Source organism: Schistocerca nitens, chromosome 2 (genome assembly GCF_023898315.1).
Source record: "Schistocerca nitens isolate TAMUIC-IGC-003100 chromosome 2, iqSchNite1.1, whole genome shotgun sequence".
NCBI lineage: Eukaryota > Metazoa > Arthropoda > Insecta > Orthoptera > Acrididae > Schistocerca > Schistocerca nitens.
Window position 1 is genome coordinate 34,870,534 of NC_064615.1, and position 144,179 is coordinate 35,014,712.

The 144,179-nt window shown below is 40.8% G+C and overlaps 2 protein-coding genes and 1 pseudogene across 3 annotated transcripts; 1 reads left to right on the plus strand and 2 right to left on the minus strand.

The window, feature by feature from the left end:
- Nucleotides 1-5,935: 5,935 nt before the first annotated feature.
- Nucleotides 5,936-99,784, minus strand: LOC126235700 (glutaminyl-peptide cyclotransferase-like). 2 transcript variants are annotated; one of them, XM_049944455.1, is made up of 6 exons: nucleotides 99,495-99,784; nucleotides 88,136-88,276; nucleotides 60,380-60,652; nucleotides 26,756-26,911; nucleotides 11,152-11,377; nucleotides 5,936-6,189 (listed from the first exon to the last, which is right to left on the minus strand). In XM_049944455.1, exons 1-6 carry the CDS (start codon nucleotides 99,573-99,575, stop codon nucleotides 6,035-6,037), a joined length of 1,032 nt encoding a protein of 343 aa, XP_049800412.1. In that variant the 5' UTR covers nucleotides 99,576-99,784; the 3' UTR covers nucleotides 5,936-6,034. The 2 variants fall into 2 exon arrangements, with proteins under 2 accessions (XP_049800412.1, XP_049800411.1); XM_049944454.1 differs by having other exon boundaries at nucleotides 88,136-88,279.
- An 88-nt stretch (nucleotides 99,785-99,872) lies between these two features.
- LOC126235701 (Na(+)/H(+) exchange regulatory cofactor NHE-RF1-like) lies at nucleotides 99,873-107,712 on the plus strand. The gene is made up of 2 exons (XM_049944456.1): nucleotides 99,873-100,193; nucleotides 100,408-107,712. The coding sequence occupies exon 2, from the start codon at nucleotides 100,418-100,420 to the stop codon at nucleotides 101,165-101,167; it is 750 nt and encodes a 249-aa protein (XP_049800413.1). The 5' UTR covers nucleotides 99,873-100,193; nucleotides 100,408-100,417; the 3' UTR covers nucleotides 101,168-107,712.
- Nucleotides 107,713-134,107: 26,395 nt separating this feature from the next.
- On the minus strand, nucleotides 134,108-134,225 carry LOC126237798 (5S ribosomal RNA; annotated as a pseudogene).
- Nucleotides 134,226-144,179: the final 9,954 nt, after the last annotated feature.

The following is a 144,179-nucleotide window of genomic DNA, read 5'->3' on the forward strand; positions in this document are numbered from 1 at the left end:
ACCGCCGCCGTCAGTGTCAGCCAGTTTGCCGTGGCATACGGAGCTCCATCGCAGTCTTTAACACTGGTAGCATGCCGCGACAGCATGGACGTGAACCGTATGTGCAGTTGACGGACTTTGAGCGAGGGCGTATAGTGGGCATGCGGGAGGCCGGGTGGATGTACTGCCGAATTGCTCAACACGTGGGGCGTGAGGTCTCCACAGTACATCGATGTTGTCGCCAGTGGTCGGCGGAAGGTGCACGTGCCCGTCGACCTGGGACCGGACCGCAGCGACGCACGGATGCGTGCCAAGACCGTAGGATCCTACGCAGTGCCGTAGGGGACCCCACCGCCACTTCCCAGCAAATTAGGGACACTGTTGCTCCTGGGGTATCGGCGAGGACCACTCGCAACCGTCTCCATGAAGCTGGGCTACGGTCCCGCACACCGTTAGGCCGTCTTCCGCTCACGCCCCAACATCGTGCAGCCCGCCTCCAGTGGTGTCGCGACAGGCGTGAATGGAGGGACGAATGGAGACGTGTCGTCTTCAGCGATGAGAGTCGCTTCTGCCTTGGTGCCAATGATGGTCGTATGCGTGTTTGGCGCCGTGCAGGTGAGCGCCACAATCAGGACTGCATACGACCGAGGCACACAGGGCCAACACCCGGCATCATGGTGTGGGGAGCGATCTCCTACACTGGCCGTACACCACTGGTGATCGTCGAGGGGACACTGAATAGTGCACGGTACATCCAAACCGTCATCGAACCCATCGTTCTACCATTCCTAGACCGGCAAGGGAACTTGCTGTTCCAACAGGACAATGCACGTCCGCATGTATCCCGTGCCACCCAACGTGCTCTAGAAGGTGTACGTCAACTACCCTGGCCAGCATGATCTCCGGATCTGTCCCCCATTGAGCATGTTTGGGACTGGATGAAGCATCGTCTCACGCGGTCTGCACGTCCAGCACGAACGCTGGTCCAACTGAGGCGCCAGGTGGAAATGGCATGGCAAGCCGTTCCACAGGACTACATCCAGCATCTCTACGATCGTCTCCATGGGAGAATAGCAGCCTGCATTGCTGCGAAAGGTGGATATACACTGTACTAGTGCCGACATTGTGCATGCTCTGTTGCCTGTGTCTATGTGCCTGTGGTTCTATCAGTGTGATCATGTGATGTATCTGACTCCAGGAATGTGTCAATAAAGTTTCCCCTTCCTGGGACAATGAATTCACGGTGTTCTTATTTCAATTTCCAGGAGTGTAATTTTCTCGGTGCATTTAGCAGCATGTATGGATAGGGTCTGTGAAATTTATTGTGAATGGTGTTAATAGCACAGAAGTAATAAATTTAAATGTCATGCATGATGCGTCAGTTGTTCACATTTCTCTGCTTATGACGTCATATCCCCTGAGCTATGGCAGTTAGGAGGTTCTTGCCCCCACAGTGATTGTTTTTTGACAGTAAGGGATATATGTTTCAAGTTTGATTGAAATCGGCCAAATGGTTTAGGAGGAGATGTGGAACATACATCCATTGTTACGAGGGCTATTCAGAAAGTACGGAACATTTTGGCATTAAAAAACAACTAAGTACATGAAATACATTTAATTATATACATCTGAAAGAGTGACTGATATTCTATTTTTCCACATAGTCATCAAACAAATTGAGGCAATGTGGACAAGCTTTGAAAGACTTCCGTCATAAAATTCTGCCGTCTGAGACTTCAGCCAGTGAGTCACACTTGCCTAGAGTTCTGTGTCGTCATCAAAGTGCTGCGTTGCAAGCCAGTTCATCATCTTGGGAAACAAGTGGAAGTCGCTTGGTCCAAGATCGGGGCTGTAGGGCAGATGAAGGAAAATTTCCCATTTGAATGAATTAAGGAGTTCTTTAATGTAATTTGCCATGTGAGGTCGGGCATTGTTGTACAAAAACAAAATTTGTGGTAGTCTAGCTTTTGAGTGACAATTTCAAACAACAAAGTCTGTGAAACTTATAGAAAAGAAAGCAAAAGCTCTGTTATTGTGAAACGATGGTTTTCACAAATCATTTCATCAACTTTAGCGACAAGATCGTCAGTCACAATGCTCGGGCGTCCACTCTTCTCTTTATCATGAATGCTGGTTCAGCCATTTTTAAACCGAATCCATTTGCGGACGGAACATTCACTCATTACGTTGTTTCTACATCTACATCTACATACATACTCTGCAATCCACCATACGGTGCATGGCGGAGGGTACCTCGTACCACAACTGGCACCTTCTCTCCCTGTTCCACTCCCAAACAGAACGAGGGAAAAATGACTGCCTATATGCCTGTACGAACCCTATCTCTCTTATCTTATCTTTGTGGTCTTTCCGCGAAATGTAAGTTGGCGGCAGTAAAATTGTACTGCAGTCAGCCTCAAATGCTGGTTCTCTAAATTTCCTCAGTAGCGATTCACGAAAAGAACGCCTCCTTTACTCCAGACACTCCCACCCGAGTTCCTGAAGCATTTCCGTAACACTCGCATGATGATCAAACCTACCAGTAACAAATCTAGCAGCCCGCCTCTGAGTTGCTTCTATGTCCTCCCTCAATCCAACCTGATATACAGTTCGCGATAAATTTTTATAGGTTTTAGGTTTTCTGCCAGCAAAAACCACATCACAGACTGCACCTCACAACTGGTGGGATTTTTGATTGCAGTGCACATTTCAAATTAAAAAATCGAAAACACCAGACGCGCGGGGATGTTACCGCTGTCATGGATAGATGCTGACTGAGCTGCCGAGTATGTACATGCCAAAATAGAAGCGATTGGCGCGCCCCTAGTGGCGTCAGATTGAAACATTCCGTACTTTCTAAATAGCCCTTGTAGAATATCATTGCAAGAAGTTATAAATGAGGAGTTATGAAACTTATGTGGGAGCAACTGAGTAGACTTTATATGTTACAGGGGAAATTCAATCAAAGAGTGTTACGACAAGGGTCAGAGGCTGTGTATGCTTTTATAGACTCAAGATATGGTGTGCAGCCAATTCTTTGCATGTATAGGAATGGTAAGGGCAGGCAGCCACTTGGAAGCGATGGTCTATGCCTAGGTCAAGTGAATTCACAGAAGGAATGACTAACTTTTTTTTTGAGGGGTGAATAAAGGGACATTCACATTGAAAAGGTAATCACACAGTATCTGCCCACGGAACAGAGTGTAAGCACAGCTCTTAAAGAGGTAAGAAGCTGTAGAGTGACTGTCAGTCACATGTTTAGTGTGTTCTCCAAAATAGTTATATAGAATTACCTGGGCACCACTGTTTCCCTGCTTTCTTATTTCCACACATTTGACTTATCACAAATCTGAGGTTTGAGACTGTACAGAGTGGTGTAAATAAAAAGCTCAGCATGTAACTCCTTATGGTAAAGAGAAACCTAAACAATATTTTAGTAAATTGGAGGTACTTATACTTTTGTGATCAGCAAAAAAAAAGTAGTTAATTCCAGTAACCACAATATAACCTCATTAAACAGTTCAACTGCTTCTCATATTTTCTCTATGAAAAGGGAACAATGTATACAGAAATCCCATACAAAGGCAATTTCTGTTTATTTCTCTCCTTTCTGCTACTTATTAATTTCTTTTATTTCCCCTCCTTTACGCTACTTACCCCCTCCCCCCTTTCTCTCCTACCCTCCGTCTAAACTGCAACACTTCACTGTCCACCACTCCCATCATGCACTGGTGCTGCTGCTCGCAGTGTAGTTTCAGCTCCCTGAGACTGCAGATGTGTGTGCAAGTTGCGTGTGTGTGTGTGTGTGTGTGTGTGTGTGTGTGTGTGTGTGTGTGTGTGTACTGCTGACAAAGGCCTTAATGGCCGAAAGCTATGATTGTGTGAATCTTTATTGGGCCTATCGCGGCTCAGCATCTCCGCTATATGGTGAGTAGCAACTTTCCTTCTCTCATATTGTTATTTAAAGAATAATTGTTTTTAATGTTATGCAATGTTGCAGTTAATTAAGAAAGATGGATTACAGGAAATCTTTCATCTCAGTGAGAGTATCTGTGGTGTAACATGGTTTTCTATGGCGTAGTGTGTTTCACTTGTCTCCTCTTAAGCTGGCTAAAGATGTTTGTGGAAACTGAAACCATAGTTTAGGCTGAAGTTAAGTATGGAACATCATACTATGTGCACCTTTATTTGATGTACATGAAGACAGATGGAAAAGGAAATCCTCTAAGCATATTGGCAATGCATGGCGGCGAATGTGCGTCTCCACTGTTGAGGCCACTTACATTCTGGCATTGTAGCTTGGCGTTGCCGTGGAAGTCAAAGAGGAAAGGGATGCTGGCAAGAATGTAAATGATGGAACAACTAAGGAATAGTGATGAGAACAATCATTCCATCTCTAATGCCAAAGCGTTGCATATACATGGTATGATCTATTGTGAGCCACAAGTTATGAGCAATCTGTTTCACGTGAAATAGTAAAAGCAAAAGTAAAGTTGAAACATTGCTGTTGCAGTATAGAAGAATTACCGCAAATCTGACTGTGTAATTTCAGCAGCTTAAATAGATCAGAGCTCTCTTCCAGCACCCAGCCCAAATGCTAAAGCAGAACAACTCACAAAGTGTTGTTTAGTGCCACTGCATAGCATGTCTGCTAAAGCAATTAAATTCAAGAATGGCGACCGCAAATTACTCGTAAGGTAAAGTTGGCTCACACATGCAACCAGGTGACAGAATGTACATGAAGTGCAATACCACAACAGTGTAACACTCCAATACATAGTAAAGCAAGGATGAAAAACCAAGCAACTAAATGGGGCTTGAAAATTTTTGTTGTTGTGCATTCATGTTAACTATCATTCTTTATTACAAAATGAAAATATTTATTGTTCAAGAATATGCAGTATAAATAATATGTGGTATCCATACCCAAAGCAGTTTTAAAGAATTCTTTAGAGTGCATCTGCCTCACAATACATTTAGTCCGTTGTTAAGTTTGTTGTCAATTAACAAGCTTGGTACAAAGACCATAGTTGATGTTATAAATATAATACTGACATATAATACATAGCCACTGAAATACCTGAAACATATATTTGTTGTCTTGAAGCTGAAGTGCCAAGTTCCACATCATAATGAATTACTGTGCAAATTATCCAGAAAAGAAGTAACTGACTAAAGCTAAAAAGTACTTTCTGAAGCAGCCAAAACAAAACAGGCCAGGGAACATCCTAATTAGGTACAAACAAAGTGAAAAAACCTGCGCAGGTAAATAATATAATGCACGCAGTTGTTTGATGATCTTCAGTTTTTGAATTTACAGGCTCCATAAATGCCAAGAGTGCAGTAGGTAAATATACATACCACTGTAGGTTTGGATAATAAGTAACTAAGTATTCAGCCAGAACAATACAAACACCATCTTTCCAATTATATCCAGATAGGCATAATACCATACCTACCTTTCTCTACATTTTTATGAAAAAATTAAAAATTCTATACCACAGAATATGAGAGCTAAAATTACCATTGATCTGCCTCAGTATATTTTATCACTCACTCATATTTATCCTACAAATGTGTTTGTTCATTTCTGCGTTTCACTTTTTTCATCCTGGAATGTAACACGTGTTCCACAGAAGTTACACAAGACTAAAAGTCTCTCATGCTCTACTGACTTCCATTTCCATTGTCAGAGATTATTCTCCTAGTGTGAACAGCTTGGGTCAAATTTTACAGCAGTCAAAAATTGTCAGTGCAAAAAATTTACATTAAAAATGTTGTATTTGTTTTCACACAGTTGGTGGGTGATGGTTCTGAAATCTTACAATGGGTGATTTGTTTCATTTGTGGGTGATACTGTTATATGGGTCTAAATATATACTAGACACACAAGATTTTTAGAGGAAAAGTTGCCCCATGCCAACAAGATTCCAAAATTATGAGAAAGAATGCAACATTTGTTGTAAAAGCAAAATAGTTATATTTGAAGACTCCTGGCCATGTGTTTGTACAATAGATAATTATTTACAAGTAATAGTATGAGCAGTGTATATATTTACAAGTCAGTCATATGCAAACTTTCTGCCACAAAAAGTCGCAACATTTTGTTCAGATTGTCTACGGTGCTGAAGTCAATAGCATTGCGGTTATCACGGAATGTGTGCCAGACTTCAGGAAAGGCGCGTGGTATTATATGTAGTATGCGTACACCTGTAATAAAAAGTTATTTTTACTATACTGCAAATATTTGAAGAAAATGTAATATATATAGTAGAGGGAAACATTCCACGTAGGAAAAATACATCCAAAAACAAAGATGATGTGACTTACCAAATGAAAGTCCTGGCAGGTCGACAGACACACAAACATACACACAAAATTCAAGCTTTCGCAACAAACTGTTGCCTCATCAGGAAAGAGGGAAGGAGAGGGAAAGACGAAAGGATGTGGGTTTTAAGGGAGAGGGTAAGGAGTCATTCCAATCCCGGGAGCGGAAAGACTTACCTTAGGGGGAAAAAAGGACGGGTATACACCCGCACACGTGTCTGTATATATGTGGATGGATATGTGTGTGTGTGTGCGCGAGTGTATACCCGCCCTTTTTTCCCCCTAAGGTAAGTCTTTCCGCTCCCGGGATTGGAATGACTCCTTACCCTCTCCCTTAAAACCCACATCCTTTCGTCTTTCCCTCTCCTTCCCTCTTTCCTGATGAGGCAACAGTTTGTTGCGAAAGCTTGAATTTTGTGTGTTTGTTTGTGTGTCTGTCGACCTGCCAGGACTTTCATTTGGTAAGTCACATCATCTTTGTTTTTGGATGTGTGTTATATATATATATATCAGAGGGAAACATTCCACGTGGAAAAAATATATCTAAAAAGAAAGATGATGAGACTTACCAAACAAAAGCGCTGGCAGGTCGATAGACACACAAACATACACACAAAATTCTAGCTTTTGCAACAAACGGTTGCTTCGTCAGTAAAGAGGGAAGGAGAGGGAAAGGTGGGTTTTAAGGGAGAGGGTAAGGAGTCATTCCAATCCCAGGAGCGGAAAGACTTACCCGTCCTTTTTTCCCCCTAAGGTAAGTCTTTCCGCTCCTGGGATTGGAATGACTCCTTACCCTCTCCCTTAAAACCCACCTCCTTTCATCTTTCCCTCTCCTTCCCTCTTTACTGACAAAGCAACCGTTTGTTGCGAAAGCTAGAATTTTGTGTGTATGTTTGTGTGTCTATCGACCTGCCAGCGCTTTTGTTTGGTAAGTCTCATCATCTTTCTTTATATATATATAACTTAAAGCAAGATACATTTCAGTGACTTTTCAATGTATTTCTCTCTGGGAGGAGGGTGTGGGAGAAAAACTGACTAATACCATATCTCAAGAAACCCAGTGATATTCACTATTTTGTCGTTGCATTATTTAAAAATACAGATTTTAAATGTTACAATGGATAAATGATTTTGGACTGAAATTGTTTTTTTTATTGGCTGCAGAAAGCGCTGAGATTCCAAATACTCACAAAAATATAACATCAGTGTAATTTGTTGTTCATAGCAGAAGTTGAATCCAAGGAAGCTTTTTTGTATGCTCTGTTTTTCAATTCACAAATCAATTTTTCAACTTAAATGTAATTTTTATGAATAGTTTTAACTATAACTCTAGTAAATTAAAAATTCACAGAATTTCATACCTAACATATTTTACTTTTAGTCTTTCGCTCTGATAAATGGTTCACTACACCAAAAACATTTACAGTGTGTATTCAGACACACTCCAATTTCTGCACAGTATGTGTTACAAGTGTATTAATTATACTTATTTTTAAAGTGTTATGTTAATAATGTGCTATAACCATCACACATTCAATGGCAGGCTATTAAGGAGTGCAGTTACCTGCAACAGAACTGAAAACCAAATTCCACAGATCATCTAAATTTGCACACAAACACTGAATAAATACAATGCCATGCAATGCCAGTATGGATGATACGCACAGATTACTTGAAGTTACAAGAGCCTAAAATTTACATTGAAGTAGTGCTGAAGATTCTTATGCTGGAAAATAATGAACATGTAGGACTGAACCGACTAATGATTGGTGTGAAGATTGCAATTGCTAAAAATTTGTTGCACAAAGCTTGAAGGAGGATTATGTGAATGGTCCTGAAAAATAATCATATTGCTAAAGGAGTCAATATACAATACGAGGCAGGTACAAGAAAATCACATTGGAACAATGTGGGAAACTACTGAAAACAACAGTAGCATGAGGACAAAAAACTAACACATTCCATAAGTTAAGATGGAAAATGGCACAGTAACTAATGACACAGAGTAAATTATATAAGCATTGCATAATTACTTGAAGTGAGTGTACAGTTCAATGGGTGAATAAAATACGCACGTAATGAATTATTAAACATCCGCAGCTCGTGGTCGTGCAGTAGCGTTCTCGCTTCCCGTGCCCGGGTTCGATTCCCGGTGGGGTCAGGGATTTTCTCTGCCTCGTGATGACTCGGTGTTGTGTGATGTCCTTAGGTTAGTTAGGTTTAAGTAGTTCTAAGTTATAGGGGACAGATGACCATAGATGCTAAGTCCCATAGTGCTCAGAGCAATTTTTTTGAATTATTAATAACAACAACATTCTGAAGATAATGTCAGATGAGGTGCACAAAGGCAGTGAAAGTATGGAAAAAGGAAAGGCATTGTTGGTTGAACAAAAGAAATGGTTAAAGATATGGGCAAAAGTATTACAAATGGAACTTGCAAAACTGTTTACAGAATGCTTACAGAGGAAGATAATTCCTCAAAACTAGAACAATGCTGTAATTATTCTACTTCACAAGAAGGGATGCAAACAAAACAAATCAGGCCTTTCTCCTCCACATAACATGCAAAACAATCACTACAATTTTCTATAGCAGCACAGAACCACCATGTATTTTAATTAATCAAAGGAAAAAAATGGCTTTTATGTAGACATAGTAAAATGATTATTTATAGGCTGAGAACTACATTAAAGACTAGAATGGAGTAAAGAATGTGAATTCTCATACTGCATGGGATTCAATGTGGGTTAAGCCCGTACCTACGTCTGTACTAGCAGCACTGAAGAAAGAAGGTTTTCAAAAAAATATAGATAACATGGACACACCGCTACCAATGGATGCTTGAACATAAATGCAAATGCTAGCCAAGCATGCAGGCTGCACCATGAATGACACTGTTCAATGTCATATACAATGGAAGTGCCAGATGTGGTCAGAAGAGTGTTCTGAGTAGTTGTGTGTGCTTTATGTAAGAGCTAAGTGAATTCAAACCTGCGTAAATTGTTGGTGCCCTTATGGTGTGTGGCTGCTTCCATAACCAAAGGAGACGAAGTGTTTGGTGTCTTAAGAGGCTCCTATCTAAGATTTATACCCTGTAGAGGGTAAACAGAAAAGCATTTGCTCCAAGTTACAATGTGAACAAAAGGGTGGCTCAAGTGATTTTGATAGACTGTCACTGAAGAAGACTATGACAAAGGATACACGGACAAAATCTGTGAAAGTCACTGCAGAACTGAATGTTGCACTCGTGAACCCTGTCAGCTTGATGCACCATGAAGGGAGCACTATAAACTGGGAATTCCAGGGTGAGCTGGAATAACAAAACCACTCAGCAGTGATATAAATACCAGTAACAGAATACATGGTGCTGAAGCCATAAAACCTGGACAGTACAGCAATGGAAGGAAGTCACATGGTCGGATGAGGCTTCTTTCACATCGTTTCAAAATTCTGGTCGATTTTACATAGCGAGAGTGAAACAAGGTGTGGGTTCGGTGACGACTGGGCAACATTATCATGGTATTCCGTGGGCCCCACTGTTACTCTGCAAGGTTGCATTACTGCTAAGGATGAGGTAACCGCTTTCACCCATCAGATCCATCCCACGGTACAGTGTTTGTTCCTAAATGGTGATGCTGTGTTCCAAGATGACAGAGCCTAGTTCACTCAGGTCGCACTGTCCAGATCTGTTTTTGCTGGTACGAAGATGTACTGTCGCATCTCCCCTCACCTCCAGACCACAAAGGCTCATATCTCAATTACTGAGCCTTTGTGGTCTAATTTGGAGAGAAGGCTGTGTAATCGCTATCTACCTCCACCACATTACCTGCACTTGCCACTATTTTATAGGGAGAATGGTATAAGGCAAAACCAAAAGAACCTGCATTTATTGGTTCTGAAATGACAGAGCTGTTTTGAATGTAAACGAGTTTCCTACATCATATTAGGCAGGACAATGTGTTGTGTTTTTGGTGTTTTCATATTCTTGTCCAACCCCTGCCTGTGTCAATGCTGCAGCTTCCATTAGACTCCATCAGGATAGTGGGAAATTCATGACAAAGGGGAGTGAGGCAAGGAGAATCCAAATCATCAACACTATTCACAGAATTCCTAGACAAAACTTTCACATTCTTAAAATAACAAATAATGGCTGAATTGAAGAGGATGCAAAGTGTAGACTGAATATAGCACAGAAAGCATTTCTGAAAAACAGGAATTTGTTAACATCTAATATAAATTTAACTGTTAGATGTCTTTTCTGAAGGTACTTCCGTGGAATGTAGCCTGGTACGGAAGTGACATCAATAAGCATTTAAGACAAAAAGAGAATAGAGGTTTTCGAAATATAGTGCTACAGAAGAATGCTGAAGATTTGATGGGTACAACGTGTAATTAATGAGGAGATAGAGAAAATAAATTTGTGGTACATCTTGACTAAGAGACAGAATAGATTGATAGGACATATCATCAGACATCAAGGGAGTGAAAGAGAGGAATACAGCAAACAGGTTCAAAAGGATGGTGGTGGGAGTAGTTATTCAGAGATCAAAAGGTTGCACAGGATACGCTAGCATGGAGAGCTGCATCAATCTGTCTTTGGACTGAAGACAATGATTACTACTACTACTACTAAAACTACTACCACAACCACCAGTTGTTTTCATTGCTAACATTAAGAATTTATATCTGTACATACAACTATAATTAACTGTTTCAGTTATGACTCATTATTAACTGCAATGCTTTGGTACATTTTGTGTTGTTATATTAAATAATGCGTACATAAATAAATGTGAAGACACTGTTCTCCACTGTGTTTATCAGATGATGGCTATGCTCTATTACCTCTTATTAAAAAAGGAATGTGGTCATCCTCAATCCCTGATGCAGTAGACATGAGTTGGAAATAACGTTGTTCAGGCTTCCCATTCGAGTATCTCTGTAGTTGTTTCAAAGCAGCTAGGCGTTCCTCTGTACTTGCAATGTGTCGGTAATACTGTTCGGTGTTCGAAAAATAACTGTAGAATACAGGATCAGGAGCACCCAATAAATCAAGCAAGACCAATACATCCTGTAAACAACAAAGCACACAATTAACAAAATCCACTATTATCGTCTCTGAGTTAGTTAGGTAAGTTCGTTTACTTGTTGCATAGATTACATACAAGACAAATATGGAACATGGAAGTTTCATAAGACTTCAGGTCAGTGTGAAAATTTCACTGAAGAGAAGTGAAGAGTATCACAGGAAGGAGATTTATGCAATTGTGTTGGACATAAAATATTTACTTTTGATTGTCCTTATGATTATCCTTATTTGAGAAAGTGGTGGGAGATAAATTTTAATTTCTCTGTGCCATTCCTGCAGGGTACTGCTTAATTTTCTCTTCTAAATTACTAGCATTAATTTTCTCAACTTCTCTTAAAAGATGATTATTAAAAATGTCTCATGGCATGAAAGACTGAAACGAGATCTGAGGTGGTTTGTTCTGGTTTGAGCACATGGCCGTTCATCTGTGCAATGTTCTGGCATTTGCCAGCAGGACCCATATGCTTCTGTCAGATTTGCCAGCAACCAGGCATGATTGCTGGACTGCTGTTGAAATTGCTCGTCAATATTTTATAAAGTTTTAGTCTTCAGTTACTTATTTTAAAGTTTATTTGTGTTAATATTTGCTGTAAAAGTAACTTATTAGTGGATTTCCATTAATCTCAGTCTTCCTTCCTGTCTTATTGACTCGAGTGGTCTGTTATTCGTGAGTGTGCTTACATTGTTCATCCAAGCCTCACACCTCAGTAGTGTGTTTACATTTTGCGGCGTGCAGCTGCAGCTGTAGCAGTTATAAAGCTAAGTACAGACAAACTTATTTGTGCACTGTTATAGAGTTATTAAATTTAATAGTTTTCAGTGGCGTTTTGTGCTATTTGTGGCGAAATAACAATTTAATAAACTTTTGCAAACATTCACTCACTGTGTTTAAGAGTTTTCTGTGCGTTGAAGTTGTTTGGTAAATTTCGCGCTTTAGTTTTCAGCTGACGTTTATTATTGTTTCTAGTGAAATATTTCAGTAAAATTTTCATTCAGTGTTTTTAACTTCGCTGAGTGTTCCAGTGACTGCTTGAATTTTTGGTTTTAGCTAGTAATTTTGTGAAGTTTTGTTGTATTGGTATTAGCTAATGTGTAGCAGTATTAATAGATGTAGTTGCTTTCTTAGTAGACAGAGAATTTTGAGACCACTATTGTTAGTTCTGTAAATAGTTCTACCGGTGTAACTGAACTTTGGTAACATAGGCTTATAGTTTTTTTCATTAACTGTAAAATTTTACCATGAGTAAGAAGTATGGGCTCTGTCGTAGGTTTGTGAGCAGTGGGTTATGGCGTGGGATTTGTTCAAGGTACTTTCATTGTGGAGAATGCAGTGGGGAAGCCATTGGGCATTCTAGCGAGATCCTCTCTTGGGAATGCAGAATTGTTGTTGTTGTGGTCTTCAGTCCTGAGACTGGTTTGATGCAGCTCTCCATGCTACCCTATCCTGTGCAAGTTTCTTCATCTCCCAGTACGTACTGCAACCTACATCCTTCTGAATCTGCTTAGTGTATTCATCTCTTGGTCTCCCTCTACGATTTTTGCCCCCCACGCTGCCCTCCAATGCTAAATTTGTGATCCCTTGATGCCTCAGAACATGTCCTACCAACCGGTCCCTTCTTCTCGTCAAGTTGTGCCACAAACTCCTCATTAGTTATGTGATCTACCCACCTAATCTTCAGCATTCCTCTGTAGCACCACATTTCGAAAGCTTCTATTCTCTTCCTGTCCAAACTATTTATTGTCCATGTTTCACTTCCATACATGGCTACACTCCATACAAATACTTTCAGAAATGACTTCCTGACACTTAAATCTATACTCGATGTTAACAAATTTCTCTTTTTCAGAAACGCTTTCCTTGCCATTGCCAGTCTACATTTTATATCTTCTCTACTTCGACCATCATCAGTTATTTTGCTCCCCAAATAGCAAAACTCCTTTACTACTTTAAGTGTCTCATTTCCTAATGTAATTCCCTCAGCATCACCCGACTTAATTCGACTACATTCCATTATCCTCGTTTTGCTTTTGTTGATGCTCATCTTATATGTAGTAGAAACAAGTTGATAGAGGAGCAGGAGTGTAAGATCTGTGCCCGTCAGGTGCTATTACAACGTCTAAAGAAGGAACCAGGTAGGTTGAGGAGGGTGAAGGGTGGTGGGGAATGGGAACTGGAAATGGCAAGAAGGCAGCTACTAGAGGAGGTATTCAGACAGTTACACTTTACGTATATGCAATAGATTTGACCACCTGTCAGAGTTGAGTGGAGAGAAGCCTCTTGTATTTGTAGATGTAGGGAGCATGCAGTAGACATCAGCAGTAAAGAGGCCTAGGTCAGCTGCAAAGTCTTAACAGAAAGAACAAGGTTCTGTAGCTAGGTAGTTCGCACGGTAGAGGTGTGGGCCAGCAGTTGCAGGAAGTGTTGGGGAGTGAATACCAGGTCACCAGCATTGTGAAGTCTAGCGCAGGGTTGGCTCAGGTGACTGACAGCATAGGGGAGTTATGTAGGAATTTTCGGACGAGGATCAGGTAGTGATAGTGGGTGGAGTGGGGAACAGTCTTGATAGGGACGAGGAATACGATGTAGGTGGTCATCTGGTAAAGATAGCTACTCCAATTGGTGGCTCTAATGTGCATTTCGTGCACCTGTTTCAGCGTCATGATGGGCCTCATCCTGATGCGACTGTTAGGTGCGTTAATATAGGGCTGGAGAAGGTGCTGATGGTAGAGGACATGGGTCACATTTAAGTGGTGCCAGTTGAGTCTATCAGTAGATCGGGTTTCACTAGGCATGGCCTGCATCTCCATAGGTATGGGTAGGGGAGGCTGGCAAAGCTTATAGGTGACAGTGTGGTGGGTGGTGGTAGGATCACTCATGGAAAAATTTCTGTAGGAGTTGGTGTTAGAGCTGCACCTTTTCTGGATTGAAGTCAGCTCATAGGTATACCTGCTTAAAGGAAGTCCCTCTAACAGGGCTCACCTTCAGTGGACATCATGTTTCCAAGTAGGGAAGGAACTAGCATATTTCATCAAAATATAAGAGGTTGTAGAGATAAAGTTAGTGAACTGCTTATAGATGTTGACTCTGAAATTATTGGTATATCGGAGCATTACTTAAATAATTTGACAATTCAGAGGCCTCCCTTACCAGGATACAGATCAGCTGGCTGTTTTTCAAGGAGTTTCTTGCGGGGTGAGGGAGTGGCTATGTACGTAAAAAAAAGGTATTCCATTTGAGTCCACAGACATATCATGGCAGTACTGCACTGGACAGATATTTCAATGGTGTGCAGGGGCAGTTGAATTTAGTGAAACTAAACTTCTAATTGTTGTTGTTTATAGGTCCCCTAACTCTGACTTCAGAGCATTTCTGCTCAAGCTAGAGAGGGTTCTCGACTCACTTTGTAGGAAGTACCAGAAATTAGTTGTATGTGGTGATGTCAACATCAATTTTGTATATGATGGTGCAAGAAAAAGGATGTTGATAGATCTCCTAAAATCATATGATCTGATGCAGACTGTTTTTTTCCAACTAGGGTGCAGCCATAGACAATATTTTTACTCATTCTTCATTACTAGATGGCCTTTCAGACCATGATGCACAAATTTTAACACCAAAAGGCCTTTGTACTCAAACAAATGTGACACATAATTACAATCTATGTAGGAAAGTTAATCCAGCAGCAATAGAGTTTTTTAAACCTTGTCAAGGAACAAGAGAGCAGGATGTTTATAGTGCCGATAACATAGATGATAAATATAATGCTTTCCTTAAACACATTTCTCATGCTCTTTGAGAGCATTCTGAACGGGGTACCAGCAGTAAAAGGCAGCCCGAGTGGCTGACTAGTGGGATGAGGATATATCATGTAGAACAGAGTGGGAATTGTATCAAAATGTTCAAAATCAAGCTACAGTAGCCCATTAAAAACAGTACTGTAAGGTGCTTAAAAATGTTATTAGGAAGGCACAGAGTATGTGGTATGCAAACAGAATAGCTAATTCACGGGATAAAATTAAAACCATACGATCAGTTGGGAAGGATGTGTCTGGTCAGCAGCACAAGGCCGACAATATGTCAGTTCATAGTAAAAATATTTCTGTTTCTAATAAATCAGATATATGTACAGTATTTAACAATCATTGTCTGAGCATTGCTGGTGAATTAAATAAAAAATTAGTTTCTACAGGGAATCATATAACTTTATTGGCAAATGCCTTTCAGAGATTGATGTCTCAAATACTCCTCTGTAATACAGTCAAGGGGGAGATTGAGTCAATAATTAAATCACTGATGACTAAGGACTCTCACGGATATGATGGAGTGCCTAGCAGAATATTTAAGTACTGTGCTGGACATGTTAGCCCTGTATTTAGCCATACTTGTAATTTTTCCTGTAGGAATGGCCAGTTTCCTGAGCGATTAAAGTACTCAGTAGTAAAGCCGCTTTATAAATGTGGAGAAAGAGATAATTTAGACAATTTTAGACCTATTGCTATGCCATCAGTGTTTGCTAAAGTTATTGAAAAGGCTGTGTATGTAAAGATAATTGATCATTTTATATCACACGATTTGCTATCAAATGTACAGTTCAGCTTTAGAAGTTGTTTAATAATTGAAAAAGCTATATTCTCTTTTCTCTGTGAGGTACTGGATAGGGTAAACAAAAGGTTTCAAATGCTAGGCATATTTTTTTATTTAACTAAAGTATTTGATTGTGGTTATTACAAAATATTGCTCCAGAAGTTGGACCAATATGGAATACAGGGAGTAGCTCACAATTGGTTCACCTCTTAGTTTAGCAACAGACAGCAAAAAGTCATTATTCACAGTGTTGAGAATGGCTGTGATGTAGGGTCTGAGTGAGGTATGGTCAAGTGGTGGGTGCCCCAGGGATCAGTGTTGGGGCCACTCCTGTCCCTCCATTATTTATATAAATGATATGATCTCTAGTCTTAGTGGTAGTTCTAAAATATTTCTGTTTGCTGATGACAGTAGCTTGGTAGTAAAGGATGTTGTGTGCAACAAAACCTGATATTTTAATTTCACAGAATGGGCATATGATTAGTGAAACTGAAGGGTTCAAATTTCTAGGTGTTCAGATAGATAGTAAACTGTCGTGAAAAGCCCACATTCAGGATTTTGTTCAAAGACTTAATGCTGCCGTTTTTACTATTTGAAGGGTATCTGAAGTGAGTGATCGTTCGACATGAAAATTAGTCTACTTTGCCTATTTTCATTCGCTTACATCATGTGGTATTATATTTTTGGATACCTATTCCCATTCTAAAACGATATTTTTGGCTCAGAAATGGGCAGTTTGGGTAATAAGTAGTATAAGTTCACGAACCTCTTGTCGCCCCCTGTTCACAAGTCAGGGTGTTTTACATTGGCCTCTCAATATATATATATTCCTTATGTCATTTCTTGTTAACAATATTAGCTTATTCCCAAGAATAAGCTTCTTTCATTCAGTTAACACTTGGCAGAAATCAAACCTGCATTTGGATTGGACTTCCTTAACTCTTGTGCAGAAAGGTGTGCAGTATACTGCTGCACCCATTTTCAATAATCTACCACTCGAACTCAAAAATCTTAGCAGTATCCACACACTTTCAAATCGAAACTGAAGAGTTTCTTCATGGGTCACTACTCCTACTCTGTTGAGGAGTTCCTTGAAAAATTAAGCTTATTCTTGTTGTGTTGTTGATTGTGTTTACTTAAACTTACGACTTGACTTTTTTCAGGTTCACAAACATTTTATTTTTATCTGTTATTACTTTTATGTTCCATAACCTTGGAGATTTGCTCCTCAATTTGATCCTACGGAACTTGACGTGTAAAAAAATAAATAAAAAGTATCACAAATGTCATTAGCAGTTAGCAAAAAGTTTTAGTAATACACAATTAAGCACTTGTGACACAAACAACTAAAAGTACAAGAAATTACAATCCATCAAATTAAAAGAGCTTAATGAGACAATTATTTTAATGTACAGTCTGCTTATGGATATGAAGTATAAAATTAATTAATTAATGGAAAAGAAATTTGTAATGACTTACTGCAACAAATGTAATAACACTTAATCTGACTAAGCTACAGACAAGACCATCTGACCAAATGAAAGCACTTGTCAAGACAAGTCGATTGATCTACCCACATGTTTATTTATGCACTTAATTAGCTGATAAGAAACATTTGAACTAGTGCTTAATTAAAGTCTGCATAGATAATTATACAAAACAAATAACACAAACAGATTGCATCGTGTGCTGGAGAATGCAACCACACATTATACGCAACATATAGATCGTAAATTTTCAGGGTTTAATTGATGATTTGGTTAATTAAATAATTTTTTCAACACTTTTCCCATAACTTCAATCCCATTATAGCTACATAAATTTGGATGACATTAGTAGAAAGAGCAGCTGATTTCCTATGACACTGATGTGCCACATATATGTATTCAGTACATGTCCAAGGTACAATTCACTAAGACTAAATACAGTCATATTTACACAAAAATTGTTTTTAAAATATTCATCCTAAAATTTATTATAATGTATCATTTTAATCAGCATCTTGGTGTGCATATTTTATATCATTAGTTTTAAGACAGCACGTAAGTGTATTAAGTTGTAATTTGTACTGGTGAACAACTACACAAATTGCTTGTTACGATTAAGGGGAAAGCCAGATGTTATCTCTATAGAAGGCAGCCTTGGTTGGAATATGTTATTCGAGCACAGAGCTGGTTTGCTCTTTGAATTATTTCACAGAGTTAAACTTATATTTTTCAAGTTTCTTAATTCTGTGAACTTACAGATAGGTCAGTGGCACATTTACGAACAGTTTCCTTTAAATTTATAAACATTTTGCAACTCTATATGGGGGCTCTTGTCATATTCAGGTCAAAAATACAACAGCAATAGGTCATTCTTGACCAGTCCACTGCTGAATGTACATAATTCGTTTACAAGTAGTGGCAATTTTTGTTTAATAATCACGTTGTCGGGGCACATCATTTGTACAGTATGTATCCAAACTAACAAACTTATTTTCCTGGTTTTGTATTTCAGTGAGATTTAATTTAATTGTCATTGAGAGGGACAGACAGGAATCGTAGTGACTATGACCCCTATGATCATATTGAGAAACACCACTGGCCAACTTCAACAGAGCAGGCCAAACCAGTAGCCAGCAACTTAGTAACATCGATACACCAGAAAGACAGTCCAACTGCAGCATCAGCCTGCCAGTTGGTACACCTCCAAGATGGGTTGTTTTGGCGTAAGTGGTTGGAAGCAGTGCTTTGGCAAAACAAGTAGACCCAAACCAACATAAATATCTATATTTAGCTGAAGAGATCTCAGTCTGGCAGCATCATCTATAACGGGAGGTCTACGCCAGGCAACATTGTTAGCTACAAGCAGCCAATACACGACTTTCCCTCCGTCACCAACAGGCTTACTGCTGGTTCGAAGTCCATCACCATGGACCCAGTGGCTTACAGCCGATCAGTCACTGCTGGGCTCACTCCAACTGAAACCGACCTTCTGCCCTGGAGGGCAGCTGCTCGAGACCAGGGTGGTGCAGCTGTTTAACCATCTGTGACTGGGTTGACATAATGAAGCTGTACGCCTCCGCTCACAGTGGCAGACACCACTGCTGAGGGCTGTCTTCCTCTACAAGAATCATGGCACGCCCTGCCTTGAGCTGCAGGGCCATGCCGAGACGGTAAATTTGCTGCCACAGACTCAACATCTCAGCATTTCTGCACAGCTACTGGCATCAAATAGTCCACTGCCCACTTGTTCCACCTCCGCCGCTGCACTCGCTGTCGTCAGAATGCACCCAGAGAGGCACTATCACTGCAGAGCATCACTATGAGTGATGTAGTTTGGTCTCCAATAAAATGTATGACTAATAATCACGATTGCTCAGGCAACCATTGGTCATTATTCTGACAACCCACCAGCTCAACTCAACCCTGACACTATGTATACATATTATCCACCCTGGGCCTCTAGAACTACGACACAGACGAGCCCAAGACTTTATTCAGTGGTTGCATTGAAACTCCCAAGAAAAATGAGTATTATTTAAAATTATACCACCCTATTATAGTCTGCAACAAATGAACCACACTTTGTCATCTTCCCATTCTCCTTAATCTTCAAGGTCTGCCTCTGTCATTCGTAACATTATCATTTTATTACCTGAACTGTCAATTAAAAATAACATGTTCTTTCTAAAAAATTTATTAATATTTTGTGTACCAATTATAGTGTGAAAGTGCTTCCACATCTTACTAACCTTTAAAGCTTTAGCTATTTTGAAGACATCTTTCTCTTGTTTTGGACACACACACACGCACACACACACACTAATTTTTTTCTCCTTGATTGATATTTATTTATTTATTTATTTATTTGATAAATGGTTTAAATAATTGAAAAGTAATCTATTGGGAAATGCTAAGAGTTAAGAAATTGTGTTCACTGTAAAGACTAATAATGTTTTCTCACAATCTTTTTTTATTTGTTTTTCAGCAGAACATGGAGCAAGTAACATAATGAGATTGACTGTGCATAATCATCTAACAAAATTCTCATGCTAGCATAACTTCAAGGTAGTTATATGAATACATCATCTATCAATATTCTACTAACCTGAGGTACTGAAGTAAGGAATTTTTCTATTAATACTACTTTATAAGTGACTAATAGCATCTACAGACCACTTCTTTTTGTCACGCACATGTAACATCAGGGTGTATACGCGGACAAAGAAAAAAATTCCCATATTTCCTGGTTAAAAATACCCTTTCTCCTGGGGTGAAAATACACTTTTTCCGTGTCAAGTGACAGTATGCTTTTCCTCGGAACTGTAAAACTTATCAAACCATTGAATCGTTACGGTTCTACACCAGTGTAGAATTTCCCGGCACTTTACAAAACGAAACTTTGGGGGAAAAAAAACACGTTTTCGAGAGATCTGTGATGTGCAGCAACATGTAGGCTGCATTTTCGTATGAAGAAAGTATAAATTTGAATTCCACGAAACACCGCATGTTACTACCCGAAGCCATGAAATCGAGATTGCGATGTGCAGCCAGTCATAGCTCATGTCACGTGATCTCGCCAGTCGATGACGGCGGATATTCAGAGCATAGGACACGTCATGTAGTCAGCCAATAGCAACATCATTTTTAAGTAGCGCGACCACACAAATAGGAAAAGTTAATGGTTTAAATTGATATACATGGTGTTGTTACAAGAAAAGCAAAGATTTCACGTATAATATTGGTCTCTAAGATTAATGAGCTGCAAGAGAACCTAAGTTTTCACATATAATTTTGATCTTTTTTGACATCATGCAAATGAGCCAGTAAAATTTTTAATAACGACATAAATGTCTGATCACCTGAGCTCGAAATTCTTCTAATAGTCGTCCACAAAGAGTTGATTTTTAATGAGAGTCAAACGCTCTGTGATTTAAGAAATTCATTGTACATTCTCGCACATAGTTCATCTTGCGTAAAAGCAAATTTGCTTTGAAAGTAACACTTTTCAAACCACCATTCGCAACATTTTCCAACAACTGTTAGAAATAGGTTCGTTTCAGCAGTTGCCACAGAGCGCCAGATAAAAGGCGCCACCGTGCTTACGCAGCTACGACGCCACACGAAGCCCATATGTTCATACACATCAGAGGATACTCTAAGAGCATCGGAATTTCGTGAACCATACTAAAATGCACCATTCGGCTTAAAGTACACATTTGTATGTCCAGATTCGGATGTAAATTTTCTTGGAGTACCAGTACTGCATTATCATGTTAGGTATTTTATTATGGCATAATGCCATACGTGCTAGAAAATGAAAATGTGCACTTGAAATGCAACGAACAGTTGAAACTAGCCAATGGTGTGGAATTAAACAATTAGTTTCAAATATATGGCCTGCCTCAGCAGAAATGGAGACTGCCCACCTCCCCACTACAACGCAAACTACTCTGTGTGCAAGTCCCGGATCTATGATATTTCCGAACCGGGGCAATACTAGATAACGGCTCCCCTTCCCCTTCCCCCTCCCCCTCTCCAGCGTTTGAGGTACAACGCCACAAATTAAACAGACTTTTCAAAAAATGTTCATTTTGTAGCGCACATCTTTCTGAAGAGTCTGATACATAAAACATATGTCTAGGAAGAAATGTAAGACATGTTATTCGGTCTTAAGTGTGCCAAAGTGCAGTGCCACGCATCATCGCACATCACTGTATTTTGCTCCGTAATGGATGCCATCAAACTATATTCAGGACATTAGACATTAAAATGTCCTGTGGTGCCTCACCTGGTCCCAGTCAGTCGTTTTAACATCTTGTCCCTCTTAAAAAAAAAAAAAACACACACACCCCTCGCAATTAATAGTGGATGGGATTACTTGTAACCGGGAGAACAAGAACTCTTCAGAAAATCTGCACTCTTTATTGCCTATTAGCTAATAACTTGCTGTTATGTGTGAGAAAATTAAACATAGGATACATAAAACCACTAAAGACAAGACACAAACAAGACTACTCATTTCTTCAATCCTAAGTCCTAGCAAATTGTTCTCCCTAATATTGCTACAGCTTTACATGGTGTGCTTTCCTTTCTGTGAAGGAACTATTACACCAAAGTTTGTCAAACGTTTTGCAACACGAAAAAATGAAATGTCATTGTCTAATACTGAAAAAGCTGTTAATAAAAATAGTACCCAAGACTGGTGTGGTTTCTCGAGCTGATAACGTGTATTTTGTCACTGTGTGCTAGATAAAACAAAATAGACCTGTCTAATATTGCACAAGTTGTAATAGACACCAAATAAATGAGACTATTTTGGAACAAATGGTCATTTTTATGATACGACAGAATATAATTCACGAAGTACGAATATCAAATGTCTATTACGCCTACTACAAGCAAAAAGCTTTCTGTTAGGAAATAGTTTCACATTTCATTCATAGACTCCAGCTTCTCAAGCTTGAGATTGAAAAGTAGTAGTACAAAATTTTTATACAAATTTGGAAGCATCATATTCGTCTATAATTTGTGTGATGTCCCCGTTTCTTCTCCTTCCTCGTTCTAACAATCAATCTTGTCATCACTAATTCTGTAACTATTCCTGCCAGTGTCAAAACTTATTCTTCGGTTAACTTCACTAACCCTGCCACAATCACCGGTTTAGTTACCCAGCATTTATTCTCTGGTTAGGCATCATTACGTGTTCGTACAACGCCTTTTCCACGATACTCCCAGAATAGAACTTAAGCGCCTACTAGATGGGGAATGTACAACTGGCCCTCACTAGTGTACAGTCTGGCTGAAAACTTTCTGTCCAAATTTCATTTTCTTGCATACACTGAGAAGATAATATGTAATCTTTCTTACCTGTTATTAGTCGTTTATTTCCACTCTGGCTGTTTGAATCTATGGCTTTCGCTAGTAATTATAACAATGCTGATCATTCCAGACCCAGTCAACCACATAAACAGCTATTGGCATTCGCCCGTTCGGCATTATTCCGCTCAGCTCGTATAGTCCCGTCACCTTTTGTCCACTGAAAAGTTTACTTTTAGATGCGATGAGGATTGCCCTGGCAGAGACATCATGTACACTGTGCACGCATTCAAAAATCAACTTAGAATGTGCAAAAACTAACAGGGATGCGTTTCAAAATCATATGAATAAACAATAGACCAACGTGTGCTGGATGCTGGGTGCTTCGTGAAACAAGTTTTTTTTTCCCCACTCAAGAATATGAATTTGCTGCCCGCGGCAGATACCCCGGTTTTTCCTCCACCCCTTAGATCCGAGCCTGATGCACATACGTGAAGCTGGTAGCTTCGGCGCGCCAGTAAAATTTTTATGGGTAGCATCTAGCCACTTGATGTTACTGTTTATACAGCTAACAGCAACATTTATGTAGCCAGAAGGAGGAAAAGGTACTACAAATATGTGACTCAACTGCGCATGCGCATGAGTCCGCTCGCAACTGCTCAAACAAATACAAACAGTTGTAACATCACGCTCATCAGAGGCCACTTATTGTTCTGAAGCATTGCAAAGTGCTCTTAAAGCCTTTGACACTTTTTGCTCTTGGAAGACGCTTGTATGAGCACTGCTTTGTCATTTTGTATATAATGCATTTCGTTTGCAACTTAAGTCTTATTTTCGTCTTTCTTCTCTCGTTCATGTTTTATTGTTGCGGTATTATTCTGCAGTACTGGGATACAGTAATATTCTTTGTTAGAATATTGGTTCTTACCAGTCAAAAATTACAAAAATCTAACTGAAAACTAAAACAATGAAAATTCCTGAAATTCGAAAAAATTCCCAGGTTTTTCCCCGATTTTCTCACGGATGAAAAAATTCCCTGAGTTCTTCCCGAATCTCCCAGTTGTCTCGGGTCGTATGCGCCCTGAACATATTTACACCTTCACCATCACCAGAAATGGGGGTAAACAAGTGTTAACATTGCCATGAACAGTTCAGATTTTATGGTGTGGGGTTTGTACACTGTGAAACTAAGGATGTCCTCAACCCAAAGGCTGGTCTGAAAATCAGTGCGTTGCTAGGTATCATCCTATGGAAAAATGGTATGCCTGTGTCTTCCTCCAACCTTCGAACTTGCTTACTCCGCCATTTATAGGCGGCTAGTTTAACAGGCTGCAAACCATGCTGTAAACTAGTGTTTTCCACACACAAAAAATCACTGTCTGGGAGCAAAAGCTGCAATTACTGACAGAAAGGATCCTATGACAGATAGAGGAATCGACTCTATAAGTTTGGATTTGTGATCTCACACCTACCTGCACTTATATACTGTAATATAATTGTTAAATTTTCCAGTATTAACTCACAAGTACATGAAGCAAACATTAAACTCAGTCTTTAAGCAGAATACAAATGTCAATGAACAGTTTTGACAAAAAGTTTTCCTTAATTTCCACCAATTAATATTCTGATGAGGGAAGTTTGTCACCAATCAGATTACATCTCTAAGTTGTCATTCTCTGCCAGTTTATTTTAATACTATCTGTTTGGACTGAATTTTTAAAAAGATTCTACATGACATAATGAATCTTATGGATTTGCCCTAGTATGATGGCAGGCTTCCTTATACTTCCTCCTAATTTGTCTTTGTCATTGCTATTCTGGTGTAAGCCATCTCCAAAGAGCACCCGCCAGAACAATAATAATAGAAGATCTCTCAGCCATGCAAGGAAGTCCACTAAGTTGTGTAATCATAACACACAATCCCCCCCCCCCAGTCCAAGCTTCCATTTCATGATTTACCACATGTGACTTCCCTGTCCGCAACAGGAGGAGTTGCAGGTGCTGTATTCCTATTGCAATCCCCTGCTGCCACTTCCTCCCCTAACTATATAGCTGATAGTGTATGTGTGAAGATGTGTTCCGTTTGCTTCTTTGTCTGCACTGAGAACTGACATTTTCTAAATGCTTAGCTACAACTTCAACCTTGTTTATGTGCCTGTCTACCGGTCAATGCCTTAACTACACAGTGAGTGGATGTATCTACATTCTTCCCACTGTTTTTATTCCACTCAGGAGTTATCAGTATCATATTATCTCAATGTGTGGCATTTCGGTGTTTGTACGAGTTCTTGAAAACTGGAAACATGCATATTCCTCGGTGAAAGGAAATCAGAAGATGTAATTCAATATTTTAGTATTACACGGTCAAGTGGCATTAATGTGATCACCATCTAGGTTTGATGTCAACGTGCAGTAACCACTCACATAAGGCAGGTGGCAGCACTAACAGTATAGGGTATACAAAGCTTGTCAAGGGGACACAGAAAACAGTGTTGTCGTTATTGTAATGCAGAAATGGAGTGATTTATCTGATGTCCAAAAGCGCATGATCATTGGCTTTTGGGCCAAGGATAGAAACATTTTCAAAACACCCAAGTGTGTACATTTTCACATGCCACTGTGGTTAAAGTATAGAGGGCACGACACAACCAGCACTGAGGTAACCACGGTGCATCACGGGCCACAGGTGATGGGTGAACAATGGCTGAGCAGATGTGTACGGGCGAACAGTCGTGCAACTGACCACCGAGATGAACTGAGGGACTGCCAACAGCCTCTCCTCAATGACCATTCGGCAAACACTGCAGCGTACGGCAGGCGCCCGGTTCACGCACCCATGCCGAAACCTGTTCGTCGGTGATGAAGGTTGGAATTTGCACGCCACTACTGCAACTGGATGTTCACAGACTGGAGACAGGTGACCTTTTCCGATGTATAGTGTCTTATGGTTCATCCGATTGATGGTGTGGATGGCATGAAACATCTGAAAGCAAAGAGTCCAGGCCGGAGGAGGGACAGTTATGGTCTGCGGAAAGTTTTCCTGGCATTTCCTGTAAGATTTCATCATTCTGGAAGGCACAGTCGATCAACACAAGTATGCATCTATCCTCAAGGGATGATGTCCACCCCTCAGCATATCGTATCTACCAGCAGGACAAAGCAATATGTCACACAGCTTACAGTGTACGTGCATAGTTCGAAGATCACCAGGATGAGTTTACCGTTCTCCCTTTGCCATTTGCGAAGTCAGTCAAGAATCTGTGGGACCTCTTCAGTCAGGCTGTTCGCACAATGGATCCTCAACTAAGAAACTTAGCACACTTGGCGACTGTGCTGGAGTCGGCACCACTCCACGTAGTCACATTATTGTGACTGGACAGTGTAATGTGTTCTCCAGCATTTTATTGCCAGTGTGATCACTGTGTGAGAGCACAGGTGACTTCAATCAGGTTATTGAGTTTACACAAGATAAAAGTTTTGGGAATTGTCCACCATATTAGCAGACAGACTTACTTTTGAATTCACGGAATGATTCTTTATTTTTGTTACACTTTCTTTGGCCTTTTTTTTTTGGCTGTTTAAATCTGAGATAAAGCTCTCTCTGATTTTGTAGCAACTTTTTGGCGAGGTTACTCAACTGGAGTGGGGTCTTCGCATGTAACTGTAAAGCATATATTTTGATTTTTAATTTTTTTTTCTTTCATAAAATACAGAAATACAATTGTGAGCCATTTCCACCAATGCCTAATTAAGCACAGTAGTGTTCAAATGTACCTGCAGCTCGAAGAACAATTGGTTTTGACTATTTATGACTTATTCAATAAGTGACAAATGTCAGCAGGTGCTGCCAGAATTATATTCTCATAAGATAAAAAAAGAAAGTATTGAACTGGACTGCCGTACCAAAGCGTATCAAGAGAAAATTTTATAAAACTGTAATCTGAAAAAATATATACGATTAGGATGACTCACAATTCTGTCCAGTTCTTTTGCACCACTTTTCCTTGGAGACCGTGTCTGTTCCCACTTTTGTGCCAAATGCCTTGCCCCATAAATTGAATCTGTAGGGCTCCAGTGACGGAAAGCTTCTTCTCCATCAAAGAAAATAAACATCAGACTCATGTCTTCCTAAATTACAAACAAAAAGAAAACTGTAAGTTACTTGCACATAAACAGATAAGAAAAAGTAATGTTGCATATCATACAATACATACATTTAATCAAAATTGCAGTAGTTAAAAGTTAATTTTGTGTATGTTCACCCTACACTACTGACACTACTTTGGATGGATTCAATCAGCTTAGTGAACAGTTCCTATAGAATATTCCTTAGGTAAAGCTATCCTCAGCTAAGAACGGCAACGGGGATGTTGATATAAATGGAAAGCATCTATTATGTCATGGACAGGCACATTAAAAATGATTCAAGAGGAGCACACTGGCCACGACATTTGAGTTCTACACTCAACATACTACACGTTGATAACAAACTGACCTCATAATGATGCACTATCAACCACAAAAAGAAGAAAACTACCAATAGCACTACCATATAACAAAACAGTAGTTGTAGGGATCTCTCACGTGTACCTTTAACCCCACAAGGAAACCATTTTGGGTACACGGAAGTCAGAACACCTGTTAATGCCTTCAGTCAGTCCACCACCACTGTATTTTGGTGTTTTGCAGATTTATAGCTTATTTCATATTTCAGACCCACTAAAAATGTAAATACAGAGGTTTTCCTGCATTACACATTTGGGAACAGTGTAGTGCTCCTATTAATATGCTCTAATCTAAAATGTTCTCCTATTCAATGTCTTTCTATTAATTGCATAAAACATGGTGGGCCAATATGCACAGAGTTTATCCTTGATTGAAACAAACCGTCAGTTTGAGAAAGAAATCAAACAGCATAATCCTGACACATTGGATCAGTGAACACAGCTGTTGGTTAAAAATTTACAGCAATCAGCAGAAATATTATTTCCACCTAATTTCATCTCGGTAAATGTGAAATGCAAACTATCTTTAGTGCATCAAAATATTCGAGGGCTTAGAAGTAAAATTAATGAACTACTTATGTGTATTGATGAATTAGAGTCATCGAACCCAGTTGATATAATTTGCCTCTCTGAATATCATGTGACCACTGGTATAGACATGTTAAACCTTACTGAATTTAAGTTAGCCTCTTACTTCTGTAGACAAAATATGGAGAAAGGAGGAGTTGCCACATTTGTTAAAAACAGTTTTAAATTTAAGAATATTGACTTTAATAAATTTTGCTAAGAGTAGCACTTAGAAGCATGTGCAACAGAGATAGGATTTCATAATAGGTCCTTTATAATAGTAGCCATATACAGACCATCTTCAGGAAATTTCAACCTGTCTATAAATGGTCTTGATTTATTATCTCATCTAAAATTAAAAAAAAAAACAAAGAACTAGTGGTTGCTGGTGATTTTAATATAGATATCCTGAAAAACACTGTCAGTGAACAGTTACTGAAATCAGTTACATTGTCATTCAATTTAATTTATACTGTAAATTTCCCAACTACGGTATACAAATGTTCTAAGACTGCCATTGATAATATCTTTATAGACAATTCTAGGCAACTAAGCCACATTACAAAACCAGTAGTAAATGGGCTGTCTGACCATGACATGCAACACCTAACATTAAAGTTTGAAAATTGTCAGGGTAAAACATCTATCAGAACTGAGTACTGAAGGCCAATAAAACAGTCAAAAACTGAGAAGTTTAGGAGATTGCTCAAGGAAATTAATTGGATGGATGTTTACAGCATCTAAGACACAAATGGAAAATACAAAACATTCATTAATAAAGTTAGCACCTTATTTGAAAATTGTTTTCCCCTGAAGGTAACTCAAATTAAGCAGAAGTCTAATAATAAACCATGGATCACACAAGGTATAAAGATATCATGCGAGACAAAAAGGAAACTCTATCTGCTATGTAGGGACACCTTTGATACTAGCATTATAGCTCATTACAAAAATTACTGCAAAATATAGAAGAAGGTTATCCAGAAATCTAAACACCTGCATTATGAGAAGAAGATAAATACATCCAGCAATAAAATAAAAACAATATGGGATATAGTTAAGTCAGAGACAGGTAGGACCAAAAATAGGGAGGAACAAATAGCTCTAAAAATAAATGAAACCCTGGTAACAAACGCACATTGTGTTGCAAACCATTTAAACAAGTATTTTGTCTCTGTTATTGATAGCATGGGGTTGTCAGGTTCAGTAAATAATGCAATGGAATATCTGAGACCAGTGCAGGCAAGCAATCTCAGTAAAATGGAACAGACACTTACTTCACTCAAAGAAATAGAATCCATCATAAAGTCCTTGAAATCAAGCATTCTATTGGTTATGATAACATATCAACAAAGTTATAAAAGAGTGTTCTTGTGAGGTTAGACATATCTTAAGTTGTTTGTGTACTCAATCACTTGTCACAGGAACATTCCCGGACTGGCTTAAATATGCTGAAGTTATACCTCTCCACAAGAAAGGGGACAAAGAAATGCCATCATATTACCGACCAATCTCACTTTTGCCAGCTTTTTCAAAAATCTTTGGAAAGGTTATGTTCAAGCATCTACTTAAGCACCTTTGTGAAAATACACTACTGGCCATTAAAATTGCTACACCATGAAGATGACGTGCTACAGACGCAAAATTTAACCGACAGGAAGACGATGTTGTGATATGCAAATGATTAGCTTTTCAGAGCATTCACACTAGGCTGGAGCCGGTGGCGACACCTACAACGTGCTGACATGAGGAAAGTTTCCAACCGATTTCTCATACACAAACAGCAATTGACCGGCGTTGCCTGGTGAATCGTCGTTGTGATGCCTCATGTAAGGAGGAGAAATGTGTACCATCACGTTTCCGACTTTGATAAAGGTCGGATTGTATCCTATCGCGATTGCGGTTTATCGTATCGCAACATTGCTGCTCACGTTGGTCGAGATCCAATGACTGTTAGCAGAATATGGAATCGGTGGGTTCAGGAGGGTAATATGAAACGCCGTGCTGGATCCCAACGGCCTCGTATCACTAGCAGTCGAGATGAAAGGCATCTTATCTGCATGGCTGTAATGGATCCTGCAGCCACGTCTCGATCCCTGAGTCAACAGATGGGGACGTTTGCAAGACAACAACCATCTGTACGAACAGTTCGATGACGTTTGTAGCAGCGTGGACTATCAGCTCGGAGACCATGGCTGCGGTTACCCTTGACGCTGCATCACAGACAGGAGCGCCTGCGATTGTGTACTCAACGACGAACTTGGGTGCACGAATGGCACATCATCATTTTTTCGGATGAATTCAGGTTCTGTTTACAGCATCATGATGGTCGCATGTGTGTTTGGCGACATCGTGGTGAATGCACATTGGAAGCGTGTATTCGTCATCGCCATACTGGTGTATCACCCGCCATGATGGTATAAGGTGCCATTGGTTACACGTCTTTGTCACCTCTTGTTCGCATTCACGTCTTGGTCACCTCTTGTTCGCACTGACGGTACTTTGAACAGTGGATGTTACATTTCAGATGTGTTACGACCCGTGGCTCTACCCTTCATTCAATCCCTGTGAAACCCTACATTTCAGCAGAATAATGCACGACCGCATGTTGCACGCCCTGTACGGGCCTTTCTGGATACAGATAATGTTCGACTGCTGCCCTGGCCAGCACATTCTCCAGATCTCTCACCAACTGAAAACGTCTGGTCAATAGTGGCCGAGCAACTGGCTCATCACAATGCGCCAGTCACTACTCTTGATGAACTGTGGTATCGTGTTGAAGCTGAATGGGCAGCTGTACCTGTACGCGCCATCCAAGCTCTGTTTGACTTAATGCCCAGGCGTATGAAGGCCGTTATTACGGCCAGAGTTGGTTGTTCTGGGTACTGATTTCTCAGGATCTATGCACCCAAATTGCGAGAAAATGTAATCACATGTCAGTTCTAGTATAATATATCTGTCCAATGAATACCCGTTTTCATCTGCATTTCTTCTTAGTGTAGGAATTTTAATGGCCAGTAGTGTAACATACTGTCAAAGTCACAGTTTGGGTTTCTTACGGGTTCTGATATTGAGAAGGCTATTTACAATTACAGTGAAAATGTCCTTAATTCATTAGACAACAAATTAGGGGCAACGGGCATATACTGTGACCTGTCAAGGACTTTTGACTGTGTGAATCACAGCATTCTTTTAAGTAAATTAAAATATTATGGCATCACTGGTAGTGCTGCAAAGTGGTTTCAGTCACATCTTACTAATAGAAAACAAAGGGTGTCATTACGTAACACTTCAGCAGTAGGCAATTGGACGTCATTTGAGTGGGAAGAAATTACATGTGGTGTTCCCAAGGTTCCATACTAGGTCCACTACTCTTTTTTGTGTATATTAATGACCTGTCATCTGTTACATTACCAGATGCCAAGTTTGTCTTATTTGCAGATGACACAAACATTGCAATAAATGGTAAATCAAATATAAATTTAGAAAGGGCAGCTAATCAAATTTTTACTGACATTAATAAGTGGTTCATAGCCAATTCACTGTCATTAAACTTTAAAAAGGCCCTTATATGCAGTACAGGACTTCCAAGAGTTTTCCTTGTAGTGTGTGTATAAAATATGACGACATGGAAATAGAAGTTGAGAGTGTAAAATTCTTGGGATTACAACTTGATAATAAATTCAGTTGGGAGCGACATACTAACGAACTGCTAAAGCGCCTAAACAAATCTGTGTTTGCAATGTGAATGATGTCAGACATAGAAGATATAAATATAAAAATACTGGCATATTTTGCTTATTTTCACTCCATTATGTCATATTGTATAATATTTTGGGGAACTCCACAAACCGAGAAAACATTTTTTAGAGTACAGTGAGAGTAATGTGTAGTGTAAATCCACGAACATCATGTCGAAACCTATTCAAAGAATTGGGCATACTAACCACAGCTTCTAAGTATATTTATTCCTTAATGAAGCTTGTTGTAAATAATACATCTCTTTTTCCTACTAACTGCTTAGTACACAGTATCAATACTAGGAATAAGAACAATATATATAAAGATTTAAAATCATTTACTCTTGCCCAGAAAGGAGTCCAGTATTCAGCAACGTGTACTTTCAATAAGTTACCAGCAACCATTAAGAGTTTAGTTTCAGACAAGGCACAATTTAAACATAATTTAAAAGAATTTTTGGTGGCCAACTCCTTCTATTCCATCCATTAATTTCTCAACATCTGCAGTAGACCATTTTAATGAAAATTTATTGTACTTTAATTTTTGACAATACTTGGTTGTAACAGCGAAGTAACTATGTACTGTGTGAAAGATGGATGTATGGAAATCAGATGTAAGTTTTAAGTCTGTAAATAGTGGAAGTTTGATTTTAAATCTTGTACATAACTGTTCTTCACTGAGGATCATTGAAGTGAATAATTTACTTTAATTTTTGATAATACTTGGTTGTAATAGCCAAGTAACTAGCTACTGTGTGAATGATAGATTAAATGAAAGCAGATGTAAGTATTAAACCTGTAAATACTAGAAGTTTAATTTTAATTCATGTACATGATTTTACTACTTATTGACTGAGGATCATTAAAATTAATGAAACTCAAGTTTTTCTAATTACGTTTTTGTAATGTGTGTATCTGACATGTTCCACACCCAGGAGGATCCCCTCTTTTGTGGGTCTATGGAATGATTAATCTAATCTAATCTTTATGAAGAGGTCTGTGGACAGCCTGTTTTCATACACTGCTTTCTGCCTGCATTTAATTTGTATTCAGCTAACTATCCAGAATTTCTGTAAGCAAGAGGCAATGGACACCTCTGACCGTAGCTTTTCATGAATGAAAATACATATTGTAAAACACTTTGTGCCATATGTTCTGATAAAGTAGATTCAATTGTACACATGGACCACTGTGGTTTAGATCTGCTTGTAAAGGCACTGTACCACTTTTGCTTGTATGTAAGTGTTATTGCAGAATATTAACAACCCCTAACGCTCTTATCCTTGGAAATTCCACTTTTAACAGCCTTGGGGTTAGTTGCTGTATCTTTACTCATGCATCATGAGCTTTCCTATTCATTTGTAACTCTTTGGGAAAATGTATTTTGTACTTATCTTCACACATATCTCCCCTGGATATATCAGAATATCATGTCGCATTCTTTAACTGTAGGGAAACCATAGTGAAATGGTTCAAAAACAGGCAACTTGTTACAATAGCACACAAAACTTAATGATAGTGCATTGGGATGGAGCCTAATTATGAGTGACTGAGTCTAGTGTTTTAAGCACTATGTAATCTCACACAGTCGAATGTTGAATACATTTACTCAACAGATGGACATTATTGAGATATTCCACAGAATAATTTCACAACAAAATAAAAATTGTTCTACTTACAAACCAGCACCAGAAACAAGTGCACTCAGATACCTCTTAAATTACTAACTTCAAGTGACAACTAGATAGGAAATGCTTTTCACATCATAAATTTATTTTCTTCTATCTATATTTAACTAAATCACATTTTAGAAAGTTTTCATATATAAACAACATAAATGTAAACAAATTAAATTGACGAACTGGACAGAATCATCATATCGGCACTCATAGTTCTTTAGTTGGATACTTTCAATATTTATATCATCCACCGATTCACATTGTGGTACAGTATTTACATTCTGTAACAAAATGCTAATCAATAAACATTAAAGCACATACACAATGAGTCATTCAAGTTAATGTGGCAAATGATTACTATAACTGCTTCATTAAGCACTTAATGTATCCCAGGGTCTCAAGAGCTCTTTCAGCAAAAAATGTGGACTGTTACTGGTATCACAAGGTGGATGGCAAATTATGCGAGTGCACTCGCAATTAATATTAGGCAAGAAGATGAATGGCCATGTCTAAATACTCAGCACAGAGTACAAATAATAAATTCAGGAAAAGTGTACAACTAATTCTCAAACTGAGATGGAAAGTTACACGGACGTTCCTCGACTTGCTGGACAATTCTGTAACTACAACCTCTGGTAATAAAGTTCGGTGAATAGTCCTGTAACATCAACTCAGATGAACTATGAACTACAGTTACCTTATTGTCCTTCGAAATAATCACCTCCCATAACTATGCGCCACTGAGCTCTGCGATACATATCCTGAAAACTTTGCATGAAGTATTTCTTTGGGATGACGTTCAAAAGCCGCATCACATTTTGTTGGACGTCAGGAATATCATCAAATCTTTTTCCTTTCAAAGCGAGTCTGAGTTGAGGGAATAGGAAGAAGTCTGGAGGATTGAGATCTGGCGAGTATGGTGGCTGTTCAAGTTGCACCACCTCCTCTTTTTCCAGGAACTGTTTGACGATATTGACTGTGCGTGGGTGAGCATTGTCATGAAAAAAAGAAAAACCAGAAACCTTGTTGTGCATACTGGGGTCATACCCTGTGTAGATATTGTATGAAATGGGTCAAAATTTCAACGTACTGTGCAGTGTTCAACGTCGTTCCTTCAGGCAGAAATTCCTTGTGGATAATGCCTCGACTATTGATGAAGGTGGTGAGCACTGCTTTGATGAGAGATGTTTCAGTTTTGGTCTTTTCCCAATGAGATGATGTCAGAGAACACCATTCAATGCTTTGACGTTTAGTTTCAGGGTTGTACCGGAGACGCCAGGTTTCACCCTCAGTGACAATACGGTTCACGAAATTGAATGTCTCATCCACCGTTTCAAAAAAATCCTGTGAAGCCTCTAAATGTGCCTGCTTCTGATCACCAGTCAAATGATGTCACACAAGATGACAAATGTTTTCCTCTTCCCTAACTGCTGGGTAAGGATGTGTTGCACAGATTCACGGTTCATCTGCAGTTCATCCGCAAACATATGCACAGTTTCCAGAATGAGATTTTCACTCTGCAGCGGAGTGTGCGCTGATATGAAACTTCCTGGCAGATTACAACTGTGTGCCCGACCGAGACTCGAACTCGGGACCTTTGCCTTTCGCGGGCAAGTGCTCTACCATCTGAGCTACCGAAGCACGGCTCACGCCCGGTACTCACAGCTTTACTTCTGCCAGTACCTCATCTCCTACCTTCCAAACTTTACAGAAGCTCTCCTGCGAACCTTGCAGAACTAGCACTCCTGAAAGAAAGGATATTGCGGAGACATGGCTTAGCCACAGCCTGGGGGTTGTTTCCAGAATGAGATTTTCACTCTGCAGCGGAGTGTGCGCTGATATGAAACTTCCTGGCAGATTAAAACTGTGTGCCCGACTGAGACTCGAACTCGGGACCTTTGCCTTTCGCGGGCAAGTGCTCTACCATCTGAGCTACCGAAGCACGACTCACGCCCGGTACTCACAGCCATGTCTCCGCAATATCCTTTCTTTCAGGAGTGCTAGTTCTGCAAAGTTCGCAGGAGAGCTTCTGTAAAGTTTGGAAGGTAGGAGACGAGATACTGGGAGAAGTAAAGCTGTGAGGACGGGGCGTGAGTCGTGATTGGGTAGCTCAGATGGTAGAGCACTTGCCCGCGAAAGGCAAAGGTCCCGAGTTCGAGTCTCGGTCGGGCACACAGTTTTAATCTGCCAGGAAGTTTCATATGCACAGTTAATTGACAGTCGTTTGTGATTAATGTCCTCACTTTCCCAACGTTTTCATCACTGAGAGTGGTAACTGGTCATCTGCTACGGGCATTGTCACAAACACTTTCTCAGACTCCTCAAAAATGGACGAACCACTCTTACACACAGTTCATGGACAATGCTTGATCCCCATAAACACATACCAGCATTGGATGCGTTTCTTTCAGTGTCTTGCCAAGCTTAGAACAAAACTTTAAATAGATCCTTTGCTTCTTCATTGTCCTGTTCTCAGTTCAGAACCAACACACTAAACACGCACTTCATCCAACAGGCCTAACACCGAACACACATGATGATCAACTGAACTACGGTGGGATGGGTTTTCCACACTGGACACTATGCAGGTGCAGCGTTGTGAGTCACCTGAGTTGCCTGATCGACCGTTCTGATTTCATTCACTGAACTTTATTGTCAGAGGTTGTATATAACATGTTGGGAGACATGTCGACTCACACAATGTATAACTAGCCACACTAAACAACTTACCTGATTACAATAAAGTGGCATGATGGGAAACTGAGTTATTAATTAACAGACAACAGAAAATTTAAAAGCAACCATACAGGAAGCTTACTGGAGGGATATGTATAATGTGACAAGATGTCTATTCCAGACTAAATGTATTTTGTCTCAAGTACAGATAGTGTTGAGGATCAATGGACAAAGTTCAAAACCATCGTACAATGTGCTTTAGATGAGTATGTGCCAAGCAAGATCGTAAGAGATGGAAAAGAGCCACCGTGGTACAACAACCGAGTTAGAAAACTGCTGCGGAAGCAAAGGGAGCTTCACAGCAAACATAAACATAGCCAAAGCCTTGCAGACAAACAAAAATTACGCGAAGCGAAATGTAGTGTGAGGAGGGCTATGCGAGAGGCATTCAATGAATTCGAAAGTAAAGTTCTATGTGCTGACTTGGCAGAAAATCCTAAGAAATTTTGGTCTTATGTCAAAGCGGTAGGTGGATCAAAACAAAATGTCCAGGCACTCTGTGACCAAAATGGTACTGAAACAGAGGATGACAGACTAAAGGCCGAAATACTAAATGTCTTTTTCCAAAGATGTTTCACAGAGGAAGACTGCACTGTAGTTCCTTCTCTAGATTGTCGCACAGATGACAAAATGGTAGATACCAAAATAGACGACAGAGGGATAGAGAAACAATTAAAATCGCTCAAAAGAGGAAAGGCCGCTGGACCTGATGGGATACCAGTTCGATTTTACCCAGAGTACGCGAAGGAACTTGCCCCCCTTCTTGCAGCGGTGTACCGTAGGTCTCTAGAAGAGCGTAGCGTTCCAAAGGATTGGAAAAGGGCACAGGTCATGCCAGTTTTCAAGAAGGGACATCGAACAGATGTGCAGAACTGTAGACCTATATCTCTAACGTCGATCAGTTGTAGAATTTTGGAACACGTATTATGTTCGAGTATAATGACTTTTCTGGAGACTAGAAATCTACTCTGTAGGAATCAGCATGGGTTTCGAAAAATACGGTCGTGTGAAACCCAGCTCGCGCTATTCGTCCACGAGACTCAGAGGGCCATAGACACAGGTTCACAGGTAGATGCCGTGTTTCTTGACTTCCGCAAGGCGTTCGATACAGTTCCCCACAGTCGTTTAATGAACAAAGTAAGAGCATATGGACTATCAGACCAACTGTGTGATTGGATTGAGGAGTTCCTAGATAACAGAATGCAGCATGTCATTTTCAATGGAGAGAAGTCTTCCGAAGTAAGAGTGATTTCAGGTGTGCCGCAGGGGAGTGTCATAGGACCGTTGCTATTCACAATATACATAAATGACCTGGTGGATGACATTGGAAGTTCACTGAGGCTTTTTGCAGATGATGCTGTGGTGTATCGAGAGGTTGTAACAATGGAAAATTGTGCTGAAATGCAGGAGGATCTGCAGCGAACTGACGCATGGTGCAGGGAATGGCAATTGAATCTCAATGTAGACAAGTGTAATGTGCTGCGAATACATAGAAAGATAGATCCCTTATCATTTAGCTACAAAATAGCAGGTCAGCAACTGGAAGCAGTTAATTCCATCAATTATCTGGGAGTATGCATTAGGAGTGATTTAAAACGGAATGATCATATAAAGTTGAACGTCAGTAAAGCAGATGCCAGACAGATTCATTGGAAGAATCCTAAGGAAATGCAATCCGAAAACAAAGGAAGTAGGTTACAGTACGCTTGTTCGCCCACTGCTTGAATAGTGCTCAGCAGTGTGGGATCCGTACCAGACAGGGTTGATAGAAGAGATAGAGAAGATCCAACGGAGAGCAGCGCGCTTCGTTACAGGATCATTTAGTAATCGCGAAAGCGTTACGGAGATGACAGATAAACTCCAGTGGAAGACTCTGCAGGAGAGACGCTCAGTAGCTCGGTACGGGCTTTTGTTGAAGTTTCAAGAACATACGTTCACCGAGGAGTCAAGCAGTATATTGCTCCCTCCTACGTATATCTCGCGAAGAGACCATGAGGATAAAATCAGAGAGATTAGAGCCCACACAGAAGCATACCGACATTCCTTTTTTCCACGAACAATACGAGACTGGAATAGAAGGGAGAACCGATAGAGGTACTAAGGGTACCCTCCGCCACACACCGTCTGGTGGCTTGCGGAGTATGGATGTAGATGTAGATATACACAGCTTTTTAACAATCTTTAATAGCCCATTTCCCAAGAAAATAATTAAGAATGGAGCATAAAAAATCTCTGGATTATAAAAGTAATAAAATTATCATGTGCAAGGAAAAGCAAATTGTCTGAAATTTTAGGACAAATGGAGAAATAGGACTGATTACATATTACAAGAATTACTGTGCTGCCTTAAGGAAACTGATAAAGAAGAAAAATCCCTGTATAAGGTCTGAAACCACCAATTCAGATAATAAAATTAAATCTATATAGTCAAAAGAGAAACTAGGAAATCAGTTAAGGAATGTAAGGACTTTGTTATTCAAGAAAATAGCCAAATAATAAATGAGAGTGATCAGATAGCCAATGTATTTAATAATAACACACTTTAAGCATCCCAGAAGACTGGCGTGGTCAATTCAATGGATAAAGCAATAGAAATGTGCAATAAGCAATGCCTTATATGAAGGCATGTGAAAAGCAATGCCTCTGAATTTCTTACATGAAAACTCTTAAAGCTTTCTAAATAAAACAAACTTTATTAACTCTGGAGAGAATGGTCCGTGATCACCATCTACCTCCATCACTGTTATCTGAACCTGCCACTATTCTGCATGAAGAATGGCATAAGATTCTGTTGAAAACTACACAGGACTGGTATTTATCCATTCCCAGACAAATCGAACCTGTTTTGAATCACAACAGGTGTCGAATATGGAATTAGGCAAGGTAATGTGTTACATTTTTGGTATTTCTACATTTTTGTCCACCCCTGTACAGTGAAAAGTATTGGATTCATTAAGATAATAAATTACAGGCTACTGGTATATTCTGTGATCAGCCAAAGGGATCTGGCTGGTAAAGCACAATATTCTTTTAAGTAAATTACAACACTATGGTGCAAAAGGTTCCATCTTAGTGTCTTACTTTTTCTTGCATACATTAATAACCTTTCATCAATAACATTACAATGTTCCAAGTTGGTTTTGTTTACAGATGATACCAAAACAGCAGTAAAAAGCAATTCCAGTATTGTTTTTAGGAATCCTTAAATGAGATTTTCATGTCTATCAATAAATAATTCTTATCCAATTCTTGGTCACTAAACTTTGAAAACACAGATTATATGTAGATCAGAACTTGTAAAATGTATTCTCCAAGTGCACGTCTAAAATATGACAGCAAGCTGACAAAAGATGTTGTCGGTAGTCAATTCTTGGGATTACAGCTTGATGATAAATTCAGTTGGGACAAGAATAGAACTGCTGAGGCACTTAAACAAGTCTTTAATTGCAATGCACCCAGTAGCACTGCCGATGTGTTTCACTTTGTTCCATTACTACCACTTGTCCACTGGCAGTCCATATGAATGTCCCAAGCAGGCTAATATTGCTCCCACTGTCCTGCATCCATGGCACAATGCATGTTTTGAGCAACCATTTGCCTAGCTGATGGCATATGCTAGCAAAACCATTGACCTAGAGTAACAATAAATGTGACTAATTCATCGAATCTGTTGACACATTTGCAATGATCCACAGTCCAATTTGAATTATCCTATGACTGCTGTCAGATCTGCCACAAATCACCATTAATCCTAATCTACAAAGCTGGCAAGCCTCCAACCTCCACATCTTGTGATGAGACATGAACATCAACCTTTTTGTCATTTACTTGTGGTTTCACTGTCCCCTAAACGCCTTCCATAAATTCTCACAACAGTAGCATGAAAAAATCCAACCAGATCTGCCATTCTTGAGATGTTCATTAACAGGTGCCGGGCGATAATCTGCCCTTTATCGAAGCTGCTTATGTCAGTTTCACCATTCACGATCCGTATCATCATTAGAATGATTACCCATTATCTCTGCCCTGCTTACAGACTTTCTTTACCATGTCACATGCCCACAACACAAATAGGTGGCATTCTGTTTTGCAGGGTGCAGTGCACATAATAGTTTGACTTATCGGTGTATATAGTTAACAATAATTTTTAAAAATTCATGTGTCAACAATGGGGCAGTAATGAGAACAATTTAATTAAGAGTTGTAACTGATTTTCTGTTGATGGTGTGTGGCTACAATAGCCCAAGAATTATTGTGCACCTTTGTACACTGTACATTTACATGTTTTATGACAAGTCTTAACTAAAAATATATTCAGTTTTTTTTTTTTTTGTCTTATTGAACATCCATGAGGACCATTTCATTTAGGATCTATCTCAGGGATATTACAATGTCCCCCCTACTGCCTTCTCTTCCTTTTTGATAATATATTTTCTTGTTTTATGATATGTTCTACACTCTTGACAATCACTTCACTAGGATCTATCAAACAAGACATCCATCCAATCTAACCTAGTCTTTTTTCTTCATAGCTTATGGCAAGGGGGTGGGCACGGATTGGATAGATGGAGTAAAGGGACCAAACTACGAACTTATCAGTCCTTCCATCCTACACGTCAAGCCAGGAACTGTCCTCAGAGAGAAAGAACACTAAGAACAAATTCTGATGAACATGGTTGTAACAGAGACTCAATAAAAATGATACGAGCAAGTAGAATTGAGAGAGGGATAAGAGGGTAAAGGTGGGTGAGCAGCTCCACAGCCAAGTTATAAAATCTCAGCAAAGAGAACAGGAACGACAACAATGACAGTAAATCAACAATGGATGTAACAGAATAAGAATAATTAAAACGGTGTGAAGGGCAGGAGCCAGGCTGGACCAACGAGCAAGGGCAGCCATAGGCCCCCAGCTCGGAGTAAGTGATGGGGGATCCTCCAATCCCTCCAGTGGTCGACGAGACCAATGTGCCCTACTTCACAGAGAAGAGCAGAAACCACATTCACAGGTAAAACATAAAACCAGATCAGCTGCTTTGACACCTTCTGCTAGTGCCCAAGGTAGGGCATCAGCAAACTTAAGATACTGTCATAAGGTGACCAAATCAGGGATGTGGACCACAGTCAGAAAGGCATCACACAAGCTGTGGGGTGGATCCTTACATTGTAGGATGTGGTCAAGAGTCAGTCAAGTGAAGCCAACAGAATGGTGCATTCCCTCTGAGAAGCACAAAGGGAAGACTGCCACATGCCTGTGATCCCCTTTATTGGTTGCAGTTTGTTGGGAGAAACCAGAGCACACCAAACCATGTTCAAAGCCGCCAACAACTGATAGCACAGAGTCAATTGAAGGTCTGATTCCAATATCCCCCACCTCCAAAGTCGGCAATCTGTAGGTAACTTTGACAACTAGTCAGCATGTTCATTCCAACATGACCTTCAGTCCAGAGACAGACAACCATCCATCCAACTTACTGGAGGTCAGAGAGGAGATCCTGGATAGTTACAACCAATGACCAATGAGTGAAGAGAGCAGCACTGATTGATAGCCTGAAGATCACTCAAAGAGTCATTGCAATTTAAGAATGTCCCACCGGTGCACGAATTAACGTAACTGAGGGCTTGAGCAGTGGCCACCAATTCTGCAATGAATACATTGCATCCATTTGGCAAGGAGTGTAGTTCAATGCACTTTGCATGTTGTTGTTGTTGTGGTCTTCAGTCCTGAGACTGGTTTGATGCAGCTCTCCATGCTACACTATCCTGTGCAAGCTTCTTCATCTCCCAGTACCTATTTCAACCTACATCCTTCTGAATCTGCTTAGTGTATTCATCTCTTGGTCTCCCTCTACGATTTTTACCCTCCACGCTGCCCTCCAATACTAAATTGGTGATCCCTTGATGCCTCAGAACATGTCCTACCAACCGATCCCTTCTTCTGGTCAAGTTGTGCCACAAACTTCTCTTCTCCCCAATCCTATTCAATACTTCCTCATTAGTTATGTGATCTACCCATCTAATCTTCAGCATTCTTCTGTAGCATCACATTTCGAAAGCTTCTATTCTCTTCTTGTCCAAACTATTTATCGTCCATGGTTCACTTCCATACATGGCTACACTCCATACAAATACTTTCAGAAACGACTTCCTGACACTTAAATCTATACTCGATGTTAACAAATTTCTCTTCTTCAGAAACGCTTTCCTTGCCATTGCCAGTCTACATTTTATATCCTCTCTACTTCGACCATCGTCAGTTATTTTGCTCCCCAAATAGCAAAACTCCTTTACTACTTTAAGTGTCTCATTTCCTAATCTAATTCCCTCAGCATCACTCGACTTAATTCTACTACATTCCATTATCCTCGTTTTGCTTTTGTTGATGTTCATCTTATATCCTCCTTTCAAGACACTATCCATTGCGTTCAACTGCTCTTCCAAGTCCTTTGCTGTCTCTGACAGAATTACAATGTCATCGGCGAACCTCAAAGTTTTTATTTCTTCTCCGTGGATTTTAATACCTACTCCGAATTTTTCATTTTTTTTCCTTCACTGCTTGCTCAATATACAGATTGAATAACATCGGGGAGAGACTACAACCCTGTCTCACTCCCTTCCCAACCACTGCTTCCCTTTCATGTCCCTCAACTCTTATAACTGCCATCTGGTTTCTGTACAAATTGTAAATAGCCTTTCGCTCCCTGTATTTTACCCCTGCCACCTTCATAATTTGAAAGAGAGTATTCCAGTCAACATTGTCAAAAGCTTTCTCTAAGTCTACAAATGCTAGAAACGTAGGTTTGCCCTTCCTTAATCTAGCTTCTAAGATAAGTCGTAGGGTCAGTATTGCCTCACGTGTTCCAACATTTCTACGGAATCCAAACTGACCTTCCCTGAGGTTGGCTTCTACTAGTTTTTCCATTCGTCTGTAAAGAATTCGCGTTAGTATTTTGCAGCGGTGACTTATTAAACTGATAGTTCAGTAATTTTCACATCTGTCAACACCTGCTTTCTTTGGGATTGGAATTATTACATTCTTGTTGAAGTCCGAGGGAATTTCGCCTGTCTCATACATCTTGCTCACCACATGGCAGAGCTTTGTCAGGACTGGCTCTCCCAAGGCTGTCAGTAGTTCCAATGGAATGTTGTCTACTCCGGGGGCCTTGTTTCAACTCAGGTCTTTCAGTGCTCTGTCAAACTCTTCACACAGTATCGTATCTCCCATTTCATCTTCATCTACATCCTCTTCCATTTCCATAATATTGTCCTCAAGTACATCGCCCTTGTATAGACCCTCTATATACTCCTTCCACCTTCCAGCTTTCCCTTCTTTGCTTAGAACTGGGTTCCCATCTGAGCTCTTGATGTTTATACAAGTGGTTCTCTTATCTCCAAAGGTCTCTTTAATTTTCCTGTAGGCAGTATCTATCTTACCTCTAGTAAGATAAGCCTCTACATCCTTACATTTGTCCTCTAGCCATCCCTGCTTAGCCATTGTGCACTTCCTGTCGATTTCATTTTTGAGACATTTGTATTCCTTTTTGCCTGCTTCATTTACTACATTTCTATATTTTCTCCTTTCATCAATTAAATTCAATATTTCTTCTGTTACCCAAGGATTTCTACTAGCCCTCGTCTTTTTACCTACTTGATCCTCTGCTGCCTTCTCTACTTCATCCCTCAAAGCTACCCATTCTTCTTCTACTGTATTTCTTTCCCCCATTCCTGTTAATTGTTCCCTTATGCTCTCCCAGAAACTCTCTACAACCTCTGGTTCTTTCAGTTTATCCAGGTCCCATCTCCTTAAATTCCCACCTTTTTGCAGTTTCTTCAGTTTTAATCTACAGGTCATAACCAACAGATTGTGGTCAGAGTCCACATCTGCTCCTGGAAATGTCTTACAATTTAAAACCTGGTTCCTAAATCTCTGTCTTACCATTATATAATCTATCTGAAACCTGTCAGTATCTCCAGGCTTCTTCCATGTATACAGCCTTCTTTTATGATTCTTGAACCAAGTGTTAGCTATGATTAAGCTGTGCTCTGTGCAAAATTCTACCAGGCGGCTTCCTCTTTAATTTCTTAGCCCCAGTCCATATTCACCTACTATGTTTCCTTCTCTCCCTTTTCCTACTCTCGAATTCCAGTCACCCATGACTATTAAATTTTTGTCTCCCTTCACTAACTGAATAATTTCTTTTATTTCATCATACATTTCTTCAATTTCTTCGTCATCTGCAGAGCTAGTTGGCATATAAACTTGTACTACTGTAGTAGGTGTGGGCTTCGTATCTATCTTGGCCACAATAATGTGTTCACTATGCTGTTTGTAGTAGCTTACCCGTATTCCTATTTTCCTGTTCATTATTAAACCTACTCCTGCATTACCCCTATTTGATTTTGTGTTTATAACCCTGTAGTCACCTGACCAGAAGTCTTGTTCCTCCTGCCACCGAACTTTACTGATTCCCACTATATCTAACTTTAACCTATCCATTTCCCTTTTTAAATTTTCTAACCTACCTGCCCGATTAAGGGATCTGACATTCCACGCTCCAATCCGTAGAACGGCAGTTTTCTTACTCCTGATAACGACATCCTCTTGAGTAGTCCCCGCCCAGAGATCCGAATGGGGGACTATTTTACCTCCGGAATATTTTACCCAAGAGGACGCCATCATCATTTAATCATACAGTAAAGCTGCATGCCCTCGGGAAAAATTATGGCCGTAGTTTCCCCTTGCTTTCAGCCGTTCGCAGTACCAGCACAGCAAGGCCGTTTTGGTTATTGTTACAAGGCCAGATCAGTCAATCATCCAGACTGTTGCCCTTGCAACTACTGAAAAGGCTGTTGCCCCTCTTCAGGAACCACACGTTTGTCTGGCCTCTCAACAGATACCCCTCCGTTGTGGTTGCACCTACGGTACGGCTATCTGTATCGCTGAGGCACGCAAGCCTCCCCACCAACGGCAAGGTCCATGGTTCATGGGGGGGGGGGGGGGGGGGGGGGGGGTTCTTTGCATGTATGTAGTCAAAACTGATTTGTTTGTCGACTGTAGAGTCGTCAGTGTATACAACTCTTGAACCCAGATATTTATCAATGGCAACCTGTGTGAGGATCTTCGACTATCTTACATCTTCAGTGTACCAGATGTCGACTGATTCTAGGCACAATACTTTTTTGCTTCGTATCGCACTGCTCTACTAAAGAAGTATCAACATTCCTCAAAAACGGAATAACAATTTATTATTTCTTCATAAACATAGACAAATACAGACAAGTAGGACTGACCAACCTCGTTCTCACACCAGAAACAATTGGATTTTCTGTTGACATTCTTGTCAGCTCTACGTTCCAGTCTTCGGTGTTCCTTGGGAGCTGCACATGGCCTGGGGTCCCTTTGCTGCTACTTGCAATGACGTCAGGAGCAACCCGACTGCTCTCCGCACTGCAAGGATACACGTCTTGGGGACATATGCAACCACTGCCTGACAAGAGGTGACAGTGTGGGAAGTTGGGGTTCAGAACAGAGACACTGTGCGTGAACTGCTTCTGTGACTGAAGTCCTGGGTCTCTGTCCAGGGAGATGAATGTCCCTACCAGGAAAATGGACAAAGTAGTTCGGATGTTCACGGGAGGAGCTAATGTGTGTCAAATAGTTGAGGAACAGTCGTGCCTGACCTGCAGTGGAGGGATCCAGCCTTCGTGAGTGGGATGTATACCAGACCGGTCCGAAAGACTGCGTTAAGCCGTGAAATTGTAGGGTGGTCTGCATCCCAGCTGGTGTTACTGAGACAGTGAAGAGTGTTAAGACGTGGCCAGCACATTCCCTTAAGTTGGAAAATATGGGGAAGACACATCAACCGGCCATTGAAGACCGGTTCCGAAAAACGGTAAGGCTCTACCACATTGAGCAACTGGTCACTGACAAAGAGTTCTGGTTATGGATGGGCAATACAATGGCAAGAGAAGTGCATAACACATCTTGGTCACTGAAAACCAGAAGCCAAGGGCGAGATTAGGACTGTGCCTTTCGCAAGGCTTCCTGCAGTCTGCGTTCAACAATAACCACAGTGGAGGAGCAATAGTAAAAACAAAAATTGTCAGCAATCAGGGAGGGTGACACTGTAGACCCCACAGCTGCCACTAGACGATTTACCATCACTAGAGAAAAGACACACAAAATAAACAGCCCTGCAGAATCTCATTCTGTTGTATATGGGGGTACTGTGGGAAGCACTGACTCAAACCTGGAAAGTGCGGTATGACAAGAAGTGCTGGACAAAAATTGGGAGTGGGCTCCTGGGACCCCACTCAAGTATGGCAAGGAGGATATGATGAACCTATGTGGTGTCATAAGCCATTTGAAAATCAAAGGCAACAGTGGTAAGGGTGTGGAATCCGGAAAAAGTTGACACAGTAACACACTCCAGGCAGACCAAGTTGTCAGCAGTAGAATGGCCTTGGCAACAACCACCCTCGGATGGAGCTAAAAGACTCCGAGAATCGGTATCAATACAGCTACTGGCCCACCATACAACTGAGCGACTTGCAAAGAACATTACTGAGACTAATCAGGGACAGCTGTCCATCTCATGGGTGTGTTTACCCAGTTTCAGTAATGAGAATGACCACACTTTTTCACCACTGGGATGGGAACTTATCCTCACACCATATTTGGTTGAAAATAATAAGGACATGAGTTGGTAATCCACAGGTAGGTAATTGAGCATTTGACACGGAGTCACGTCCGGGCAAAGGGCTAAGACACTGACGAACTGAATTCCCTCTCACTGAACAGGGCATTGTACGGCTCCACGTGATGTGTAGTCAAAGGTAAGTAAATTCGCTCCACCTACTGTTTGAGGACATGAAATGCAGGCTGAAGTTTCTCAGACACAGAGGCTCGAGAATAATAGACAGCTTCTGGGTCTATACAGACACCACCATTTAGGGAGACATCAGGTACACATGTGATGGGTTGATGTCCATAGAGGCATCAAACCTTTACCCAAACATTTGAGGAGGGGTAAGTGGTCCAATAGTCATTTTATTAGGTGGCAGAGCTTGGCAAGGAGCCATTTAAAGGCAGTGAGGGCTCCATCAATGGATGTTGCTTATGGCATTGGAGAGCTATTTGCTCTAATGGCCACAGTGATTTCTGAAGTCTACCAAGATACCCAAGATACTGACTTCGATCAGGAGGATCCCAAGGAATAGGGAATCACTAAATCTGATGCTGACAGAGTGGCTGCTGTTGTGCACTGGACAGACAGATGCATCAATACTTCCACATGGCAGGATATAAAGAGCAACGTAAGAGCCAAATGTATCCCAGTCAGCGTTGTTGAATGCCCATCTGAGTGTAAACAGTTTTTCATTAATGTCATGCAGAGTAATGATCCAAACCGTGAAGGTGAGATATCTGTGAGCCTGGAGAATAAGGGTGGAAACTTTTTGAAGTTTGTATGGGACCAGATTGATGCTAACTTAGATAAAGGTGCATTCTGAAATAAATTAGCTGTGGTTAGTCAGAATTTGTATCCCAATTGGTGGAATGAAGTTGAAAGAGGATCTAACCAGGAAGCGTAATTTTGATGGCAATGTGTTTTGTGTTCCTTCTGTAACAAGTGATGTTAGTTGCGGCATGGAATCTATCCGCTATGTTCGATCTTTACCTCACAACATGAGTAATCAAAGTAATATTATGATACTTGTAAAGTTGATAAAACTTTGTGAAGACTGTGAATGGAGCATTTGATGAAATTGAAAGTGATCTTTTGCATGAAGTGTCTGACAACAGAGACGATGATTTGGATTTTGAGTGTCCTTACATTAAAATTAAGATTTATCAGTGGGATGGCAACATTTTGATTGATACAGGTAGCCCGATTTGTGGTATATCTGAATAACTTAGTGACAAGGTCAGGTGTTGTAAGAATTTAATGGAAATGCCCATTGTACGTGTAAAGAGATAAGAGGAGCTACAGGTAAGCAAAGCAAATTGGTAAAATCTCAGGTACTTTTAGTATAGAAGACAAGACCTTTAAACATGGATGCCTAGCGATCCCTAGTATGGAAGAAAATATAATTCTTGGTTTGGATTGGATAGTGAAAGTCGAGGCTTGCTTTGCACAGAGTGCTAAAGAATTGCTTATTTTGAAACCTAAAAGTAATACTTGTGTGAGAACTAACTTCTTTATTTTAAACTGTGGGAAAAATTGTAACTATTTGCAAAACATTGTGAACCAAGGTGAGTACAAAATGTTTTGTGACAATATAAATTTTGATGAGACTGAGGATCAGGATTTTGAAAGTGTAGTAGATTCTAAATTGAGGGAAACTAAATCTCTTAATTACCACAAAAGGAACAACTTAGAAATTTGTTATAGGAGTTTAGAAATGTCTTCAGTGAAAGACCAGGGAAAGTGAAAGGCTATCAGGGCATCATGCTTTCCCTTAGAGATCATCAACTTTCTTTCTCAAGCCATATAGTATACCATTTTCAAAAGGAAAGGTGTTGAGAAAGAAATTCAGAAAATGGAAACATGGGGAGTAAGTGAGAAAAGTAGGAGTGCTTACAATAATCCATTGGTTGTGGTAAGTAAGAGAAATGGTGGAGTGAGAATTATTTTGGACATCTTAATAAGTTTCTTATCAGAGAGAATGACCATCCTGAGAACATGGACGAGCTGTTACACAAATTTGATTATGTAAAATTCATGTGTAATTTCGACTTGACTTCTGGATTTCACCAGATTCCACTTGAAATTAATTGTAGAAAGTATACTGCATTTTTGTATGGAATTAAGTGTTTTCAATACTAAATGATGTCATTTGGGCTAAATGTATCTGTAGCTGAATTCATAAGAGCTGGATTCTGTTTTGGGAAGTGAAGCGAGTCCAAAATTAATCATATATGTTGATGACATTCTGGTCACTGAAAGGACATAAGAACAACATTTGGATCCGTTAAGAGATGTGTTTCCAAAAGTGAAATCAGGAGGTAAGGAGGTATGACTTTGAAAATAGGTAAGTGTAAATTTGGTGTGGAAGTAGTAAAATTTTTAGGACATGCGGCCAAGCTTTGAATGCTTCTTGCCTGTGTGAACTCTTGAAGAAGAATACTGTTCGGGATTGGAATCAGGAATCTCAGCATGCTTTTGATGAGATCAAAGGACAGTTGCATCAACGCCAGATATTGTTCAGACTGGATTTGTCTCTTCCTTTTTGTATTATGACATACGGTAGTGATGTTGGTTTGGGTGCTCATTTATTTCAGGAGGTTGAAGTTGAAGATGTTACTGAACATAGATCACGTGCATTTGCTAGTAGAGTATTGCAGAAGATTGAAAAGACATACACTGAGAAAGAACTTTCGGCTATACATTGGGCATTCAACAAGTTTAAGAATTATTTACTAGCTTACAAAGGCATCATCCATACTGATCAGAAAGCATTATGTTATTTCCAGGAATGTAAGCTGTATCATAACAGAATTATTCGTTGGGTCTTGTTTTTACAGCAATTCATTTATGAAATCAGATACATTATGGGTACAGACAATGTAGTTGCTGATGCTTTTGGGAGTGGATCATCTAACAATTTTGGAGAAGGAGAGAAAGAGTTTAAAATTATGTACTCGAGAAGTGTAAAAGAGGAAAAAAAAGAGAGCTTGAAAATTTGTAACGGCATCCACAGGTATCAAAATCATGATTAAAATTGGAAACTGGTTAAGAGCATGTTGGGTAAGAAAGAAGGAGAAAAGTCTGAACAATATTATAAGGTACACAGGAGTATTTTATTCAGGAGACATAAGACTGACTCAGATGATTGGAAACTGTGATGGTTGGAACAATGTATTGATACTTTAATTACTTATACACATGAGAGTTTTGGTCATTGTGGATCAACCAAATGATCACAAAAGATTCAGGAAAACATCTATTTCCATAACACAGGAAGGAGAGTCAAGAAGATTGTCAGCTGTGACAGATGTCAAAGAGTGAAGGTAAGTAAACAAACAAAGTAGAGGTCAAATACAAAACACACTGCCTAATAGTAATCTAGGCCTCGTGTCTGTGGATGTCTATGGACATTTGTCTAAGTCTAAGAATGGATTTTGTTATGTTTTTGTGGTGACTGATGTGTCTCCGAAGTTCATAAAGCTGTTTCCTCTTAAGAAAACTACGTTTGGAAACACTTATTTTTGTAAAGGTGGGTATTCCTAAAACATCTTACAATGGCTTTCAGTACACATCACAAGCTTGGAAAGATTTTGTTGATCATGCAAAAATAAGGCATATTCTAACTTGTGTACCATCCATCGAGTAATCCTGCAGAAAGATATTTGAGAGAAATTGGAAGACTGATTAGAACATATTTTGGTAAGAATCATACCAGTTGCATAGATTATGTCAGTGATTTTGAGGATATAATAACAGCTTACAACATTTTTCAATGGGTGTTTCATCATTTGAAATCATGTTCAATCACAGACCAACTAACTTTATTTCTAAGAATATTGTCCACTATGTAAAATTCCATCACTGCAAGAGAGAGAAGAGTGTGCCATGGAGACGATGAAAAAGCAGGGCGATAGGAGAAAGCAGACACATGATGGTAGAGGCAGATTTTGTAATTTTGAGGTAGATCATTTTGTGTTTGGTGAAAGCCAAGGAGAGAAATCTAAACTGTTGACATCTGAGATAAAGAAATTCTTAATTATTTACATACGATCATTCGAAATTCTTGAAAATCCGCAGCCTAATTCATACAGACTTGTGTATCCTAAATCTAAGATGTTGTTTGGATTATGCAATATCACTGAACTGGAAGCTTATAGACATGATCCATAAGTATCTTTTTTTTTCTTTCTCCATTGTCAGGAATGTAGTATTCAAGATGATGCGATTTCTTAAGTTCTGTTTTATCTATTGACTGAGTCTATGCCACACTATATTTGCAGGTTCAAAGAACATGTAATTCTGTTATGTAATAGATTTGTGCTTTAGATTTTGATACATATATGCCATATGATGACTATTTTGGGTAGATCCTTTTACAATTTTGAAATGTGACAATGTCATTACATATATAGTGATAGATTTCTAATTTTAAAATGCTATTAGTGTTAAATATTATTATTATTATTCTTGTGTACTCTGCAGAAAATGATTTAATTTAATTGTCAGGAACAATTTTGCGTGAAGTCATGGGTGTTGTGGTAAATTGAGGGAAGACTCGTTTTATTCATTTGTACTGTAAATATTACGAATAGTATCTTGCAACTTCACACATGCAAACCAAACACATGTGTATGTTAAACACAGAATTCTTATGTCAGTACACTGTGGACTATGGTCCATACCTCATGTTGTAGGTATTTGTCGGATGCTGTGTCAGTGCAGTCCAACTTGTCTTGCTTGTGTACATAATGTCTTTTAATCTGCTAATTGCTAAGTTAATGTTAGTTTGAGATATCTTTAGTATACATGTGTGTAATACCTTACTGATTTTTTTTATTGCATTTAACTCTGTTTATTAATGTACCATGTGTGTGAACATTTTTGTAATCCATTCTGACATAAACCCCGAACACTAATTTTTTCAATATAAGATATGCAAAACATATGCCATGTGATGACAGGGTGGTATTGAATAGCACACTTAGTACATTAAACAATGTATCAGGATTCGACACGAAAGCTAGACAGGAAGTTACCTATCCACTGGAGTGTGTGATGGGAAATCTAGGGAAAAATCTAAAACATGTGGGTGGATCCATTCCCACACTCCTGTAAGGCTGCACCCTCATTGGTCCCGTTGAATTTCAAGACGTCATAGGTGCTAGGCAATGTACACAAGCATTTGTCAACTACATCAGTCTTGTGACTGAAATTTGTAAATTGTTAGCCAAGAAATTGTTCTATATGCAAAATTCTTATATCTAATGAATTTCAAGGAACTATTTGTTTAGAAAAGAAGTCACTGCTATGGACAGTGTTATTCCATATACATGTATATTATTTCAAGTAGGGGTTAACTTCCGAATACAGTACCTAACTTTAAATCTTGTTTGACTTGAGTATAATGCTGTGAAAGGTTGATGTAATATGACTGATGATTTGTTATGTTCAACACAGAAATGTGAAAACTTAAAAAGTTCAGGAGTACATTCTATGAACCACGCTCTAAATAATTATCAAAATCTGATAAAATTAGGCGCTGTTAGATTATTAGTTATACATTTCAATGAATTTTCTTGTCTCAACATTCAATACGTTTTTTAATCAATTGTAAATGAATCTTCTAGGTTTCTATGTACACTGGTTAGTTTGTATGAACAATTAGCAAATAGTGTGGGAGACATTTATGTTTGTGATCATGAATTGTGTATAGACTGTATAACAAGATGTATACATTTCTGACTCCATACACTGATTTTTGTCCTCATGCTACTCAATTATGTCATCATTCCATGTATTTATCCTATGTACTGCATTATTGTATCTCATTGTGTTCAAACCCATGCTTAAATCTGTTTTGGGTACCCCTGGTCATCGGGACTGTGTGCGTGTACTCAAGGAGAGTGAGCAACTACTGATTGAGGCTAGATGCTTCCTCTTATTATTCTTTACATATGATTGAACTTACTGATACATGATTATGAACATTATTCATTTTGCTGTGTTTAGACATTTCTGCTGGCGTGTACCCGATGTGGTTTAGATTCATGGGTCGATCTCCACATCGTAAACATAGGCCCTAATATTTTTTCATTATTTTCTCTTTTCATGAGTCAACATATCCTTACATACTCTCGTTCTTGTGGCTGACTGATTTTGTGCTATACGTCTACTTGTGACTGAGTGTATTCTTCTGGTCAGTACTCGTATTTGAGTTTTTCGAGTCGGCTCACTCATCGTACTCTTAGGCTCTGAATTTTTTTCTTCTCTATTGGTGATTTTGAAGGTGTGACTATATATGTAAACTTGCAATTTGTAATTCTAGTACTTAACATTGTCTCTGCACTTATTTCTATAGTTTAGTGCTGTAATGTTGTAGTTTTGTCTTTGTATCATTTGTTTTTGGACAGAATGTTTCACAGATATGAAAATTTGAATGTCATGTCCTCATATATGTATAGATTATGACTTGTATAGTAGATATTTTCTTACTTTTTCTATAATATTTTACGTATCAGATACTCCTATACATCTGAATTCTACTTTATGATGGTACTTGTGGTATGTTCATTTACATTAGGTTGTTATGGTAACATTTTTCTATAGTACTTTATTATTCATTTTTACATGACATTAACAGACACTTAAACCTTATTCATTGCAATACTGAAAGAGACTTAAAGATTACACTAGATTAGACCATTCTGTATGAAGCTATGTTAGAGCAACTTAATGTCAGTTTTGTCTGTAATTTTGGAAATTGTTACCATATGTTAATTTTTCCATTTCAGGTTTCACACTTATTTGGACTATAGACAAATTGTAAAGAAGAGCTCTGTCTGTTGTAATCAGAAATTTATCATATGCTATATATTTCCGTGTATACCTTTTGCAGTACTTCATAAACCAACCTATACTTATGTTCATAGGGAAATGATGATCATACAACCTAAAATTTTCTTGTAATTTCAGAATTTAACTTTGACAATCTGTATTCTATATTTTGGCATAATTTCGTACACCATTTGGCAAACCTTATAGTAGGTCACAAAATACTGTGAACACACTGTTTCCATATTATGTGAAGGGGATGTTGTAAGGGGACATCCTCCTCTAGCATTACTTTTCCTCAACAGCAGTTACCAATACCAATATTATTTTTCATATTCTGGGCAGATCAATATTATCTCACTTGCTTTTCTGAAAACTTTCGTATAAATTTATACGTAGTATGTTATATTTCAAGCTAATTTTTTTTTAGAGAAAGTGTTGCTTTGTGGAATGTTTTAGTTTCGATGTTATAATCAATAAGTACTAGTTCTGATGTATAGTTAAACTTATTTTTTTAGAAACATTTGAAATTACAAATTATTGACACACTTAAAATTTTATTATTAATTGTGCAACAATGTAGTGTTTACTATGTTTATTTCTGGATTCATTTATGAAATAATAATCAAAATTATTAGGAATTCATTTGTTAAGAAAAACTGTAAATCCTTTGGAATATTGTTATTTCTGCAGAGTGGGAGAGTGGTAACCATGTGTCTGACGTGATCAGATTTATTTTTGCATTTTTGTGTGAACACTGTAATTTCGGCTTCATTAACGTGAAAAATCAAAATACTGTATGATATACTAATATGTGAGAAAATATATCTACGTAAAAAAATGCTGCAACAATAATGTTAAAATTTATTTAGTTCAATCCAAACATGAGGACCAGATGTGACATTTTCAGCCTCAAGATTCAGACCCCTAGACAAGAAGAACTGGAGCCATCTCAACATGACAAGCTAAGTAAACTAGAATGATTATTGGAATCTTTGCTCCTCTCAAGTCTTCAGTCTTCATAAAAGACATTGTGTAATGTGGACTATAGATGGAAGTAGGGAGTAGGGCATAGATTACAGGCCCCTGGGGGGAGGGGGCAGTGCGGTGCATCTCAAGATGGGAAGGAAGAGGAACAAGTGTTGAGGAGATGTTTTCCAACGCCCTCTGTTGCACTCACACCACTCTTCTATTTTTCTACTCCATGCCATGTTGTTCACAATAACCTTTATAGATTTTCTCATGTCAAAATTACTCCAAATTTTATTAACACAGCAAAACAGGAAGTTCTTGATAAAATATAAATATTTAAGGAGTACAGATAACAAATCATTGAATACTTGACTATGGTACCAGTGAGCTCACTCTGGTTGCAGTCATGGTGTGTTTATTTAGGTAATTAACTGTTTATCTATCCACAAATTATTTTATTAAATTGAGAATATCAAGCAGAGCCTCACAGCACATCTACAGAATGATAAAGATAATATTGTTAGCAATCGACACAAACTTGAGAGTAACAGATACATTCACGAAACAAAAATAGGATGAAAAATGAACTGCTCTACCCACTACTGAAATTAATTTATGCACAGAAAAAGATGAAATACGTAACTACAAAGTCTGACAATCTACGCATGAAAGCAAAATAACTGCCAGATAGCAACAGTGTTTTCAAGTGCAGGCTAAAGTTGTTTTTTCTTAAAACTCCTTCTGTGGCATAGAGGAATTCTTAAATGGAAATGAGTCAATAACAAACCTGGAATAAACATCGTCCACATAATCCCAAAAGTAGCAAGAGCTGGTAAAGTGAGAGCTCTTGCATAATCAGCTTGATTGAGCTCTGTTAGATGACTATCAACTTGGATTTTGTGAAGGTAAGCCATAAGAAAACAGTTCTGACAATGGGACTGATAATGGAAGAAAGATTTTATAAAAATCAAGACACATTCGTAGGATTCGCAGGAAAATCAAGACACATTGTTCAAGTTAGAAATGACATTCGACAATGTGAAATGGTGCAAGATGTCAAAATTCTGAGAAAAATAGAAGTAAGCTACAGGGAAAGGCAGATACTGTACAACGCATAAGAACCAAGAGGGAACAATAAGAATGGATTAACAATGATGAAGTATTCAGATTAAAAAGAGTGTACAACAAGGATGTAGTCTTTTGCCCCTACATATACATCGACATAGCAATAAAGGGGGAAAAACCTCTCTCACCTGTTCACCTCCTGTCCCACCTTGGTCTACCACTACCCACCACCTCTACAACAACCTCCAAATCTCTCCCACCCCTCTCATACTTGATAAACCCTGCCCCACAGAACTACTACATTTACCCCACACTCAAAAGCTCCCTCTCACTACCATACAGAATCCAAAACCTTTCCTTCAAAAGCCTTAACCCCTCCCAAGTATCGGTCCTTTACAAAGGCCTCAACTTCTGCCCCACCCCCAAATTCAATCATGCAGGTCTTGTTGAAGACTCTCTCCTTCTCCCTGTTCCTACACCCTGGCAATCAGATTCAACTAAACACCAATGCTGAACCCTGCCTGACTTGGTTCACTCCTCCATCTAACCCTGACCCATTCTCAACGCACCCAAATCACTCCCTGTTAACTTTCTGGAATTTCATAACTTTGGACCTTGTCTCACCATCATCCCCCAAATCCCTCCACATGCAAACTAACCTTACAACCACAGAAAGAACCACAATCCACTACCTAAAAACTGATCCCGATTTTATAATCCTACCTACTGACAAAGGCTCGACCACTTTTTTGAACCACGAGAATTACCTGGGACAAGGACTCTGCCCAGTGTCAGATTCATCCACCCACAAAACCCTGCCATAGTGACCCCATTCCAGAAATCCGCCAGGATCATTAGTCTCTCCACAGATTCTTAGGCCCATCCTACAACCTCTCCCCAGATTCTCTCTCTCTCTCTCTCTCTCTCTCTCTCTCTCTCTCTCTTCCCCCCCCCCCTCCCCCCCCCTCTATCCCTCACCTCTACCAATCCCCGCACTTCTACCTTCTACATGCTTCCTAAAGTCCATAAACCCAATCACCCAGGGTGACCCATTGTTGCCGGTTACTGTGCCCCCACTGAGAGAACCTCTGCTCTCTTGTACCAACATCTTCAGCCTATTACCCGTAACCTACATTCCCACACAAAGGATACAAACCATTTTCTCAACTAACTCTCCACAGTTCCTTTTCCTTTACCACAGGGTGCCACCTTCCTTTACACTAACATACCTAATGCCCATAGCGTAGCCACAATCAAACACAATCTTTCCCAATGACTGACCATTTCCAAAACTACAACCTCCTTCCTGGTGACCATGACTGATTATATTCTCACTCACAATTACTCCCCTTTTGAAGGCACCACCCTTAAACAAATCTGAGATACAGCAATGGTCACCCACATGGCACCATCCTATGCCAAACTATTCATGGGGCCATCTACAGGAAACCTTTCTAACCACCCAGAATCCCAAACCATTCACATGGTTGAGATTCACTGATGATATCTTCATGAAATGGATTGAGGGTGAGGACACACTACCCTATTCACATTCCTTCAGAACATCATCTCCCCATTCGCTTCACCTGGTCCTTCTCAACCCAGAAGCCACCTTCCTCAATGTTGAACTCCACCTCAAAGACGGCTACATTAGTACCTTCCCATATCAAACCCACCAACCACCAGCAACACCTCCACTTTGACAGCTTCCACCCATTCCACACCAAGAAGCCTAACCACCCATGGCCATCACATCTGCAGTGATGAGCAGCCCCCTCTAAATATACCAAGGGTCTCACTGAGGCCTTCACAAATGGTAATTACCCTCCCAACCTTGTACATAAACAGATCTCCCACACCTTATCTCTCCAGTCACCCCCCCCCCCCCCCCCCACCTCCCCAAGACCCAAAGTTTGGCTGCAAAGCATCCCCCTTGTGTCTCAGTACCACCCAGGACTGGAGCAATTCACATTCTCTGCCAGGGTTTTGACTACCTCTCTTTGTGTCATGAAATGAGGAAATGAGGAATGTCCTACCCACTATCCTTCCCACCTCTCCCACAGTGGTAACTGGCCACCCACCAAAACTACACAATATCCTCCACCATTCCTACATAAGCCCTGCTCCCAACCTCTTGCCTCATGGCTCATATCCTGTAATAGACTTAGATGCAAGACCTGTCCCATATAACCTCCCACCACCACTTACTACCGTCCAGTCACAGGCGTCAGCGATCCTACCAAAGGCACGACTGCCCGTGAAACCAGTCATGTGAACTAAAAGCTAAGCTGCAACCACTGTGATGCGATCTATGTGGGCATGACTACAAACAAGCTGTCTATCAGCACAGATAGCCACCAACAAACTGTGTCCGAGAGACAGCTGGACCGCCCAGTTGCTAAGCACAGCTACCAGCACAGTGTTCTTCACTGTGTGCCATTTGGACCCTTCCTACCAACACCAGCTTTTCTGAATTGCATTAAGTGGGAACTCTCCCTGCAATATATATCCTATGTTCCCGTAAACCTCTTGGCCTCAGACTTTGTTATTCATTGTCCATCACCCACCTATCCCCTTCCCTGATCCCACTCCACCACTATGCAATCCTCTAACCCATCAACGAACCCAAAGTATTTTTACTTCTCTCCTTTTCCGCTGCCCCCCCCCACCTCCCCCTCCCTTACCCCGCACCCCATGGCCCTGCCCACTGTCTAACCACCCAACTGCACCTAGCTGACCTATCCCCCTCCACCTTGCCCCTGTATGCTCCCACAAGCAGCATTTTAGTGTCCCCCATCCTACCCAGCTATCCTACACCCTCTGCCCACCATAGACTCACCCTTATCCCCACCACCCAGATTGCTTCTCCAATCATGCGCAACTCTCTGCAGTCTGGCATCGACACCCAGAGACAGTGGTTGTGGTTTCTTTGTGTGTGTGTGTGTGTGTGTGTGTGTGTGTGTGTGTGTGTGTTACTTGTTTGACAGTCATTTTGTTGTGCCGATCTACGATTCAACGTCTCCACTATCCTTTCCATAATACTGTCATTATTCCATCCTGGAGTTTCCATTGTTCAAAATGAAAGTGGGATTTAAAATACATGGTAAAAGGATATCAATGATAAGATTCCCTGATGACACTGCCGTCCTTAGTAAAAGTGGATAGGAATTACAGGACCTGTTCAATGGAGTGAACAACCTAATGAGTACAGAACATGAACTGAGAATAAACTGTAGAAAGACGAGAGTACTGAGGAGTATCAGAAATGAGATTAGTGGTAAACTTAACATAAAATGTCAAGGAATTCTGAAATCATGGAAGCATAACAATACACGGCAGACAAAGCAATGCGAACCTAAAAAGCAGATAAGCACAGGCAAAAGGGCATTCCTGATCAAAAGAAGTCTGCTAGTATCAAACACCTGCCATAATTTGAGGAAGAAATTTCTGAGAAGGTGTGTTTGAAGTACAGCACTGCTTGGTAGTGAATCATGGACAGTGAGAAAATCAGGAAAGAAGAAAATCGAAACATGTAAGATGTGGTGCCTTAGAAGGATGTTGAAAATTAGGCAGAGGATAAGATATGGAATGAGGTGGTTCTCCACAGAGTGGCAAATAAAGGAACATATGGGAAATACTAGCCAGAAGAGGGAGAGCATAATGAAACGTGTGAATGCTCCACCTACTTTTGAATGTGCCCTGTTGTTACCAACAAATCCTTGAGGGAGTATGTACTCTCAAACAGCAAACTTCTCATCCACAATGCTTGAACAATAGTGATGAAAAGTACCTTACCAAAAATTGTGCAATCACTGAGTACCTGCTCACCAGCATCCATAAGTCATTTAAACATCCCATTTTCTGAGAAATTTTACTATCTCATAACCATAATACTTTCATTAAATCACTTCAACATTCATTGCACATTCCGCAGCTATCTAAAGTTACCATCATAATACAAAGCTACCACAATAACCGAGTAGGACCTATCTGTTTGTTTATTCGATGCAAAATAACAAATTTTGGTCACCTTATGGTTGGTTCGTTGGTTTAAAAGAGGGGGAAAGGGACCGAACTACGAGGTCATCGGTCCCTTGTTCCTAATAAAACAATGCCTCAAGTGTGAGAATAAAACAGACAAGACATATAACACAAAAAAAGAAGACCACAAGAATGAAGGAAAGGCAATGAACCCTAAAAGGAACAAAAGAGGAGAAGAAAACAACAGAGAGATGCAAGAAACAGTTAGAAGAGAGTTAAACAAGGAAGCAGATTATAGTGGCTCATTGACCACAGAAATGAAAAGGAAAAGCCAGCCACTCTGCAACACAATAAAACCTCCACCCTAAAAGCACTAGGGTGGAGGACATAGAGGGACAAAGGACATGCACTAAAACTCATTTGGTCATCTTACGTGTAAGAGCTCTGGTAATCACAATTATTTAAGTTATGCTAAAATGGAGAGAAAGAGAGTTGTGCTGTCATTTTTATATCAAAACTATAAAAATGGCAGCACTGTGACAATGAAAGATTTCCAATATCAATATAACCCACACTGAAGAGGCAATGACAATATTAAATGCAAATAACAATAATCAAATCTAGCCTAGCTTATTGCAGCAAGTTTCATATAAAATTTATTTTTTATGGTATTATCACACAGAAATGAAGATGAAAACTAAAACCCTGTAACATGACTTAGATAAACAAAGCTTTTTTATTTAAATATTTTTATAGAACCTGGAAAAATTGGAGAATAAAGATATTGACATCAACAGCATTTACATAGTGCTTTGCACTTCAACATCAAACTTACCTTATCTTTTAGTTTTGATAATTGTTTCTGCATGGTATATGCCAAATTTATCATCATCGCACATGGTACTGCTGAATCTGTGGCTCCCAAAAATTCTCCTTCACGAAAATATTTTGAATCATAATGGCATGCTAAAGTCAAGAAACTGTGAGCACTCGGATTCAATCTTGCGATTACATTTTCAAATGTAAGAGAGCCAAATACAGGTGTATTTGCTTTGAACTTATCAGTTTCTACATCCCAGCCTAGTTTTGTCATAGTCTGCACTAAAAACTGAAAAAGACACTCATTACTCATCAAATCTGTGAATAGGACCATATTACAGATTACATAGATTGAATCTACAAATTACAGCAAGCACTTAAAGACTATTAGGTACCTGCAAATGTGGATGAGCACAACCAAAGCATTTTTAACAGTGAAACACTGACAGTCATTACTTGAAACATAGGCAACCAGCCTCTGGCTGCTTTCAGTATTTCATCAATTAATTTAATCCACAGCCATGGAGTTCAGTCACCATTATCATCGCTAAATTAAGTATTTTTTGTTTACTTCTTTTTTATGAATCAGTTTTGATACAAGAACAGTTAAATGGCCAGCACTTTAGAGCACTATTGCTAGATTATTAATAAATGCTGAATTTAAATTTAACAAAGATGGTGCTGCTGCCTGCTGGATTGAGATGGACAATCTTTGGCAGTATTCCCTCCTGGCAGTGTAATAACTACTCCCAACCATAATAATCTCTACTTCTGATGCCAGTGATCTTTCCACAAATATCTATACCTTTTTCCATTCCCTGCCTCAACTTTTTAGTCATGCATAATTACACTATCAAAGCCCACACAGTATTTGTGACATTTAAAATTTTTTCCAGGGTACTGATTAACCTAGACCTTATTTAATTGCCTCGGCTCCTTTTGCAAAATCCAATAACTCTGAAAATAACTTCCTGCATCCCATGTCTGAGAATGAGGCCCTTGCTCTTCTACAGTTTGAATAGCAGCTGCAACATCATCTGAGGATGCTACCCAGATATTAGTCCCAACTCTGAGAGCCCAAGAACCCATTATTGTCTTTCGTCTCCCACAACTTCTAACCAGTTTCTTCCAGTTCCACCATCATTGACTTACTCTGTCTCCAACAACCTCAAGAACCCATCTTCAGTCCCAACATAACAAACTATATGTGAACACTCTACGTTTCACACATTATCTTCAACCTATCTACAAAAAACCTGACTCCCCTGGAATAACCATTGATATATTCGCTTCTATGTACTTTCACTCATCTGAACAAAGAGTTCTTTTGCTCTCTTCCACTGCTTTTTATGACATATCAGGACTTCAATTAAATCACACAATACAATTTTGAAGAAAGCATATTGCATAAAAATGGAAAGAGCTGAGCAAAAGAGAAGTGCATCAGACATACTACGTAGGATTCTAATGCGTCATCTTCCTACAACATTAAAATTCCTTGACCCATAAGCCACGACAGCTCCAAACATCAAATCTTTGGTATGATGCAGCCATAACATGGCAGTTTTATGGGGGTTTCTGAATTGTGGTTCTCTTAGATACCAGAATATGCATGTCCTGCACTACCTCATTTATGGCATTGTGAATCTCAGCAAGCATTTGCAGCAGCCATTACCAAATGTTTTATGTACTCTGTTTTGCTTTGCGTTAAATGCTATGTGTTGTTTTCTTTTCTTATTTTAAAATGAGTGAAGAACTATCCCAGATCCTCCACGAGGTTCAAATACAACTCCTGCAAGACCAAAGAAGATCGGCTCAAACCAAGTTGCTCCAATTAACATGATTTAAGAAACTGTTAAGTTCCAATAGAAGGGCAACAAATCCAGATACTTCAAAACCATTGCAGTATTAAATTCCACAACAGAGTCTAAGTAATTCACATGAGTACGCCCAAGCTAGTTAAGATGGCAGATCTGTATGTAGGATGAATATATGAAATTCTGTACTGATGACACGTCTCTGCAGGTAGTGTTATATGTTCAAGTTTAAAAGAGCCACTACATAATTCAGCCCATATGCTGAGCTTACTTTCTTCAAGGGTATATAGTAGCACAATAAGACTGCAAATATCCCACGCTCGGGTTCCCGGGTTCGATTCCCGGCGGGGTCAGGGATTTTCTCTGCCTCGTGATGGCTGGGTGTTGTGTGCTGTCCTTAGGTTAGTTAGGTTTAAGTAGTTCTAAGTTCTAGGGGACTTATGACCACAGCAGTTGAGTCCCATAGTGCTCAGAGCCATTTTGAACCAAGACTGCAAATAATGATACATTAAGGGCAAAAGATCCCTATTTTACACAAATATGTTACAGGTTAAATTGCTGCTAGTAGTTAATTTTAAAAGCATACAATCATTATTTTATTACAATATATATATATATATATATATATATATATATATATATATATATATATATATATATATATATACACACACACACAAAATTCAAGCTTTCGCAACAAACTGTTGCCTCATCAGGAAAGAGGGAAGGAGAGGGAAAGACGAAAGGATGTGGGTTTTAAGGGAGAGGGTAAGGAGTCATTCCAATCCCGGGAGCGGAAAGACTTACCTTAGGGGGAAAAAAGGACAGGTATACACTCGCACACACACACATATCCATCCACACATACAGACACAAGCAGACATATTTAAAGTTTGGGCAGAGATGTCAGTCGAGGTGGAAGAGTAGAGGCAAAGAAGTTGTTGAGAGACAGGTGAGGTATGAGTGGCGGCAACTTTAAATTAGCGGAGATTGAGGCCTGGCGGATAACGAGAAGAGAGGATATACTGAAGGGCAAGTTCCCATCTCCGGATTTCGGATAGGTTGGTGTTGGTGGGAAGTATCCAGATAACCCGGACGGTGTAACACTGTGCCAAGATGTGCTGGCTGTGCACCAAGGCATGTTTAGCCACAGGGTGATCCTCATTACCAACAAACACTGTCTGCCTGTGTCCATTCATGCGAATGGACAGTTTGTTGCTGGTCATTCCCACATAGAATGCATCACAGTGTAGGCAGGTCAGTTGGTAAATCACGTGGGTGCTTTCACACGTGGCTCTGCCTTTGATCGTGTACACCTTCCGGGTTACAGGACTGGAGTAGGTGGTGGTGGGAGGGTGCATGGGACAGGTTTTGCACCGGGGGCGGTTACAAGGATAGGAGCCAGAGGGTAGGGAAGGTGGTTTGGGGATTTCATAGGGATGAACTAACAGGTTACGAAGGTTAGGTGGACGGCGGAAAGACACTCTTGGCGGAGTGGGGAGGATTTCATGAAGGATGGATCTCATTTCAGGGCAGGATTTGAGGAAGTCGTATCCCTGCTGGAGAGCCACATTCAGAGTCTGGTCCAGTCCCGGAAAGTATCCTGTCACAAGTGGGGCACTTTTGTGGTTCTTCTGTGGGGGATTCTGGGTTTGAGGGGATGAGGAAGTGGCTCTGGTTATTTGCTTCTGTACCAGGCCGGGAGGGTAGTTGCGGGATGCGAAAGCTGTCGTCAGGTTGTTGGTGTAATGTTTCAGGGATTCCGGACTGGAGCAGATTCGTTTGCCACGAAGACCTAGGCTGTAGGGAAGGGACCGTTTGATGTGGAATGGGTGGCAGCTGTCATAATGGAGGTACTGTTGCTTGTTGGTGGGTTTGATGTGGACGGACGTGTGAAGTTGGCCATTGGACAGGTGGAGGTCAACGTCAAGGAAAGTGGCATGGGATTTGGAGTAGGACCAGGTGAATCTGATGGAACCAAAGGAGTTGAGGTTGGAGAGGAAATTCTGGAGTTCTTCTTCCTCTCCAACCTCAACTCCTTTGGTTCCATCAGATTCACCTGGTCCTACTCCAAATCCCATGCCACTTTCCTTGACGTTGACCTCCACCTGTCCAATGGCCAACTTCACACGTCCGTCCACATCAAACCCACCAACAAGCAACAGTACCTCCATTATGACAGCTGCCACCCATTCCACATCAAACGGTCCCTTCCCTACAGCCTAGGTCTTCGTGGCAAACGAATCTGCTCCAGTCCGGAATCCCTGAAACATTACACCAACAACCTGACGACAGCTTTCGCATCCCGCAACTACCCTCCCGGCCTGGTACAGAAGCAAATAACCAGAGCCACTTCCTCATCCCCTCAAACCCAGAATCCCCCACAGAAGAACCACAAAAGTGCCCCACTTGTGACAGGATACTTTCCGGGACTGGACCAGACTCTGAATGTGGCTCTCCAGCAGGGATACGACTTCCTCAAATCCTGCCCTGAAATGAGATCCATCCTTCATGAAATCCTCCCCACTCCGCCAAGAGTGTCTTTCCGCCGTCCACCTAACCTTCGTAACCTGTTAGTTCATCCCTATGAAATCCCCAAACCACCTTCCCTACCCTCTGGCTCCTATCCTTGTAACCGCCCCCGGTGCAAAACCTGTCCCATGCACCCTCCCACCACCACCTACTCCAGTCCTGTAACCCGGAAGGTGTACACGATCAAAGGCAGAGCCACGTGTGAAAGCACCCACGTGATTTACCAACTGACCTGCCTACACTGTGATGCATTCTATGTGGGAATGACCAGCAACAAACTGTCCATTCGCATGAATGGACACAGGCAGACAGTGTTTGTTGGTAATGAGGATCACCCTGTGGCTAAACATGCCTTGGTGCACAGCCAGCACATCTTGGCACAGTGTTACACCGTCCGGGTTATCTGGATACTTCCCACCAACACCAACCTATCCGAAATCCGGAGATGGGAACTTGCCCTTCAGTATATCCTCTCTTCTCGTTATCCGCCAGGCCTCAATCTCCGCTAATTTAAAGTTGCCGCCACTCATACCTCACCTGTCTCTCAACAACTTCTTTGCCTCTACTCTTCCACCTCGACTGACATCTCTGCCCAAACTTTAAATATGTCTGCTTGTGTCTGTATGTGTGGATGGATATGTGTGTGTGTGCGAGTGTATACCTGTCCTTTTTTCCCCCTAAGGTAAGTCTTTCCGCTCCCGGGATTGGAATGACTCCTTACCCTCTCCCTTAAAACCCACATCCTTTCGTCTTTCCCTCTCCTTCCCTCTTTCCTGATGAGGCAACAGTTTGTTGCGAAAGCTTGAATTTTGTGTGTATATTTGTGTTTGTTTGTGTGTCTATCGACCTGCCAGCGCTTTTGTTTGGTAAGTCTCATCATCTTTCTTTTTAGATATATTTTTTCCACGTGGAATGTTTCCCTCTGTTATATATATATATATATATATATATATATATATATATATATATATATATATATATATATATATACACACAGTTGAAACACACATAGTTGTAAGGAAACATTGTAGAGGAGGCTTTTATTCTGCAATGCATGTTTACTTGCAAGTAGTTGTCTGACCAAATTAGTTGTTCAGTAAAGATTATATCCTCTAGCAGCTAGTGGTGGTCCAGTATGAAACTATTTCAATATTTTGAAGCAGTGCAGCTCTGTCTCAGTACAATGCTGGTGCTGTGGTTTATAATTCATCTGGCAGAGATGGACTGCAGTCTAGCAAAAATGACAAACTGGATCCAAAATGGGAGAGGGAGGGGGGGGGGAGGAGGAGGTTAGTAGAAATGTTCTCTTTTTAGATCTAGCTGTGCTAATGTAAGCAAGTACACAACAAGTCACACGATATATATATATATATATATATATATCGTGCGACTTGTTGTGTACTTAATTTATTCATAAGATGATTGCATTCCAGTTCCATAAAGCAAGGAAATAAAGAAAAATGCCACTGCTTACATTAGCACAGCTAGATGTAAAAAGAGAACATTTCTACTAACCTCCCCCCCCCCCCTCCCTCTCCCATTTTGGATCCAGTTTGTCATTTTTGCTAGACTGCAGTCCATCTCTGCCAGATGAATTATAAACCACAGCACCAGCATTGTACTGAGACAGAGCTGCACTGCTTCAAAATATTGAAATAGTTTCATACTGGACCACCACTAGCTGCTAGAGGATATAATCTTTACTGAACAACTAATTTGGTCAGACAACTACTTGCAAGTAAACATGCATTGCAGAATAAAAGCCTCCTCTACAATGTTTCCTTACAACTATGTGTGTTTCAACTGTGTTGTAAATTTTTTTGGTCCTGTTGCATACAAAAGCAGCTTATGCGTAACACACTGGAGAGGTAAGTTTATATACATACAGGTAGAAAAGTGATTTCTATGCATACATTTTTAAAATTACAAATAGTACACTTCATACATTTAAATATTTACATAGTACACTTCATAAATATTACTTTAAAGCAAAATATTTGATCACGCAAATATCTGCGACTGAGGAACACATTTATAGAATAAAAATTCCACTTAAGGGTTGCCAGTGATTTCTTAATGTATTGCATGACCAATTTTGAAGCCTTTGAAGCCTAAAGCTTCACCTTCAGGTGCCACCACATAATGATGGGAACATAAATGTGGGGCAGTTGGGCCAGTCATGACACGAGAGTTCACACCCACATAAAGCAAACATATATGAGCATAAGACCAGCAACAACAGTGCACACCTGGACAGCACGTCACTAAAGTGACAAAGAGAAAGAAGAAGAAGAAGAAAGTTCAGACAATGAGTTTCACGGATTTTAAAGGTCAGCTCAGTTTTATAAACTAACCATTTTTTTAGGCTGGCTTTGGAATCTAATAATAAAAATGTTAAAAATGTTATTATTTTAACAAACTGCTTAAAAATTGAGGTCAATCTTATAGTCAGTAGCATCATCTAGCCCATAAAATTTGGTAAATTTTCGATGGGATTCACGGTGGGTGATCAAAGATGGTCGAATCATTTACTCGAATTTTCAAGAATGTTCTTCATACTAATTGCTAACAATTGTGGTCCAGTGACATGATATTGTTGTTTGGGAACATGAAGTCTATGAATGGCTGCCAATGGTCTCCACATAGCAAAACATAACTATTTCCAGTCTATGATCAGTTCAGTTGGACCACAGCATATTCCATGTGAACATAGCCTAAACCTTTAGCAAGCAACCACCAACTTGCGCAGTGCCTTGTTGGCAACTTTGGTTCGTGGCTTCATGGGGTCTGCGCCACACACAAACCCTACCATCAGCTCTTAGCAACTTAAATTGGGACTCACCTGACCAGGCCACAGTCTTCCATTCTTCCGTTCATTTACAGTCCAACTGATCTGGTCACAAGTCCAGGAGAGGCACTGCAGGTGATATTACGCTGTTAGCAAAAGCACTCTCATCAGTCACCTGCTGCTGTGGCACATTAATGCCACATTGTCGTAACGGATATATTTGTCATACATTCCACGTTGATTTTTGTTGTTATTTCACACAGTGTTGCTTTCTGTTAGCACTGACAGCTCTAAACAAACCCTGCTGCTCTCTGTCGTTAAGTGTAGGCATGTACAGGAAAATTAACAGTTCAGACATACAAGGCAGTCATAATGACGGAAGCCCAGCTACAGCAATGGCGGATGCAACCACTGCATTTTCCTTCATATGATGAAACCATCAAGGAATGGGATTTGTATGAAAAAATTATCCGCCAGCACTTTGCAGCTTTTAAGGTAAGAGATCCCGACACGATCAATTCACTTTTTCTCTCAAGGGTCATGCTTCAAATGTATAAACTGCTTGGTAAATTAGGACTGTTGAGAGAGACTAGAGCATTAACTTTTGACGGAATTTGTACAGTCCTCAGTGCATATTAAAAGCAGCATTATCATGTTGTTTTGGCACGGGCAGAATTTTATCAGTGTACGAAGTTTCCTAACCAGTCATACAGGGTGTGGGCAGCTGATCTCCACAGGCTTAGAAAATGCCATTTTGTGATGGCTAATCACAGAGTCTAACAATGAAAAATCCAGGATGGAACGTAACAATATATGAAAAGGATAGTTGCTACTCACCATAAGTGGAGATGCTGAGTCTGAGAAAAGCACAACAAAAGGACTGCCGGAAAGTTAGCTTTCGGTCAACAGGGCCTTTGTTAAAAGTAGACAACATACACACAAGCACACACACATTCGCACACAAACACAACTAACACACACATGACCACAGTCTCTGGCAGCTAGAGCCAGACTGCAAACAGCAGGGCATTATGGGAGAGTCAACCGCGTAGGGATAAGGAGAAGGCTGGGTCGGCGAAGGGGAGGAGTAGCAGAGTAGTGGTCGGGGACGGTAAAGTGCTGCTGGGAGCATGCAGGGACGAGGTGGAGAGTGGGGCAGCTAGGTGCAGACAGGAGGTTAGGCGGAGGTGGGGGAGAGGTGGTGGTGGTGGTGGTGGTGGGAGGGGGGTGTTAGAGGAAAAGGAGGGAAGTAAAAGACTGGGTGCGATGGTAGAATGAGGGCTGTGTAATGCTGCAATGGGAACAGGGAAAGGGCTGGATGGGTGAGAACAATGACTAATGAAGACTGAGGTCAGTAGGGTTATGGGAACAGGTCCTGCAAAAATTCTAGTGGTAAATACCTGCAGAGCCTCTTCAAATTTAAAAGATTGGTCTTTGGCATTGTCAGCTCACTGATGATCTTCCAGCGTGTTTTGGAGCAGCTGCTTCAGAACGTGCCATCGTGCATACACTATTTGGACATTATCATGACTAGATCCACACTGGAAGAAAATTTAATGAACTTTGAAACCTTGTTCCAGGTCCTGCAGGTAAATGGGCTAGGCTGCAACTTACTGAAGTGCAACTTTTTAAAATCACAGATTGAATACTTGAGCCACATTATCTGCACCACAGGGGTTCAACCAACCTATGAACAAATAAAAGCTACAGCTGCACTTCCCAGGCCAACTTAGGGCAAGTACCATACTACCGGAAGTTCTTGTGATCTGTGGCATATGCCATAAGGTCAATGCAACAGCTGTGTAAAAAAGGCACTTCATTCATCTGGTCTGATCAATGTGAACACGCATGCCAGACAGTGAAACTATAATTACAGTCCACACCACGTTTGGCCCGTTATCAGCCAGGGAAACCACTCTTAGGAGATGCCGACATCTCAGACCATGGCATGGGAGCAGTACTTGGCCACAAAAATTTGAACGGATCAGAACAGCTCATCACTTTTGTGTCCAAGTTATTAATGCCACAAAGCAGAGATGTTTGCAAATACAGAAAGAAGCATTGGAAATTTTGTTTGCAGAAAGAAAAAAAAATCATTTATATCTCTACAAAAATACCTTTCAACATATCACTGACCACAAGCTGCTGGTCACACTGTTCAATGTGGCCGCCAAGATTCTGGACAAAACTCCTCATGGCCTCCAGAGGTATCCCAATATCACTATGCAAATGCTTCAGGAATACCTTCACCAATGCCAATGCTGATGATTTATTGCAACTGATCCCAATTTTGATCAGGACGAACACAAGATTTTTCAACTTGACGACGACTTGCAAATGACCTTAAATAACTTGCAATTGACCTTAAATAATTTTCCACTCACCAGTGAATTAATTGACAAGGACACTGAAGCAAACTCCATACTCTGGGTACTACAAAAGTACATCTTACGAGGATCGCCAGAGTCGATGCTGCGAAGAGGCAAATACTGAGCAATGTCAATCGTAAGTCATAATGCCACCAACGCTTGACAGTGCATGCTGAAAATGCTCCATCAAGGACAATGGGGAGCTGCCAGGAAAAATGCTGTAGCCTGCAGTTTTGCCTACAGTCCGGGGATATGCTAGGACATCGAAAGTATGATACAAATATGCTGTCACTGTAATGCGTCAAGCAGCTTGGCGCCAGATGTTCGCCCCATGGCTGGCAGCTACACCCACCATGGGAATGAGTCCACATTGATCTAGCTGGGCCGTTTCTCAACATCATGTGGCTAATCATAATTGATGCATATTCTCACGTCCCTTACATTGTCAACTGTCGGTCTAGCATGTCAGAACAAATGATCAATGCCCTTTGCAAAGTTATTTTGAGGGTCTCCCTCACACTCTAGTTGCTGACAATGGGCCACACTACTGGAGCCAAGCTTCCAAGGATTTCTGCACTAATCATTGGATCTGACGCATTTGGTCTCTCCTCTTCCACCACACTTGAATGAGGAGATAGAGAGACTAGTATGCATTTTTAAAACCCAAAAGAAAAAAATACATGGAAGAACAGTCAACCAAAGATGCGCTGCTTCTGTTCTTGAAAGAGTACAGGTCCATGTGTCCTTTACAGATGCCATCATCTGGTGGTGTCGCAGACCAACCATTCGCCAGCCCTGCCGTCCAGCATATACCAGCTGGAAACACCAGTGTGGGCTTCGGGGTTTGGACAAAAGGCACCCTAGTTCCCAGCCACCACCATTCATCAGCAAGGGCGGAGGTTTTCACCATCTAGGTGGGGGACCGAGAAGTCATCTGCGACTCCAATCAAACCGTGGTGACATCCTTCAACAGATCTGATGATCTCACCCCCAGTTCCATGACTGGTGTACAGCTTCTCTTCTGCCTCGGCCCCTTCCATCTTGCCTCCACATCCATAATCCTATCACCCCCAACAACACCATGTCTGCACTGGAGTTACACTATTCTTTGTTTTCAGTGGGAAATGCCCATCCCCATGTGAAGCACATACATGATCTGACATCACCATTTTCTGAGTCCCAGGAGCCATCTCCTATCAGCCAGCCTGCTGCCAAGCAACATCAGGAACCACCCTTGGTGGAGGGACTGCCGTCAGAGATGGCCACCGGCACCGTTTGGTGACACTGTCCCTGCACCCAGAGCTGCACATCATAGGAGCTGTTGACGGTTCCCTCCCCAGGACACTTCTGGCTCTACATTCCTACTACAGCTAGCTGGAAGCTATTGCATGTGCACTGAATGCTATTTCACATCACAGCCATATATGAGAAGCAAGACAGACCAAGCAAGGAACTTTATCTAACTACTTCTACTTTGGCTGATCTGACAAAGAGATTAACAACAACAACACCACTAGGCACAGAATGCCGGGAAGATTCACTGGCTGGCCACAGAGGCCATCTTTGTTATAGGTGATAAAGTGTGAAACATCACAGCCTGGAAGCAGATCTCACCTTCAGCCACCACCACACACACACACAGGCGCAAATGTAAAGACTGCCCCTATTTAAATGAGCACTCACATGCTGCTACAGCCAGTTCACCTCCCTTCACTGTGCTATGCTATTACCGAAATCAGAAATCAAAAGTTTCGATCTTCACTGTCTATGCTTGGCCAGACTATCCAGACACTGTTTATCAGAACGGACTTTGGCTTATGAATGGGACTTCTATTTTTGTGGTGTGAGTAATAAAGATGTGTCAGGAACTACTTCTATGTTCTTTCAGTCATAACACAGAAAGTGGCAGTCTAATAATGGATTCAACTCATTTTGTTCAAATGATCCTCCAATAGATAACGGCACAGGAAAAGAAACCGATGAAGGCGCAAGCACAGACCTACAAAGTGATTATGGCTCAAATGCAAATCATGATGACTGAAGCCCTGTTACAGGAGGCGCAACCACTGCCTTTTCCTTTGTGTGATGAAGCCAATGGGGAATGGGAGTCATATTAAAAACCTATTTCCCAACACTTTGCAGCCTCCAAGGTAGGAGATGCTGACACCATCAAATCACTTTTTCTCTCTGGTAGTGCAAGCTCCAAACTTATGAACTGCTGAGTCAATTAGCACTGCTGACAGAGCCTACAGCATTCACTTTTGATGAAATGTATGCGTAGGCAATGCTTAAAACCAGAAGCACTGCCACGCTGTTTTGGCACAGGTAGAATTTTATCAGTGCAAGAAGTTTCATAGCCGCATATGACATGGTGCGAGATATGATCATTCAATCAGCCCCAGATAAACAATTCCAACATGACGTCCTGCAGTTAACTAATCCCATTCACACACAGTTTTGAATGTGTCAGGAAATGGTTAGAAACACGGGCACACACAGCAGCAGTCAACCACGACCTATAAAAGCTTTCTACGTGGGACCATGAGGGAAGCGAACTTTCCAACCAAAGTCCAGAAACCGGTGACTACTTCCAACGACACCCTGATTGTTTTATTAAACATCAATTTGATGACTGCCTATACTGGTGGTACTTTTGTGATCTTTGCGACTGAGGAGAGCACATAGTGTCTGCCTGCAGAGCAAACATGCATCATCCCTTTTCCCAGCAAAGCACACCTACGGATGTTAAGAAGATTGAGGAAAGTAGTTCGTCACTGGCCAAACCTTTTTTTGATCTTACAATTAAGGGAATGGCATCTAACTACAGGTGGTCAATGGTGCTACAGACAGTCTGATTAGTTGGCAAATGCACGTCCAATTGAGATTACCAAAGCTGATCCCCACACGGTGCCAAATTGTCAGCTACAACACACAGCAATTTCCATGAAAGTGCGAAGTCACTGTCTCGGCTTCTTACAGGAATATAATCTGATGGTTGGTTGGTTGGTTTGGGGTATAAAGGGACCAAACTACAGGGTCGTCAGTCTTTTTTTTTTTCCTTACGCAAGCAAGGCTCAAGGTACAAAAACACCCAACACCACACCTAAAAAGAAAACAAATGGAACGAACAAAAAATGGAGAAAATGTACACCACAAGGAAAAGTAGAAGAAGGTATTAAAACCACAGAGCAGATGGTCTAGGCTGGCTGATCACAATAATAAAAGAGGATGAGTCAGCCACTCTGCAACACATTAAAATGTCCACCACAAAAAGACAAGGTGAGAGGAACATATGTAGGAAAAAGACGACCACCAAGACAAACAAATGCAAAGAAAGTGCAACAGAGTTAAAATGGAGAGAGGGTGGCGGCAGCAGAGAAGGCTAAATACCCACTCGTAGGTGATACGATAAAAAGAAGGTAGGGTGCTGGGAAGGTTAAAAGTCTGCCACAGAGTGGCTAAAAGTGGGCAGTCCAACAAGATGTGGACGACAGTCATATATGAGCCACAGTGACACTGAGGTGGGTCCCTGTGATGGAGGAGGTAGCCACATATAGCCAATGCCGAGCCGGCAGAGGACCACAGAGTCCCTGAGACGCTTGCATGGAGGTCTTCCACACATTCGAAGACTCCTTAATGGCACACAGTTTGTTATGTGTACTGAGATTATGCCATTCCATCTCCCAAAGCCGAAAAACCTTGCGGCATAATAAGGATCGCAGATCAGTTACAGGGATGCCAATCTCCAGAAGCGGTTTCCGCATAGCCTGTTCGGCCAGCCTGTCAGCAAGTTTGTTGCCTGGGAAGCCGACATGTCCTGAAGCCAAACAAACACCACTGAACGACGGGACCGGTCCAGGGCATAGATGGACTCCTGGATGGATGGTACCAAAGGATGGCGAGGGTAGCACTGGTTGATAGCTTGTAGGCTGCTCAAGAAGTCAGTACACAGAAGAAACGATTCCCCGGGGCATGAACGAATATACTGAAGTGCACGAGAGATTGCCACCAGCTCTGCAGTGGATCCACTGCAACCATCGGGCAAGGAATGCTGTTCAAAATGGCCTCTGTGGACGTAGGCGAAGTCAACATGAACATCAGCCATCGGGCCATCAGTGTATACCACTTCAGAGCCCCAGAACACATCAAGAATCGAGAGGAAGTGACAGTGGAGAGCGGCAGGAGTAATAGAGTCCTTAGGGTCATGCAAAAGGTCCAGAAGAATCTGCAGCCTAGGTGTACACCACGGAGGTTTATGTGGACGGATCTGGATGGGAGGTGGTAAAGGGAAGGACTCCAGTTCATACAGAAGGGATTGCACATGAACTGCAATCATTAGCCCTGACCTGGGCTGCCAATGCGAGAAGTGAACTGCCGGGAGCAAAAAGGAGATGGTAATTCAGATGCTCAGGAGAACTACAAATGTGTGCAACGTAATTGGTGAGCAGTTATGCGTGTCAGGTCTGCAATGGAGGGACTCTGGCCTCCACAAGGACACTTGCCACCGAACTTGTCCTAAAAGCTCCTGTTGCTAGGGGAACGCCACAGTGGTGCACTGGGTCGAGTGCACGCAACGCTGAGGGTGCTGCCGAACCATAAATCAGAGTCCCATAGTCAAGGCGGGATGGAACAAGGCCTTTATACAGCTGCAGCAGAGTAGAGCGATCTGCACACCAGTTGGTGTTGCTCAGGCAGCAGAGGGCATTGAGGTGCTGGCAGCACTTCCACTTAAGCTGACGAAGATGAAGTGGCTAAGTCTATTGCGCATTGAAAACCAGTCCTAAGAATCGATATGTCTCCACTACAGTAAGTGGAACATCATGAAGGTAAAGTTCTGGTTCCGGATGAACGGTACGACACGAACAGAAGTGCATGACACACGACTTGGTGGTAGAAAACTGGAAGCCGTGGGTGAGAGCCCATGACTGCACCTTGTGGAGAGCCCATGACTGCACCTTGTGGATGGCTCCCTGAAGGCACCGCTCAGCAACACCAGTGCTGGTGGAGCAGTATGAAATGCAGAAGTCGTCTGCATACAGGGAGGGTGAGACGGACAGCACTACAGCTGCTGCTAGACCATTAATGGCCACCAAAAATAGTGATACACTCAATACAGAGCCCTGTGGGACCTCATTCTCCTGGGTATGGGGGGAACTATGGGAGGCACCAACTTCGACACGGAAAATACATAGCGATAGTTTTGGATAAAAATCAGGAGTGGGCCCCGGAGACCCCACTCATATAATGTGGGAAGGATATGATGTCGGCAGGTCATGTCGCAAGCTTTTTGTAAATCAAGAAAGACAGCAACAGGTGCCTGGAAAAGGCTGTTCGGGTGGCAGGCTCAAGGGGAACTAGACTATCAGTGATAGAGCGACCCCGGCGGAAACCGCTCTGGCATGGAGCCAGTAGGCCACGTGACTCCAGGACCCAACACAACCGACGACTTATCATACGTTCTAACGGCTTACAAAGAACGTTGGTGACGCTGATGGGCCGACAGCTATCCATATCAAACAGGTTTTTACCGGGCTTGACCACTGGAATGATGGTGCTCTCCTGCCATTGCGATGGAAAGACACCATCGCACCAGATCCGGTTGAAGATGACAAGGAGATGTCGCTTGTAGTCGGACAAGAGATGTTTGATCATCTGACTGTGGATCCAATCTGGCCCAGGAGCTGTGTCGGGGCAATGTGCAAGGAGACTGAGGAGCTCCCACTCTGTAAATGTGGCATTATAGGGTTCACTGTGACGTTCAAGAAACAAGAGGGCTTTCCTTTCCATCTGCTGTTTGAGGGTGTGAAATGCTGGGGGATAATTCTCTGACGTGGAGGTTCGAGCATAGTGCTCAGCAAAGTGCTCGGCAATTGCATTTGCGTCGGTAGATAACACGCCATCGATGTTAAAGCCAGTAACACCTGTCGGGGTCTGGTACTCACAAACATTTCCGATCTTTGTCCAGACTTGGGAAGGTGATGTATGGCACCGAATGGTCAAGACGTACCTCTCCCAACACTGCTGTTTCCGTCTTTTTATAAGCTGGTGAATGCCGGCACGGAGCCGTTTAAAAGCTATTAGGTGCTCTATGGAAGGATGTCACTTATGTCATTGTAGAGCTCACCAATGCTCTTTAATGGCCTCAGGGATTTCCGTCAACCACCAAGGTACTGACTTTCGTCTGGGGCACCCTACAGAACAAGGGATCGTGTTTTCAGCCACAGGAACAATTATTCTAGTGACCTGCTCAACTACCACATCGATGGTATCTTGCGGGGGAGATTCAACAGTGACAGCACAGGTGACTGCTTCCCAGTCCGCCTTGTTTAAAGCCAATCTGGGCAGGCGTCCGTTGGCCTGGTGCCAGGGCAGTGACAGGAAGATGGGTTAGTGGTCACTGCCACACAGGGAGTCATCATGTGCTCTCCAGTGGATAGATGGGAGAAGTCCTGGGCTGCAAACTGATAAATCAATGGCCGAGTAACTATCTTGAGCCACACTGAATGTCTGGTGGCCCCAGTATTTAAGAGCCAGAGGTCGAACTGAAACAGCAAAGTTTCTACATCTCTGCCTTGGCCAGTAAGCACAGTGCAACCCCACAAGGGGTTAAGGTATTAAAATCTCCCAAAAGTAGGAAAGGTTTAGGGAAATGCTCAATTAGTGCAGCCAATGCATTCAGGGGTACTGCACCATCTGGAGGAAGTTATACAGGAGGCAGGTTATGCCATGGGTCACCTGCTGCCAGCGATTGAGTATTTGTAGCCATTTCTATGGTGGATGAGGCATTGGTGAGATACAGGTCCGCAGGGGACTCAAAGATCTCCACCGCATCCTCAGATGCAGAACTGATAAGGAGTGGTGGTGTTGGGGCCACCAGAGGGTCCTGTTTCTTAACAGACTTCCTAGTTTGCGTGCTCTCTCACTTCTCGCTCTCGCCTCTGACAGCAGAGGTGAAAGCTTCCCACTCTGCCTTGTTTAAAGCCCACCTTGCTAGACGTCTGGGAGAACAGTGCTGGGAGGAATGACAGGAAGATGGGAAAGTGGTCATTACCACATAAGTCATTGTGGGCTCTCCAGTGGACAGATGGGAGAAGTCCTGGCCTGCAGAGGGATAAATCAATGGCTGAGTAAATGCCATGAGCCACACTGAAATGTGTGTGTGTGGGGGGGGGGGGGGGGGGCAGTATTCAAGAGGCAGAGGTCTAGTTGGGACAGGGAAGTTTCGACATCTCTGCCTCAGCCAGTAAACACGGTGCCACCCCACAAGGGGTTATGGGCGTTAAAATATCCCAAAAGTAGGAAAGGTTTAGGGAGTTCATGAATCAGTGCAGCCAATGTGTTCAGGGGTTCTGCATAATCTGAAGGAAGACATATGTTGCAGACATTTCCTGTGTCGTCCTTATCCTGACAGCCACAGCATCAAGAGGGGTTTGAAGGGGTAGAAGTTCACTGCATATTGAGTTCAGGACATAGACACAAACTCCACCTGACACTCTAATAGTCACTACGGTTCTTGTAATATACCCTATACCAATGGAGGGCAAGGGTCCACATTTCTGGGTACCAGGTTTTCTGCAGGGCAATGCAGAAAGCAGGTGTAAAGCTTAATAGTTGCTGTAGCTCAGCCAGGTGGTGGAAAAAACCACAGCAATTCCACTGGAGGATGACATTATCATGAGGCTCAGAAGGCACAAAGCATGCAAGGAGGCAGGTTGTGCCTCAGGGTCACTTGCTGCCACCGATTGTGCATGTGTAGCCATTCCTATGGTGGATGGATCAGTGAGATCCAGGTCCACAGGGGACGCTAAGACCTCCACCGCATCCTCAGATGCAGAATTGGTAGGGACTAGTGGTGTTGGGGCCACTGGAGGATCCTTTTTCTTAGCAGACTTCTTTGTTTGCTTGCCCTCTCGCTTCTCTTTAGGGGCTTGCTGGGAGGACTTCTCCGAAGTAGCTTCAGGCACGGAGGAAGACTGTGAAGCTCTTCGTCCACCAGGTTTTGGTTCCTTTAGCCACTGGTGAGTGTCCACTGTGGCATTAGTGGAGACCTTGGGAGAGAGGGTCCCAATGGACCCTTTCTGCATGAGAGGAGCCAGAGGGGGCTGTTGCTTCTCCGACTGGGGGGGGGGGGAGGGGGGGGGCCGATGTCTCTTGTTTTTGAGGGGATTTTGCTCCAGGAGCAGGTACTTTGGGAGCAATGGAAGGAGATTTTCCCCCTACCACCAAGAGGGAAGATGTATTATGGAGGCCCCGAGGGACCACTGTTCGTGGTACAGAGTGTGGTATGACTGGTACTTATTATGGCGATGGTAATGTAGCAGCAGCGTATGTGGATGTCAACCAAACGGGGTGTAATCGTACAAATTTACGTTTAGCCTCTTTACTCGAATCTAAGCCGCACTTTTTTTCCGGTTTTTGTAATCCAAAAAACCGCCTGCGGCTTAGAATCGAGTGCAAAGCAAGCGGGAGTTCTGAAAAATGTTGGCAGGTGCCGCCACAACGAACTTCTGCTGTCGAATATATGTAGCGGTACACAGGCATGGTTTGTAGGCACAAAAATAAATACTGGCGCCAAAACCTCTGCGTCAGTAAAAAAAAAAAAAAAAAAAAAAAAAAAAAAAAAAAAAAAAAAAAAAAAGAGGTGGAATACGAGCTTTTTTTCTCCGCCCCGAGTTTCGACCACTGCATTTTCATATATTATCCAACGAAGTAAATACAAACTCCGTATTGTTCATCTTCGAATGTAGCAGAATTTCAATGTACTACGAAAATGCGACTGGCAAGACTGTTTGGGATGTTTGTCAATATGGCCAACTCTACGTTCTGAATTTTTTCCTACCTGTGAGAAGAGATGGTTGCTAATAGGAACTTTTATGAATTGTGAATCACATGCAGTATTCTCTTCACCATAAGAATAATACAAATATAAACATTTTGCCATGTATTCTTTTGTGTTTGCTGCTATCTCATTTAAATCTTGCCTGCCTAATAAACTACGAAACTAGAGTGAGACAACAGCAAACGCGGAAGAATATATGTATCGTGTCTTGTTTATATTCGTATTAAGTGATACAGTCAGAAATGAAGCACGGCAACTGACTAGATTTTCAAATCTATGATGACTCTAATTTCTGTGCAGAATTTGATGTACTAAAGTAGCGGCCGCAAAGATTTTCAAACTGAGAAAAATTTTCGCTAAACTCTCGTTCAGAACATGTCCTATCATACGCAGTCTATTATTTGGTTCTTGTTGATCATTATCAAAGAAACAGCAGTGTAAGTAACAACAAATAGCAGTCTCTTGCCATTGTTTCGCTAATGAGACGATTCCTCTCTCTCTCTCTCTCTCTCTCTCTCTCTCTCTCTCTCTCTCTTTTTTTTTTTTTTTTTTTTTAGTGGCAGTAGCGCGCACAAAAGCAAGCCATGCCGCAAGCGGCGACAGTCCGTAAACACGCACTATCAGAATGCGACAAACAATGCATGACACAGTACAGTAATGTATTTTCAGCTTAGAGTGACGTAAACACCTATAACAAAGAAAACGGCACTTATCAGATCGAAGCAAAATAAGCAATAGATTCAAACCAGACGAAGCACGTGAAAAAGGAAGAGTACCCGTATAAATACGGACGGAGCGCCTGACGCATAGCAATGGCTACCTGGTAAAGCTTAACTGCTAAGCTTACGACTCGAACCAAACTACTGTAGCTGTATCGTCATTCATTCGACCTAAATTGTGTCTCATATTACAATGGACCAACTTTGTTTCGATTTGGAGGTGCGCCCTAAACCTCTTCTCTCCCCTTGAATTTCGAGTCTCAAATTTCAGGAGCGGCTTAGATTCGGGAAATTTTTTTTCCTTGATTTCGAGTCTCATTTTTCAGGTGCAGCTGAGATTCGAATGCGGCTTATATTCGAGTAAATACGGTAACTGGTCCAAGGTCTTTTACCCCATGATTTTCTGCCCCTTTTGCAGTACTGTGCAGCATGGCGAGCAGGGAGGTGATGCTCTCTGCAGTTGATACAAGTGGGAGGAGGCGCACAGGGAGTATCTGGATGCAGTGGACATCAGCAGTATCAACATGTGGCGCTGAAAGTGCAGCGGGAAGATATGTGGCCGAATTTCCAGCACTTAAAGCACCGCATAGGGGGAGGGACGTATGGTTTAACGTCACAGCGGTAAACCATCACCTTGACCTTTTCAGGCAATGTATCACCCTCAAAGGCCAAGATGAAGGGACCAGTAGAAAACCTGTTGTCTTTGGGTCCCCTGTAAACGCGCCAAATGAACTGAACATCCCGCCATTCTGTATTGGCACAGAGCTCGCCGTAAAACTGCAAGAGGAGGTCGCGATGGAAAATAATCCCCTGGACCATGTTGAGGCTTTTATGGGGAGTGACAGAAACAGGATTATCATCCAGTCGGTCACAAGCGAGTAATGCCCGGTATTGGGCTGGGGATGCTGTCTGTATCAAGACTGCCCCGCTTATCAAACAGCACTGTCACTACCCCAAACTTATCATCAAGATGTTCAACAAAAAGTTGAGGCTTCATAAGTAGAAAGGAGTCCCCGTCCATTTTGCTACAGACTAAATACCGAGGCGAATAGGGCTCATCTTTCTGTAGCCTTATGTTCCTCCCATGGTGTAGCAAGGGAAGGAAACAATTTAGGATCATATCTGTTAGCATTGTACTCTATCTTGCCCTTCTTAGAGACTGCTGGTGCCATACCGTCACCAGCAAGAGATGACTTAGTCCGCTTCATTGCGGGTCATCTGCCCTGATGCCACCCACTCTGATCAGGGGCTCTCCCCACAGGCACCACCCAGCCACAGCAAAGGCCATCTGGCACGATGGCTGTTGCCGGGAGTCCTGATGCTCCAGGAAGACAGGCATCTACTCCTTGGCATATGTGGGGAGTTTACAGCTCAGGCATCAATCAGCAGTGTGATCCCTGTGTTGTCAGGGAGCTACCACCAAATGGATACATGACACCCCTACCACAACGGACTGGCTACTGTGCTGGATACTTTGATACTGGGCACAGAGAAATCCAATATTGTCATGGGAGCAAAAGAGGACAGGAGACAACAGAAGATGACATACCCCGGAAAGTGTCCTCGCCCAAATAGTTGAATTGCAGGTGGAGATGCAAAGCCATGACAAGAGGTCCAGGAGATCGAATCTAAGGGTACTATGGATAACTCATGTACCACATAAGGCATCCTTCCTCATATGGCCCGGACTTCTGTAGAATTTGGAAAGTGGCAGGTCAAACCATAAAATGAGACCCAAACTTATAGGGCCAAAAAGTGTGAGACTCCTTTTAGTCACCTCTCATGACAGGCCACAAACAATGTTGACGCATCAGAAAAACCTATTGCTTTTATGCCAAGTCACTGAATGTCGTATAACAGAGATATTCACAAGTACAAAAAGAAGCACTGGCAATTGTGATGGCACTAAAAGAGTTTCATGTTTATCTTTATGGAAATGCCTTTCAGCTCACCACTGACCACAAGCCGCTGGTTGCACTGTTTGATTCAGCTGCCAAGATTCCGAACCAAACTTCTCCCCATCTCCAGAGATGCACATTATTCTTATCTCTTATCCCAATATCAGTAAGTAACGCACTTTAGGAATAGCTCCATGCAAATCAGTGCTGATGTTTCATGTTGATTGCCCATTTGTCCTCACACTGATTTCGATCAGGATAAGCTCGTGGGTTTTTAACTAGACGACGACTTGCAGGTGACTTTAGATAATTTTACACTCACCAGCGAATTAATTGCTAAGGACACAGGAGCAAACCCCATTTTTCGGGTAGTACAAAAGTACATCTTACGAGGCTGGCCGGAGCAGAGGAAATGAACAACTGCGTCATTATTTCTCTTTAAGACACGGTCTGTGGTTAGTGAATGGAGAATTACTCTTGAATACTGAGTAATGTCAACCCTGAGTCATAACCCCACCAACACTTCGCCAGTGCATGCTGGAATTGCTCCATGAAGGACATTCAGAAGTTGAAAGAACGAAAGCCTTAGACTGCTGTTTTGCCTACTGGCTGGGGATTAGTAAGGACATCGAGAGTATAATACAAACATGCTGCAACTGTGCAGCACATCAAGCAGCTCTGCACCAGACATTCGCCACTTGGCTGACAGCCACGTCACCATGGGAACGAGTCCACTTAGTCCTAGCAGGGCCATTTCTTGACGCAATTTGGCTCGTCATTATCGATACATGTTCTCTCTTCCCTTACACTGTCAACTGTCAGCCTGCCACCTCAGAACAAGTGATCACTGTCCTTTCCAAAGTTTTTTGATTGAGAACCTCCCTCACACTCCAGTTTCCGACAATGGGCACCAGTTCCAGTGTCAAGCCTTTGAGTATTTCTTTACTCATAATGGATCCGACATATTCGGTCTCCCCCTTCCAGGCCCAACCGAATGGGGAGGCAGAGAGTGGTATGCACTTTTTAACCCATATGAAAAAATATGTCGAATAATAGTACCTGGTGATGTGCTACTTCTGTTCTTGAGTTGGTACAGGCTCATGCCGATGGGCAAGAAAAGTACAGTTGAAATCCTTCACGAACGCCAACCCTGAACCATTTTTAATCTGCTAGTGTCACGGCCCGACCACTTGCTGGCACTGCCATCTAGCAGGTACCAGCCAGGCACACCAGTGGTGTGCACGGGTGTTTGGATGATAGGTACCCTGGTCCCCAACCACCATCATTTGTCTGTGAGAGCAGGGGGTCTTCACCACACGGTTGGGGGACCAAGAGGTTAGCCACCGCTCCACTGAGCTTCGCATTTGCTGTGGTGACATCCTTCAACGGACGCACCAATCCCACTTCCAGTTCCACAACTAGTGACCGGCTTCCCTTAAGCCTCAAGCCCGTCCACCCTGCCTCCAAATATGGCATCCTATCACTACCAACAACACCATGTCTCCTCTGGACTTACATTGTCCTTCATTTTCATCCCCATCTAGTGCCCCTGCAGAACCTACTGTCACCTTTCACTGACTCAGCAGCCGTCTCACGTAAGCCAGTCTGCTCCTGAGCCATGTCAGGAACCAAACTTGCTGGGGATCCCGGACGTGGAGATGACTCCGTGACAGTTCAGCGACCCTATCCCTGTGCCCAGAGCTGTGCCTCCTAAGAGCTAACAGCAATCCCACACCGAACACTCTTACCCAAGCCTGCTGGCAGCAATTGCGGGACACGGACAACCCGGCACTGGGAGAAGACCCCAGGTCGCCAGAGCAAATAGATGTTGCCCACATCTGGACCATCCCATAGCACTTTGATGGTCACTGAGACCCATGCTGCCACCTCGGTGACGAACACTTCGCGTTCTAGCCGGATATGAGAAGCGGAACAGTCTAAGCGGTGACAGCACCATGTCTGGTTACTTCTACCTTAGCAAATCAGCCAAAGAGATTGGGATTACTATTATTATTGACAACAGTAACAACAACAACCAACTTTAGCCATAGCATGGTGGGAAGACTCGTCGACTGGCCAGACAGGCTGACTTAGATATGGCCAATAGTGTGTGAGCCATCACAAGCTGGAAGCGATTCGTGCCTTAGGCCACCACCAGGCTCACTCTACGAGCTGCCTTATTTAAATGAACATTCAGCCTGCCATAGCCAGTTCATCCCACTTCACTGTGTTACACTGCCTATCAATGCCAACGATTGAGAGTTACGATTGCACTCCAAATTCTGGACTAGCGTTCTAGTACATTGTATCATTCACTGTCTATGCTGGGTCAGATTATTTGGACATTGTTCATCAGAACAGACTTTGGCTTGCAAATTGGATGAGTAATCAACATACGTCAGTAATTGATTCTGTGTTCTTTCAGTCATTGTACCTGAAGCTACATATGAAAAACAGAGTGTAAAATACAGAAGAATTACTGTTAAGCTGTTTATGTCATTTACTAGCTTTGACACACTGGAGCTCTCTTCCAGCATCCACACACTGCAACGAGGAGAAGTGCGATGGTACAGTTCCATGGTACTGCATAGCAGGACAACGAAAGGAATTAAAAATAGTGAACAGCAATTAAAAATGAGATAAAATTGACACATACACATCAAGATGACAGATTGTAGGTGGAGTAAAATTCAAAAGCAACCACATAGCACCCCAGTACAAACAAGTCCCATTACTGATCCTTGAGGTACATCAACAATATTATATTACATTATAATCTGATAACTGTCCAGAAATAGTTTTATGATTGGCATTGGTGTGCATGTAATTGCTGCTTGCTTATGATTGCTCAGAAAGCACCTGATCCAATTGTTGAACAAACACTGAACACCATATGTTTCCAGCTTTGACAGCAGAATCTTATGGGCCACGAAGTCATAAGCTTTCAACACATCAATAAATACTCCCATTGATTCCTGTTCTTTATTTTTCCAGGTTTAGTACGCAATTTAATAACTCATAAATGGCAGTTCTAGTTGATCTCTTATTTCTGAATCCATGTTGTTCATTGCATAGGATTTTATTTTGTTTACTTTCACATTTTATTTACTTTTTCCGATATTTTTTAAATTCTGTGAAAATTGTGACGGACCTTCTCACCTTCTTTTATGCATTGCAATTATCTTACATGCTTTGAATACACCAGGGAAAGTGTCGGCTTGAAGTGAGTGATCACATCTGCATATAAGGTTTTCAACAAAGTTTAGAACACTTTCATTAAAATTGTTGCAGGGACACCATCAATGTCTGCAGAATGGAGATTTTTAAGCCATTTTATTGCTTTTGGATTTGGTATTCTTATTTCTGTTTGATATTATGGTATTATCTGCAACACCTCTGAAAATGTTAAATGTGTTGGCTACTTCGAAAAGGTTTGTTACACTTTTATTTTCTTGTGATAGGGTTATATTTTTACACGAAGCTCTGTATTTACAAGTTTCACTTTTTTAAAACACTTCACATAGTCTTATTATGAAAAGGATAGAGTGCTACTCACTGTAAAATGACACACTGAGTGACATACAGTGAAACGCTCTCTCTCTCTCTTTCACACACACACACACACACACACACACACACACACACACACACACACACACACACACAGCAGCAGCAGCAGCAGCAGCAATCAGGAGTGGGCCGGGAAGGGGGAGGGATAACAGGGTGCTGGCAGGGGGGAGAGAAGTGAGAGCTGCCTGGCAGAGCTTGTAGGGACTAGACGGTGGCATGACAAGGCTACCTTGAGCAATGGAGCAAGTGTTGGAAAATTGGTGGTGAGGGGGCAGTAGAAAGTGGAAAGGAGAAGAGCAAAGAAAGGGAAAGATCGGTGGGCGTGTTGGTAGAGAGCGGCACACAATGAGGGTGAGGTGATGTTAATTGGGAGGAGGCTTTGGGACAGGAGGGGCAGAAACCATTCGGTGGTTGTTGCCGGACAGGTTACCATAGGTTGACGCTGAGATGATTTCAGGAGTGGAGAATGTGTTGTACGGATAACTACCATCTTCACAGTTCAGAAAAGCCAGTGGTGAAGGCAAGGATCCATATGGCCTGAATCATGAAGCAACCATTGAGAACAAGTATGTTATATTGAGCTGCAAGCTGTGCCACAGTGTGGTCCACTTTGCTCTTGGCCACAGTTTGGCAGTGCCCATTCATCTTGGTGGACAGCTGGTTGGAAGTCATACCAATACATACAGTCCAGTCACATTAATGCGACTACAGCCTATGTTCAATGGCAATGTGCAATAACTACTCTCAGCCAGCTTGTGCCAGCACTAGCAGTGGAGGGTATATAAAGCGTTTCAGTGTCACAGAATACAGCGTGGTCATCGTCGTAATGCAAAAACAGAGCAATTTATCTGACATCCTAAAGGGCATGATCATTCGCTTTTGGGCCGGAAGTGGAAGCATTTCTGAAATGGCTAAAATTATAAACAACTTTAATGCCAACATGGTAAAGTATACCATGCATGGTAAAACTGCACAATCCAAAATCGAACTGAAGCAACTGCGGTGCTCCATAGGCCACAGATGACAGGTGAACAATGGCTGCAGAGATGTGTAGAGGCAAATAGACATGCAACTGTTGAGCAAATGACTGCACAGGAATCAAGGGGCTACCAACAATACCTCCTCAATGAACATTCTGTAAACATTGCTGCATATGGGTCTCCACAGTGTGTGCCTGGCTCGTGCACCCATGCTGACTGCTGTTTACTAGTCACAAAGGCTAGAATTTGCACACCAATACCATAACTGGACGTTCACAGTGTGCTGACTGGTGCTATTTCAGATGAATCACATTTTATGCTCCATCAGACAGATGGTTGGTTATACCAACATCCATCATATCCACAGTCTTGCCACTACCGAATGCTACCTCTCCTGATGTCGTATTGGCTAAGGTTCAATGTCCTTCAGTGATGACATCCGAATGGTTCCGCGATCAAGAGCAGCTTTTTCCCCGCAGTTATACTGGCAAGTGCATTTATCTGTATTTCATTCTGTGGTCATGGTTATTGTATAGGCATCACATTTGACAACTGGCTTTTTAAGGGCAAAATAGTAAACACTGGAGGTTACATAGCACTAAAAACTCTTTTGTCTTCACCACAGGGGAAGTATCAGCTAATTTTCAACTCGTGGATTTTCCTTTCAATTTTATAAGCTCCACACTTCCTGCACTATGGTGGATGACCCCCAGAGCAGCATATACATTTCAGAGAAAGTGTACAAGGATCACCTGATTTGTGAGCTGAGCCTCCACAATTTTCACATGTAGCCCTCATGTTAAATGCTGTGGTGGTATGACCAAATCTTGGGTATTTAAAGCTTAGCAGTGGGCTGGGAACAAACACACGAACCGTATGATGGATATAGCCTGCAAGAATATGTTCAGGTAGTTCAGGAGTGTTAAAGATTAAAATAAAGGTAGCAGTTTTTTCTCGTGTGCTGTTGACAGTTCCCATATAGTTATGCACTTCCATGACTGACATGTCTTTCCATTCTTCACGTATTTCCTCACGGTCCATTTCCATTATATCAGAGTAGGTAAATATGCCTTTACAAAAGTTAAGAGTGTTATGCAATTCAGGCACAACAGGATAGTCACCTAAGATCTTCCATCCTCGAAGTTTAGATATTTGATGGGGCATGACAGTTTCAACTAAAACTGTTGCATCACTTTTTAAGAATCCAGAAATAACCTCCAACCCACTGCGAATAGAAAGCGAAGATATTTTCAAAGGTTCCCTCTGCTCTCTTGATTACAATGAAAGTGTTACAGTAGACAAGTGCTCTGTTACTGCAGTTCTGACAGCACCCCCATCCCATCAGGAGTATATTCAAGTTGAGGTCATTCCACTGGAATCCCATGATCTGCTAGGGAAATTAATGTCAACCCCCAAACAAAAGTCACAATTGCCTGAACAAGTCTTAGATAACGGGAGGGATGGGGGAGAGTATTAGGCACACCAGAAGTTACTTCCTAGAGACTATTTTACCTCAACAACCATACATCCCACCAGCATATAAAACACAGTCAGCTGGTAAAGCCAAGGCCCATGTTCCCTGAAATACAAAACATAACTCCACCATCCCCTATGATGGTCCCAAAAGTATACTCGGAGTCTATGATATCATCAGCACAGCCCTCAGTGTCACTGGAGTACACAAACCCTCCCACCTGGCAATCAAGGTGTCTAGGACAACAAGTTAGGGAAGAAATTATTAAAAGTACATGTCAAGTAAGAAACTTAAATAACATCGGCTTGTTTTACCCAAACCCTACTTTTGTACAGGATTTCTAAGAGTTTTCAGTGAACTTCGGCCATTTATAACATCAGTATTGGTATTCAACACAAGTATATGTTTAAAACCTATTTAACAATGCTGTACGCATGTACCCACATCAAAAAGCAATTTTTTTGGAAAGAATGAGATTTTGTCATTTGAGAATGAAAGTGACTAAATTCATTAACATAGTGCTTCAAAACTTAATGGTATTGGCCTATGTTTGCCATCACCAGAATCATAAAATAAAGTGGCAAATGGTGGTGATAATGACAAATAACACTATGTCAAAGCCGAGTATGGCAAAGGAGCATGTGTCACCACAATCATCCTTTTGCTGCTTTATCTTACAGTTCTTACGATGATTAGTGTAGTCAGACACCAATCAACATCTTATGGTTGTGTAAAAAGAAAATAAAGTGTTAGCAATTATTTAAGAACAATTTTCTGACTACTTACTGATTTCACTACTTCATGGGTCGGCGTTCCAACTACTCTTGGTATCAATATGCTATCAAGCACTTCCTCAAAATTTGTAGTATTTGACAGTTTGGAAATAGTGATAATTTCATCATTGCTCAGTGATGAAGGTTGGTATCCCTGCTTTAAACAATAAAAACACAACTCATTAGCATATTTGTTAAATAACTACACAGGTTTCCAGAATGAGATTTTCACTCTGCAGCGGAGTGTGCGCTGATATGAAACTTCCTGGCAGATTAAAACTGTGTGCCTGACCGAGACTCGAACTCGGGACCTTTGCCTTTCGCGGGCAAGTGCTCTACCATCTGAGCTACCGAAGCACGACTCACGCCCGGTCCTCACAGCTTTACTTCTGCCAGTATCTCGTCTCCTACCTTCCAAACTTTACAGAAGCTCGCAGGAGAGCTTCTGTAAAGTTTGGAAGGTAGGAGACGAGATACTGGCACAAGTAAAGGTGTGAGGACCGGGCGTTTGTCGTGCTTCGGTAGCTCAGATGGTAGAGCACTTGCCCGCGAAAGGCAAAGGTCCCGAGTTCGAGTCTCGGTCGGGCACACAGTTTTAATCTGCCAGAAAGTTTCAACTACACAGGTGATTCAAATGAAAATCTTAAAACTGCAATAAAATTTCTAAAAGTAAATTTGTAAGCTGCCAAGAGTTACCCTTGTATTGCAACAAATTACAAACAGTTGGCAGCCTATTGCTGCATCACAAAAAAGAAGGTTGTGTCTGTCCAAAAATTTCAGTCAATTGACTATTTGTTTGACAGATAGCTAAAGAATTACCAGCAATCAACCAATCAAAAACGCAAACTACATTTGAAAGATGTAACAGAGTGCAAATAAATCAAATCAAAGGAAATAAACATGTTAACATAGGAGGAAAGATAGTAAATAGGGAACAAAGTGAAGTAACTCTTAAAAAATGTGGAAAGGTTATCAGATTAGAATGCAAAATGTAAACATGGGGAAGAAAGCAACCTACAACAAAAGATTAAAGAAGAGTGAAGAAACTACAAGTATCATATGTTTAGAAAATGTATTAGGCAGCAGGTTTCAGTTTCTGGTGCATTGTGTTTTGTATGCAATATAATACTCATCGCTGATACACATGTTTTTGCAGATGAGATAAATGAAGTGGTAGATTTTTGCTTTACGAGCCTTTTTTGGTTCACCACTGCACCGCCCTCAGTGATTTTAACTTTCCTTCTACTCACTCACATGAGTCCATCTCTACAGTTCTGCAAGAAATTGGCTGATCAGTTAAAGCAAGTATATGAGTAGGAAGACTTGTGTCCAGAAATCCAAATTTTGTTTCGGGCCTTCTTTTATTGTGGTGTGTCTAAATTTATTATTGTTTCAATAAAAAAAGTTAAGATCAGTGGGTTTTCTGTTAAACACATAAGACACTAATTTGCAGGTTTCTAAGTTTAAATAGAGTATGCTAATTGCCTCTGACATGGATAAGATACACTTTTTTAATGGTAACTAGTTATTAACGTAATCTGCAAAAGCAGTTTATCACACTACATTACTGTGATAAAGTCCACTTATCATACACACTGTGTGTTCTGTAAATCCCATCACAAAGAGAACCTTGTGTCTTGTAATACCGCACATCCCTGATGACCCTCAATCACTGTGGTATCTTGGAAACACAATGTGAGTGAAAGAATTGGGGGCAAATGGGCAGCGAGTGGTGGATGGTGTGTGGGGAGGAGTTATTGTAACAAGGATTCCCCTGGTATTTTTTAGTTTGTTGGTGATCAACTGAGAGACGATACGGAAAGGAGCAGTAAAAATACTGACACGTATAAGCAACTGGGTGATGCAAGTACAAGGCCAACTGGAGGAAACAAGTGGACGATTGTAAAGACAGTGAAAAATGAAGGTAGTTTAATATTCCTTTAATGATGATGTCATAAGGCAGAGCAAAGCTTGGATCCGCACTCCACTCAAATGCGATTTCGCTTCCTTAAACATTGTGCCACCTCAATATGTGAAAATGTCACCACAGGAAGTTACAGAGGCAGGATCGAATGCAGAGAAAAGAAACAAGTCTGAATCATAAAAATGGTATGAATGAAAGAGCAGTAAATGAAACAGGAGCCAGTCAAATGAATTACCAGATTCAAGACAAAGTTTAGCACATATTTTCAACTGTCACAATGTATTTGTGAATTACATACAAGGTGGTTTGACAATAGGTAGCAGAAGAAAGACTGAAGGGAAAAAAAAACTAAAAATGTAAACAAGAGAATAAATACACTTAAAATGTCGAGAAAAAGGTAGCCATAAGAAAAATAAGAGTAGGGCCCTTGTGGAAATAGAAACAGGGAAAGCAAAAAACAGAGCAATGGCAAAACGGGGGAAAATTAATACTGATGGAAAAATCTGGAAATGAGATAACAGCCTTAGACTGCCATAGAGTACAATAATGGTAAACACCAAGCAGTTTACAAAAATTAATTACATCCTGAAAAAGAAAATCTATCTAAGATTTTTTTTTTTGGGGGGGGGGGGGTGCAAAGGAGGAGTAGAAGTCATGTAGGTAAAGCTCACTTTGTGACTACTAAAGACAATAGGCTACTTTCACTGTGACTAAAAGTAAGATTCTCTACTAGCAGTGTGATCAACCTGTACCCCTGAAGAAAGCATAACAACTGAAATGGCAAAAATAGCAGCAACTCCCAAACAAATTCTTGTGCACCTTACAACATTGTCCCTGTTTTTAGCCCTGCCTGGTTTCCTTCCATTTCTGGTAATCAGCAGTGGCTACGAGGATTGCAGTGGTAACTCCTCACATGTTGGTCACTAACTGACAGATGATAAAATAATGGAATTTGACTGCTGCCATGGCTATTTCTTAGAATTATGTGGCTTTGAAATTATTATTAATTTCTATCTATTTCTGCTCAACATGGGCCCTCCTCATTAACCCTTGAGATGCTGAGATACATGCTGCTCTGCTCTAGTATTAACTGCTAAATCTGCAACCATGAGTGAAACTCTTACTAAGGAATTTGGGACAAACAATAAACATGAGCTTGCCTCATGGTGCTTCATGCAGACTACACGTAAACAAGACGAGCCTGGCTCGTTGTATGTCATTCAAGACAAACAACAACAACAACAACAACAACACAAATCAGACTCTTGGTCTAACAGTTCTTGATATTCTCTAACTTCAGTTGCAAGTACTCCTTCATTGCATTCACATGTGTTCCTCATAACTCCCTAAAATAATTAACCAACCCATATACCTATCATGTGAATAAAAAGAACATCTAATAACGATGATAGTAGCAACAAAAATTTTGTTATTGTAGACAGTGGTTTGGTAGATCCTTCCGACAATGATAGTGGTGGTAGCAGTATTTTGTTTCTTGTTCAAAAATGCCCAAGAAAATAAACCACTGAAGATGACACCGATGATGAAGACAGTATCAATTATCTATCACTGAAGCATTAAATTTGGAAAGAAGAAAATAAAGCAAAAAATCTGGGAGTATAAACAGACAATTGGCATAAAGAGTATCAGTTTTATAGGAGTTAGGTGGAAGTACAAAAGGGTTATATATTTTTTGTATATAATGTTTGACAATATGTTTTGGATAATACTGTCATTGAAATGAATTGGTACGCAGAACAAACAAACTTCAATGAAAATTCAAGAAACAAAATTAATGAGACATGGATACTTGTCAGTTACAAAGAAGTTCAAATACACTTTAAATTATGCATAATACTGGCTCACGTAAAAATTAAATAACTAATAAATTCAGATGAGCTGGTCTACAAGACACAGAAACGCCAAACTTAAGGAAAACTACACCACTGAAAAAATATGTGTAAATCATAAGAATTTTACATTTGGCAAATAACAATGACTGACACAATGGATAAATTATGTAAGATCATACTTGCTGCAAACTATTTTAATAAAAAATTCAGAGAAGTATAAGTAATGGGCGAGAACATCGCATTCAATGAATTGTTAATGAAATTTAAGTAATGCAAGTGTAATAAACATTTTAATCCTTCGAAGGGGACAGGATTTGGGATAAAATTTTATAAACTGTGAGAATCAGCTTCAAACTATTGCTATAAATTTAAAATATACTCAGAAAATGATAAAACAGATCTTGTTTACAATGCATCTGAAACAGTTGTGATGGAGTTATCAAAGACAGTACTAAACAAAGGACACATTTTGTACATGGATAACTAGTATTCTTTGCCAAAACTGTTTGCAACTTCAGTTGAAGATGCACTGCATGTCGTTGAGACAGCAGATTTCAACAGAAAAAAATAAATAAAAATAATTATGGGAGATTTTGCTTGGCTAAAGCAAAATTTACAAAAGAGGGAATCCGTAATGAAAAGTTGCAACGGCATATTAGCACTGAAGTGCAAGGATAAACAGGATGCTCGTATTATTTCTACAAAGCATGGAAGTGTAGAAACAACTGAACACAACAGAAGTCAATGGTACCCCACTTTCCAACCATAATGTATTGATGATTACAACAGGAGAATGAACGATACTGACCGCAAAGATCAGAAATTAGCAGTTTCCCTGTTATGAGAAAAAACTTGAAAAGGTACCAAAAAATCTTTAATTACACATTTGGTATGGAATTTCATAATTAATATATTCTGTACAACAAAAACAGTATGAAAAAGAAACAGAATTACACCAAGTATGGACTTCAAACAGTAGAAGCACTATTACATATGATTAGTGAAACTGAACAGTTCAAATTTCTAGACATTCCGTTAGATAGTAAACTGTTGTGGAAAGACTTAATGCTGCTGCTTTTACTATTAGAACGGTATCTGAAGTAAGAGATCATTCAACACGAAAATTAGTCTACTTTGCTTATTTTCATTCACTTATGTCACATGGTATTATATTTTGGGGTAACTTTTCATCAGCTTACTCCCAAGAATAAGTAGCTTTCACTCAGTTAATACTCAGCATAAATCCAACCTGCATTTGGATCAGATTTCCTCAACTCTTGTCCAGAAAGGTGTGCAGTATACTGCTGCATCCATTTTCAATAAGCTACAAAAAGAATTCAAAAATCTTAGCAGTAATCCACATGTTTTCGAATCTAAATTGAAGAGTTTCTTCATGGGTCATTCCCTCTATTCTGTTGAGGAGTTCCTTGAAAATTTAAGCCAATTCTAATGTTATACTGTTGATTGTGTTTACTTAAACGTATGACTTGACTTTCTTTGGGTTCATAAACATTTTATTTTTATCTGTTATTACTTTTATGATGTAACTTCATGTACTGACATGTTCCATGACCTTAGAGATTTGGTCCTCAATTTGGTCCTACAAAACTTGACAAGTGTAAAAAAAAAATTAAACAAAAAAATTGACATTTCATGTCAAAAATTTATAAAAGATAAGGACCTTGTTGGCAGGAGATCTACCAATGAGACTACACGTGCGACAGTGGAGCCTCCTCCCAAAATATATAGATCCCACACCCTTGAAAACTCATCCAACAAGAGATTGAAAGAAGTAAAAAAGTATCAAATTGAGTTAAGTGTCATGAGGATGTAGAAACTGTCACTTTGTGTTACATGAGTGTCATTGGGCAATTGGGTGATAGTGTGTAGGTCAAGGGATTAAGACTGATGAGTGTACGTGATGTCTGAGTGGTTCTGGTTCTTCCGTTCCACAAAACAATAAGGCCATTCTTATTTGCAGTGGGTAACCTACACTGCAAGATTTTAGTCAATGTTCTTGACTTGTCTGTACTGTGTGTGGGTATAATCAATCATATCCAGACAGCTCTCATAACAGATCACTCAGACAGTGGCGCACTACATCCACAAACAGATACTGGAGTCTTAAAATAACCCAATCTGTCTGATGGGACACTAGCTATTGCCAAGTCCATTGAAATAGTCCAAGCTAAAGATTGTGCCACAAAATTTCCAAAAGATAATGTTCTCACCATACTGATGACAAATAAATGCTGGGTACTGACCAGCTCCCACCAAGAACATTACACATTACTATCTAGGTTAGGGATATGTTTTATTAATAAAATATATCACTAATCTAGAATTTACAGTCACAGACAGCCCTCGACTTAATTTTTATTAATACCATTTCCATCCAGCCATGATTGCTTCAAGTATCACAAAAGGATTGCTAATCCCCATTTGCGTACCTTGTAAAACATAGCAATCAACAATGACTGTTGCAGCACTACTGCACCTAATATATTTGGTTGCTAAAGGTGGATGCATCCATCACACAAATTATTGATTGACTGAAGTCTTCCAACATCAACAGATTTTGAACAGGGGAGTCCATATGCCATGAAAAATGTGCACACACTGTCCCTAGATTACAAGAATTATAATCCCTTTATATTTTAAAATCATACATTAAAGACAGACCTTGCCAAGTTGAGGTGGCTTGCATGCCTCAACAATAGAGACAGCCATACAATAAGTGCAACCACAACTGAGGCACGGGTGTGGAGAGGTCACAAAAACATGTAGTTTCTGAAGAGCGGCAGCAGTCTTTTTAGTAGCTGCAGGGGCTAAAGTCTGGATAATCGATTGATTTGGCCTTGTAACTTAAGCCAACATGATTTTGCTGTGCTGTAATGTAAATGGCTGAAAGCACGGAGAAACTAGAGCAATTATTTTTCCTGAGGGGATGAATATGTACTGCACAGTTAAATGATGATGGCATCATCTTGGGTAAAATATTCTGGAAGTAAAATAGTCCCCCACTCCAATTTCTGGGTGCAGCCTACTTAGGATGATTTCATTGCTAGGAAAAACAAAACTGGCACTCAATGGGTCGGAGCATGGAAGATTAGACCCTTTGATTAGGTACAGAGGTTAGAGAATTTAAAACTGGAAATGAATAGTCTGAAGTTAGATATAGTGGGAACTAGTGGAGTGCAGTGACAGGAAGAACAGGACTTCTGTAACAGACACTCCCCAATAGCAGAAGTTTTAAAATTCCCCTGAAAAATAACCTTAGCCCTTATGGTAAAATTTTTTCAAACTTCCTCCATAACAGATGAAGACATCAAAATGTATACCCCAACAATAATTAAAACTTCCAAACAACAGAGAGTGTGAACAAAAATGACAGTTGCAAATTAAACAACAATCCTTATCATACATTCAATACATTAATACGTGTAGTGTTTTGGTCTTCTATATAACTGTTTTTGAGTTGTTATATGAACGTTTGGTTAACCATACCAACCAAAAATAAATGAGAAAATTAAATTCTTACTTAAGTTTGAACCTTGTTGAAGAAAGTTCAACTCCTACATGCCAATATGTTACAGGGAATGAAATTTGGGTATTTTACTTCAAGCCAGTCACACAAATGACTGTCCACACAGTTGGCAGAAATCACTGTCCCTGCAACGAGACAAGGAAGTTATTTCATGTATGGTACTGTTTTCTGGAATGGGAAAAAGAGATTCTTCATTTTGATTACCTTTAAAAGAATAAATCATAACTATCTAATCACGCAAAACACTTTTAAATCATCTGGATAAAACATTTCTAAATTGAAGACTGTATCTGGGAAAAAAAAAAAAAAGAAAACTTTCCTCAGGATAATGCATCTGCCAAACATTTTTCCATAACAGATTAGATTAGATTCAGTTTTCGATCCGTAGACCCAAAAAATGAGATGATTTTCCTGGGTGTGGAATGTGTCAGAAAGTATAACATACAACATTTGAATATAATACTTACTACCCTGATCTTTTTTCAGGAGAGTGTCGAAATAGAAGAATACATCATGGTAAACTGGGACAGCCAATATTTACAGAATTAACATGTTGTCAGAATGAAACATTGTTATGCACTATTAATAAATTTATCATACACAAAATACCTAATCTTGACTGTTTTGACCAAATGCTTTCAAAACTGAAATCTAATAGACATTTTTACTTAACTGGCTTAACAGTCTCTCTTAAGATATTCATCTATAGAGTAGGAGGAGACTTTCAAACTCTGGTTAAACTGTGCTTTATCAGAAACCAAATTTTTGATGGTTGCTGTCAATTTATTGAAAATGTGTGTTCCTAAATATTGGACCCCTTTTTGGACCAAGGTAAGTGATTTTAAGTCTTTATGTAGCCTAGATTGTTCTTATTCCTAGTATTGATACTATGTATTGAGCTATTGGTTGGAAATAGAGATATATTACTTGCAACAAATTTTACTAAGGAATAAATATACTGAGAAGCAGTGGTTAGAATACAAAGTTCCTTCAACAGGTTTCTACATGATGTTCTTGAATTTGCACCACAAATGATTCTTATCAACACTTTTGCACCCTAAAAACTTTTGCTCGGTTTGATGAGTTGCTCCAGAATATAACCCCACATGGCATAACAGAATGAAAGTAAGCAAAAGTGTGCAAGTTTATATATATATATATATATATATATATATATATATATATATATATATATAAAGAAAGATGATGAGACTTACCAAACAAAAGCGCTGGCAGGTCGATAGACACACAAACAAACACAAATATACACACAAAATTCAAGCTTTCGCAACAAACTGTTGCCTCATCAGGAAAGAGGGAAGGAGAGGGAAAGACGAAAGGATGTGGGTTTTAAGGGAGAGGGTAAGGAGTCATTCCAATCCCAGGAGCGGAAAGACTTACCTTAGGGGGAAAAAAGGACAGGTATGCACTCGCACACACACACATATCCATCCACACATACAGACACAAGCAGACATATTTAAAGACCCTTTAAACAGAAGGAGGAAATAAGACGACAGAAAAGACTTCGAAATGTAACAGTGACAATAACAAACGTCATTGTTGGGTTCAAATTAATGATATGAATATAACAGAGGGAAACATTCCACGTGGAAAAAATATATCTAAAAAAAAAGATGATGAGACTTACCAAACAAAAGCGCTGGCAGGTCGATAGACACACAAACAAACACAAATATACACACAAAATTCAAGCTTTCGCAACAAACTGTTGCCTCATCAGGAAAGAGGGAAGGAGAGGGAAAGACGAAAGGATGTGGGTTTTAAGGGAGAGGGTAAGGAGTCATTCCAATCCCAGGAGCAGAAAGACTTACCTTAGGGGGAAAAAAGGACAGGTATACACTCGCGCACACACACACATATCCATCCACACATACAGACACAAGCAGACATATTTAATAAATATGTCTGCTTGTGTCTGTATGTGTGGATGGATATGTGTGTGTGCGAGTGTATACCTGTCCTTTTTTCCCCCTAAGGTAAGTCTTTCCGCTCCTGGGATTGGAATGACTCCTTACCCTCTCCCTTAAAACCCACATCCTTTCGTCTTTCCCTCTCCTTCCCTCTTTCCTGATGAGGCAACAGTTTGTTGCGAAAGCTTGAATTTTGTGTGTATATTTGTGTTTGTTTGTGTGTCTATCGACCTGCCAGCGCTTTTGTTTGGTAAGTCTCATCATCTTTCTTTTTAGATATATTTTTTCCACGTGGAATGTTTCCCTCTGTTTTTTTATATATATATATATATATATATATATATATATATATATATATATATAATGCCCACTGCAAATAGAGACTTGTTTAGGCTCTTACGCAATTCTGTGGTATGCCCCTCCCAACTGAATTTATTATCGAGTTATAATCCCAGAAATTTAAAACAGTCAACCTTTTCGAGAGTGAACTGAATGATAGGTTCCCTGGCCACAACATAAAATACATAACCTATGACACCCACCTACTATTAAACACAAAGAAATTCATGGCTAGATGGTGATGTTATGGTAAATACACAAGGTCATTTTAAGAACTTAAATCACACTGTGGAGTTGGAATACACTTGCTGGTAAAACTTTTGAAAAACTGTAATAACATGCAAGGGGATTAGGTAAAAAAAACACCTGCATATTGCATTAAAATAATTATAATAACTACAAAAAGATTTCCACTGTTAGGCTGAGAAATCTCCCTGCTGTGCTTCTAGCTTATTAGAAGGAAAGAGTAACTAATGACCCTATGATAACCATAGTGAGGAAATAAATTTTTATAACTGAAGGCATTATCCTGAATGAAGGAAGTCACAAAAAAGTTCATCATACTACAACTGAATTAAGCATTCTCTCTTTATCATCTGAAATTTTTTCTTAAGGCACCTTGTGCACTATTTTACCACAAAGTAAACCTTGTTGCATGGATTAGATGAGTTTCTACAGGTTCATTGAAAATATCCAGTACTTTGGGACGAGCATATAACTGCATCTTGTTTTTGTTAGTGTAATCACAGAGGTTATACTAGACTAGAAAACCATACTTCACAATTAGTGAACAGAGTGCATTACAGAATTGTTTATTTATTCAAGGCATACCTGAAAGAAAAAAAACTTCCATTTCCAGCAGATTTAAGCCATATTAATGGATTAAAGCCATATCCATAACTTTTCCACATTCCAATATGGAACTAAATTGTCACATGTGAAAATTAGGCAGTTTTTCCCTTTCTTAAGTTAACATGGCAATACAAATCTGAATAAATTCTGTGTTCACTAAATCGCTGCAAAACGAAGCAGAGAGGATTATTATTTTAAAATTTAAAGCCAAAACATTAATGTAAACCAGAGAGAAGGGTGGTCATATGCTAGACGGGTTTAAAAAATAATTATATGCATTATTTAAAAACTGTAAGAAATTCAAATACTTTAAAAGATATACAGAACGTCTTTCATGATTGGTGATATTCGTTTGAGTCAAGGGGTTTCTAACTAGCATTAAACAGATTTATGAGAGAAATGAGTATAAAAGTGTACACAAAAATAGTGCCATAAACTGTCGGTTGTCAATACGAACTGACACAGTGAAAGTACATTTCTATCAAACATGTCTTTCATCTTCTGGTCATAATAATAATAAATCATTTCGGCAACCATGAATCATTTCACAAAATAGCTTTTCATATACCATCTGCATACAAGTTGAGGAGGATGAGTGAACTCATCTTGAACACTAGTATTCATTGTCTGCGAGCTTTTACAAATATAAATGAACAAAAGCCATTGCATAGGTTGGAACAACAATAGTGGTTAACGACGCGTAAATTTCGCTTTAAAATACAATGTCTAGACTATAGTGGCTGGTGACATAACGGATTCAGCATATGTTTAATGGATGTTGCGAGAGAATTACGTCGCAACGAACGCTATACGTTTATAGACGTTATTAAGTGATCTAAAGAAGTAAATAATACATATGGACGCTAGACACCACGCCATAAAGTCGAAGTAGGTGACCAAGATCTATACAGTGACATACTTACACGTACAGTTCTCTTCGACGGATCGCTGGTTGTAACACTTCCGCATAATAGAATCAAAGCTACACCATAGCACAAATACATATTTTCGTACTCTTGCACTTATCTGTATGTCAGCTTGCTTCTTTCGAACAGAACTTTTACGGGTGGACCTTGCCAAATTCGAAAAGACCGCTATACTTTCACCGATTAGATGACCATATGGTTACTACCAACTACCACAAAGGCTGTCAAGTGACAGGCCAACAAGTATTTACATCCAGGCAAAGATATTGAAACAGGTATAGGTAAACACATACCCTTCTAGATACACAAAGATCATTGTAGTTAAATTCGCAGAAGTGAAGGTTAAATGTCTGAAGTCTGTTGCTTCTCAAGCAGTTGCGTAACTAAGATCTACCAACGTCACAAAATCACTTTGTAAGATGTTAATAGCGTAAAATTGTTAGCTTTAGTTCTTGTGTGCACACAACAGCATTAAAACGCGTGTATGTCTAATAAGTGCACTTTACTCATGACGTGGCTTAGTTCCTGACGATTAGTATTATGTTGATCAAGTGACTTGCTTTGTTGGCGACATTGTTATATCTTAAGATGGCAGCGAGAGACTTATGTCACAAGTTGTACTAGAAATAGTGGTTGCTTCACGTCGTGGAAGCGCGTTGGTGCTAGGCTGTGCTGCGTTTGCTGAATTTCAGAAAAGTAAGTAGTAATTAGGGTGTTGATTTTAATACATAACATGCAGACTGGCGAAGTTCTACGTACTTGATGATTGGAATTTAGAATGCTGATGTTCAGTTGCTGTTGTCATTGTAAGCTGTGATTTCAGCGGCGTTGAGCATTTCATGAGCAACAGAAGCCAATATTATCAGCGAAGGATATATATTTATTGACAAATATGCGTCTTCGGTTTCAGGTGTCTGAAGATGTCTAACGGAGCACTGTCATCCGACACACCTGTTGCGCGGCTTTGCCATATAATACAGTGGAAGCATTTCGATGGTTATGGATTCAACTTACATGCTGAGAAGGGGAAGCCAGGACAGTACATCGGCAAAGTCGACGAAGGTTCACCAGCTGAAGCCGCCGGTCTGAAAGAAGGTGATAGAATAATAGAGGTCAATGGTGTAAATATTGCCAATGAAAACCATAAGCAGGTAGTTCAGAGGATTAAGGCAATCCCCAACGAAACAAAACTTTTGGTAGTTGATGCTGAAGCAGATAAATATTACAAAGCAAACAATATCACTATTAAGAGCGGTTCACCCGATGTTAAGTACCTGAAAACACCAATGCCAGACGCAGACAATTCAGATGATACAGACGAGAAGAAGTCTGGAAATAATGAAGATGGTCAGATTGATGCAGTCGCTAATGACAAGAAATCAAGTGATGCTGGAAGTTCAAATACTACTCCGTCAACAGACAGGAAGAGTAGTAGCAGTCATGTCTCCGAGCATGGAAATGATTCCAATACAGTGCAAGAGGTAAATTCAAAATCTCCTGGGGCAGGAAGTAATAATAGTACTTTAGAGCGCAGTAGTGCTAACAGTGGGATTAATCTGAACATGTCAGCAAAGGAACTACGAGAGAAACTTGCCTCTCGTAAAAAATACGATCCGAAAAAGGAAAGTATGGATTTCAAGAAGAAGTTCGAAATAGTGCAAACTTTGTGAATGGACAATCAGTTGTTGATGAGAGTGAAACAAAAACCGCACAAAATCTGATCTGAAGGAAAGAACTTATTTTTAGTGTATTTTTAACGGTCGTCTACATTCCAGTTCGCTGCATTGAATAATGGAAATTTCTTATTTGGTTTGGGATGTAATGCTTAGTTAAGTTATACTGAATAGTAATTGGGTTTTTCACTAATTACAGTTCCATCTTCATTATGCACTGGAATCGTCTCTGACATTGTTTCCAGTTAAGCATTAGTTAATGAACATTTAAGACAATATTTGTCGTGGTAAACATTCCATTGTTGTGTGTTGTAGATATATTTTTAAAGATGAGGGCTTGCATTTTAATTGTTGCTCTCTGATGTTATTCTGAACTCAGCTGCAGTAAGCAAATAATTTTTTTTGTGTGTAGCTCGAAGAACTGCATAGTCTGGTGTAACTTCGAGATCAGACTGTCAAAACAACTCTTGATTTCCAACTTTTCAACCTAATAATTTTTCTCAGTAAGGCTCAAAAAGTTTTTTGCCCAACTCATATGCAGGTGAGGTGACTTACAAGTAGCACTTGTTGAATTGTGCACTGCTATTGATAAAATTCACTCACCTTGACAAGACTGCAATAGTCTTAAACAGCTGTATGGATAGAATCAGTATTGTCAATTAATGCTTCCTTATCTGAATATGGAGTCATAACATGTTTCTTGGTAGTGCCTATGGGCATGTTTCCAGTGGCAGTGCATTAGAAGTAAAAAAAATTGCAGTAAATGATCGTATGTTAGCCCTAACTTAGTTTGGCCATTTTCTGGGTCACACATTGTGTTGTGCTGATGTACAGTGCTTCAATTAATCAGTGCCTTATCCTCTAGTCTCAGTGCACATGTTAGAGCCAGTTTCACGAACTTTTCCTTGGAAAGGATAAATAGGTGCATTCTTGAAAAGATCATACGCTTCTGCAGCTTTTGCAGAATTGATGAATGTTTAATGATAACCTTGAGCTACAATGCTGTTATATTTTTGATAGTTTTTACATATATTGTGCGCACATTTCTGTGCACATTGAAAATATTTTATTAAACTCTATAATATGGAAATGATATACTAAAATGTTAAAAGGTTATGAAAAATGGTGAATATTTTTGTAGTAAAATGCCGAACTATGGAATATAGTTAATTCTGCTTTTGTAGAATATCGAATGCAGCTCATTGAAAATTATGCTGTAGGATTGGCAGAAATTCCCCCAGGAAAAATATAGTTTACAGCGTGATGCACAATAAGACTGTAACAAAGAGCTTCACTTAATATGAACCTATACTTTGAGATGTGACCATATGTTTTCAGAAGCATAGCTTTAACACCAAAAACTTTACAAAGTATTTGATAACTGTTTTATTGTTTCTTGAATTAGAATGTATCATACATCAGAGTCATATCAATATATTTTTGTCGTGACTTACAAGTGTATAAATATTATTTAAAATACATCTGTTTAAAGCATCAGCCACTCTCAGTGTTTGTTTGTTTGTATACTGTGTGTGTGTGTGTGTGTGTGTGTGTGTGTGTGTGTGTGTGTGTGTGTGTGTGTGTGTGTGTGTGTTTACTTGTCAATTGTCAGTTCGCAGTGGTGTCCACGGAGATAAGTAGTTAATAATGGTGAATAACTGGCTTATATGTTATTTGAGTAATTAATATGGGTGTTCAGATTCTCATTATGCACACAGCAATATCACAATATACATGTTAACACCATAGAAAACTGACTTGTCCAAACGTAGCATGTGTAGCTCTGTTAATGTTTGGTCTACCATTGAGAGTGGGTGACCAAAAATGTGTGATGTAAAGTACAAGCTGTAGTTTGTCACAACTCACCAGCTAATAGCATCAGTCTGCCCCATCTTGCCATAGCTTACACTACAAGGAGTGCAAGCTATCCTTTATTACTGCACATTAGCAATGACATCCTGTAGTGGAGTATAAGTTGTATAAAGCAACACAACTAGTATGATGTTAAGAAGTGGTAGCAATAACATTAAAAGTGCATAAAGTTTTTAGAAGAGAATGACAGGCACAAATGTGTCCCCATTTGGAGTGTAGCCTAGCATTACAGGGGTGAGAACAGCTGGTGCCTTCATAAAGTATTTACCATCTCTCACAGTGCAGAATTCACCACACAGCAACAAACTACTAGCTGAACATTCTTTTGAGAGATAGGAGTGCTGCATTCACCTGATGACCTGTTATCTGGTGTGAAAATATGTTGTTGCCTTTAAATTTTTTAACCATATAAAACTTGAGAAGAATGTAGTATGACGGGGAAAGGGAGCACGCGTATGAAAGATGTGTTTGTGTTTTTAAGGGTCATCATAAATTTTCTTAATATCTTAAGAAATGCGTATGTTTTTCCCTGTTGAAGTTTGCATATACAGCTATTTCATAACTCTGCCCCCCCCCCTTTTTTTAACAAAGTCCACCAAGCTGTTACTTGCTAAGCAACTGAATTTACAATACTGGATCTGGACATAACAAATAACTATTTTTGTTCTGCCATATGCTAAACAAATAACTATTTTTGTTCTGCCATATGCTAATTATGTTTGGAATAGTGTGGTTAGAGGCGTCTCTGAAATAGTCTGTGTAGTATTGAAACTAACAATTTAACATGTGTACCATGACAGCTATTGTACTGTATATTGCAGAGGATACTGCCTTTTCTGTTCCATTTGTAAATTGAATCTCACATACTCAATCGTATGCTGTTGTACTAGTACAGCAACCATTCGCTTTATATATAACTTTATGTCAAATATGAAACAAGGAGCTATAAGTTACAGAATAAAAGACAACAGCAGTGTTCAAAATACAGTAAATAAAATTATACTATTGGTGAAGCTGTTAATGTATTACATCACTTTAAGAAGAGTGAAAATATGCAGCTCATGTTAGCTTAGCGAAAGTTCATGGTGCATCTTGTAAAAATTTATAGTGGCTTTTTTTAGCCAGTTAAAACTCTGGCTGCACACCAAATCTTTGATTTCATCCTGTAGCCCCACATTATAAGAATTCTAAACATTTTGGTAGTATAAAAGATATGTCGAACTACTTGTGCATGCAATTTTTTTGTAAACGCACAAACATGTCCAAGAATTCTTTAATAAAATTGTTTCCATTGACATAATATGGAAAATCGACAATTTCATTTTAGGAGTCTAATTTAATTTTCAAAGTTGTTAATTAGATTGTATCAAACTATTGTTTTTGATGGTTACTTTCCTGTTGTGTGAATCCATCTCTAGTTTATTCACTGAGTATTACACAAATTCGTGCGTTGAGGGTAGTATATAAATAATCTTTTTCTAAGGAATGTCATCTGAGATTTTACAACTGTCAGTATGATGTACAGCCTCAGCTGTAATAGTGCTAACTTGTCTTTTCAGTTCATTCTTTTATAGTGTGGAGCGCGTATTCAGAAAAGGCATAAAGATGAGAGCTTTATTCTAATTGACAGACAGTTCGTTAGGGATACACGTGCTCCAGAATTCTAAGTAATGAGTAACATTTATCTCTTTGGACTTGTACAATGTAATATTTTCTACAATATTTTTGGTAAGTGTTTCACATTTTTTGGAATTTTGAAATGAAGTCTTCAGTCCTACTGCCCTAGCTTGTGTTAATGTACGTGGACTACTGTGATAGGTTAATAACAGAAAGTGAAGTGATGATAAATTACCTAATTAATCCTTGATGGAAAATTTTGGCAATCAGCCTGTTTCAGTTTAAAAACTTCTGTCTGCAACAGGTGTTAGATAGACCAATGTTAATGTGAAGAAAATGTTTTTCGAGTGCTGAATGTTAAGAGTCGTTGTATAGTAAACCACTAGAAGTACATTACTCAAAACTTCATTTTGTTTTGTGTCAGTTTCGATGTAATGAGCTATGTAAAAGATGCAGATTAGTAGAGATTGTATAAAGTGTGAGAATTTTATTGTCTATAGATGACTGTTTTTTCCCCTCTCGCAATTTTTGAGTGTCTCAAATGGCGATCCTCAGATCCACGTGATGCACAGGACCACCACGTCATGATGATGCATGGTCATGTGCAGTATATGGATATGAGGATGGCTATTGGAGTTGTTGGAAAATAATAGTACACATTGTGCAATGATGATAGGTAGAAGTGTTTACAGTTTAGTGTTGGAAATAGACTGAGATAATTAGTTACAGAGAAACTGTTGAGGTAGGGTGGCGATGATTAATGAATTGACATCAAGCTTAAAATAGAGCTATCCCGGCATTCATGTCATGTTGTTTCCGAATTCATCAGTGTGAGTTCAGTAATTTGATCACTGCATCACCTCGTTTTGAGTTATAAAAATTCATTGTACTTGGGATGGGCCAACTATTCACATCATAATACCCTAAACCAGACGTATGCGAAGTTACAACAAGCAAGAAGTTACATGAACATTAGGAAAGGTATATAGCCATAAAAAACAATTACAGAGTTAAAAAATTGTATGAAAGAACCAATCAGTTAAAACAGTTTCACTGTGGGTATATCAATAAGATCTAATATCTTTATAAGAGGAATTAGATAATTACTGCAGAAACAAACTTTGTGGTCAGATTGAATGTATTTAGTTCCCGAGATTTATTTAACGAGGAAAATAATGACCAAATGACACTTGCTTGTCAAATATGGATGTTTTTAATGGAAAACAAATTTTTGTAGAATAGGTGCAGACCTTGTTCATAATTGTGGAAACAAATTGACACTATTAGTAATACTGAACATATAATTTTGTCATTTGTTGCAAATAGATGTAAAGTTAGAGGTTCCAGTGTGATTTCTAAATGCTATGGACAAAATATATTTTGTCCTTTTTTTCATTGAACAGACACTGTGCTTTATAATATTTATAGTGTATGAGAACTAAGCTTACAAAAGAGAACTATTGATAACAGCTTCAAAACACAAGACATTATATTTCCTGCTATAATGCTTGTGTTAACTACTAACACTAAAATTTCAATATACAAAAATTTCTCAGAAGTGTAATATTTACCTCGTTCGTTAAATATACCTCTTTCTGTGAACTGTGTAGTTTGATTGGTAGTTGAGGGGGAAGTAAAAAGCTTCAGAGCAAAAGCTTCCATGTGATCGTGGTAGCTAATGCAACAAAGAAAATGACAACCAAGATTGTTTCAAAGAAATAAGAAAAAAAAGTTTTTGTGCGTATCATCCCAAAATATTAACTTAGTCATGAACAATTTGATGAATGTAGGCAGAAGTGAGTGGTAATGTGTAGACAGGGAGAAACTGTTTGCTTTCCAAATATACTGAATGATGCCAACCAGTTGCTTGTTTATTATTGGCATTTGGACCAGCTGCTTGTTGGAACTTTCCTTCTATGATAAGCAGTGTCAAGCATTTCACACATCTTCAGATTGCTTACGTTCAGTGTGTGTTTCGTGCAGTCAACCTCTTCATCATGTCAATTTTCACACTAAAACAAAAGATTATAAAATAAATTGAGTGGTTCATATTGTGGAAAATGACTGTAAATAGTGTTAACTATATTATAATGAAATTGTATAGAAAAAATCTATTCACCAAGCAGTGGCAGGAGAAAACACACAAAGGTTAAGTAAAAGTGCAAGCTTTCGGAGTTAGTGTATGCCCTGGGTCATGGCAAACTTACCAGATGGTACATCTCGAATGACCCAGGGTTTTGAGCAAGTTCTCCAAACTCCCTCCATTTTCTAAATCTTGCCATTACTTTTGCTTCATCCCCCATCCTTCCCCTTCAACCTTCTGCCAGGAGGAGGAGCCACTGACTCCTAAAGCTTGCTCATTTACCTAACCTCATGTGGTTTTCCTGCCACCACTTGGTGAGTAGATATTTTAAATCAATACGATAACATTATATGTTCAAAAATCTATTATTTTTGTTGATATATTAATTATATTTAGTAAGTTGTCTTTTCTCTAAATATATTAAAAGTGACTAATTAACTAACATCAAAGGTGAAGTTGCACTACAATGGTGTGAAAGTGCTGTAGTTAAATTGCAGTAAAGAAAACTTGTGTCAATTACCACTTTTGACTGGTTTCTGGATAGTCACATTTTGTTGTACACCACCGTGTTAGGGCATCGACAGCAAGTACATATAGCTGACGAGTCTGCTCAAGTTTGAACACTATTAAATAAAATTCCACTTGTGAACTGCACAGGTGACACACCCGTTGTAGTGTAATGTAGTGGGTGTACTATAACACAAGTATGATGCAGGTTGTGCTTAATTGTAACATATTCTGGAAATGAGCAACTTACTGAGTAAGTGGGTCTTTTTTTTTGAGGGGGGGGGGGGCGGCAATATCCACTTGTCATCTTACGCAATTATTATTCCTATTAAATTGTTAATTGATCATGTTTTGCAACCAAAGTGTGCATTAATAACACTCTCTGATTGTAAACTGTTACAAGACGAGGAGGAGATACTGAAAATCCTGTCACGTTTGAAAGAAATAAAATTCATTTAATGAATGTGAATGGTTGCTGTTATTTCAGTGCAATTTATGTTTAAGAACTGTCACCGAATTTGACCTCCCTAACAAAATGAAGCACGCAGAAGTGGAGGAGGAAACAAAGTGAAACTTCACGGATGGAGACGGTATGTAATCTTATTTCGGTGATTACAATATTACGGCAAATTTACAAAGAGCATGGCAGTATGAACCCACATATCAGTATGCTGAAGCACTCTCTCTGGCCTGGATGCAGGCACTGACTGGTCCCACATGTTATCTGGGGAATTACGGGATCCTTGCTGGCAACGGGCGTACTTAAACATCACACGTACAGTTCAAGGAGACACGTGCCACGTGTGGACGAGCATTGTCCTCCTATACTGCTGCGCGAGAGGTAACGCATGACGATGCACAGTGTGAGATATGCCATCAGTTGCCTCAGTAACTACCAGCCACAACCTGAAATTGTGCTCTGCCGTGTCACTCCAAAACATAAGAAAAATAGAACCTTTCGCCAGGTCGCCACCATACTTGTTGACGATAGTTGTCCATGATCAAGATTCGTCGGTGAACACAATGCATTGCTGTTCATCAGAAGGCTGTGGTGATCACGGCACCCCTCCAAACACACGTGTTTGTGTTACGGTGCTAACTGCAGCCTACACATGACAGTAATTCTGTAGTCTGGCTGCTCTAGTTTCGACCAAAGGTACTGGATGATGCAAACCTTTGCAGGTAGTCCATACTTGTTCTCAGCGGGCACATGTGGATCGGAGGTGCACAATATAGTGATGCTCCTTTGTGGCAGTCGGACGTGGTCGACCAAGACGTTGCCCTCGCATTCCCAATAAGCCACTGTCAAATTCAGATACTCCTCATATCTAGATATTGCACAATTCGACCAGCTGGCCAAATGAAGATCCACAAATAGGCCCCCTTTCGACCTGTCAGGTGCTGATAATGCTGTCTCCGATTTGTCTCCATGTCCTTCAGTGCTGACTCAACCTCTGATGCTGTTCACACCCCTTATATACTGTAACAGCCCTGGTAACAACACTAATGCACTGTGGTGGCTGTTCTACCTGTCACAGAGAACTGTGGCTCAAATCATTTACATACATAAATTACAGTGACACCTGACCATGTTGTCTGGGTGCTTTTCTTATCTTGTCAGTGGCCCCCTTTGCCCCCAATTCTTTCAGAGTTATATGGTCTTGCTTCTTTCCCACAATCTGGTACTGAACCCAAAGTGAAACTTTCCTATGGTATGGTTTTGCACACACTAAAACCTTTTGCTTTTGTGGTAAAAGATATGCAGTGGACACTTTCTTGTAGTACCGCCTTGAAAAGAAAGCAGAAAACATTTAAGACAAAAAAGTGACATGTGGCACTATGGCCTGGTGTGATTCTTTAAATTGGTCACAACTTCGCCCACTCAAGTACTAGCCGTACCCAGCATTGCTTAGCTTCGGTGATCAGGTGGGAACTGGTGTTGCCAATTTCACTTTTAAGACAAAAAACTAGTAGGGGAGGGGCAAACCAATGTGGTGTAATATATCAAATAGCAGTTCAGATTCAAAGAAGTTTATAATCAGTTCTGAGTAAGTCAGTTTAATGAAATCAAACAATGGAAAATCTAGGATGTCTATTTGTTGTGCCTATCTGTGACACGGCCTCTTCGATATATGGTCAGTTTAATGAAAGGCATTTCAAGTGATATGGGAATGAAATGGCACCAAGAGGAGGAAGAACTGTCTCATGCTGAATATCCAGTCATGCTCTAAGGCCGATTTCACTATTTCATTCTCTCCTTATTTTCCAAACTCTCCATATGCTCTCAACCATACTTTGTTAGACTGTCAGCCTTTTGAAATTACTTAAGTCACTTTAAGGGGTACTGAGGTGAATTCAGACAGCTCTTCAACTTCTTTACATACTAAAACTTCACACTGAACAGGAACGTGAACCCAGACTCTCACCTAACACTACAGTGTACACTGTTCTGGAAAGTGAAATACTTGCTTTGGGGACATTGTGCTGTTCCAGAAATGTATGTAGAATAACTTGTGAAGAGTTTAGAGCATAGGGTGGAGAGGTTTTAAAAGGTTGAGCATCCAGGAAAGCTCCACAGTCCACATAACAGTTTCAATCACTGGGTATATTCTTTGTGAAATGCAGGGTTTTTCGTCCTGGAACAGCACAGTTTTAATCTCTCAAGAAATATGTTCATATTGTGCATATATTCTGTAGCTCCATTCTGTTCCTTCCTCCACTGTAATGCAGTGTCTATTGTTCTCTGGTTTTCTCATAGAAGTGAAACGTTCAAGAAAATTGTGAGCCATTGTTCAGCAGATATCCAAGGAAACTATACAGTGATTTTCTATGCTGTCTTCAGATTTCTTCACATTTGTTGCTTTTATTAATTCCAGTGCTTTATAGTGCCTTGATTTGCAACGAACAACCAGATAGGTACTGCTATATTGTGTATTGGTTTGTTCTCACTATGTTTTGGTAGGTCGTTTGCTGTTGGAAAGTAGTTTTCCCACTCCGACTTTTGGCCGTAGGTACTATCCGTTCTCTAGTTTGTCACCTGTTTCTGCTGTTATAAACATCCTAAGAATAGTAACATATACTGCAAATAATAACAGGGATAGAATTTTTGGGTCCATATCAACCAATATTTTGTTTTTTATTCCTCAAAAATGTTCTTTACCTTTTGCATATTTGAAATTTCATTTTCGTTTCGATTGTGCTGAATGTTAACCGTGTCAGGATGAACAGTTGGCAACTATAGTTCTTACTGTATGTTATTTTGTATACTTATTGAAAGTGTTACTTTAGACAAATGTATTTTGGCAAGTGTGAGCTTCCTGTGATGTTAGTTGCTTATTCATCCACGTAACTTACAATGATATTATGCATATCAGTTTAAGACAAAAAGAAAACAATTGAAAGTTAAAAGACCCAAGCGCATCATTACTTGAAAGAATATTTTTATTCACATACCATCGCCCCCCCCCCCCCCCCATTCCTCTTACACATGCACACACACATTATACCGGCTGTCGTTAGGTTCATGACGACACTCGGTCCGTCCGTTATTATATTGTGCGTTTTCATCTGTTTGCAAAACTAACAAGGGGAGGCCGCCAATTGTGAAATTCAGATTCGATTCATACTGCGCATAATAAATGCTCATGGCCAGAGGTGTAATGTGGCAAAGCACCAAGACGCACTTCTCAGCCATTGTCGAGAAAATCGACAATTAAAAGAAACCGCTGCGGTGAAATACTCTCTACGATTAATAATTATCTACAGCATCGTGGCACAGCGGAAAGCGCTCGGGATCGTAATCCGAAGGTCACCGGATCGAATCTCGCGCCATGCATTCTTTTTTTTAGTATTTGTTTTTTGTAATTCAAATATATATATATATATATATATATATATATATATATATATATATATATATTCCCGGCAATCTGTTGCAACAATTATGCATATAATAAGTTGTCGAAAGTCGTTTGTCGTGGAAAAACTGGCGACTTCGAACATCATGATGTTTTCCGCAAACAAAGTTGTATTTCATAAATGTTATTAATTGTCCTCATAATGTTAACCACGTATAGTTAACGGAAGACGTAGAAACGATATTCCGAAACGAATACATATAGCGTAAGTCAAACGTTCGAATTAGGATAGAGACCCCACGAACACAAATTCGCTGTGGCAGGTATGAAATATAAACTCCGTTACTCGCTCGTTACACTTGAAGGACAGGTGTTGAATGGGCCGAAACGAGCCGCCGCATAACAGCGTAGTTGCCTGCTAACTTAAAAAAGAAGGTAGATGCGGTCCGTAGCGCAACTTATAACATCGTCGAAAATTGGTGCGGACGTGAGAGCTTTGGTACACCCTGTTAAACAAACGGAAAAATGGAGGCGGTACAATTGGAGAGCGATCTGCCTTCACCAACATGCATAAGCAATTCACTAATAGTATATATATATATATTACAAAAAACTAATAATAAAAAAAATTGTATGGGGGCGAGATTCGATCCCGCGACCCTTGGATTACGAACCCGAGCGCTTACCGCTGCGCCCAATACGCCGTAGATAATTATTAATCGTAGAGAGTATTTCACCGCAGCGGTTTCTTTTAACCGTCGATTTTCTCGACAACGGCTGAGAAGTGCATCTTGGTGCTTTGCCACATTACACCTCTGGCCATGAGCTTTTATTATGCGCAGTATGAATCGAATCTGAATTTCACAATTGGCGGCCTCCCCTTGTAAGTCAGCATCCTTCCATAATGAGATGGTGTTGAGCTCGTGAATATGAAATCTTAGCATGTTCCGGACCTTGTAAGTTTTCTTGTCAAAATTAAACATTTCGATTAAGTTCAGAGTTTGCAGCTGAGTTGACATTATCAGTGTTGCTTTAACTGTACTGCATACTCACAAATGAGATGATGGACTTTCTGTCGCGTTATGTGAATTGTCTGGACGGTGCTAAAGGTAGCTGTTTGAATTATCATTTTATGACCTACAATGACTACAGCAACTTCCCAAATTTGAAGTCTGCCAGTGAATGAGCACTTGTAACCCTGATGTTTTAAGACGCTAAATACAGTTTTGCTTGTGTAACATGAAATCGAAATATTCACAAAATAAGTATTTCAGTGACTAAAAGTTACAAGGCTTCAAAAAGTGGTATGAGAGAATGTGAATGGTAGACAAACAAAATGTTTGTAGGCTACATAACTCCCATAGAGGTTTGGAGGTGCACATGTGAAAATTATGTAGTTATCTGCAAGAAAACGATGAAAATGACGTTGCAGTCAGTGATAGAGAAGAAAACAAAGATCTTTTTAAGGGTGTAAAACAAACTGCGTTTTGTTCCACTAATATTTAATTACTAATAAGTTTTATATTGCAGGACAAGTTTAAGTCCCAGGTATTGCTTGGGTCACTAGAGAGGCGCATGTGCAAAACTTGTACACACAGGTCGTACCATAAGCAGCGAAAACAACCCATTTCCACGCTCACTAGGATTTAGAATTATTTTTAAAAGGTCCTACCAAGAGCCCAAGGAATGGCATTAAAGTTTGAGGAGTGAGGGCAATTGATTTGTTACTTTGCGTGGAAAACTTATCGAAATGGCCCTGTTTATCCTAAGGAGGCCATGATCTGGTAACAGCTGACTAGCGGCCACATTGCCTTTTTGTGGATGTTAGTTACTGCCTGATGATCGCCCAGTAAGCCGAAGTAGAAAGCGTAATTTGTTTGATCTCACTCTTAAACTACTGTACGTAGAGGTGACGGAAAACATGTATGAACAAGACAAAAAAAAACCTGCTTACCAAGTGTGAATGAATGAACAGAAGTCCCTTCGTTTGGCAGAAGATAGGAAAATGTTGGAGGAGGAGATAGTGTTTAATTTCCCGTCGACATCGAGGTCGTTAGAGACGGTACACAATCTCGGATTAGGGAAGGATGGAGAAGGAAAGCGGCAGTAACCTTCCGAAGGAACCTTCCTGGAATTTGCCATAAGCGATTTAGAGAAATCAGGGAAAACCTAAATTTGGACGGCCGGTCGCGGGTTTGAACTGTCGGCCTCCCGAAGACAAGTCGAGTGTGCTAATTCCTGCGCCACCTCGCTCGGTGGAATTCTTGGAGGAAGTCAGAATGACTGATGATCAAAATGTCACTGGAACCAAAATCAGATGAGGCAACAGGCTAAGAGTTTTCAGAGTCCCTGTTACACCGCAGTGGATTACAGAAACAATGAGCAGTGCGAGTAAGTTTGAATAACGCATACTCAAAACTACTGCACGTGACACGTAGAATAATACTCAGTACTCTTTTGAGCCACTATATTTTGTGCTCCATTGCAATATGGAGCAAAGGAAGATCTACTGTATGTGACCAGCAACATGTTTGACATGAATCTTCCGAAAAGTATTCATGGAAACTGTACCCAGTACAATTTTATGATCCGTAGCCCTTATCCGATTTAATGTTTCCTCGCCTCGTATTGCTTCGTAGCATTTCTCGTTTGTTTAACCCTTGTGACAGAATCAAAAGGGTAATAACTAATGCCTATACGCAGTTAATACCTTGATCGACATTTAAAGTGAGTTGTAATTCATTATACAAAGTGAAACCCTGGACTGATCACCCTTCATGGATGGGGGAATTTAATAGTTAGAATCTACAAGCCTTAGTGCCTACAAACGCTGTGTGTCGAGAGAACGAGGCGTGTTTCACGTGAGTGAATACACTTTCTAAATCAGTTTCCTCTAGAATCTAATAATTAGAACCGTGACTTTCTACCACAAAGCATTTAGATTCATACGTCCACAGGAGGATTAAACTTCGTTTGGATGCAGAATACTACCCTAAATGACATTAAATAGTCCCCGAATAATTTTATTCAATCTGTGTATGTAAGGATTCCTTTGGATATGAAATAATTGTTAGAAACGATATCCAGCCGACGCTGAAGCCTTAGTTGTGATCTCGATAACTTCATCTAAATCTCTGTAAATTACTGTAAGGTGCATAGCAGAAGGTACTTTTTATTGTCACACATTGAAAAGTCTCCATTTGTGGAAAGTTCTGTGTATTATGTGCTACAAGCGTTATTCTGCCTTAATAATGACTACGGGACCAGCATGAAAGATGGTGCACAATTCGTATCGGGCAACAGCCCTTGAAATTTTCTAATTAAAATTTCCTGAAATATATACGTTGGTCTTTGAATGTGAGGTAGTTTACGAGATACAGTGTTGCGGGAGAAAATTACATCACACACGTTTCGTTTGTTATTTCTGGATTTGTTGTATTGTGACTCTGAAACGTGTCACACCTGTCACTGTTGCATTATAAAATTTTGGCACACTTAAACAGTATTCGATTAATGCGTCAGAGACAGTTACGAAGTAATTCATAAATAACATTTTGGAGAAATTTGCAGCTAGTACTAAACTGTATGCTACTTTGGCAGGCAGAAGGAAAGACTTTAGGAACGATACAACAGAAGACAAGGTAGAAAAGAGAGGCGATTCCTACTGTCGCTGATGCTGGGGTCACATAATCAGCATGGACGTAAAATACTGCACGTCTAGCTAGATGTCAGCCCTATAAAACTCAGCCCTATAAAACCATACTCGGGGCCTACTGACGTGCCTAAGACGACGCAGCTTGTAGACTCGATGATTAATGGATGAAGTATAGACATGCGATGATAATCTATCTTCCTCGCTCACTCTTCGGCAAAAAAAACAAAAAACAAAAAAAAAAACAATGCTAACTCTGTCACCCCCACTATTCGAACCGGTATCTTCTGGCTCGTGTGACACCGCGGTTTTCAGCAACGGAGGTGGGTTTCTTGAAATCGCAGTGGTCCAGTTGCCTACTCGCGATGGGCAATTTAGCAGTCGGAACTAAATAACTGCTACTGTGGTCGAGACAGGCACGGGAATCCTCGTTTAATGCTTGCCATGACCTACACTGGGCCTGCGGCTTTCACAAACTGGCCGACTAGAGAAACGCTGGAAGCGACAGGACAGGTGCAGTGTAGACTCTACAAGCCAGTTCCATCGAGGAAACCTACCCTGGTTCTTCGAGGAATGTGGTACTATTCCCTATACAGAACAGTGAACGTAAATCTCAACCATTGTGGGTAACAGCAATACAACAGGTCGCCAGCATTGTGAAGCCTAATGCAGGATTGGCTCAGGTGACTGTTAACATAGGGGGGTTATGTAGGGATTTTACTAAAGAGGATCAGGTAGTGATTGTGGGTGGGGCTGGTAATAGTATTGGTAGGGATGGGGAGTATAACATAGATGGTGACCTGGAAAAGATAACCACCCAGACTGGCAACACGAATGTGCATTTCGTGGAACTGTTTCAGCGTCACGATCTGCCTCATCTTAATACAACCGTTAGGCGTAATAACGTGAGACTTGGGGGTGCGCTGATGACAGAAAGCATGGGTCACATTTCAGTGGTGTCGGTGGAGTCTATCAGCAGGACGGGTTTCACTAGACATGGCCTGCACCTCAACAGGTATGGGAAGGGGAGGTTGGCAAAGCTTATAGGTGACAGCATAGGTGGGGTTGGTGGGATCACTCATGGGAAAATTCCTGCAGTAGTGGGTGTTAGAGCTGCACCTTTTTTAGATTGAAGTCAGCTGATAGGTATTCCTGCTTAAGGGAAGTCTCTCTAATGAAGGAATCACTTTTGACAAAGCTTAGGTATCCGAGTAATGAGGGAATTAGTATATTTCATCAAAATATACAAGGTATTAGAGATAAAGTTAGTGAACTGCTTATAGATGTTGACTCTGAAATTATTGGTATATCTGAACACTTCTTAAATAAGGAGATAATTCAGAGGCTTCCTTTACCAGGATACAGGTTGGCTGGCAGCTTTTCTAGGAGCTCTTTGCGGTGTGGGGGAGTAGCCATGTATGTGAGAAACGGCATCCCATTTGAGTCAATTGATGTTTCAAAGTACTGCACTGAAAAGGTGTTTGAATGTTGTGCAGGTGTGGTTAAATTTAACGGAGCGAAACTTCTAACTGTTGTTATTTATAGATCCCCAGACTCCGACTTCACATTTTTGTTAAAGCTAGAGGAGGTTCTTGGTTCACTTTATAGGAAATACAAAAAGTTAGTTACATGTGGTGACTTCAATATTAATTGTATAAGTGATTGTGCAAGGAAGAGGATGCTGGTAGACCTCTTTAATTCATATAATCTTATGCAAACCGTGTTCTTTCCAACGAGAGTGCAAGGGAACAGTAGAACAACCATAGACAACATTTTTGTTCATTCCTCATTACTAGAAGGACATTCTGTTAGCAAAAAGGTGAATGGCCTTTCAGATCATGATGCACAAATTTTAACTTTAAAAGATTTTTGTGCTGCAACACGTGTTAAATATAGTCATCAGCTGTTCAGGAAAGCTGATCCAGTTACTGTAGAGACCTTTGTAAACCTTATAAAGGAACAAGAGTGGCAAGATGTTTATAGCGCTGATACAGTAGACGATAAATATAATGCTTTTCTCAAGACTTTTCTCATGCTCTTTGAAAGTTGCTTTCCGTTAGAACGTTTAAAACAGGGTACTAGCACAAACAGGCAGCCTGGGTGGCTGACTAGAGGGATAAGAATATCTTGTAGAACAAAATGGCAATTATATGAAAACGTTAGAAACAGTCAAAATCTAAATGCAGCAGCCCATTACAAACAGTATTGTAAGGTGCTTAAAAATGTTATTAGGAAGGCAAGAAGTATGTGGTATGCAGATAGAATAGCTAAGTCTCAGGATAAAATTAAAACCATATGGTCAGTCGTAAAGGAAGTTGCTGGTCTGCAGAGACAGGTCGAGGATATAGAATCAGTGCGTAGTGGGAATGTCCGTGTTACTGATAAGTCGCATATATGTACAGTATTTAATAATCACTTTCTGAATATAACAGGTGAACTAAATAGAAACCTAGTCCCAACAGGGAATCATATAGCGCTCTTAGAAAAAAAGTGTTCCGAGACTGTTACCTGAAATGCTCCTCCATGATACTGACAAGAGAGAGATTGAGTTAATAATTAAATCACTAAAGACCAAGAACTCTCATGGATACGACGGGGTATCTAGCAGAATACTGAAGTATTGTTCTATGTATGTTAGCCCAGTTCTCAGCCATATCTGTAACTTTTCCTTTAGGGGTGGTCGGTTTCCTGACCGATTAAAGTACTCGGTAGTGAAGCCACTTTATAAAAAGGGAGACATTGATAATGTTGACAATTTTAGACCTATTTCTATGCCATCGGTGTTTGCTAAAGTTATCGAGAAGGTTGTATATACAAGGTTACTGGAGCATTTAAATTCACATAATTTGCTGTCAAGTGTTCAGTTTGGTTTTAGAAACGGTTTAACAACTGAAAATACTATATTCTCTTTTCTCTGTGAGGTTTTGGACGGATTAAATAAAAGGTTGCGAACGCTAGGTGTTTTCTTTGATTTAACGAAGGCTTTTGACTGTGTTGACCACAAAATATTACTGCAGAAGTTGGAACATTATGGAGTAAGGGGAGTAGCTTACAATTGGTTCGCCTCTTACTTTAAGAACAGAAAGCAGAGGGTAATTCTCCGCAATATTGAGAGTGGTAGTGATGTTCAGTCCCAATGGGGCACTGTTAAGTGGGGCGTTCCCCAAGGGTCGTGCTGGGGCCACTGCTGTTTCTTATTTATATAAATGATATGCCTTCTAGTATTACAGGTGATTCAAAAATGTTTCTGTTTGCTGATGACACCAGCTTGATAGTGAAGGATCTTGTGTGTAATATTGAAACAGTAACAAATAATGTAGTTCATGAAATAAGTTCGTGGCTTGTGGAAAATAATTTGATGCTAAATCACAGTAAGACTCAGTTTTTACAGTTTCTAACTCACAATTCAACAAGAACCGATATTTTGATCAGACAGAATAGGCATATTATAAGCGAGACGGAACAGTTCAAGTTCCTAGGCGTTCGGATAGATAGTAAGCTGTTGTGGAAAGCCCATGTCCAGGATCTTGTTCAGAAGCTAAATGCTGCTTTATTTACCATTAGAACAGTATCTGAAATAAGTGACACTTCAACACGAAAAGTAGTCTACTTCGCATGTTTTCATACGCTTATGTCGTATGGTATTATTTTTGGGGTAATTCTTATGATTCAAAAAGGGTATTTTTGGCTCAAAAACGGGCTGTTCGAGCTATATGTGATGTAAGTTCGAGAACGTCTTGTCGACCCCTATTCAAAAATTTGGGAATTCTGACATTGCCCTCACAGTATATATTTTCTTTAATGTCGTTTGTTGTTCGCAATGTTAGCCTATTACCAAGAGTTAGCAGCTTTCACTCAGTTAATACTAGGCAGAAATCAAATCTGCATGTAGAATGCACTTCCTTGACTCTTGTGCAGAAAGGAGTGCAGTATTCTGCTGCATCCATTTTCAATAAGCTACCACAAGAACTCAAAAATCTTAGCAGTAGCCCAAACTCTTTTAAGTCTAAACTGAAGAGTTTCCTCATGGCTCACTCCTTCTATTCTGTCGAGGAGCTCCTGGAAGAGCTAAAAAATTAAGCAAATTCCAGTGTTACATTGTTGATTTTCTTCACTTAAACTTAAGACTTGTCACCTGAATATGTTTTTTTTTTTATATTTCATTTTATCTGTTTCTAATATCGTGTTATAATTTCATGTATTGACTCGTTCCATGACCATGGAGACTTCTCCTTAATTTGGTCCCACGGAATAATAAATAAATAAATAATATCGACAGCGTGTAAAGACACTGGCAAATGGAGAACCAAGTTTGCCGCCCCCCCCCCCCCCCCTGCCGTTTTTGGAACAGCCCGTAACTGTGTTCCACGATGACCTCTCTTTTCTTTCGCAACGTGCGACAGTTTGCATAATGCGGAAGACTAAGACATATTTTACCAAATTAACTAAATCCAAAGAAAGTTGCTGTATACAGGGTGATTCAGTGATTATGTTACAAACTTTCAGGGATCATGGAAAAGAGTGACTGTATTAACCTCTAGTAAGGCACTCCGGTCTGGAATCAAGTAAGTCGAAAATTATATGGGAAAATCATTCTAATACTTCTGACAGTGGGGTACATGCACCAATACAGTTCTACCTACAACTATAGTTATATGGACCAAAGCAGAGAAGTGAGTCTAGTAAACATGCACTCTAAAATGCATAATGTAAGAGCTATGGGCTCTTGTTTATCTTCACTACTGTGAAACACATCTCTTTTATTGAAGGCATGTACAGGGTTACTCAAAAATAAGGAACAGATTCCAAAATTTTATGTATTTCCCTAAGCATGTCCGACGTCACCTGAGTGACATTATTCCAGGACACAGGACTGGAAGAGGAGGAGCAGAAGATGAACTTCATCTCCAGTGGCCTCCCAGGCCTACCGACTTCACACTTTGTGACTTTTGTCTGTGGGGTTACGCAAAAGACCGTATTTTTATCCCCCCACCCCTCCCATGCCTGACCTCTTGAAAGTCTGCGACATTGCATTGGTGAAGCTGTGAATTCGATAACGATGGGCAGGCTGCTTCTTGTGTGGCAGAAAATGAGCCACAGTTTTGATATTTGTCGTATAGCACTTGGTGCTCACATTGAATGCATAAAAATTTGACCTTTTCTATTCCAGGACTGTTGGAATTGTTTCTGTCTTCGTAGTTTGGAAGCAATAAATGTTCGAAATCTGTTCTTTCTTTTTGAACACCCCTGTATTTTAGAGCCCATGTATACTGGACGAATGACGTATACATCTTAGAACCCATGTTTATTAGATTTTTTTGTTTTGGCCCATACTACCACCTCCAAAAGAGGCCCATCCTACAATCTTAGCATCAGCCGTACCAGTATATGCATATATGCATTCCACTGTCAGAAGTATCAGAAAGATTTTCGCGTATAACTTTCGACTAACTCTACCAGCATCAAAGTCCGTTACAATTACCCTGTATAGAAAAGAAACCATGCAAAATGAAATATACGCAGTGCATCTGGTAAGTGCTAGCATTTGTCACAGGTGTGGTCTGATACCCAAGTTCTGCAAGATACTTCTGTTAGTATTACGAAGCGTAGTGCAGATTTTTTTTGAGGTCGCAGACCTAGATAAGAGACATCCACGTCTACGTGGCTACTCTGCAAATCATTTAAGTGCCTGGCATAGGGTTCATCGAACCACCTTCACAATTGTCTATTATTCCAATCTCGTATAGCGCGCGGAAAGAACGAACACTTATATCTTTGCGTACGAGCTTGATTTCCCGTCTTTTATCGTGGTGATCGTTTCTCCCTATCTAGGTCTGTGTCAACAAAATGTTTTCGCATTCGCAGTAGAAAGTTGGTGATTGTAGTTTAGTGAGAAGATTCCGTCGCAACGAAAAACGCCTTTCTTTCAATGATGTCCAGCCCAAATTCTGTATCATTTCAGTGACCCCCTCTCCCATATTTCGCGATAATACAAAACGTGCTGCCCTTCTTTGAACTTTTTCGATGTACTCCGTGAGTACTATCTGGTAGGGATCCCACACCACGCAGCAGTATTCTAAAAGAGGACGGACAACAGTAGTGAAGGCGGTCTCCTTAGTAGATCTGTTACATTTTCTAAGTGTCCTGCCAATAAAACGCAGTCTTTGGTTAGCCTTTCCCACTACGTTTTCTGTGTGTTCCTTCCAATTTAAGTTGTTCGTAATTGTAATTCCTAGGTATTTAGTTGAATTTACGGCCTTTAGTTTAGACTGATTTTTCATGTAACCGAAGTTTAAGGAATTCCTTTTAGCACTCATGTGGATGACCTCACACTTTTCGTTATTTAGGATCAACTGCCAATTTTCGCACCATTCAGATATCTTTTCTAAATCGTTTTGCAATTTGTGTTGATCTTCTGATGGCTTTTTTAGTCGATAAACGGCAGCATCATCTGAAAACAACCTAAGACGGCTGCTCAGGTTGTCTCCCAAATCATTTACATAGATAAGGAACAGCAAAGGGCCTATAACACTACCTTGGGGAACGCCAGAAATCACTTCTGTTTTACTCGATGACTTTCCGTCAATTACTACGAACTGTGACCCCTCTAACAGGAAATCACAAATCCAGTCACATAACTGAGGCGATATTCCATAAGCACGCAATTTCACTACAAGCCGCTTGTGTGGTACAGTGTCAAAAGCCTTCCGGAAATCCAGAAATACGGAATCAATCTGAAATTCCTTGTCAAAAGCACTCAACACTTCATGCGAGTAAATAGCTAGTTGTGTTTCACAAGAACGATGTTTTCCAAACCCATGTTGACTGTGTGTCAATAGACTGTTTTCTTCGAGGTGATTCATAATATTCGAACACAATATATGTGCTAAAATCCTGATATGGACCTGTAATTAATTAGATTATTCCTACTTCCTTTCTTGAATATTTTTGTGACCTGTGCAACTTTCCAGTCTTCGGGTACGGATCTTTCGTCGAGCGAACGGTTACATATGATAATTAAGTATGGAGTTAATGCATCAGCATACTCCGAAAGGAACCTAATTGGTCTACAGTCAGGACCAGAACACTTGCTTTTAATAAGTGGTTTAAGTTGGTTTACTACTCCGAGGATATTTACTTCTACGTTACTCGTGTTGGCAGCTGCTCTTGATTCGAATTCTGGAATATTTACTTAGTCTCCTTTTGTGAAGGCATTTCGGAAGGCTGTATTTAGTAACTCTGCTTTGGCAGCACTGTCTTCGATAGTATCTCCAATGCTATCGCGCAGATAAGGCATTGATTGTTTCCTGCCGCTAACATACTTCACATACGACCAGAATGTCTTCGGATTTTTTGCCAGATTTCGAGACAAAGTTTCGTTGTGAAAACTGTTTTATAAGCATCTCGCATTGAAGTCCGCGCTAAATTTCGAGCTTCTGCAAAAGATCGCCAATTTTGGGGATTTTGCGTCTGTTTAAAACTGTTTGTTTCGTTGTTTCTGCAACAGTGTTCTGACCCGTTTTGTGTACCAAGGAGGATGAGCTCCGTCGTTTGCTAATTTATTCGGTATAAATCTCTCAATTGCTGCCGATACTATTCGTTTGAGTTAAAGCCACATTTGGTCTACACGTATATTATTAATTTGGAAGTAGTGGAGCATGTCTCTCAGGAAGGCGCGAAGTGAATTTTTATCTGCTTTCTTGAATAGGTACACTTTTCGTTTATTTTTGGAGGCTTTGGGAGTTAGAATATTCTAACTCCCTACGAGAACCCAGTGTTCACTAATCCCTGTATCGGTTTTGATGCTCGTCATTAACTCAAGATAGTTGTTGCTATGAGGTCAAGTGTGTTTTCACAACCGTTTACTATTCGCGTGGGCTCATGAACTAACTGCCCGAAATAATTTTCAGAGAATACGTTCAGCACAATTTCGGATGACGTTTTATACGTACCTCCGCATTAAACATGATTTTCGCCAACATATCGAAGGTAAATTAATGTCACCACCAACTATAATCGTATGAGTCGAGTACGTGTTTGAAATGAAACCCAAGTTTTCTTTGAACCTTTCAGCAACTGTTTTATCTGAATTGGGAGGTCGGTAAAAGGATCCTATTATTATTATTATTATTATTTTATTCCCAACACAGCTACGACAATTTAAAACTGTTATACCAATGGTTCCTGTATCTATGTTCTTCATGTGTTTTCCCGAGACCCTCTAACCTTAAAAACCGCCCAGTTCACGCCGCACAGCCCCTGCTACCCGTGTAGCCGCCTCCTGTGTATAGTGGATACCTGACCTATTCAGCAGAATCCGAAACCCAACCACCCTTTGGTGCAAGTCGAGGAATCTGCAGCCTCGGCTCTGCACCAGAGGTCCGCAATCGGTCCTGTCTATTATGCTGCAAATGGTGAGTTCTGCTTTCATCTTGCAAGCAAGACTGGCAGCCTTTACCACTTCTGTTACCTGCTCGAAACCAGAGAGAATCTCTTCTGATCCAAAGTGACACACATCATTGGCACCGATGTGAGCAACCACCTGCAGTTGGGTGCACCCTGTGCTCTTCATGGCATCGGGGGGGACCCATTACAGATCTGGAATGACTCCACCCGATATTCACATGGAATGCACATTGGTTTTCTTTCCCTTCTTGGCAACCATGTTCCTAAGGGGTCTAATAATGCACCCAACGTTGGAGCTCCAACTATCAATAATCCCACCCTCTGTGATTATCCGGTTTTTTTCAGGCTGAGAGGTTTCCTCTGAAACAGGACAGGCGACAGGAACTGGCTCAGCGACAGTGTCAGCCACAGACAGCACCTGGAACCTGTTTGTCAGACAAACCGAGGAAGCCTTACATGCGGCCGCCTGGGAAGTCTTTCGCTGCCTGCTACGCCTCAGGGCGACCTCCCCTTCGACCACAGGTGAGGGGTTAACCTCAGTGTGAGCAGTAATTGGGTTGGCCACCAGTAAGGACCGATCGGAGGACTCGGTCGTGCTCGATGTCTGTTGTATCCCCATGGCCAGCCGACAACAGTGGTGCCCATCCACTGCAGCCTCAAGCTGTGTAACCAAAGCCATCACAGCCTGAAGCAAAGGGCGAAGTGTCACCAACTCGGCTTGCATCCACACGCAGCAGTTGCAGTCCCTGCCCGTACTAAAGATTTTGGAAAGCTAAACTATGCAGATAAACAGACTATCAGCAAATGCTGTGCAACTCTACTGAGACCCTGACGAAAATGCAGGAACTGTGTCTAATGCAATAAAATCTATTAGGTTGCCTTTATGTATAAATTTGTTTATTTTTCTGGTTGTAATAGTAGTAGTTAGTATACAATGTTATGAAAAGGAAAGTTGCTACTCACCATATAGCAGAGATGTAGAGTCACACATAGGCAAAACAAAAAGACTGTCACAAATAAAGCTTTTGGTCATCAATACCTTTCTCAACAACAACAACAACAACACACACACACACACACACACACACACACACACACACACACACACCTGCAGCCTCAGGCAACTGAAACCATACTGCGAGCAGCACCACCAGAGCATGATGGGAGTGGCGACTGGGTGAGGGTAAGGAGGAGGCTGGGGCAGGAAGGGATAGTATGTTGGGGTGACAGACAGTAAAGTGCTGCTTGTTAGACGGGGGCAGGAGAGAGGTGGAGAGGGGCCTCCCCTGACTCCACAGTTCCTGCCCCTTTACCACACGGTGCCCTGCTCATCACTGTTGATGCCACCTCCCTTTACACCAACATTCCTAATGCTCATGTCCTTACTGCTATTGAACACTATCTTTCCCAACGCCCAAAGGATTCCAAACCAACGACGTCCTTCCTAGTCGCCATGGCCAACTATATCCTCACCTGCAATTACTTCTCCTTTGAAGGCATTACCTACAAACGAATCAGAGGTACGGCTATGGGCACCCACATGGCACCATCCTATCCCAACACCTGGTCCTACTCAACCCAACAAGCCACCTTCCTAGACATTAACCTCCACCTCAAAGATGGCTACATCAGCACCTCTGTCCATATCAAACCTACTAACCACCAGCAATACCTCCACTTAGACAGCTGCCACCCGTTCCATACCAAGAAGTTCCTTCTGTACAGTGTAGCCACCCGCAGTCATTGAATCTACAGTGACGAGCAGTCCCTCTAGAAATATACCAGAGGTCGCACTGAAGCCTTCACAGACCGTAATTATCCTCCCAACCTTGTACAAAAACAAATCACCTGTCCCCTATCTTTCCAGTCTTCCACCACCTGACAACGTCCCACCGTCTGGCCATAGAGGAGCATTCCCCCAGGACCGCACCAACTGAATTACATTCTCCACCAGGATTTCGACTACCTTTTGTTGTGCCCTGAAATGAGAAATGTCCTGTCCACTATCCTTCCCACCCCTCTCACAGTGATATTCCGCCATCCACCAAACCTACATATATACTCGTCCATCCTTACACAATACTTGCTCCCAACCCCTTATCTCGTTGCTCATACCCATGTAATAGACCTAGATGTAAGACCTGTCCCATACACCCTCCTACCTCTACCTATTCCAGTCCTGTCCCATGCAGGGCTACCTGTGAAACAAGTCATGTGATCTACAAGCTAAGCTGCAACGACCTTGCTGCATTCTACACCACTAGCCATTAAAGTTGCTACACCAAGAATAAATGTAGATGATAAACGGGTATTCATTGGAGAAGTATATTATACTAGAACTGACATGTGATTACATTTCCACGCAATTTGGGTGGATAGATCCTGAGAAATCAGTATGCAGAACAACCACCTCTGGCCGTAATAACGTTCTTTATACGCCTGGGCATTGAGTCAAACAGAGCTTCGATAACGTTTACAGGTACAACTGCCCATGCAGCTTCAACACGATACCACAGTTAATAAAGAGTAGTGACTGGCGTATTGTGACGAGCCAGTTGCTCGGCCACCATTGACCAGACGTTTTCAGTTGGTGAGAGAACTGGAGAATGTACTGGTCAGGGCAGCAGTCTAACATTTCCTGTATCCAGAAAGGCCCGTACAGGACCTGCAACATGCGGTCGTGCATTATCCTGCTGAAATGTAGGGTTTCGCAAGTATCGAATGAAGGGTAGAGCCACGGGTCGTAACACATCTGAAATGTAACTTCCACCGTCCACTGTTCAAAGTGGCGTCAATGCGAACAAAAGGTGACCGAGACGTGTAACCAATGGCACCCCATACCATTACGCCGGGTGATACGCCAGTATGGCGATGACGAATACACGCTTCCAATGTGCGTTTACCGCTATGTCGCCAAACACGGATGCGACCAACACGATGCTGTAAACATAACCTGGATTCATCCGAAAAAATGACGTTTTGCCAATCGTGCACCGTGGTTCGTTGTTGAGTACACCACAGACAGGCGCTCCTGTCTGTAATGCAGCGTCAATGGTAACCGCAGCCATGGTCTCCGAGCTGATTGTCCATGCTGCTGCAAACGTCGTCGAACTGTTCGTGCAGATGGTTTTTGTTTTGCAAACGTCCCCATCTGTTGACTCAGGGATCGAGACGTGGCTGCACGATCCGTTACAGCCATGCTTATAAGATGCCTGTCATCTCGACTGCTAGTGATACGAGGCCGTTGGGATCCAGCACGGCGTTCCATATTACCCTCCTGAACCCACCGATTCCATATTCTGCTAACAGTCATTGGATCTCGACGAACTCGAGCATCAATGTCTCGATACCATAAACCGCAATCGCGATAGGCTACAATCCGACCTTTATCAAAGTCGGAAACGTGATGGTACGCATTTCTCCTCCTTACACGAGGCATCACAACAACGTTTCCCCAGGCAACGCCCGTCAACTGCAGTTTGTGTATGAGAAATCGGTTGGAAACTTTCCTCATGTCAGCACGTTCTAGGTGTCGCCACCGGCGTCAGCCTTACGTGAATGCTCTGAAAAACTAATCATTTGCATATCACAGCCTCTTCTTCCTGTCGGTTAAATTTCGCGTCTGTAGCACGTCATCTTCGTGGTGTAGCAATTTTAATGGCGAGTAGTGTATGTGGGCATGACAACGAACAAGCTGGCTGTCCACATGAATGGCCACCGACAAACTGTGGCCAAGAAACAAGTGGACCACCCTGTTGCTGAACACGCTGCCAAACATGACATCTGTCATTTCATTGACTGCTTCACAGCCTGCGCCATCTGGATCCTTTGCATCAACACCAGCTTTTCTGAATTGAGCAGGTGGGAACTCTCTCTGCAATACACCCTACGTTCCTGTAATCCTCCTGGCCTCAACCTTCGTTAGTTACCGTCCTCACCCACCCAGCCCCTCACCTGTTCCCATTCCAGTATGACTCAGCCATCATTCCACCATCACTCTGTCTTTTTACTTCTCTCCTTTTCCATTACTTGCCCCCATCCCCACCTCTCCACTGCCCTCCGTCTAACCTGCAGCACTTCACTGTCACACCCATCATACTATCCCTCCCCCTCCGGCGCCAGCCTCCTCCTTACCCGCGCGCGGGTGTCCCTCTGTTGTTGATGAAGACCTTGATGGCCGAAAGCTTTATTTGTGATAGTCTTTTTGTTTTGCCTATCTGCGGCTCAGCATCTCCGCTATATGGTGAGTAGCAACTTTCCTTTTCATAGTATTGTTACATTCCATTCTGGATTTTCCATTAGTAGTTAGTATAGGTAGATTTCGTTTCCTGGTAGCAAACCACAAACAAGATAGCAAATAAAAATTGTCACACCACACTTTAGTGGAGGAGATAGCTGACGATCTTGAAAAAGACTAAAAACCTCGTTCATGGTATAGCAATGTTGTTCTTAGGTCTTGTGTAACAAAAAGATAAGTCTCGTCCATGTCAAACACACAGTTCTTAAATTCTCACAGATGAATAGGTTCCTTCACTGCTGCTCAGTCTTCAACGCTTACAAGTTTAGTTAGTGAACTGCAAAAGTGTATTGAGTATGCCCGATAGCGCAACACTGTAGTGGAAAATGAAAAAGAACACCACGAAGCTATGGCTCTCGAGAATTAAGTTGTATCCGTAGTGCAGTCTATATAATCATAACCACACGCTCATAGACCTACTGAAAGATTATCTGAGAAGAGTTTGAGCATTATTATGGATGCGCCTAGATTTCATGCAATCCTGCAATAGTGCTTACATACGTTCGTAGAGGTGTCGGTTAAGAGTCTAAAGAGTAATGCTTCACGCTGCTTTCACAACTGGTCACGGAATCTTGCCAACAACATAGGCTGCACCAGACGTGGTCACACACTTGTCTACTGGCTGTCCTGCCCAAAGGATTAAAAAATTTGGGAGAATACATCGGGCAACGTCAAAAGTGTGTGCACTTGCAGTGTCCTGGTGGATGAAAACACCCTCGTGATCTTAGGACCAGAACCAGATATTTTAGAAAGTGAAGCCAAGTGGGGCCCAAGAAAACATTGTTAAAACAAAGCTAGTGGGTATGATGGAATTACAGCAGAATTGTTCCAAATTATTGGAGGGAATGCAGTGAAAGTGTTGCACTCATTACTTGTATGTCAGTAAAAATGGAGAAACTAACAGTGGCCAAAATACTGAAAAAGTTCATTATTCATCCCAATCCAGAGAAGGTAATTTCTAAAGAGTGTTCGAATTACCGACCAGTCGCACTTATCTCACATGCTAACAAAGTCATGCTTAAAATCTCAGAAAATAGACTTCGCCAATATATAAACCGAGAGCTATTCGAAGAACAAGCCGGATTTCGTAAAGAAAGAGGAAACTGAGATTAAATTGCCAGCATCCGCTGGATTATGGAGAAGACGAGAGAATTCTAGAAAGAGCTGTATCTCTGCTTTATTGATTATGCTTGAATTTATGTGTAGACAACAGTAAATTACAGGAAGTATTGAGAAACATGGGAGTGCCAGATCACCATATTTACTTTATGCGAAATGTATAATGACTAAGAAGCCACAATGAAAACTGTTCAAGGAGCTACTAAATGGGTCAATATTCAGAAAGGAGTACGATAAGGTTGCATATTGTCACGTTATTCAGTCTGTTTGTAGAAGACGTTATCTGGAATGCCGGATTAGATGGAGGACTGGAATTAAAATAGCTGGGATAATTGTAAATAATTTTAAATATGCTGGTGGTTATCGAAGGAGAAAGTGCAGAGGGCGGGTTAATGTTGAATGTCAAGAAAACGAAAATTGTGGCAACCACATCTATAACTTCATTGCATGTAGGAGGAGAAACACTAAAGACAGTTTCAAAGTCCATTTAACTCAGGTCTCAGAATTCTGCTGTTGGCGATTGCAGTCACAAAATCAAGAGACGTTTTTTACTTGGCAGAAAGGCAACGTCCAAATTACCAATGTTTTAAGGAGTAACTTTAACAACGAAGACCCGTTTAGTAAGGAAGGCGGTCTTTTCAGTTGTGATGTACTGGTGTGAGACCTTGATCATAGCAAAGATTCCTTTGAATTGCTGTATTTGAGGAAACTCGTTAAGAGCTCCGTGGCTCGCGAAGAGAACGAATACAGGTCGGTATTACAACTAATAAAACCAGATTGCTCCTTGGAAGGTCTGATAGTGAAACAAAAACTAACCTACTTTCGGAATTATGAGAATACACGATTCGGTGCAAATTACCTTAATGCTGGGGAAGATAGGAGGCTTAAGGAGAAGAGCATGCCAAAGAATGAGATGGATTGATGGTATCACCGAAGTGATGGGTTCCAACCAGGAAAGTCTTCGGGACATATGCAAGTCAGAAAAAAATGGCGTGCTGTAGTTTATAGGGTCACAGAGTCGACATCGACTAAATGAGTAGAGAGAGAGAGAGAGAGTACAATCCCACATAATAACGCCAAAAAATGGCTCTGATGGACATTGAACCTGCAGGCGACAGACAGTGCTTGTAAGGCAGAAACTATCCTCCTAATTAAATACTAACGTGCTTCATTCATCCCTCCAGTTGCGCCCCACGAGATGGACTGTAGTGATGCGGTCTAAAAGAAAACGTGACTGGCAGGCCTTTCTCGGAGCCCATGTTCCAGTAGTCGTTTCCTGACGATTCTACGTGGCATTCAGGGTAACTTTCTTACCCTAATATGTACACGGTTATTTTTTCTCCCCTCAACAAGTTTACGATCATTGTACACCATGAATTCTCATACAACGATGTCTCGCCGCGCGGGATTAGCCGAGCGGTCTAGGGCGCTGCAGTCATGGACTGTGCGGCTGGTCCCAGCGGAGGTTAGAGTCCTCCCTCGGGCATGGGTGTGTGTGTGTTTGTCATTAGGATAATTTAGGTGGCAACAAAACGACTATTCACGTTGGTGTGTAGAATATATGAGTCTGGCGACATACCATCTGACTTTCGGAAAAGCATCATCCACACAATTCCGAAGACGGCAAAAGCTGACAAGTGCGAGAATTATCGCACAATCAGCTTAACAGCTCATGCATCGAAGCTGCTTACAAGAATAATATACAGAAGAATGGAAAAGAAAATTGAGAATGCGCTAGGTGACGATCAGTTTGGCTTTAGGAAAAATAACGGGACGAGAGAGGCAATTCTGACGTTACGGCTAATAATGGAAGCAAGACTAAAGAAAAATCAAGACACTTTCATAGGATTTGTCGACCTGGAAAAAGCGTTCGACAATATAAAATGGTGCAAGCTGTTCGAGATTCTGAAAAAAGTAGGGGTAAGCTATAGGGAGAGACGGGTCATATACAATACGTACAACAACCAAGAGGGAATAATAAGAGTGGACGATCAAGAACGAAGTGCTCGTATTAAGAAGGGTGTAAGACAAGGCTGTAGCCTTTCGCCCCTACTCTTCAATCTGTACATCGAGGAAGCAATGATGGAAATAAAAGAAAGGTTCAGGAGTGGAATTAAAATACAAGGTGAAAGGATATCAATGATACGATTCGCTGATGACATTGCTATCCTGAGTGAAAGTGAAGAAGAATTAAATGATCTGCTGAACGGAATGAACAGTCTAATGAGTACACAGTATGGTTTGAGAGTAAATCGGAGAAAGACGAGGGTAATGAGAAGTAGTAGAAATGAGAACAGCGAGAAACTTAACATCAGGATTGATGGTCACGAAGTCAATGAAGTTAAGGAATTCTGCTAACTAGGCAGTAAAATAACCAATGACGGACGGAGCAAGGAGGACATCTAAAGCAGACTCGCTATGGCAAAAAAGGCATTTCTGGCCAAGAGAAGTCTACTAATATCAAATACCGGCCTTAATTTGAGGAAGAAATTTCTGAGGATGTACGTCTGGAGTACAGCATTGTATGGTAGTGAAACATGGACTGTGGGAAAACCGGAACAGAAGAGAATCGAAGCATTTGAGATGTTGTGCTATAGACGAATGTTGAAAATTAGGTGGACTGATAAGGTAAGGAATGAGGAGGTTCTACGCAGAATCGGAGAGGAAAGGAATATGTGGAAAACACTGATAAGGAGAAGGGACAGGATGATAGGACATCTGCTAAGACATGAGGGAATGACTTCCATGGTACTAGAAGGAGCTGTAGAGGGCAAAAACTGTAGAGGAAGACAGAGATTGGAATACGTCAAGCAAATAATTGAGGACGTAGGTTGCAAGTGCTACTCTGAGATGAAGAGGTTAGCACAGGAAAGGAATTCGTGGCGGGCCGCATCAAACCAGTCAGTAGACTGATGACCAAAAAAAAAAAAAAAAAGTGGTGTGTAAGCTTATTTAAGTCCCATAGGATTTCACACACATTTTTTTTGAACAACGATGTCTCATTGGCTGCTGTATGTCGCTGCCTAGAAAATTCTGACCAGAACAGAACTCAGAGGTGACCATCACAGAAACTTAACTGGCAGAAGCCGACAGCTCGTGGCCTAGTGGCTAGCGTAGCTGCCGCTAGATCACGGGGTCCCGGGTTCGATTTCCGGCCGTGGTGGGGATTCTCTCTGCCCGGGGACTGGGCGTTTGTGTTGTCCTCATCGTTTCATCATCATTCGTGACAGTGGCTCGATTTGATTGTGTAAAAAATTGAACTGTGTAAAAATTGGGACTTGTACGACCGCTGATGACCGCGCAGTTGAGCGCCCCACAAACCAAACGTCATTAACTGGCAGATTGGAACTGTGACTCGGAACCAGAACTTTGCCTTTTGCTGCAGTCTTCTTACCGCCGGTCTGAAAGTTTCAAAACAGCGCATACTCCTCTGCGGAGTGAAAGACTGGAAACAATCCTCTAGGTTGTGGCAAATCCATGTTCCCATAGTATCCCTTCTTCCAACGGTGCTAGGAGAGTTTCTGTGAAGTTTGGAAAGTAGGAGAGAATTTTGATGGAAGTAAACCATGCATTCAGTTGGCAAGAGTGTTGCCCACAAAAGGCAAGATGCTGTATTTGACTCCCAGTTTGGCACATTGTTTTAATCCGCCAGTAAATTTCAAAACAGCACACTCTTCGTTGCAGAGTGATTCATTCTGGAGACCATCAGTGACTCCTAGCCAGAGACTCGTCTGTCACTTTTTTTTTCAGCGTTCCTCCTCCTATTTGGGCCTCTCGCTAGATAACTAGAGTTGGACTGTCAAATGATGATGTGGTGCGATAGAACGCCTGGTGATTGTCACCCTTGCTCTTAGCCATCTCTCTGATGGCCTTGTTTGACACCCTGGATGCAGTATTGTCCCAAATTGATGCTGCGGTTGCCGTGCAGTCAGTAGTGACCATTCGTCTTAAGTGGCGATGCAGGAATAAATCTATAGGGTGAGGCACCGAAGAAAGACCACCTCAGAAGTCTCCTGAACGAATGAATGCCTCGAGGTGCGGTTTTATCAAAGTTATAGCGGAAAATATGGTGCGTTTCCTGACATTCCTAAGTAATTTTTATTGTTACTAGTCGCCGAATTACGACATCGACTTTGTTTTTTTTTTTTCTAGTGGAATGGCACATTATTTTTGTGGAATTTGGAAGAAGCTTTGAAGAGAACTTCAGCAACATAAAGTGTATGGGACATGAGCAAATCATATCAATCACCACAAACCATTGTCCCGCCGTCAGGAGAGGAGGTTCCACAAACGTCTGTCCTGTTATACCAAAAATGTAAGCAAACATTTAAACTAAGGTATAGTTCCTGTGCTATTGTCACAACTGTTATACCAAGTGCCCCAGATGTTGACCTTGGGCATTGCTGTACCCTATACAGTGATTCTGGAAAATCAATACTAAACATTGAATTTCATCTGGAGTTAAAGGCAGTACAAAACTGTATTGTAAGGGTTTTCATGCATTCGGGCATCTTAGTTTTTTGCTAAAGGTATGGCAGTGTAAGTTTGAAGAGTGTGCAGACCATCTGCGTTTCCTGAACGACCGTTCTATTGCTCTGCAAATGTTCTATTAAGAGGATCTGTCATTTACATGTACGAAACGATAGGGACATCCGTCATGCTTGTACCACGTCGATCGCTTAATGTCCTGTGGGATGGCTTCCAATAACTGCTGCAGCAACACGTCTTAGGAAGTCGAGACATATGGAATTCCCAGGACGAATATCTTGCCAGTATCGATAACACGCAAAAATCGTTGAGATTCACGATTCCCAGGATGGATAGTTCATCCATTCGTCCCTGGAATCCCAGTACTGTATCAAAATCACTACAGTAGTTCCTCGAACTATCTCGGACATACTAAAGAAGCGAGCAGTGGACTTCAGTTTATGTATGTAGAGAGAGAAGATATAGTAAAACATTTTTATTTACTTACTAAAACATGACTGCAACTTACATTTTATGTTTTCGTGCAGTAATGCTCATCTGTTATGCTTTTGATGGATGATGAAAGCAATGTGTGTTCAAATGGCAAAAGATATTTTTATGTGATATAACTACAGTTTGACTGATAAACCTTGTTTCTTGCCAAATTTTATGATTCTAGGTCAACGGGAAGCACCCTATAGGTTTTGATGAGTGAGTTTTCCGGTATCCAAACAGTCGTACTGTTTGGTTGAAGTGACTTAGAAGCTTGAAATTTTACACTGCCAAGAGACCACAGACCTTAATATGTTTCATTAAATTTGAATTAAATACGTCTAACCGTTCCCCACAAAACAAAAAGCACTCCGTCTTCAGGCGACAAGTGGCCCATCGGGGCCATCCGACCGCCGTATCATCCTTACTTGAGGATGCGGATAGGAGGGGCGTGTGGTCAGCACACCGCACTCCCGGTCGTTATGATGGTTTTCTCTGACCAGAGCCACTACTATTCGATCGAGTAGCTCCTCAATTGGCATCACGAGGCTGAGTGCACCCCGAAAAATGGCAACAGCGCATGGCGGCCCGGACGGTCACCCATCCAAGTGCCGCCCACGCCCGACAGCGCTTAACTTCGGTGATCTGACGGGAACTGGTGTATCCACTATCGCAAGGCCGTTGCCCGTTCCTGACAAAAAAAGGTTTTTAACAGTCGGAGAGAGAGATAGACCGACGATAAAGCGATCCCGTGACTTTGTTTTTACAGACTGAGGCACGGAACAGTAAAAGCGAAGTCGTGTCGTAATTCGACACCTATAAACAATCAAAATTACTTGCGAAAGCCCGGAAACTCGCCGTATTGTCCGCTATAACTTGGCGAATACCAAGCCTCGATATATTTATTCATTCTGGATGCACAGAGTGTACATAAAGTCTGGGAACAATTTCAATTATTTATTGCAAAAGAACAAAACATTGTACATATGTCATACGTATTGCATTTTGAAGAAAAACTCTGCAAATTTTTACAAATATTCGATATGCGAACCATGAGTGACCCGGCAGACGTCAGTACGGTTATCGAATTCTTGCCATGCCCGCCCCAGCATGGCATCGTCGACTGTGGCCGTCGCTTCCCGTATTCTCTCCCGTCGTAACGGATTTGTTGTGCCAGTAGTGAATGGCCTTCCTTCTTGGTGGCTTCTTAACGTACTTGGTTCTAAACACCGTTGAACAGCTGTAGCATACTTGTTTTTGTCGAACTCCAACACACAGAAAGCTCGCTCTGCACCTGAACTCGCCATGTTTGCGACTAGCGCTGACCATCGGCAAATTACCAAACTACGCTGTGGCGGTATACATGAGGAAAAAAAAAAAACACACACACACACACACACACACTTTCAGGGTTTCTCTTCAGAATGACATATGTATGATATCTGTACAATGTTTGGTTATTGTGCAATAAATGATTGAAAGTGTTCCCGGACTTCTGTACACACTGTATTTTGTGGTAATTTGCCTTAGCTGCCTTGCTCTGTGCTGGCACCGCAGTCTGGAATAAAGCCAAGGAGCACGTGCGCCTTACATGGGCATTCGGTGCCAACATTGTTAGGCAGATGTTACATTGTGACAATCATAAATTCAGCCAACACGAGACCATCGCGAACGCTCAGCAGAGCAAACCGTTTCAAGGAAGACGCGTTTCATACGCGTACCCAGCAAGGTGCGAGTCGAGTGGGGGGTAAGGGGCAGGTATCTGTGAGCTCTCCATGTGAAAATTATCTTCGCAGACCGACCTAGCATCCTCCGACGCAGGCCTAAGCGTAGACACAGTATCAGTTTGAAGAAAGGTGGAACGTGTAAGGACCGCTAAGTAGTAGCAAGTGTACTGGGAACAATTCATCGTGAAATTTCAAATCTGTTCCACCGTTCAGGGCGAAATTAATGAGCGCACAATCTCCTTCGAATACAGATTCTCTAAATTTACCCAACAGGATTTCTCGAAAAATGCAAAGTCGTTCTACCAAGAATTCTCATTCGAGTACCTCGAGCCCTTCTGTTACACTTTCGTTTGGGCTATACCGACCAGTTACGATAATTGTAGCGCGTCTCTAAATTCTTTCGATGTGTGTTACGATACCTACTTGATAAGGGCTTCTTAACACCGAAACAATCGAATTGCTCGCACAGGCGTATGTCACTTTCATTACAGATGTATCGCATTTTCCCAGAATTCTTCCAACAAATCTGTCATCCATTATCCAATTCCAATACCGATTTATGGGATCGCCGTATTTTATTTCGCATCTTAATATTACTCGTAAAATCCTACATGATTTGACGTGTTAAAGACTTTCACCACTAATCTTGTTATGAGACACTATACTGTCGTTTCTGTTTGTTACAGGCACTGTGTTACATTTTTCTATATCTAAACAGAGCTGCCATCCATTACAACAAATGGAAATTTTGTCCAAGTTTTTCTGTAATTCGTTACTATCGTCCACTGGCGGTACTTTCTTGTGCATAGGGTAACTGTTAACGAACAAACGGTTCATTTATTATCCATATCTAAGCATTAAAAAGTGCAATCGATGTCGCCTTTTGTGTGCTCACACACTCTTACATATAAAATCACATAAAAAACCTAAAAGGTTTAAAAGATATTTTAGATCATTATTGTCTAGCAAAATACAAAATTGTCCATCATACTGCAATTGGTATGTTATTCATATATATAAGTTGCATCTAAATGGAACTATATTAAACTCAATATCATCTTTAGGGCACATTTTGAACTCTTCTGCTGTACAAAATCCTTTGTGTCTAAGCCATATGTGTGTGGCGCTTTTAAACATACGCAGTGACACATTGGATGCCTGTATTGGCATCATGTTAAAAGTTTTACTCCGTGTACCTGTAACTGTCTTTTGAGTTTTCTTAAGTCAACTACCTGTGATGTCGGTCTGTAGTTTTAGGCGTGTGTTATGTTGATGAACGGATTGTCATAGTTTGTGAGTGTGTTGCTTCTTTTTGTACGTATCAGACAACTTAATATAAAGAAAGAAGAAAATGTTGATATTTTTTGAAATATGTTGCTGTTTCTGACTCCACAGATGCATCTGATTACCTTATTTTGCAAATGAGAACTTTTTTGCTTCATGGAAATTCCCCCATAACAGAATGACATATCCAGAATGATATTTTCACTCTGCAGCGGAGTGTGCGCTGATATGAAACTTCCTGGCACATTAAAACTGTGTGCAGGACCAAGACTCGAACTCGGGACCTTTGCCTTTCGCGGGCAAGTGCTCTACCAACTGAGCTACCCAAGTACGACTCACGCCCAGTCCTCACAGCTGAACATCTGCCAGTACCTCGTCTCCTACCTTCCAAACCTCACAGAAGCTCTACTGCGAACCTAGCAGCATTAGCACTCCTGGAAGAAAGGATATTGCGGAGACATAACTTAGCCACAGCAGGAGAGCTTCTGTGAAGTTAGGAAGGTAGGAGACGAGGTACTGGCAGATAAAAGCTGTGAGGACGGGGCGTAAGTCGTGCTTGGGTAGCTCAGTTGGTAGAGCACTTGCCCGCGAAAGGCAAAGGTCCCGAGTTCGAGTGTCGGTCCGGCACACAGTTTTAATCTGCCAGGAAGTTTGAGAATGACATATGTCAAGTGGGTGTGGGAAAAGGCATAGCATGGATTGAGCAATAATGTATCACTAACACAAGAAGTTAGTTTACTTAACAAATCTGTCACACAAGCTAACTTAGTACATATATAACCAGTAGGACTCTTCCACGTTAATTTCGAGTCAAGGTGGATCTTAAGTAGTCTAGCTGAAGCGCAGTCGTTGCTTTCATCTTTAATACGTTAGCTAAAGAGGATGCTTCCAGTTTTTTCGTGATTAATAGGCCATTTCATTGATTTGAAATTACTAGCGGCTCTGATTCGATCCGTACTTTCCTGCTGTAATGTTTCAAAGTCTTTTTTTCGCTGTAAGAAAAGTAATGTAATCTGCATAGAGCGTGGATTTACGCAACGTAGTGCTAGGCAAGTCGTCTACTTATACATTCTAAGACAGAAAAGAAGAAAGGAAAACGACGCACCACGAAGGAATTACCTGAGTGGGAAGGAAATCGGTGGATGTGATGTAGATGCCAAGGCAAATAGATGATTACAATTTGAGAAAAACTGGATGGTGTATTCGAGACAGGTGTATTCGCAAATTGAGCAAGTCAATAACGTTTTGGTCCACCTATGGTCCATCTGCAAGCAGTTTTTCGGCTTGCATTGATCGATAGAGTTGTTGTATGGCCTCCTGGGTATATCGTATCATATCCTGTCTAATTGGTGCGTTAGACCGTCTAAATCCCGAGACTGCTGGAGGACCCCGCCCACAATGCTCCAAACGTTCTCAACTGGAGAGAGATTCGTCGACCTTGCTGGCCAAGTTGCACTAAGACAAGCAGTAGTAGCTCTCGCTGATCGCAGGTGGAAATTATATCTTTTTGTAAAGTAAGCCCAGGATGACTTGCCATGAAGGGCAAGAAAACGGGGCATGGAACATCGTCGACCCATCGCTGTGCTGTGAGGATGCCGCAGATGACAACCAAAGGGATGCTGCAATGAAAAGAAGTGGCACCCCAGACGATCAGCCTTTGGTTGTCAGGCCATATGGCGGGCGACACTCAGTTTGGTACCCCACCGCTGTCCAGGGCGTCTTCGGCCTGGAATCTCATTGAATGGAGTTGAATTGTCTTTAGTGATGGGATCCCGCTTCGAAGTGACACCCTATGACTAGCACAGACGTGTCTAGAGACGCGCCGCTCAGCAGTGGGATGGCAACCTGACTGTCGCCTGCTTTATGGGCCGACAACCAGGAGCAGTGGTCTGGGCTGCCATTTTCTTTTTCTTCATAGCAGAACTTCTTTGATTTTGATGCGTAGCACTCTTACAGCACAGCGATACGTCGACCGCATTCTACACCCCGTTTTGTTGCCCTACATGGTAAGCCATCCTGGGCTTACATTTCAGCAATGCAGTTCCTGTCCGTACACGGCAAAATTTTCTACTGCGTGTCTTCGCGCTTGCCAAAACCCGCGTTAACCCGCAAGGCCGCCGGATCTCTCCCCAACTAAGAACGGTTGGAGTATTATGGGAAGCGCTCTGCGACCAGCTCAGGATTTTGACGGTGTAGGGCATCAGTTAGAATATGGCACGATATCCGTTAGGAGGACGTCCAACAACTCTGTCAATCAACGCGAAGCCGAATAACTGCCTGCATCAGGGCCGTAGGTGGAGCAATGCATTGTTGACTTGCTGAGTTCCTGAAACTCTTTCTCTCGAATAAATGATCCAGTTTTTCTGAAATTGTATTCGTTAGTTTGTGTGTACATATAAATCATATCTAATGATTTCCGCCCCATTCGGATAATTTCACCGTGGTGCGGCGGTTTTTCTTGTCTTGGAGCGTTTATGAAGAGTAAAGGTGCCTTGAGACACGGTTAGTGCTGTTGATCCTGTCTGATAAATCTCTTAAGTTTATTGAGAACGTCAAGTCTCCCACCACGTTTTCTTGAGGCACACTGTGGTGTTTCAAAAGTCTAAGCCGGAAACATCGCGTTTCGCTACCGCTTGAGCAACGCCAGGTAAGAAATGTTAATATATATATTTATTTATTTGTAGTATGTTAAGTGTAGACTTGTTATTTAAAAAGATTTTGTTTCTTTTCTTTCACGTCGAGCGTGGCAGCAAGATGATCCAGTGGGGACTCCAGACGCGGCGGTCGACGAGAGCTAACCACTATTGCATCGTAGTCGACGGCCGGCGGCTGGAAGAACCGTTGAAACATCATGCTGACCATTATTAATATATGTTTTATGCTTTTTTTATAAAAGGAAAAGGAGTTCAATGTTGAAAGTGGAAGGATAAAGTTTGTAATTGGATGTCTATTGGTTATCAACTGTTAAATAAACTTCGAGTTGGAAGTTGAAACACACAGTTTGCTCTGTTGTCACGACATACATCGTTAATATTACTTATGTGTGAAATTTGCAAATTTTATTAAAATTCAGACTTCTTGAAGAGGTTCTGGCAGAATTTTACCAGGAGTGTGGACGATCTTTAATAATTAACTAGTTTAAAGTTTTATTAATGAGAAGTCGACACGTATTGACATTTTGAAAATAGTCGATACTGTGAAGTGTATTAAAATTCTGTTTTAAAACTTTATCGGCGATTGTGGTCAAGAAGATCGGTTTTAAAGTGGAATATTTCGTTAAATGAATACAAGATTGATTCTTTAGTGACATTCATCAATTATTCAAGGAAAAATTAGGAGCATTTCAATTTATTCTGGTAAAGATATCAAGGAGTGTCAGACGGCACAACGAACATTAAAAACTGTACGACTTCGTTGAACTGTCAAAAAATTTTTACGATAAAACTTTTCTACAACAGGGACTGGTCGATTTTGCTACGTCTATCCTTATCTTCTAGGTTGAATGTGTTGGAGCTTAATGTTTTTCTTTATGGATTTTTCAAGTAACTGGGAAAAGAACTTATAATTTGATCTGCGGCGGACCGTCGATATTGGGTACACGGTTAGGCTGTTGTGAAGCCTGTTGGTTTGCAGACTGCCTTTCTTTCCCCTGCCGCAGGCATCGTTGCTGAGTTGCTGCGACAGGATCGGCGGTTCAGCGCAACACCCAATGTTAGTTTCGTTGCTGTGGAACATTCACGGTCCAGTATAACATACCTGATTCTGTTAGTCGAATGTTCCTCGATCCAGTGGCATATTTGCGAAGGTAGTCCACACGATCGTATTTTTACACACAACGAAGCTCCTGTTCCGCTCGATTGGCCCTTTCCTGGTGTCACGCCGACAACGACAGTCGGCATACCGAGCTCGAGGTGTGCTGGTAGTAACGCAGGCGTACTACCGTGGAGGTAGAATAAGGGGAGATGGCGCTACAGACTTACGCTGTACGTTGTTTTGAAGCCAATGGGCTGGACCTGCCGCCATCTTGGATCCCCCTGAACATTAGCAGACGAGTGTATACAATTGCTTCTTGTTCGTTATTTCTGTCGTGTGCACGCAACATTTGCTTTCTTTAGTAAATGTTACACTGTTTTAGTGAACAACATAGCATAAGGAACGCAACTTCAAACGTTTTGCTGGTCTTAAATGTGTATTCGATACAGTAATACGACACGAAAATATGACGCCTCTGCCATCAGTACTGTAATTGCTTCTTGCTTATATACTTCGAATAACCGAGAAGAGAAGTACGTGCTATGAAAAGCGTGCTTTCCTAATCCATTTCTATTCATTTTCATTGTGTTTATGTCGATAATTGATAAAGCCAGAACCCCAAAAGCAACGATTGATAGTTTAGAGGCACCGACTTGTATTCGTTGCATTTTCAAGTCAAATGTAAATTTTAAATCTTCAAGTTTGCAAGAAACTTACCTTATTTCCTGTGGTGTCCCATAGATATATGCAGGGATGATATAAACAAGCCAGCTGTCATGTCAACAAAGTGAAAGATTCGTTAAATTACGAAGGAAAATAACTGAATTTAAGACTGTCAGGCCCATTGCAGTTTACACATCTGCTTTGTTTTTAAATTGAACCTATCAAGTGACATCCAGTGTGGCAAATAACACGAATTTACAGGGTAACGCGACAACACAGTGATCATCTATGTAGCCTGCACTTAGGTAGGGAACTTTGCTTTAACAAATATGCAACCCTTTAAGTACTTATAATTTAACCACTGGAACAGGTGTTCCACACATTTTACTGAAGATTTACTTAACTACATGTAGTTACATTACTTTTATATTAAATTATTGCATTTTAAACATTAGTCCCCATTTCCAGGATATTTCTTGCCAGGACTTTTCCGTTACTTGGGAATAACCAAACAATGAAAACCAAGTGCATTGCTCACCTCCAGAGAGCTCTTCACGTTGGATTGATAGGAAATCTGAAGTCAAATCACAGAAATAAAACCATTCTGTAAAACTAAACAGTGCATCAGAATTTAAAGAATATGTAAATTTGGCACGGACTTCAATGCGAGATGCCTTTAATAGGTTCCACAACGAAACATTGTCGCGAAATTTGGTAGAAAATCCGAAGAAATTCTGGTCGTATGTAAACTACACAAGCGGCAAGATGCAGTCAATACCTTCGCTGCGCAGTGCCGATGGTACTGTTACCGACGACTGTGCCGCTAAAGCGGAGTTATTCCACCAGGGAAGACGAATGGAATATTCCAGAATTTGAAACACGAACAGCTGCTAGCATGAGTTTCTTAGAAGTAGATACCTTAGAGGTTGCGAAGCAACTCAAATTGCTTGATACGGGCAAGTCTTCAGGTCCAGATTGTATACCGATTAGGTTCCTTTCAGATTACGCTGATACAATAGCTCCCTACTTAGCACTCATATACAACCGCTCGCTCACCGATAGATCTGTACCTACAGATTGGAAAATTGCGCAGGTCGCACCAGTGTTTAAGAAGGGTAGTAGGAGTAATCCATCAAACTACAGACCTATATCATTGACGTCGGTTTGCAGTAGGGTTTTGGAGCATATACTGTATTCAAACATTATGAATCACTTCGAAGGGAACGATCTATTGATACTTAATCAGCATGGTTTCAGAAAACATCGTTCTTGTGCAACGCAGCTAGCTCTTTATTCGCACGAAGTAATGGCCGCTATCGACAGGGGATCTCAAGTTGATTCCGTATTTCTAGATTTCCGGAAAGCTTTCGACACCGTTCCTCACAAGCGACTTCTAATCAAGCTGCGGGCCTATGGGGTATAGTCTCAGTTGTGCGACTGGATTCGCGATTTCCTGCCAGGAAGGTCGCAGTTTGTAGTAATAGACGGAAAATCATCGAGTAAAACTGAAGTGATATCAGGTGTTCCCCAGGGAAGCTTCCTGGGACCTCTGCTGTTCCTGATCTATATAAATGACCTGGGTGACAATCTGAGCAGTTCTCTTAAGTTGTTCGCAGATGATGCTGTAATTTACCGTCTAGTAAGATCATCCGAAGACCAGTATCAGTTGCAAATCGATTTAGAAAAGATTGCTGTGTGGTGTGGCAGGTGGCAGTTGACGCTATATAACGAAAAGTGTGAGGTGATCCACATGAGTTCCAAAAGAAATCCGCTGGAATTCGATTACTCGATAAATAGTACAATTCTCAAGGCTGTCAATTCAACTAAGTATCTGGGAGTTAAATTACGAACTACTTCAGTTGGAAAGACCACATAGATAATGTTGCGGGGAAGGCGAGCCAAAGGTTGCGTTTCATTGGCAGGACACTTAGAAGATGCAACAAGTCCACTAAAGAGACAGCTTACCCTACACTTGTTCGTCCTCTGTTAGAATATTGCTGCGCGGTGTGGGATCCTTACCAGGTGGGATTGACGGAGGACATCGAAAGGGTGCAAAAAAGGGCAGCTCGTTTTGTATTATCACGTAATAGGGGAGAGAGTGTGGCAGATATGATACGCGAGTTGCGATGGAAGTCATTAAAGCAAATACGTTTTTCGTCGCGGTGAGGTCTATTTACGAAATTTCAGTCACCAACTTTCTCTTCCGAATGCGAAAATATTTTGTTGAGCCCAACCTACATAGGTAGGAATGATCATCAAAATAAAATAAGAGAAATCAGAGCTCGAACAGAAAGGTTTAGGTGTTCGTTTTTCCCGCGCGCTGTTCGGGAGTGGAATGGTAGAGAGATAGTATGATTGTGGTTCGATGAACCCTCTGCCAAGCACTTAAATGTGAATTGCAGAGTAGTCATGTAGATGTAGATGTAAGAAAATAGCGCTTAAATAAGTCAACTTAAGAATGAAATCTGATTTGTTTAAACTTTCCAATCAGAACGATTAGTACACCTGTAAGCGACGCAGGCTGGAATTTTTTTTTTTTATCAAAATACTTCACGACTACTCGGGATCAAACCACCAGCAGTGAATGTTTTGGGGTAACTAACATGGCGGATCTTCACTTGGGTCGGCTTCAAGTTTATGACGTCATGACAACTCTTATTTTTACCTCCATGCGTTCAAGGTAATCGTAAAATGCGTTTTAGACAGGTACGTGCCGAGTAAAACTGTGAGGGACGGGAAAAACCCACCGTGGTTCGACAACAAAATTAGGAAACTACTTCGAAAGCAAAGAGAGCTTCACTCCAAGTTTAAACGCAGCCAAAACCTCTCAGACAAACAGAAGCTAAACGATGTCAAAGTTAGCGTAAGGAGGGCTTTGCGTGAAGCGTTCATTGAATTCGAAAGTAAAATTCTATGTACCGACTTGACAGAAAATCCTACGAAGTTCTGGTCTTACGTTAAATCAGCAAGTGGCTCGAAACAGCATATCCAGACACTCCGGGATGATGATGGCATTGAAACAGAGGATGATACGCGTAAAGCTGAAATACTAAACACCTTTTTCCAAAGCTGTTTCACAGAGGAAGACCGCACTGCAGTTCCTTCTCTAAATCCTCGCACAAACGAAAAAATGGCTGACATCGAAATAAGTGTCCAAGGAATAGAAAAGCAACTGGAATCACTCAACAGAGGAAAGTCCACTGGACCTAACGG

Bases quoted from the DNA above. Each gene is read 5' to 3' on its own strand.
- LOC126235700 (XM_049944454.1), bottom strand. From the start codon at position 99,575: ATGTATTTGTGCTATGGTGTAGCTTTGATTCTATTATGCGGAAGTGTT. The intron at 26,912-60,379 runs GTAAGTTTGATG...TTTGTAATTTAG, and splicing joins TATCAAAACTAAAAGATAAG to GAAGACATGAGTCTGATGTT. The intron at 6,190-11,151 runs GTAATAGAGCAT...TTTTTATTACAG, and splicing joins CATTCCTTTTTTAATAAGAG to GTGTACGCATACTACATATA.
- LOC126235701 (XM_049944456.1), top strand. From the start codon at position 100,418: ATGTCTAACGGAGCACTGTCATCCGACACACCTGTTGCGCGGCTTTGC.